We start from the raw sequence: 144,179 nt of genomic DNA, 5'->3' as shown, positions 1-144,179 counted from the left end.
ACGGAGATCAAAACCAGGACTAGGCATTCCAAATTCATATTGTCAAGTGCCTGCAAAAACATTCTTCTGTCAGCTTTGAAATGTGGAGACTTCATCTTTTCATCTTATCAAGGAAAAATATGCTCAAATTCCCGAATAGGTACTCGGTTAGTAAAAAGGGGGAGGGGGATGTGTTCTCATTCCGCAAACACTCTGCAGATTTATCTGGTCAAAGATCCCCGTGGTCTAGGCCAGTGAGTGGAAGGGGTGCCCTCTGCCCGGCTGCAGCTTCTCAGGGATCAGCTTTCACAGATCCAAGCGGGAGAACAAAGGGCAGGCTTCATCCGCCTGCACCCCACAGGCCCCTGTGCAGGGGGGCTCCATTCCAATGCCCATCACATGGCCTCTGTGGCATAAAAGCCTTTTAATAATTCTGATTTTGAATATCAAATTGGAATGAAAAGTGCATTTAGGAAGGATGGGCTCTCTCCGCGCTGAAGAGCGTGCTCTATGCAAACAGGTTGGGCAGGCATTGGCTCTTGCAAGGTTGTGGTTCTCAAGTTGGCTGCACATTGCATCACCTGCTCCAAAATGTACTGATGCCTGCCTCCCCCCCCACCAGGAGAGTATGATTAATTGACCTGGGCATCAGGATTTTTTTAAAGCGCTGCAAGTGATTCTAATGTGCAAACTTGAGAACAGCTGCAGAGTGATTTAATACAGCATTCAAGGCCTCTCATAATCAAGCCCCAGCCAAGCCTTTTGACCTTTCCTTTCTTCATCCCCATCTCAGCCTGTACATGAGGCACAGAGACCTTTTCACTGTGCCCTGAATGTACTTGGCTCATTCATACTTCCATGCTTTCGTGCACACGTATTGTCTCACTCTGGGGACCAAAGAGAGCCCAGCTCAAATGTCCTCATCTGTGCAACTTTCCCTGTCACCCTACCTTCATCACCTTGCCCTTCAATCACAGTGATAGGGGGAAAAAAGGCAAGAAGGAAATTAAATTTCCTTATAACCTGCAGACCATTGACAAATACTTGAGGCAAATACAGAGTATACCATTTCCCCAGGAACCCCCTACTATCCTAATGTTAATGCCTGACTAGAGGGAAAACAACCTTAGCTTGACAATAGGTAGGACTCTGGTATCTCAGGAGTCCTCTTTAGCATACGAAAGTCCTTCTAGAGGCCTCTCTTTTGCCTTTACCTCCCCCAACTCCATAGTATATAACCAGCCACTCTTCACAACTCCAGAGCAACTCTTCCTGTCCACAGGTCCTGTCCCTGTGTTTCAGTAAAATCACCCTTTTGCGCCAGACATCTCAAGAATTCTTTCTCAGCTTCAGATCCCCACCGCCACCCCAAAACCCCATTAACAGGACACTTCGTGCCCAGTTTTATTAGAGCGTTTCTCACATTACATTAAAGACATCTGCCTATAGGTGCTCTCCCTCCCCAACAAAATATGGACTATAGTTTCAGCAATAAGCACAGGGCTTGGTAGGGTATAGGTTTCTGTAAATGCTTATTAAATGAGTAAATGAATGAATGAGGGAATGAATGCATGTCGATCTTGCACATAGGTGGGGTACCACACTGAACCCCATTCTCAAACCAGGGTCCCCTGAGAGACCCCCTGAGTCAGTAATCTGGGGGTGGCAGATCTACATCTTTGTGTATCAAAGTGAGGTTCATCAACCAGTAGCGGCTACATTATCTGAGAACTTGTTACAAATGTAGAATTTGCATTTTAACAAGATCCCAGGGCAATTCGTATGCATAGCACAGTTTGAACTGTATTTTTAAACAAGCTCCCAGGTGACTCCCATGTAACCAGTCTGCTGAGCAGCATTTGAGACCCAGAGCTCTAGACTTCCATTTACCGAATGTGGTAGATCTTGTGTGATTACCTAATGGTTCCTACTCTTGATCTCTTTTCCCTACCTAATAAAGCCCTGATTTTGTTCATGTATTAGTCCTTCCCCGACGAAGCTTGTCCCTCAAGGGAGCTTGACCGCACTCCTCACCCCCCGCGCCAGAACTGGGCCTGATTTGCCAGAGGAGCATACCATCTCCACTCTCCCTCTGTCCCCCACTGCCACCAGGAATTGGTTCAGGAATGGACATGTGACCAAACTCAGATCAACGAAATATGAAGGTAAGTATGTTGGGGAGCAATCTAGAAAGTTTTCTCTTTGCCAAGAGAAAGCCACAGGGCCAAAAAAAAACCAAAAAAAAACAAAAAAAACCCCTCTCCTGTTCAAGACATTGTTCTGCTTCCATGTCCTGCCTTGGAACCATTGCTGCCATCCCCTACCTGCCCAAAGAAGAAAACCAACACTGAGGGATCAGAACAGAGACGGGAAGGACCTGGGTCTTGTGACATTCTTGCGCTCTTCTGTCTCTGGATTTCTTGTTACATGTGAGAAATAAGTCCACTGCCCCAATCAAAGGAGGGACATGGAGACTCAGAGCACAGTGAAGCGAGGCTTTAATCAATGTTCTTGCAGGAGCGGGTGTCTGATGGACAGGCACGCTTCTGGTGGTTACAGCAGGCAATTTATCTCCTAGCGTGAAGTCCCTCCTGATTCCTCGTTGGCTGAGTACTAAGCAGTTACAGCCTTACTGGGAAGTCATCTATGCCCATGTAAGGCCAAAAAGTAATCTGATTAGAACAAATGTACATTCTTTGAGGTGACGCAGAGACCTAAGTTCTTTGCCACGTGCTCATTGCAAAGCCTGTGAAAAATAAGCCTGAGAAATGGAGAAGGGGGGCAAAAAGAACCAGGAAGTGAAGTGTCTAAGGGTTTGGGACTCCATTATGTTGGGGGGGGGGTGGTTCATGCATATTTCCAATGGGTTGTAAACCTATTGTTCACTAGACAGCACAGCTTTTATTTGGTATTTCTGAAAATGAATCATCTCTCTTACTTCTCACATTATGGAAGTTAAGTTCGTTTGTTTACTGTTTAAGCCCTCTCTGTTCTTTGGAATATTGGAATACAGCAGAGTTTTTAAATGTATATTTCCCATTTCATCACCTAGAACATTAAAAGCACTCACTGATTGGGGCGCCTGGGTGGCGCAGTCGGTTAAGCGTCCGACTTCAGCCAGGTCACGATCTCGCGGTCCGTGAGTTCGAGCCCCGCGTCGGGCTCTGGGCTGATGGCTCGGAGCCTGGAGCCTGTTTCCGATTCTGTGTCTCCCTCTCTCTCTGCCCCTCCCCCGTTCATGCTCTGTCTCTCTCTGTCCCAAAAATAAATAAAAACGTTGAAAAAAAAAAAATTTAAAAAAAAAAGCACTCACTGATATACCGAACATCTTATTGTATTCATTCAATCAATATTTGAGTGCGTACTGTGAGGCACCATGCGAAGTACATTACGAGTGTTATTCTAACCCTCAAGCAATCTGTAAGTTCAGTATTATTATTCCCATTTTACAGATGCGAAAACTGAAACTTGGAGCAATCCAATGATTGGTTAAATCAAATAGCTAATAAATGGTAAAATCAGAATTTTAACCTGGGTCTGAATCCAAAGCACAGGTTCTATCCACTCTACCATGTTTTCTAGTTTGAATGGCTTTTTTTATGTGAAGTTTCAGTACATCAACAGTTCTCAACTTTTTAGACTCAGAAGCCCTTTACATTCTTAAAAATGATTGAGGCCCATGAAGTGTTTTTATTTATTTAAATTATATCTATCAATATTTAACACATTAAAAATTAAAACAGAAATTTAAGGTGTCTAATTAATTTAAAACTAGCATTGATCAGCCCACGCTGACATAAATAATATATTCTCATGAAAAATAACTATATTTTCCCAAACAAAATAGTAAGAAGTGTGACATTGCTTTACATTTTTGCAAATCCCTTTAACATCTGGCCTAACGGGAGACAGTTGGATTCTATCTGCTTCTACATCCAATCTGTTGTGATGTGTTGTTTTGGTTGACGTACACAAAGAAAATCTGACTTGACACAGATATATCATTGGAAAAGAGAGAGGCATTTTATGAGCCTTTTCGTAATACTGTGCATATTCTTTGATACTATACCAAAAGTGCATAAGTAGTAGTTTATTAAAAGTTAGTACAATGTGGAACCTGAAACCAAATGAATAAAATTTTCATCTCAGTTGCATTGAAATCCGTTGATCTGTCTTACACTTTGAAGTGATCTTTACCCATGCGTAATTTTGTAACATCAGGCATTGGTCACTTGGAACATGTTGATTCACTGAGTTATGCAGACCTTCCTGATGTTGGGACATTAGTATCCAGTATTAAAAATTGCATTTGTTAATATCACCACTGATATCATCAGTAAAGTCTTTAAGTATTGATAAAGCCGTGAAGCTCACGGTGGCTGAAAAGTTCTCATTTTTACTTGAAGTCTTCATTTCTACCGTTGGCAACAAATACTGGAAATCAGGTATTTTCTTTGAAGTGACAGGCTCACTTGCCAACTTTCGGGAAAATGTCTACCAAATATCGAAGTCTGAATAACTGCCATTTGTCTCTCAGCCATTCTTTCAGGTAGAAGTGGTGTTCCGTGAAAAGCAGCTAGTTGAGTCTGTAGCTCAAACAGTTGCACAAGTGTTTTTCCTTGAGACAAACATGATACTTTGGAATACAGATTTTTTTAAATGTGTATTTCCCATTGCATCACATAGAAAGTTAAAAACACAGGTACCTAAAGGCCGAGATTTAATAAAATGAGTATATTTTGTGGTTCGTCAAGGACATTCTTTAAGGTTTTTTTTTTAACATTTATTTAGTTTTGGGAGACAGAGACAGAGCGTGAGCAGGGGAGGGGCAAGAGAGAGAGGGAGACACAGAATCAGAAGCAGGCTCCAAGCAATCAACACAGAGCCTGATGTGGGGCTCACACCCACAAACCTTGAGATCAAGACCTGAGCCAAAGTCCGATGCTCAACTGACTGAGCCACCCAGGTACCCCCACGAAGGACATTCTTTTTAAATTTCATTCATTCATGCATTCATTCATTCTTTCATTCCTTTTAGAGAGAGAGAGTAAGAGAGCAGGGGAGAGGGGCAGAGGGAAAGAGGGAGAAAATCTTTTTAAATTAAAAAATTTAACGTTTATTTATTTTTGAGAGAGAGACAGACAGAGTGTGAGCCAAGAAGGGGCAGAAAGAGAGGGAGACACAGAATCCGACACAGGCTCCAGGCTCCAAGCTGAGATAGCACAGAGCCTGACGCAGGGCTTGAACCCAGGAACCAGGAGATCCTGACCTGAGCAGAAGTCCAGCATTTAACCAACTGAGCCACCCAGTCGTCCCCTGAGGACATTCTTAAATGAAACTAGCGGGGCTGTTTCGGGGTTGCAAGTGTGTGGCAGTGAAGAATGCAGCACCTACTGGAACACTTGGGTGCCATTGCCTTGATTAGTGCTAAGGCACTGGTGATGCTTTTACATTACATTATCATTGCTTTTACATCATCAATGCAAATGTCAGTACAGTGAAAAAAGGTAAATAGCATCTTAATATGATCATGAAAATAGCTTTGACTAGCAGACCTCACTGGGAGAACTGCTACTGTAGGTGATTATGTGGCCACCGAAAGCTCTTCGGAGAAACTATGGATACGAAATGATTGTTGCAAGGCCCTGGAAGAAACTGAGTTCTGCGTCACACCATGGTCTGGCTCCTCCCACTGGGTCAAAGTCACTTTTGCCCGACTGACTGCCATGACAGGCGGTCTTTACAGAGGAGCCGTAGGAGAGAGAGTCCAGGTGCTGAGGTATTCATGAGGCCGGAGGGCATAGGAAGTTGGCTCACCCAGTCCATGTGCTGCCTGTTACAGACACACAACACTGCAAATCCACAACTAACCGGTTTCCTTATTTAGCCTGTTAGGTAGTTTAACTTGTACTTGGCTTAAAAATGCACTCTTTAACGTGATCTGATTTCTGCTTATAATTCTTAAAATACCCATATTAATGAAGTTATCTAAGCCTTTTTATTGGGATAAAATTTCTCTGATGCTGAGTAATTGTTAAATAATGAAGGTTTTGTGTCCTTCTCAGGGGCATCGAGACCCGTTCTCTCACGCAGCCTCTTTCTAAAGCTTGCCAGAACAGGCATCTTGGCAACACAGAGCACAACTCTGGGGGCATCTCACTGAGCCAGTCCCTGTTTGCAGGAAAGAAAACTCATGTCCTTGAGCCAGAACCAATGCTCTAAGGGCTGGGATTTTTCTTTGTCCTGCTAGAGAGGGAAGAATGACAATGGTTTGCTTGAATCCCCGTGGTGGGAAAAGCCATCCAGAAATTCCAGCCTGCCAGACATCTCCCTGCCAGATACTGTCCCTTGACTCGTGAATACACTGAGGAATTTGCCCGGGCACCATCTGAAGGGTTAAAAAAGGATCCTGTTCCTGATTAGAACTGATGCTTGGGGCTAACTCAAATCAGGGAAAAGGCCAGCCATGCTGCTGGCCTGCTATAGTTACCGAACAAATTTCTTAAAGCACAGAAGCAAGACAGACAACCCAAAAGATTGACCTGAATTTGTTCTGCAAATGGTAGTTTCTGCCTTGCTGCTGCGCTGCTGTGAAAAAAAAAAAAAAAAAAAAAAAAAAAAAAAGTCACGATCTGAATATGGCAGGGAAGGAAGTTCCCAGATCATCAGAGGAATGGCTGAGTTTTAGCAAGTTTTTCCCATTATTTGACCTAAAATGTTCTTTCTGCCATGGCCACACAAGCTTTTTTTTTTTTTTTTTTTTTTTTTTGCCTTAAACACACGCAAAAAAACTGCATCATACATTCCTACCTTCACTTCTGTGCTGGGAGCACAAAAGTTGTAATAATCTCCCTGGCCCCAGGTCTCTAAGGCTTCCCATTGAATTTACCTAACCTCATGCATCAGGACCAGCCCAAGCCTTGCAACGGAGGGCAGAGGAAGCGGAGGCTATAAACACACTCGGGGCAATGATTTCCCAGATCTGGATCAAATTAGTCTGATCTGTGTGACATTCCTGGCCTCTGTTTGCTTTCAAGTTTGCATACAAACAGTATTCCAAGTGATCTGCCTTGGACCTCCCCCTCCCCCACTGCCCCTTTTACTATACCTTGAGCTTTTGCTTGGTAATTTAGCTCTTATTATGATGTCGGCAGAATACCTCCTCCACTCCTCCCCCAAGCACAGTTGTGGTACATTATTTCTGTGCTGCACTAGTAAGAAAAACTGGATTAATAATTCGGGGAAATGTATAGTCTAGTTCTGTCACTAAATAGTCACAGATGTTGGAAAAGTTACACACCTGTTCTGGGCTTCGCCTATAAACAAGGGATTGGAAGAGGGCTCAGTTTGCAGTGGTTCATAAACCTGGAGACCAGAAATACATTTTTTGCAAGTTCCCTCCCCTAGTTCCGCCGCTGCTGTTAGTCACTTGAGACAGCGGTGTCTCCCTGTGCTGAGACAAGCTTTGGGGACTGCTGGGCTTGGTAGATTCTAGATTCTTTTCAACCCTAAAATTTGTGTTCTGTCTCTCCAAATGCCATGCTAGTGCCCCACCAGCCTGCACTCAACTTGCCAAAGCTTCTGTGCCTTCTAGGTGGCCCACGTGGTTTCCGACCACTCCCTGTCTCTCCAGGCTGTAGCGTCTGGACCTTCCACAGCCTAAAACAGATGGGCAATTTGGTGATTTTTAAGACATCTCCTTTATTTACAAGAGTGAAATGGGGGCTCAGAGAAGTCAGGTGGTGGCAAGCACTCGCGGGTTGGGTCAAAGGACAGCAAACAGGCCAGACACCCACGTCCCTCAGATGCCATGTCCCAGTAGCCACACAAAGAGGCTTCTGGAAAGAAAAGATTCCTACCAGTTTCTGAGGGAACAGATGGCCTCGGAGTGCTGCCCAGAGTTGCCCCACACATAGGATCCAGGACTGACTTAGCTTCCTACTCCGGTAGGAAGCATGACAAGTTCCCACCTACACTGCTGGCCTGAACGTTGGAGAACCTGGAGCAGTCAGGAGCACCAACGTTTACTCTCTGGAGGGGTTTTTTTGGTGCTGCTGTGACCAAGACAAAAATACAGTCTCCTGGGGCGCCTGGGTGGCTCAGTCGGTTAAGCGTCCGACTTCGGCTCAGGTCACGATCTCACGGTCCGTGAGTTCGAGCGCCGCGTCAGGCTCTGTGCTGATGGCTCAGAGCCTGGAGCCTGTTTCAGATTCTGTGTCTCCCTCTCTCTCTGCCCCTCCCCCGTTCATGCTCTGTCTCTCTCTGTCTCAAAAATAAATAAACGTTAAAAAAAAAAATTAAAAAAAAAAAATACAGTCTCCTGAATCCCCTGTTCCTACGATAAGGTACACACCACAGATTAAAGAAAAGAGCTGAGAAAAATAAACACGACAGAGCCAGTTGACTGCATCTGTAGAAAAAGAGGGAAAAATCTAGGTGGCTTTAGGGAAAGCAGAGACAAGCAAACAGGAAAAGAATTCAAGAACATACAGACGAAGTGTTAATCATACAAGTGAAAACACAACATAAAAGAAAGTCCATTCATATAGAAGATAAACATGGAGACGGGGATTCTGTGTGGTAAGTAACTTAAAATGTTTACTCCAGGAGGCTATTGGGGTCTCCCAGTTAAAACAGAAGCATTAGAAACATGATTTGCCAGTAAGATAAATGTTGAAACAAAACATTAAAAATTGAGGCAAAATTCCGACCACAATTTTGCTTACATATTTCCTTAAGTCACCATAAGAAAATCAAGATACTTCCGGTTAATGTACTTTTTAATTTAAACCTTCCCAAGAGAAGTTAAAATAAAATAATAACATTGATCAAAGAGTTGACATCAAGAGCCACAGAAAAATATCTCAGCGGGTCAGAAAGTCAACAGTGGTATAACTGCTTAAATATTTGGGAGAGCATGATGACTTGAAATCTTCGGTTAGTCAGTGACTATCTAAACTTGGAGAAATTGTCCTAAGTTTCCATGCCTCAGTGTGATCGTACATAAAATGGGACAATACTGTTTTTGTGGTCCTGTTGTGAGAAAATGAACAATATAAAATGCCACCATAATTCTAATTAAAATGTAACCTTGAGTGCAGTGATGTGAAACTTGCTCATCTTCAAGAACCAATACAATTTGCAACAACGTGGATGGAACTGGAGGGTATTATGCTAAGAGAAATAAGTCAGGGAAAGACAAATATGATATGACTTCACTCATATGTGGAATTTAAGAGACAAAACAGATGAACATACGGGAAGGGAAGCAAAAATAATATAAAAACAGAGAGGGGGACAACACATAAGAGACTCTTAAGTACAGAGAACAAACTGAGGGTTGCTGGAGGGGTTGTAGGTGGGGGATGGGCTAAATGGGTAAGGGGCATTAAAGAAGACACTTGTTGGGATGAGCAGTGGGTGTCATAGGGGATGAATCAGCTGAATCTACTCCTGAAATCATTATTGCACTATATGCTAACTTAGATGTAAATTAAAAATAAATAAAGAAGTATTTTTTAAAGGAGAAAAAAAAAGAACCAGTACAGTATTTTTTTAGGAAAAAAGAAAGAAAGAAAGAAAGAAAGAAAGAAAGCAAGAAAGAAAGAAACTCTTCCAAAAGTTAGCCAAACAACAAGGGAAAAGCAATTCTGTTGAGAGGGAAAAAATGGCTGGCCAGGCTTTCAGCTCTATCTCCTCTTTCTAATAAAGAAACAGAGTAACCATGTTTTGTATCTTCTACTAAGAATTCATTTGGAATGTTTTCCCTATAGATGATAAATAACTTTCAGAATCCAGTGAGTTTAAAGAAACCACATTTCCTGGATGGGGTCTGTTGCTTATAGAGATCGTTCCTATTACCTATTGCTGCAGGAGCGTTTGGCCTATTTAAAGGTCGCAGGTGTGTAAGAACAGATGGTATTGAGAGCAGGGACATATTCAGGCTGCAAAAAAGACTGCCAACAGTCAGCTTGAGGGCAATGCTTTAAGAGCAATGGTGTTTCTTCCTTTCTCTTACTCACGTGTGCGTGGGAGCAGGTACTCTATCAGAGCCATGTCCTGGAAATTTAATTTGTTTTGTTTATTTGTTTGTTTGTTTTCCTCTTCTGTTCTTTAGGAGAGAAGTGCCAGATACTTCAAAATACAGGCTAGCTCTGAAAACCACCTTGGAATCAATGCAGTGAGCCTCCCTAAGAATGGTAGGTAGGAAGTGAGTTGTTCCTACTATTTTGAGTTTAAAAAAGAAAGGAAGGATAGAGAGAAAGAAATGGGAGGGGGAAAAGGCAGAGGAGCGGTTTCCTCCTGGGTGGGGTGGGGACAGGGTTCACTTTCTGGAACAGGATGGTGGTTTAGGTCAAGGGGAGGCAGAATGATGTCGGCACTGGTCCTGGGCCATCACCCCCCAGCCTCTAGGCCTCTGCAGAGTGTCTGTGTACAAGAACTGAGTGTGCAGGTCAGAAAGAAGGTCCACGGCTTGCTGTTCGGCCTGATAACATGGGCAGGCCGCTGGCAGACTGGCTGTGGTACCAGAGGAACATCCGCACCCAAAAAAACAGTGTGAACTCACCAGCTCTGTCCAGCCTCCATAGCAGCAGCACCAGCAAAACACCCTGCTCCAGCCCTGCCCCCTAGACCTGTCCTTTAGGCTTTGCTTCACCAAGGAGATTCAACCACCACTGGTTCCTAAGTCACCCTGCGACTGATCCCAGAGGATTAGATCATTTAGGCTGGGACATCCCCCACTGCCCACCTATGAGTCAACGGAGACTAGCAAAGAGCTTAGCCTTCTGTCCTGGGCCAGTAAGCTGGGGGCCCTCTGCCTGGCCTTGTAGGGGCTGAGCAGCCTCTGTCCAGCAAGAGGACACCAGAACACAGGTGGCATTGCCCGAAAAGCCAGGAAGCTACTGCCCTCAGTGCTGGGCTCTCTGTCCAGCTTCTGAGAGTCGGCCACAACCCCCCAGGGCCAGCTCTGTCTACAGTCCTTCTGTTCACCTGGGACCACCAGGAAGTTCCACGCGATCCACACTTCCTGCTCAAGACAACCTAAAGCAAATAAAACAGAGAAGGGGGAGGGTAGAATAAGAGTTTCCCTGTTACTCTGGAACTGGCATTTAGAGTCCCAGCTGAAAAGAAGAGGTGCTAAATGCCTCACATTTAAGAGAGTTATTAGAAACCAGAAGCCAGATATGCTTCCTTCCCTGCCCTGCACTGCACCAGGTTTTCTAAAAGGCAGCATATTAGGTTCCACAGTCAACCACAGCCACCCCATCACCTCATTGCCCCTTTTACATGGGGGGGGGGGGGAGGCAGGAGGGGTCATCTAGGTGGACAACCTGGGGCAAGGTTCACAGTGAGAAGTGATTCCTTCCCTGTGCCCCACTGTCTACTCCTGCCCCGAGGCAAAGAAGTGTGGGGAAGAGGGGAGGGCTGCATCTCAGTCACCAGGTAGACATCTGCTTGGCCTCTGGACTTCCAGATTCTCCCCCTTGCCTACCTGAGCGGGAGGTGGTGGCAGTGGGTCTATACCGGGAGAAATAGCTGGGCTTGAGCGGTCTTGCCAGGATTCACCCAGAGGGTTGCCCACTGGCAAAGGCACCCGGCGCCAAGAGGCTGGTAGTATGTCACCAGAGCAGAACTGCGAGGCAGCAGCAGAGGCCTCACCAAGCTAGCTCGACCTCATCAGGGTACAGTGTGTCCCTTCTTCCCTGCCCCTTCCCACCCCAACAGCCTGGAGGATCTTAAACCTGAGCAAGAGAAGGAGGCTGACATAGAATTCTGAATTCAGTATGAGAATGAGGCTTTTAATTGCACTGAAAGTGACAAGAGAGTAATGGAATCTGCCCGAGATGTGCTGAGGGAGAAGCTTTTCATTTTTCATTTGTTAGTTTGTTTGGCCAGGAACAAATCAGATTCGAAGGTAGTGATTAGAAAAATTAAAACCATTTCATGTTTTACCCCACGAAGTTGGGGCTGCTCAGTGAACAGCTATGTAATCATAAGCAGCGAGGGGCCTGTGGAAGCTTGGACTAGGTAAACTTCCAGATCCTCTCCCACCCTGAAATGCCAGATTTCACTGTTGCAGGGTATCCATTTGAAAGAGGGCCACACCCATCGCTGGGATTCAGTTGTGCGTGGGCATGTCTGGAAGACGGTGGGATTAGTCAATCCTGGGCTCCTGTCTGAGTCCTCAGGGGAAGGTGGGAGGACGTACTGAAGGTAAAACTTGAAAGAGCCACTTCCATTAAAATTGGGTAAGACATTGGAGTTAAAGCATTGCTCTAAAGTCACATTTATCTTAGTGCAAGCTCTGTGCTCAAGATTAAAAGTTTATTGCTTGGCAACTGTTGCATCTAAAGCTGTGCTGTCCAATGTAGAAGCCACTAGTCATATGTGATTATTTAAATAAAATTAAAAATTCAATTCTTAGATCACACTAGACACGTTTCAAGTGTGAAGTAAACACACGTAGCCAGAGGCTACTGTGTTGAATAGTGAACATATAGAACATTTCCATCATAGCAGAAAATTCTATTAGGCTGCTCTGCTTCAAAGACAAAGCTGTTTGTTCCAATTATGGAAGAGAAAATGGCCAAGCTGAACTTCTGAGCTATCTTCTGGTATGTTACAAATTCCAAACTTCAAGGGCAAGTCAAAAGTTAAAGTGACGTTAACAGAGAGGACAAGAAGCAGCCCCGTTACTGCAGAGGACATGATGAGCCCTGAACCCATAAGTGTCCCCGAAGCCTGAGTTCCACTTGAAGAATTTGAGGGAGGCCTTAGGGCCAGGGGACAGTCCAGTCACTTGGCAGAGGCACTGATGCCCAGGGAAGTGACAGTGGTACTCAGGGAAGGTGAGAGCGCATGGTGGCAGGGATTCCACTATGACAATTACCTTCCTTCTGGGAACTCTCAAAACCTGAGTGAGATTTGAAAGACAAGAGCCTGGGATGTATGCATTACAGTATTTTGTTTTTCTCACCAGGAGATGAGAAGTAGTAGCAGAGGTCTGGTTGTTATCTAATGCTGTGTAGCTAAATACTCCAAAACTTACTGGCTTAAGACAACAATAATCATTTTTTATCTCCCACAGTTTCCCACAATGAGCCAGGAATTTGGGATCAAAGTGGTAGGGTGATTCTAGCTTAGAGTCTCTCATGAGGTTGCAGTCAAAATACCAGCTTGGCCGTAGTCATCCGAAGGCTGGACTGGGGCGGGAGGTCCACTTCCCAGGGAGCTCACTTACACACTTGGCTAAATGGTGCTGGCTATTTATAGAAAGGCTTAGGGATCTCAGTGTGGACTTCTTCACATGAGCTTCCTGAGTGTTCCCACAACATGGCAGTTGGGTTCCCTCAGAATGAGAGATGAAAGTCTTTGAAGTCACGGACTATTACTTCTGCTGTATTCTGTAGTCACACAGACCAGCCCTAATTTGGTGTGGGAGGGAGTTCTACTCAAGGGTGTGGATACCAGGAAATAATAGGAGACAAAGTTCATTGGGGGCCATCTTGGAGGCTGGCTACCATGTGGTCACATAGAGCCACGTACTACAATTATCAGAATGTATGATCAGAAATCTGTCAGTTGCAAGTGACCAAAATCTACCTGAAATTGTCTCAAGAAAAATAAAAGACAATGTGTCTTCTACCACATATAACTGAAAAGTCTTGATATAGCTGTATAGAAGTGCTTAAATGATGTTCCCAGGGTTTTGTCTCATTCTCAGACCAGCTTTCCTCTTGTGGTAGCAAGATGGCTTGCATCCCCAGTTTAAAAGAAAGAGATTGCCTCTTTCCTGTTAACACTGACAAAAATCCAGTGGGCTTCTACTGGCTAGAATATATTTTTTAGTTTTTTAATGTTTATTTTTGAGAGACAGACACAGCAGGGGAGGAGCAGAGAGAGAGGGAGACAAGAATCCAAAACAGGCTCCAGGTTCCGAGCTGTCAGCCCAGAGCCCAATGTGGGGCTCAAACTCACGAACTGTGAGATCATGACCTGAACCAAAGTCAGACGCTTACCAGACTGAGCCACCCAGGGGCCCCAAGAATATTTATGCCTGAATCAATCACTGTGATCTCTTTTGAATATGGTACTGATTGGCCAGCCTTAAGTCACATGCTTATCCCTAGAGTAAGTGGCTATTATTAAAAAAAAAAAAAGGATTAATGATGCTGGCCTGGCAAAATTAACTGCAGTTCAGTACAGAAGCACATCCATACATGTCTGGTTTCATAATGGAAAATTATATCATGGGGTGCCTTGGTGGCTCAGTTGATTAAGCCTCTGACTCTTGGTTTCAGCTCAGGTCATGATCTCACCGTTGGTGGGAGGGAGCCCCACCTCAGGCTCTGTGCTGTCAGTGCAGAGCTTGCTTGGGATTCTCTCTCTGCCCCCCTCCCCCACCCCGCTCACATGTGCTCTCTCTCAAAATAAGTACATAAACATTAAAAAAGAAAAAGAAAATTATGTCACATTACTCTCATCCCCTTATGAAGACTGACGATGCCAAACTTCCAATCAAGAAACATATCACTGTTTTCCATTATCCTTCTCACCGAACCAGACGTGGACATCCCTCTACAAAATCTATTTTGCACAGCCAAGGCTAGAGATTTCTCCTGGTTTAGTAAACCTCTGATGTGTCTCAATCTGGATGGGGCTTCAAGGAGCCATGGTCTTTGGTTTATATTGATCACAGTACATCATTTTCAGTGTCCTCTAGTGTGTCCCTTCACCAGCAAGTGGACAGAGAGGAACTTCCCAGCAAGACCTTAAAGATGTGTGATTAAAACTACTTTATTAAAGAGAAATATGACCTTGTGTAAGTAGAGCATGGCAAATACAGTAACAGCTCACTTGTCTAGACTCTGGATGGCTGATTTACGATATATTCAACCTTTCAAAGTACAGACTGTGTTCCTGGGCGGGGAAAAGTTTCTACAGATCAGATAAAACACTGACACAGCTGTCCATTTAACTGCTTATTTGAGGGTGTATTGATTCTAACTGAGCATCTGACCATCTGGTTCTAGACATGGTTGGTTTTTCTACTTCCCCAGTCCATGGTAGATAAGAAACAATAACCTGGGGTGTGGCGGGGAATCACTGTGTAGCCAGCAAAGAAGATATCTGATGGTTTGAGTTGCTAAGACTGCAGTGGGGTCCTGGTTCTTGCTGCTATTTATTTAATATTGACGGTGGGTGAAAACTTTGTCAGGTACTTTAGCACTTTACGTGTTATGTCTCATTCAATCCTGACAACCCTATAAGGTTGGGGCTATTGTTTTCCCATTTCATAGATGAGAAAACTGAAGTTTAAGGGTGATGTCAAGTTATTAAGGGAAGGTTGTTTGTTTGGTAACACCTATTTAATAAAACAGATTAGTAGATAGCGTCATTTAGAAATGCTTTTTTTTTTTTTTTTTTTTAGAAATGCTTTTTTCAACAGTGGCTTACTAGAGATTTCTTAGGGCATAAAAGGATAAGTGGAAATATTACTTTCAAGACCTCCCTTACCCCATGACCAGGCAAAATAAAGTGGCTCTGGGGTGTCTTCGAGGCCTGAGATCCTGTATTTTTGGAGGCCTTGGCTTCTAAGGTCAAAGAACTTTATAAACGGTTCCGAGGGGTTTGTCTGTTAGATCTGCCAGCGTTCCTACTGGATGCCTTCAGAGTTCCGTCAGGACCCAGAAGGGGGAAATCCGGGACAGCGGTTGACAATGCAGTCTCTTTTCAGAATGATTGCCAATAGCGGCCCCCGGCATCTCCATGGTGCATCTGACTCCTACAGCCGCATTTCTCTGGTCCCCTTGGCATCCTGGCTGGAAGGACACAAGGTCCACTCGTGCTCTGGGAACCCACAGGCTTCAGCTGCCCTCATCCCCTGTCCCAAGATTACACAGGACACAAAGAATTCTTTCTTTGAAGAAGGTCGTCGTCTTTGGACTTGAGAATTACCGAGTCTCCTGCTTTCATTTGCTCCCCTGCCCTTGGTTCAGCTGGTTGAGAGAAGAAGCCTTTGGCTTCAATGTTTTCTTAACCTTGACAAAGCAAACAAGAGGGGAAAAATCCGCTGTGTGTTTTCTTCTCCCACAGGGCAAATTAAGAGGCCCTTCTGGATTCTTCTTAGTGGGGGTGGATTTGGTACTGGGAAGGGTAAACGTTTTTCAAGACTGTCAGGAGTCACTGAGATTATGTGGTTTTCGTGGATAGGGTGTGTGTGAGTGTGTGTGTGCGTTCCTTCCTGCAGATTTTCACAACCCAGTGAAGTCCCCAGAGGCCTAAAATGAAGCTGAACTCATCCATGCCTCTTTGAACGCCAGCATCTCCAAAGAGCTCGGGAATTTCACAGTTTCCTGGAACTCAGATCAGACCTATGATGTGAAACGTTTCAGTTTCTGACCCTTGGCAATTCTAATATGCCCATTGTTCTTTCTGGCCTGGAACTGACCCTTGCATGCATTCAGAAACACTCATTGCACAGGACAAGGAGGAGGCATCCAGGAAGAAAATCCGAATATTCTAGTTCTCCTTTGAAAACTAGAATTGATTACTGGATTCAAACCCTCTGCAGTAACTAAGCACAATATACTCTTTCAAAGATATTTCTGTTACTTTTAGATTTTACAGTGCATAAAGATAAAATATATACCCATAAGGCTGTTGGTGTTGGCTGGTGGGTAGATGAAATTATGAAGGAAAGGACACTGAATTTCCCTACTTTCCTTTTTTATAAGCTTTAAGTGCCTCTTAATGACTCTCCTGCCCCAGATGTTCCTGCTGTTAGGACATTCTCTCCCCATAGGAAAAAAACAAGGTGATGTAACAAAACTAATTTAAAGAGAAAGAATTAGGAATGTGTTGTAATGTCTCATGCCACCATGAAACAATACTTTTAGAAACAATACATCTAAAGAGAGGGGCACTTTGTAGGAACAAATTCCTTTTTAGGGGCAGGGGAGAATGTCCTAAATTCTCTTCCTCATGAAAATCACCGGGGTGGGAGTGTGTGCGTAAAACATGCCCTTCCCCAGGCTTACTCCTGACCTGGGGGCTCTAGAAGAGGAATCTAAAAAGTCTGGTCTTCTGGGCCATTTTTTGTGACTAGCTGAGGTTGGGAATCACTGCATTTTACATCCACACAAAGCTGAAGGGCTTGTGGAGTTGTAAAGAATTGTGCTTCTTAGGGAAAGACAGATCTGTGTTCAATTTTTGACTCTGTTACTCGACAAGTGGCTTCAGCTAATCACTTAGCCTCCTTGAGTCTCTCCTGCAAATCGGATTAATTCTTCTGCTTTTGCTGTGTTGTGCGCGTGGAAATCATGCACATAAAGGCCTGGCACAAGATTCTCAGACCCAAGGCTAAGCGCTCAGTTACTGACTGTTCTCATTAGTGTTGAGTAAGAATTTGCACGTCAAATGTCTAAATGTCTTTGTATCACTTCAAAGGGGTGTTCAGAATCTTTTTAAAATTTTTACTTGAAAGCTTTCAAACATACATAAAAGTATAGAAAATAGTCTAACTTTTCCTGTACCTGTTACCTTGCCTTTATAAGGATCAGCATATGGCCCTGACCGCTTGCAGTTCTGTTCAATTTTTTAAGTGGTAAGAAATGTAATGGTCCTTATGGTAACCAAGGCTTGGTGTTTTTTAAACTTGCTGAGAACAGATGCTACAATGTGGGGGAAGGGGATAACATACACTAGAAAACATCAGCAGCCTGATGACAGATAAATTTTAGTGACTCTCCTCAGACACCAGTCCAACCACATGAAATTCATGATCACGATTCAGACCTCTAGGTCCACAAGGTATATGCACAGAGGAGTGCGTGTCCTGCACCACATTTAACGCTGTCAATCGTATTGTAGAGTTAACTCCAACGAAGACATAGATGTTTCCAAAAAGTGCCAAGTATCATAACTGAGAAAACCATAAAGTGGATTCATGTCCAGCCCATCCCTCCAGCCAGACTGCACGTTTTATGCAGAAAACTGTGTCAGAGCAGCTGCTCATCAGGGCAAAGAACCAAAGCACTGAGGAGGCTGGAATCCTGGGCCTGGTGTGCTGGGTAAAAGGTCTGCTATTCGAGAGTGTGAAGGACGTTGATGACTGCTTTCTTCCCGGCAACCTGTGACAGTCCTCACGTTTTCAAGGGGATGTGTAGCCCTTGTCATTCGTTTCTAAGGCTCATGGTCCTTGAACTCCTCAGCCTGATGTATTAACACGCCCAGTGAGAACTCACAGCTCCTAATATTTATTTATTCACAAGTTAACTATTGGATGGGAAGCAGATCGGCCTAATAAACACGACTCTAAGCCCAAACAAACCAAATATAAATAGGAAGGGGGAAAAAAATAGAGTAGCTCAGAACTCAGCTCTGGTAACTGTTCAGAGTAGAAATCAGAATTCATCATGGCCTAGTTCTTATTCTGTGAACCCAGGGCAGAAGAGGACTCCTCGGGGGGGTCAGGCTGCAGGGAAGGATGCGTTGCAGCAGCTTCGAGGTGCCCACTAAAGCCATGGGAAGGGTGGGACGTGAGTTCCCTACACGTGCACTCAAAGTGTAGAAGCCATGTTTGGTCTGGTTATCTCATTCTTACACTGTTCACCTCAGGAATTCGCCAGGAGCCTCCAAGGAAATTTCACACATGCAGTCAGACACCTGGTCCTAAGAAGGCTGTAAACCCCTGATTCCACCTCATTTATCACCCATGCCTACCTAGCCTCTTAGAATTTCCATAGTGGGACTGTGGCTTATTGTGAACTTAACCCAGGGCGCTGTCAGTCACATAGTCACATTCCTGCCAGGTCACTTGCTTGCCTGCCCAGCTCCCTCCTGGACATTGATAATCTCCTGGCCCCCAACAATGCCCTGTGACTACAAAGTGATGAGACTTATCTCCCGAGCCAGATCTGGAACTCTGTCTTGTTACTTTTCAGTCACACCGGGCATGTGACGCACTTGGAACACCTCAGAGGACAGAGACGTCAAAAAGGTGTCATGGTTTACTTAAAGGACTAAAACCTGTTAATTATGGCTAAGAGCAGGCAAGGGGGAAAGGGAAAGGAAAGAAAGGAAAGGGGGAGGGAAGGAAGGAAGGAAGGAAGGAAGGAAGGAAGGAAGGAAGGAAGGAAGGAAGGAAGGAAGGGTGGGCAGTTGGCCACAAGTTACAAATTATCAAGAAATCCAGCTCCTATTTTGTATTAGTTTAAACAGAAGTAATGTCCTCATCGGCTAGGACAGTTTACTTTCCTTGGGATAAGCTTTTTGCTCATTCTGAGGTGAGGAGGAATAACAAGTTGGCTGAAAAAAGTTTTCCTTTAAATTGTGGGAAAGTCTTGGAGAGCGAATCCCTTAGCAAAGCTATGTCTTGTTCTGACAATCTTTGAAGCTCTTCAACGTCTTAACTTCATACTGAGTTCACCTTTGCATTTTTTTGTTGCTGTAATGACAATATGACTTCCTTTCATATGTTCCATTTGAAAATTGTTTTTTTTTAATGTCTATTTTTGAACGAGAGCGCGTGTGAGCGAGCATAAGTGGGGGAGGAGCAGAGAGAGGGAGACGCAATCAGAAGCAGGCTCCAGACTCTGACCTGACAGCACAGAGCCTGATGCGGGGCTTGAACCCACAAACTGGAGATCATGACCTGACCTAAAGTCGGACACTTAACAGAGCCACCCAGGTACCCCTCAGGTTGTTTTGGTCATTATAAACCATCTCATCATTCATTATAAATATTCTTACCCCCAAGTGAAGAAAAACACTGGACAAAACAGGGGATACAAATTTAACCCATAACTTCCACCCCTCCCGCAACTTTGTCGGTGGCTACTGGACCAGCCCCACTCAGTGCATCTTCCATGCCCCACTCAGCACAGTGGCCATCACCTTATCAAAGAAGTTGTTGGGGGTAAATCGGGTAATGGCAGCTTCCACCTGAAGTATCTGGACAAGCGCCCACAGCCACTGGCTGCCCAGGGCTTCTTGGAAAATAAACGCCTCTTAGGGGTAACCTTTTTTTCTCTTCTGTGTGAATGAAACTCACCAGTCCTGGAAACTGCTTGCCCACATTTGGTAGGTCATTCCTCCCTTGAAGGGATTTGAATAAGGAACCAGAGAAAAGGGCTCCTTATCTCCCAAAGTCTACCTGATTGTCTCTCTTGTGGGCCACCTGGCCTCCCTCAGCCTTGTGCCTTCGTGCAGCTGGTGGTGATGTCAGGTGAATCACACAGTCCTGCGTTTACACGTGGGTCTCCAGGAAGGCAGGTAGGACGTTAGCTGCGCAAAGCCAAGTTGCAAAGCTCATTGTGCGTACTTGCCCTGATGCCTGAAAAGCAGTCTTTCTAAACACTGACTGGTGGGGGATTCACACACCTCCCTAGAACACAGGCAAGTGACATCACCTCCTCTTTGTCAATGAAGAAATGGGCAAAGGTAGTAGCTCCAAGGCTGAACTGCAAGCACGTGAGCCGCAGAGCCACATAGGACCGGTGGGGCTAGGCACCTGTTCCTCTGCTCCCACTCGGGGCGGCTCCACTCCTCTGAACTGCACGTATTCTTGGGTATCTCAGAATGTGGGCAGAGGGAGGAGTGCCTGGGTGGCTCAGTTGTTTAAGTGTCCAGCTTTGGCTCATGTCATGGTCTCACAGCTCATGGGTTCGAGCCCCCCATCCCTAGTTGGGCTCTGTGCTGACAGCTGGGTGCTTGGAGCCTGCTTTGATTCTGTGACTCCCCCGCCGCCAGCCGCCTCTGCCCCTCCCCCGCTTGTGTGTTTTCTCTCTCTCTCTCGCAAAAATAAACATAGAAAAAAAAAAACTTGGACACATGGAAAAACACCAAACAGTGTACATTTAAAAAATGCTACACTGGGGGCACTTGGGTGGCTCAGTTGATTAAACGTCCAACTTCAGCTCAGGACATGATCTTGCGGACCATGAACTCGAGCCCCATGTCGGGCTCTGTGTTGACAGCTCAGAGCCTGGGGCCTGCTTCAGATTCTGTGTCTCCCTCTCTCTCTCTCTGCCCCTCTCCCACTCGTGCTCTGTCTCTCTCTCTCTCAAAAATAAATAAATATTAAAAAAAATTTTTTTAAATGCTACACTGGTTGAGTACTCACCTTAGCTTCCTAAAGCTTCTAGCTCTGTACCAGAATTATTGAGGGCCAGCCTTTTGGTGCAGTATGTAAATGGAAAGTTCATGAGGTCTGGCAATGTTGATGTTTCCTTGGCTGCAGTACCCCAGACCTATGCCTGGCTCATGGTAAGGACTCAATAAATACTAGCTGAATGTTGGATGAATTTCAGCTGCATTCTGTTAGCCTTTAGTGCTAACAACTGGGTCTTACCTGGTTGGTGCCTTTGTGAGCCCTGCATTCCTTACCTACCCACCTCAGTGATGAGGACCATTTAAATAGGCTTTTAGTTGAGGTTCTCTGAAAAAGTCACAGAAGATCACATCTAGAATGGCCTCTATGCTATGGATTGTCTTAATCTATACAAGTATATAGAAATAAAATGGTTTGTTCAAGTTCCCTCTATGTTTAATTTTTTTTAATGTTTATTTATTTTTGAGACAGAAAGAGAGTGAGAGTGAGTGAGCCGAGGAGGGGCAGAGAGAGAGGGAGACACAGAATCCGAAGCAGGCTCCAGGCTTCAAGCTATCAGCACAGAGCCCAACACGGGGCTCGAACCCACAAATCATGAGATCATGACCTGAGCTGAAGTTGGACGCTTAACTACTTAACTGACTGAGCCACCCAGGTGCCCCCAAGCTCCCTTCATTTTAATACCTGCCATAAACTGAAATGTGTCCCGTCCAAATTCATATATTGAAGCCCCTAACCCCCAACGTGATGGTATTTGGAGTGGGGCCTCTGGGTAGGGCCCTCACATTCTCTCTCCTCTCTCTCAAATCTCTCTCCCTCTGATGTGGTGATCAGATGGCCATCTGCAAACCAGGAAGAGGGTCCTCACCAGAGTCTGGGCATTTTGGCACCCTAATCTCAGACTTGCAGCCTCCAGAACAGTGAGAAAACACATTTCTGTTGTTTAAGCCACCCAAGCTATAGTAGTTTGTTATGACAGTCCAAGCTAAGACAATACCCCATCCTGGCTTCCTTCTTTCCTTCCTTCCTTCCTTCCTTCCTTCCTTCCTTCCTTCCTTCCTTCCTTCCTTCCTTCCTTCCTTCCATCCTCCCTCCCTTCCTTCCTTCTTTAAGTTTATTTATTTTGAAAAAGAAAGAGCACACAAGTGAGGGAGGGGCGGAGAGAGAGGGAGAAAAAATCCTAAGCAGGCTCGATGCTATCAGCACAGAGCCTGACACGGGGCTCCGTCACACGAACCATGAGATCATGATCTGAGCCGAAATCAAGAGTCAGACGCTTAACCAACTGAGGCACCCAGGCGCCCCTCCAACATCACGCTGGTCACCCTGTCCACAGGTCCTGGACAGGACAGTTACAGAGGATTTACAGAGAAAGCCATGTGCTCACTATTTTGCCCTCAGCTCTGTAAAACTGAATGGATACAGAGGTTCTTGTTAGGTATTCCTTTGAAGGGCAGACAGTGTAAAACTCTAAGCCAGCCTTGGCAAAATGAGCCTTTCTAAGGGTCAGCTCTCTTGATTAGAGGGCATTTTGTTTCAGGAACAATCTCAGTGGATCCTGTGAATGGGAATCATAACATCACTCCTCATTCCACCTGCAAGGAAGTATGTGTTTTCTCTCCACCTTTCGCTGCTAGGCAACTGAAGTTATTTGTGGGGAAACTCTTATTTCCTGGGCAGAAAATCTAAAGTAGGAAGATGGATGTTTGATAACCTATCAGGAAATACATTGGAGAGTCTTAAATGGGATGGAATTCTAGCATTACCTTTTTTAAAAATCTTGTACATTTTTTAAACACAAACATGTGGTTCATTTTTCTTTGAAGGGTATTTTACAGAGGTCTGGAAAATATATGCTATGGAAAAGAGGAGCATCTTGAGGCCTTCAGATCAATCTTGGTCATTACGTCTTAGAAATTATATGGCTCAGGGGCGCCTGGGTGGCTGGATCGGTTAAGTGTCCGACTTCGGCTCAGGTCATGATCTCACGGTCCGTGGGTTCGAGCCCCGCATCGGGCTCTGGGCTGACAGCTCAGAGCCTGGAGCCTGTTTCGGATTCTGTGTCTCCCTCTCTCTGTGACCCTCCCCCGTTCATGCTCTGTCTCTCTCTGTCTCAAAAATAAATAAACGTTAAAAAAAAATTTTTTTAAAAAGAAATTATATGGCTCAAACTTTGAACGCCTCTAGTACCCTCCAATTTGGCATTATACTTTCTTCCTGGCTTTAATGCCGAGTCTAGGGGAGGTCAGGGCTTTGCAGAGCCCATAGAGGGTCCCGTGTGACTACCAGGCCTTTTTGCTAGGTGTTACAGTACTTGGAGATTTGCACTTGTAGAGCCTGGGCCTGTAAAGAAACCACTTGGCTGACTTAGAAAAATTCTCCTCTGGTGCTGCTGGTTCTGCCTCACATGGGATGACCCAGTCCCACCACATTCTTCCACAGAGTCAGAAGTTCAGTAGGTCCCCACGCCTGCTGAGATCAGAGCAGGGAATTCTATGAAAGGCTACCAAGAATGAATTCCCTGGAGGTGGTGTGTCTGACGAGGAGGGAACAGAGTGTGGACACATGAGGCTGTCTTCGGACAGACAGCCCTGGGATGGCCACTTCTGGAATATCTACAGATCTGAAGGCCATGCCCAGGGGTGAATGGAGAATTCCTCGATGGGGGTGCTGACAGACAGCCATCTCGCTGGATGTGGGGCCAGCTAGAAGACTTGTCTTTGAAATTGCACTTTCAGGGGTGCCTGGGTGGCTCAGTCGGTTAAGCGTCCGACTTCAGCTCAGGTCAGGATCTCGCGGTCCGCGAGTTCGAGCCCTGCGTCGGGCTCTGGGCTGATGGCTCAGAGCCTGGAGCCTGCTTCCGATTCTGTGTCTCCCTCTCTCTCTGCCCCTCTCCCGTTCATGCTCTGTCTCTCTCTGTCTCAAAAATAAATAAACGTTAAAAAAAAAAAAAAGAAATTGCACTTTCATAGCACTTTAAGCTTGAAAAAAACATTAATTGTTCACTTAAGGAATCGGAGATGGTGACTGGTATGGGGAGTAAGGGGCTCTAAACTTCCAGAGCCACCTGACCGGCATGGTGCTGATGTACCCAAGACGAGATTTAGTTTTATATAAGAAACTGAGTAGCAGACTTCTCTAAGAATCCTGAGAAATGCACATTCTTTGGCAATTAACATGAACCTACTTCATGCATTAAATTAATCAAGACTGAGAAATATTTTCCAGTGGGAAAATTCACATGCATCCCCTGTATCTCCCAGAATATATAACGTCTGGAAAGCTCAAATGACATTTTCATGCCTTCCTGGCACCCCTCCAGTGAGTGGGCTGCAAGAAATGTTTACACCAGCAGTCATTACTAAAGTTTTCCTCACGGCTGAATCTAATTAATTAGGCCTAGCCAAACCTGCCAGCCACACCCAGGACCCAGCAGAATAACCTTAGAGGATTTAGAAACACCCCTTTGACAAACATTCATTTATTACTCCCTGTGTTCAGTGAATCACCCTACAGCAGATATCACCTGGGAGAACTTCCTCCAGACAGAGGGCTTGATGAACCAGCAGTCAAAGCCCTCTGCTTTGTTATTCATTAGGGAATGTCTTTCTATTCTCTAATAGTCACAGCAAGAGTCCTTGACACTCTTCAAATACTTTACAAATGTTAATTTTTATCCCACTTCAACCCACAGTTTGCCCAGAACCAAGGACAATGTGATTAATTGCCTTCAGGCCCATATCAAAGGACTAGGTAGTTTCAACCAGGCCCACTGGTTTCCTTAAAATTGGTGTGAGCCTTATTTTTTTTTTTCTCCAAAGCCCGTGAAATACTCCAGAATGGGTAGAAACTCCTCTGAGCACCCTCCACCCCCTGCCTTTCTCAGAGGGCTCTGGAAAGCCGTTCCAGAGCAAACTCACGTCCCTCGGCAATAAGGGTACCTTTGGACCCAGTTTCTTTCAACACACACGTATGGAGTGCTGAGTCCATGCCAGGTAATGTTTAAAGTACTGGGTGAACAACAGAGACGATCACGTCTCCGGCTCTCCCAAGGTTCATCTGGTGGAGGGTGGCAGAGTAGGGGGGAATAAATAAACACATAAACAGAGGAGAAATTTCGGATAGCAATAAGTGCTAGGAAGACAACACAAAGGCTTATGGAGAGTGATGGGCGATGTGTGTGCGGGGTGGCCCGGGAAGATTTGCTGAGCAAATAACAGTTTGGTTGAGACCCGAATGCTAATATTATGCTAATGGTGTCATGTTCGGTCAGATCTACTTCTCTATTTTTAAAGCAATTCCACAAAGACATATACTCAAAGAGAGCAAAGAGAGTAATTAGGAGAGCCCTGTCGTCTCATACTTTTTGTTTTCTGAGTGGGAGAAAATATGTGGGGAATGCTGGTGAATTGCTTGTCTCTAAGGACGTCAACATTGCAGTATCTAACCAAATGCACTGTCCTTTGACCCAACGACCACACTAGGAATTTCATCTATAGAAATAATGGCACATATGCAAGAAAAAAATACATGGATATGTGACACGGCACAGCTTGTATTAGCAAAAGACTGCAAACCACCCAAAAGTTCATCACTAAAGGATTGGCAAAGTAAATTCTGATACAGCCATAGGAACGAATGCTTTGTAGTCATTAAAAAGATTGAGGTTGAGCTCCGAGATGAACTAAGGGAAGAAAAGCAACGTGCATGAACCACGTGTTCAATATATATAAAATATATAAAAGTATATATTTTAAAATATATACTCACTCCTACATATTATCTTTGGAAGGGGATATGAGAAACGGAGAGCGGTTTTTGCCTCAGCAGGGGTTAGAGGAGAATTAGGGAGACCCTCTATGTTCTTTTGCAACATTTGCATCTTTTACGTATTGCACGTCCTAGCAAATTAATAAACATGTTTTGACAATCAAAGCTTCACAGTATAAATAAGCATGTAGTTAATATTCATACATTATTTTTGTGTGTACTTCTGCATCACAGTTTCAGCCAGACTGAGTTTTGTTTATTTTTAAAAATGTTTAGGGGCACCTGGGTGGCTCAGTCGGTTGAGTATCCGACTTCAGCTCAGGTCACGATCTCACGGTCCGCGAGTTCGAGCCCCGCGTCGGGCTCTGGGCTGATGGCTCAGAGCCTGGAGCCTGCTTCCAATTCTGTGCCTCCTTCTCTCTCTGCCCCTCCCCCGTTCATGCTCTGTCTCTCTCTGTCTCAAAAATAAATAAACGTTAAAAAAAAATTTTTTTTTTTAAATAAAAATAAAAGTGTTTATTTAGTTTGAGAGAGAGAGAGAGTAGGGAAGGTGAAGATAGAGAGGAAGGGAGGGAGAGACAAAGAGAGAGAGAATCCCAAGCAGGCTCCACGCTGTCAGTGCAGAGCCCCCCCAGGTGGGGCTCGATCTCCCGAACCATAAGATCATGACCTGAGCCAAAGTCAAGAGTTGGACGCTTAACTGACTGAGCCACCCAGGTGTCCCAGAACAAATTTTAAATGCTAAAAGTACAAAAGCTCCTAAATTCAGTTGCATCCTTGCCTTGTTGGCTGGCTCAACGACAGGGCATTTCACAGCCAGGGCTCGGGTAGAATCTCTGTGAGAGTGAGTTGAAGAATTGTTTCAGGAAAGGCATTTTCCTTTACGATGAACATCCTTTTTGGGAGACAGTGCACTCATTCTGAATCCATTCAAATATCTGAACAACTAACCTGACCGGTGTTGAGAGAGAGAGCCAAAGAAAAAGATGATTTGTTTTAAAAAACATTTCCCAATGCATGTATGAGATTTTAATTTTCCTCCTTCTAAGTTAGAACAGGACTTGTTTTCTAAGAATGAACTTGTTCCAGCAAGAATTTTTTTCTTAGCTCTCACAGCTATTTCGTGTTCTGGTCCATTTATGATTATGGACTGATAAGAGTCTTCAGCTACTAGTAAAATGTTAAGAAATACAGTGGAAATCAAATGTTTCTCAGATGTCTGCATTCTGAGCACAGTCTCTGTGGTTTCCTACAATGCTTTGCCAGGGAAATAACAGCAAGTAAGACATATAACCTCTTCTCTGCTGGGGATAAAATCCGCCCCATGTTAAATAAATCATCGATGCATATAAAAGTTTTCTTTAAAAAAAATGTGCCATCAATAATCTGCAATAGCCATGGAAATGACATGCAGGATCTATTTTAAAAATGCATTAAATATGTATCTAGTAGAATCATGAGGAATTAACTTGCTTGTAGGCAAAATTTCCACCAGCTGCAAGGTGGATGTGAGAACCCATGCAGGGCCAGAGCCCGGGGAATTGGTAGAGTAGCCTGCGGTTTGAATCTCAGTGGGGCTGCAGGAAGGAGAAAGGGCTCATTAGAAAAAGCCCTGGGAACACCCCGGAGAACCGCTGCACGTGAGGCTGAGTCAGAGAGCACGACCTGGACCTGACCGAGGAGGGGCAAAGAGGACAGAACCTGCTCGCATCGACACGTGGACGGCAGCTTTGAAAGTTCCACTGAAGCAGTGAATGTCATCAGTTCTTGGCAGAGTCTACCCACCCTCTGTGAAGTCAGGTCCAGATGAAAGGTGTTTCTGAGCACCGGCTCCCCGGCCGCCGGTCTGCACGGCAGCAGGAGCCCTGGGAGAGACAGACTCAGTATTGCAGGAGGCCTTTCCAGGCAGCAGCCCTGTTATCTGTGCTGGCAGAACCTGATTGCAGGGGAGGAAGTTATTAAAAAGTGGGTCACTGCAGAGGGCTGGCTAACTCCGGATCAGGGTCCCTCGTCCTTGGGATCAGGTTTCAGGGATTCAGGGAAGGCTTTTGAGGCTCTTGAGGACACACATTCTCTGGTATTCTTGGAGGAGGGAGGGAAAGGGTTGTGGTGTGGGCACTGGCAAGTGGAGATGGAGAGAGAAACGCCAGAGAGAGAGAGAGAGAGAGAGAGAGAGAGAGAGAGAAAGAGGAAGAGAGAATAATTCAGACAGGACTCTAGACATGAACACTGAAAGGGGTTCTGTCCCAGGGAGGGGCTGCTCTATTATAGGCAGTCAATATGTCTGTGGCGATCAGAGTGACGAGTGTCAATAATCTTGGATTTCAACTTGGATTTCTCACCTTCCATTTTTGAGATGCTTCTGTGGAGTCACTTAGCTTGGAATCTGATGATTTTCCTCGTGAAACATATTACGTCTCTAAGGTCAAGGGATTAGTATTGGTGATTGAAGCTATACATTTATTATTTCTTAATTTGTCTTAGAATCATAGAGTTGGAAGGGGCAGTAGAGATCCAATCCACTCATGTTACAGATGAGGAAACTGAGGCCTAGAAGGGTTAGGTAGCTTGGATAAGGCTATCAGAAAAGGCGGGGCTAGAATTTGTTTTCTTTCTCTAAGCAGAGTTCTTTGCTACCGAAAAAGTAATGTTCTTCTTACACATTCTACTCACACCTCTATTCACTCTCTTTCAAACCGTGTGGTCCATTTCCCTGTCCCAAAGAGAAGTGACTATGTTGAGTCAGCATAAAATTTCAGAAAGCTGAGCTGAGAGAGGAAGAGGGAGAAGAAGGGAAAGGGAGAGAGAAAGAGAGAGAGAGAGCAAGCAAACCTATACAAGGGCCTGCAAAGCTTAATGGTGACCAAAGGAATCTCAATTGACAAATAATGTCCAGACTTAATGACACTTCAGACACAAACTGACACCAGCTCACTTATATGAAATACAGAAGATAAGGTTAACCTTTGTCTTCAGGGGAAGCCCTGCCTGCTTAAGACCATCACCTGGCTGATGGCTTGACCTGGTCTGGGATTCTGCACTTAATCATTGTGGCACTCATGCAGCACCAAGTGAGAAGGAATTTGGCATTTTCCAGTTGGGTGAGTCTAGAAAAACCACATAATTTGGCATGAGGTCGTTTGTGTTTTACCAGAATTTTTCCGTCCTGCAGTCTATATTGATCAAATCAACTAAATTATAGCCACTCTGTGAAAAGACCATTTAAAAACCTGCTGCGTCACCTTACATGTCCTCATGCGACACGTCTCCCGGAGATGGTGAAATATCCCATTCTGCTGAGTCACAGCAATGTCCTCCTTCCTGTTCTTGGGCTGGGTCTGTGATGCACAGTGACACTTTGGGAACATATTGTGCCTTATATTTTTAGATGTCTGTCTTAGCTAATCTTAAATTAATCTTATTCCTTAAGAACGGGACCCAAATCTTGTGGTGCACGTCTGCATCCGCTCACTCACCAAACATTATTATTGATTGTCTATGACACCTGGTTTCTAAAAAAGGTACTGAAAATACAAAGATACACTCAAAGCACTCGAGTCTCGTCTACCTTTAAATAAATCATAACAATGTAGTGTGGTAAAGGCACGACAGACTTTGTCTGGATGGCGATCAGAAAGTCTCTCCAAAGGCCACAGGCCCTGTTCTGTTTCTTCTTCCCTTAGTCCAGTCTCTGGACTTCTTGACCTTCATCCTTGAAGGCAGCCTTCACATTGATGCCTTCCCCCATCTGATAATTGGCTACTGTTGGAGCCAGGAAAGTTCCCACACACCTTCTTCTTCATCGCATCTCCTGTTCTTATCCCAATGACCCGCTTTCACAAGTCGACGTGCAGAAGCTTTAAGTCATCTCAAGAGTGGGATAACACAATGGTCAATTGAAATGAAGGACAAAAATATTGGAACACCTGTTTACATTCATTTTGTCTAAATTTTTTTTAAATTTTTTAATGTTTATTTATCTTGACACAGAGAGAGCAGGGGAGGGACACAGAGAGAGGGAGGCACAGGATCCAAAGCAGGCTCCAGGCTCTGAGCTGTCAGCACAGAGCCCGACATGGGGCTCAAACTCATGAACTGTGAGATCATGACCTGAACCGAGGTGGGACACCCAACTGACTGAGCCACCCAGGCTTTTAAAAATTTTCTTAAAATTTTTAAGAAAAATCTTAAGTTTCTCTAACTTTTCACTTTTATAACCCTGGCACCCCATGTAGGCCAGTCTGTTGGCTGGGCACGTATCATGTACAGTAGGCAAGGTACCCTCAGGAGAGAGTGAGGGGTTCCCTGAGCAGAGGGAGGCATCTGCTTTCAGAGTATTGCAACCATCGCAGGTTATCTGGGCTTGGCTGAGTGGGTTTAAAGATGATATCTTTATCGGTTAAGCGGCCGACTTGGGCTCAGGTCATGATCTCGCGGTCCGTGAGTTCGAGCCCCGTGTCGGGCTCTGTGCTGACAGCTCAGAGCCTGGAGCCTGTTTCAGATTCTGTGTCTCCCTCTCTCTGACCCTCCCCCGTTCATGCTCTGTCTCAAAAATAAATAAACATTAAAAAAAAAAATTAAAAAAAAAAAGATGATATCACCCTAAATCTAGGGTTGGCAAACTATGGCCTTAGCCAAATCCAGTCTGATGCCTCATTTTGTAAATACAATTTTATGTATACAGCCACGCTCATTGGCTTACAAATTGTCTCTTGCTGCTTTCAGATAACAAGGGAAGAGATGAGTAGTTGCAATAGACACTGCATGGCCTGCAAAACCTAAAATATCTGCTAGCGAGTGCTTTACAGAAAATATTTGCCAAAACCTGTCTGAAATAGTCCAACTTTGTTAAACTGTATAAGATGGGAGAGGTAGGGCTGTGGTCACAAAAATCGTTCTATCACAACTAGATTCACTAGCTATCTCATGACCACGTTCTTACAAGGTGAAATTAAAGATCAGTTATGCACTTTTATTTTACAAAAACACTAATGTTTCAAAGTTGCTGACCCTGTTTTCTGGTGACAAGTAGCTGATTCTAGTGACGTAGAAGATATTTTTGAAAAACAAACACAAAACCAACCCCTCCCCACATTTCAACTGTCTTTTCAAGTGAAATTGCCTTTGACTTTTAAAGGAGAGAGAAATGCTCACATATTTTACAAGAAACCTGCAGTAGACAGAGCATTTTGAAAAAGAATATTTTGATGTGTTTCCATTTTACATGCTTCTGCTTCTTTAAAAAGCTGTAAATATATCATAAAAATGTTCACATATGCTTTTTCGGAAACACAAGAAGCAGAATTTTCTTATTTAGATGCCATCAAAATGAAGTTTCAATGGAATTTGAAGCTGTATGTTAAAAAAATATAAAAATACAACATTTTTATATTAGTTTACAAGAATAACTAACGGACATCTGGAAATAGGAATATTTATTAGCTGAGTTCCAACAGGAGTCTTTGTCTAAGGGAGTTAAGAATGCAAAAATGAGTATGAGTTAGTAAGCTTTGTCAGTAGTGGACTTCAATTTGGATGTAAGTATCTTTGTGATATACTTTTTTCAAACATGATTAGTAGTACTTTTTTAGGGAGAAAAAACATTTGTGTACATTTAATAAATAGAAAACACATTTCTTGTTTTTACAATTTTTTGTCTTTTATTTTACATTATTTCCCTCATCTTTTTCTTGTTTTATTTCTATCTTCATGTGTGTTTAAAAAAAATATATATATATACATATATATGTATATATACATATATACATATATATATGTATATATGTATATATATGTATATATACTTTATTAAAGTGGAGAAGAAGATATATATACTTTAGGAGTAAATAAATACACATACATTGGGATATGCCCCACCCCAAGATTTTATTTTATTTATTTATTTATTTTTAATTTTTTTTTTAACGTTTATTTATTTTTGAGACAGAGAGAGACAGAGCATGAACGGGGGAGGGGCAGAGAGAGAGGGAGACACAGAATCGGAAGCAGGCTCCAGGCTCCGAGCCATCAGCCCAGAGCCCGACGCGGGGCTCGAACTCACGGACCGCGAGATCGTGACCTGAACTGAAGTCGGACGCTTAACCGACTGAGCCACCCAGGCGGCCCAACCCCAAGATTTTAATGATAGGAATGTATCATCGCAATGTTTGGAGACCACTGATTTTGGCTCTCAATTTGGAATTTAGCTGACAGGTTTAAATAGGGCTCTACCACTTACTGGCTACATTCTCTTCATCAAAATAATTTGTTACAGGCCTTATTTTCTCAACTGTAAATTGAGATAAGGCCCATCGGGCACTTAACAAAGAGCCTCGCATATAGCAAATGTTCAACAATTATCAGTAAGTGTTCAATAAACATGAATAAATACTATTACTGTACCTCAGTATCTCCACGTTCTCCAGCCTTCTTTAATATCCCAGGAAAATAACTCAACTCCTCCCATCTCACTTACTTATGGGAAGGCCAGTACGTGCCCCCGACTTTCCACAGAGGGGGCTTCAATTCTTTGGTAGTGACAACCAGTGGTGGTTGCCCAGTGTCTCTCTCCTGGCTCGGTTGTCGATCACTTGCAGGCTTCTGCCCTATTCCTTTTCTACGGGACTCAGAGAGCAGACGTGAGTTTCTTTTGAGTATTCCTTAAGACTCAAGGCTGTTGTAAGACTTTACTTAAGACTTGTGGAGAACACAAGGTAAATATAGTTCAGGACAGGAAACAACTTAAAATGTAAGTATCACACTACACCCTGCCTAAGTTCATGGACTGCTGCCCACTGCTGGGAATGTCTTACTGATTCTGTCCAGGCTTAGGTCTGGCCTATCTCTCTGTTGTTGGCACTATTCTTTCCTTTTCAAGAACTTTCTGGGGCACCTGGGTGGCTCAGTCAGTTGAGCGTCCAACTTTGGCTCAGGTCATGATCTCATGCTTCACGAGTTCGAGTTCTGTGTCAGGCTCTGTGCTGACAGCTCAGAGCCTGGAGCCTGCTTTGGATTCTGTGTCTCCCTCTCTCTGCCCCTCCCCTGTTCACATTCTGTCTCTCTCTATCTCTTAAGGATAAATAAACATAAAAAAAAAAAAATTAAAAAAAAAAGAACTTTTTGCTTTCTTAGCTCTTCCTTGAATTTGGGGTCCAAACCCAGTTTCTCAGGCTGTTATGCCAAGGCCTAAGTATAGCTGCACTCTGGGCATTAAACTCCTCCAGGAGTACCAGTCACACTGATGAGTGAATGCTCCCTAGAGTTGTACAATAAGGCAGCCCTGATCCTTTCCATCAAGAGTGGAAGTAGATAAAAAACAAAAAAACCCAAAAAAACCCAAAAAAAACATCAACAACAAAAAAAACCCTTTATTTTCCAAATCAAGAAGCATTAACATATCTTTCTAAATAAAAAGTCATTCACCATATAGGTCTCTATCTTTTGCTAAACAATTTATAGAAGCTTGTGAGTTTACTGCTTTTCTTTCCTAACTCCAAATGATCAGACTGAGTTCTAAGGCAGGGATCAAGGTCAAAATTTGTATATTTCCCTTCTCCTATGAGTCTCTATAGTGGAGCTGTGCAATAGAAAATGTGTTACCCCACTTTCTTTTCAGATCAGGTCCTAGAAGAGAAACAATATTATCATCACCATCACCACCATCCTGATCTACATGACCACCTTGACCATGAACATCACTATCCCCATTAGTACCATCACCATCACCATGTTCCTTCTCCATCACCACTGTATCACCATTGCTACCATCACCAACATCTCTTGCTTCCATACGGCCCAACTGCAGGCTCTGACATTGGCCTCTTCAGACTTGGGGCTGATCCTGAGTCTTATCAAACATATGGTTGTAGTTCTGTAGTCTGTAATGTTATTCCTACCCTTTCCAACCTGTTGTCTTCCTGTGTCTCCAGAAAAACTCTCTGCTCTATTTCCTGGCCCTAGGGTGGGGGTGCTACCACAGTCCTGACACCTCTAACTTAAAAAAGAGGAATTATAAGTGACCCCTCACCTTTAGGGGCTTCTTTAGGCCCTTGGTCATCCTAGGACAGAAAACCCCTAAGTCAGAAAAGTTTTCCATCCGCTTGGTGCCCCAGTCAGAGACTGACTATCTGCTACTCTTGGAGCCAGTTGGTTTCTTGTCTACTCTGCCCTCTGATGGGAAGTTTCTGTTAAACCAGAATAGCAAGGATGGGATGGCCTTTCAATTGGTGGGCGTATCAGTGCAATGGTGGAAGCCTTTTCATAGTGGCCTCATGATTTACCAATGCCCTTAGAGAAAATATAAGCCTTGCAGCATGCCTTCACAGATAATATCAACACAAAGGTATAGGCTTCCTAAAGGCTTTCAGTTTTCTTTTTGAGTTCAGTATAATCTAGTATAGCACAGGGAAGGAAAGGGCATCAGATTTTAAAAGGTAATAATAACGCTTTCCCTGTAGCTAGGAGCACAATTACAGTAGGAACTAGAAGCTAGTATTTGATACGGTACCTGGACATCCCAAGTAACAAATCAAATGAGCGAACTTTGGTTCAATTATTTAGATTGAATGAAAGTGCCATGTAGCATAGGTGGTGGCAGGCTAGAAGTAAGGTTTTACCGGAATACAGCCATGCTTGTTCACTTATGCGTGGTCGGTCTATGGCTGCTTACGATGGCAGAGTTGAGTAGCTATGAGGTTCTGTATGACCCACCAAGTCTACAATATTTACTGTCAGACTCTCTATACAAAAAGTTCATCAACGCTTGCTCTAAATAATGAATACTTTTCTTTTCCAGGAGCTGGCAGGAAAGTGAGTTGGACTGGTCTTTCTCTGCGTCATAGAAGCAAAACCTGATTAAAAGTAGGGAATAGTTGAGGCAGGGCTCCTACATACCCTTCTGGATCTGAGAGCATTTAGTTCTAATTAGTAACAGACAAAGTAGCCTTCCAACCTTCAGTCTAGTGTACGATATTACAGATTGGAGCCAAGACCCCAAATAATGAGAAAGTTTATTTGCTTTGCTTCCTTTGGGCAAATACCTCCTCAGAGATGTTGTGGGAAGGTGAAGTGACTGCTCCAAGGCAGAACTGGGCATACCCAGAATTGGGTTTTCCCAGGTTTCTATCAGAATACCGCCTGGTGATGCCTTAATTCCATGAGATGTTTTTTTGCATTAGTGGAGGGAAGTTAGTTGAGTATGCTTGCTGGCAATGTTTTACATTTATCAGCTCCAAGTAGGCTACTCTCACCGTCACAAGCTCAAGACCTGCAGTGTCCCAGCAAATCTGAAGGATGAGTCCATTTCTGATGCTGCCCCTTGTCAATTCCCCTCCCAAATTCTGAGAATGCCAGACTTTCACAGCAGTTCCAAAAACCTAGGGGGGGGGGGGGGTGTGTGGCTTTGATGCTGAGAGAAGGTGGACAGTTAATTTATTATTTTCATTATATTCTGCTTACCTGTATTTTGTCTTTACATTTAAAAATATGTAAAAATGGTTTACATTAAAAATTTTTTTTTTACTAGAAAGTAGGAGTTTTTGAGTCTAAAACTGAGGAAAATGGATGCTTTATCTTTGCAGGGGTTTATCCCTACTCCCAAATACAGATCTTCAATTTGGTCTCATTTGAGTTCTTGAACTTAAAAAGAAGTGAGCATTATTATTGCACTAAGTGTTCTACATGAAATCTCCTTTAATCTTTGTATAGACCATGAGGTTATTTATTATGAAGAAACGGAGTCTTAGAGATGCTAACCTGCTCAAGTCACCTCACATAGAGATAATGATTCGAGGATTCCAATCTAAGTAATCAGTTTTTGTTCTTGCCCCTCATGCTGCACAGGTCTTCTTAATGTCAGTCCATTAAGAAGGCCAAAGTTTCACATTAAAAATAGCTCCACTTAGAATCTGGAAGTTTCAAAGACCAACCAGTGGTAAATCCAGCTTTAAGTCAGTTTACAGGCTTTCTGAAACAATGTCTTTTCCTGCCATAACCATTGGGTCTTTAAGGAAATGGATACCTAGGGTCTTTGTGAAATAGATTGCACAACTTTCCTAAAGAGTGCCCTATAATGCAGTCCCTCAACTTAACCTGAAAAACAGTATGTGTGACAGATACTTGTTGATTTTTCTCCCCAACAGCCATTTTCCTTTTTCCTAATAACATCTCAAACTTGCTCAGGTATGGGTGATAACTTGCTTAATGGATCGTTCTCCTGCCCTAGGGAGTGAATGTTGATTAGTCCAAACCATTCATAGTGATTCTGTCTTCTTTGCCAGGCATCGGGCTAGGCATGGACGCATGATACAACCCGGGACAGTAAGACAAAAATGGCAACCCACTGGGGTGCTTATGTAAGGTTTTTCTAACTTTTGAAATTAAAAAGAAAAAAAAAGGAACTACTTGAAGCTCATCCCTTCCTACTTTTGAATGTTGCAAATAAGATGCAGTCTTATCTGAGGCTAGAGTAGTCAGGAGTCATCTTGTAACCATGAGGGGAGAACCAAGGGAATTATACAGAATCCTCGGAAATGCTGCACTTTTTGAATTAATTAGTGTTGGAATAACCTGTTCTGGATTTGTTAGGATAAAGAATTCATTACATTCATTATGATTTAAGGCACCCTTATGCATTTTTACCAAAACAGTCTGATTACCCTGACCCTTCTGCAAGACTCTTTGGAAGAAGCTACTACAGAGAAAAGTAAAGCTAAGCAGATGTCCCTTCCTTCAAAGCAAAGCTCAATGCTGTCTTCTGGTAAGATGCTCCTGAATATAGGGGAATAAGACAATTAGGAGTGGAGTTACGCTTAATAAGATTTGAGACTTTAATGAGGTCTCTACAAAGACTGGCGTTTCTGATATTCCTTAACAGAAAGGGGCTGAAAAAAACCTCTGTACTTTGCTAAGGTAAAGGAAGCTACTTTATATTGTGGAGCACAGTGCCCTTTCAAGGAGGAATTCCCAGGGTTCTAGAAGCCAGTCAACAAACGTTTTCTAAATAGCTGTGCACTCTTTCCTATGTAAGAACAAAAGATCACCCAAAGGAGGTCTGGATCTGCAAAGTATACCCACTCTTAGACAATCTTGGTATAAAAACTTTCCATCCCAACATCTTTTCCACCAATTCACTAAAGTAGTTTGCTTTCTCCCTGTCTTTCACGAAGACTGGGCTATCAAACTATAGTGCTTGTCTTTATTCAGTATTTAAATACTCTCCAAGGGTGCCTGAGCGGCTCAGTCGGTTAAGTGTCTGACTTTGGTTCAGGTCATGATCTCACAGTTTGTGAATTCGAGCCCCACGTCAGGCTCCATGCTGACAGCTCAGAACCTGGAGCCTGCTTTGGATTCTGTGTCTCCCTCCTCTCTGCTCCTCCCTGGCTAGTGCTCTTTCAAAAAAAAACATTAAAAAAAAGATAAATACCCCTTAAATGAAACCTTATTTTAAGTGAGGTTGGTCTTTAGCATGCATATAAGCATGTATATATTCCACTCTCGGAAAGCCACTGGTAGTTTGTCTTGGAATTTCACATAACATTTTAAAATTTCCAACAAGCATTAAAATACTTCTTATTTTAGTCCCCTTTTCAATTGCTAATGTATATTAGAAGAACTTCTTGATAATCCTTTAATATAATTTATATTACATTTATTACTTGTATTAGCTTCTTATTGCTGTTACAAATTACTGCCAGCTTCGTGGCTTAAAACAACACAAATTTATTACAAGTTCTGGAGGTCAGAAGTCCTAAAATCAAGATGTCAGCACAGCTGCAATACTTCTGGAGGCTCCAGGGGAGACTGTTTTCTTACCTTACCTTGCTTCTAGAGACCACCAGCATTTCTTGGCTTATGGTCTCATCCTCCATCTTCTAAGATGAGCAGCATAGCATCTTCCAATCTCATCTTCTGCTTCCCTCTTATGAGAACCTTTGTGATTATCTTGGGCCCCCTTTCTCAAAACCCTTGATTAAATCATGTCCACAAAGCCTCTTTTGCTATATGACAGAATATATTCACAGGTTCCTAGGGGTCATTATTTAGCCTACCATACTATCACTTCTGTTAGTACTCCAGTGGCTAAAATCTGATTGTATATCATGAGCTAGGCACAGGGCTAACTGCTTTACATTTTTTAAATCTCAATCCACAAGCCACACATTAAGATTGTATAACTTTCTCAGGCTTGTGACTAAGCCATTGCTTTCTGATAAATGAGAGTAATTCATCAGAAAATTGACTAACAATGACTTACAAAATCTGCATTTATTTCTACTCCTATCTAGCACTGACTTGTATATGCCTACAAGTTAACTATAAGTAAAACTACAAACTCGTATTTTTAGAAAAATGTAAGTCATGTAGGTGGAAATTTGCGTTTAGAAATAAGCTATATTTATGAGTTGCTGGAACTAAAGCTGTAGTTTCTGGGTTCAGTTAGCTTAGATCACTGAGACCAATGCTAGTTAGATTTATGGTTGCTCTACCTAAGTAGGGCATTTCACTGCACTCAGCTTAGAAATTACAACTCAAACTTTTGACCAAGATCCTAGGAAATGCAGACCTTTAACCACGGCCTTTATCAGAAAAGTGTGGGTGAGGGGCGCCTGGGTGGCTCAGTGGGTTAAGCGGCCAACTTCGGCTCAGGTCATGATCTCGCGGTCTGTGGGTTCGAGCCCCGCATCGGGCTCTGTGCTGACAGCTCAGAGCCTGGAGCCTGTTTCGGATTCTGTGTCTCCCTCTCTCTGACCCTCCCCCGTTCATGCTCTGTCTCTCTCTGTCTCAAAAATAAATAAACGTTAAAAAAAAAAATTAAAAAAAAAAAAAAGTGTGGGTGAGTCCCCAAAATCCATCCCTGCTGCTCAAAAACCAGTTTATAAAACGATGAGCATTGAAGAGTCCCTCATTATCATGTAGTTGAGTAGCATCTGTTTAGGGTCCGCTTGCCACTCAAAGATGTTAGATGCAGTCCTTAATGTACCATGAAACACTACGTAGTGCAGCTGATGTATCTAAACGGAAGGCCCACCAAATGACAATCTGGCACCTAAAACTTGCTAGGTATTACAAGGGTTAGAGGCTTTTGCACACTAGTTTGAGCCCCTTAGCTGTCTGACTTAAGGCTTTTAAGATTGGACATAATTAAGGAGACACACAATTATAAAACTTGAATACAGAAATAGTTTAGCCCAGTGGCTTCCAGCCTGTTGGCTATAAACTCTGGCAGCATCTGGGAGTTATTGTAAGGAGCCCATTAATCCATTTGAGCACCAAATGTCTGTAGACTAAGTATATTCTACTTATCAAACACAGATATGGTTGTGATGAGTAATATGAATTTCCTTGAAAAGATCACTGAACTCATAGAAGTCTATAATCCTTTTCCTCTTATTAATCATTAGGTGCTTAAGGGCAATTAAGTCCACGAAATTCCGACATGCTCAGAGTAGTAGGGCACCGTTGCTTCAGCTTAGAGAATTTAGCAAAGTGTCCACAAAACACTTCTAACACACAAACACTTCCATTCATGTAAGATTAAAGCTTTAAAAGAGCTCATCTGACAGGCTCCTAGAAGGTATGCTGAGGAATGAGTTGAACAATAACATATCAAGTAAGACCAACTAATAATGCTGATGAAAACTTTCAACAGCAAATTTTTCTTTCTACCATATCTTATGAGAAAGGTTAGGAAAAGAAGGTAAAAAGCACTGTTTCATGTCTTTAACTTGCTTGCAAGAGTATCTAAATCAATAAACTGGATAGGGCAGATTTTGAAAACCAACACTATCCTCTTTAAAGATTATGTATCTGGCTTTTAATTTGTAAATAAACACTATCAGTTTGTATAGAACTTTACAAAAAATGTGTGCGTTGTAGGATTTCTTATTTGTAGTCTTTCAAAATCACAAACTTCTTTTTCAAAGGTGAGAAAACTAACCATATGAAAGGTTAAGTGACTTTTTTCCCAAGATTATAGTATAGTTATAATGGAAGAGCTTAGGTTATTAAAAAGAATACACACAACAGCAGCAACATAAGTAATGTGGATTAGATTTTAGAAGGGTCATACAGAATTTTCTCAACACATTTTGATTATTTGATCCCAATTAAGGAAAACCAGAAACATTTTGTGGTCATCTTACCTTCCTTAAATGGAGGAACAACCCCACTGATTTAAATGGACTGTATAGCACTGTTTGAGTGTTGAATATATTCATTAAACAAAACTTTTTAAATGTGTATTTTTGAGAGAGAGAGCTAGATACAGAGCATGAGTGGGGGCGGGGCACAGAGAGAGAATGAGACACAGAATCGGAAGCAGGCTCCAGGCTCTGAGCTGTCAGCACAGAACCCTACACGGGACTCAAACTCGTGAACCGTGAAAGCATGACCTGAGCCAAAGTCGGAGGCTTAACCAACTGAGCCACCCAGGCGTCCCAAGTATTGAATATATCCTTTTTCAGTCATTTTCAGACCTCGTATAATAAAAATTCCTCTTTAAAGATTAGTATTCCAGCTCTAATGATTTTCTTTATATCCAAACACTTACTAAAATAGGTTGGTAGCAAAAGGCAGAGTTGGGTTTTAGAATTTATAATTACAAAGGATCCAATATTGGGGTGCCTGGGTGGTTCAGTCGTTAAGTGTCCAACTTCGGCTCAGGTCATGATCTCGCGGTTCGCAAGTTCGAGCCCCATGTCGGGCTCTGTGCTGACAGCTCAGAGTCTGGAGCCTGCTTCAGACTCTGTGTCTCCTTCTCTCTCTCTGCCCCTCCCCTGCTCACGTTCTGTCTCTCTCAAAAACAAACATTAAAAAAATTAAAAAAACAAAAAACAAAGGATCCAATCTTTATAAACTTTGCATATAATAAAAAAACCCTTCCTGTCTATAGGATTGTGTGACATTGGAATATTTCAAGGAGCTTGCAGCTTCTCCTTGGAAATCTTAACCACAGTATAAATTAAGTTGGCTTGAGGGGGCCCTGAGTGGCTCAGTCGGTTGACCATCTGACTCTTGGTTTTTGTCTCAGGTCATGATCTCATGGTTTTTGAGTTTGAGCCCTGCTTCAGGCTCTGGGTGGACAGCCTCTGATAGTGCAAAGCCCGCTTGGGAGTCTCCCTGACTCTCCCCTGTGCCTGAGACATGTGTGCATGCTTTCTCAAAATAAATAAACTTAAAAAGATTTTTTTAATTAAGTTGGCTAAAAGCTAAGGTGCTTGACAGCTGACAAGATTTCTGTATTCCTCTTCATATTATTTCCTTCAGCACCTGTTGATGGGAACAACCTGCCCATATTTTTCACTACAGCTGTTTGCTGATATATAGCTGTTTCCCTTTTCCTCAAATATTTACCTGCAAAATAAAATATTCACTCTTCTCCTGTCACTTACAGTTGACTCCTAGCTAACAGAGTTTCTGCTGATTCCTAGAGCACCAAAGTTTAAGTAGCAGGTTCTGGTTGGGTCTGTTCATTTAGTGAATCACACATTCATTCAACCAATCAACCAGCATTTACAGATCATCCACTATGTGCTGAATTCGGTCACCTTAAATGGAACCAAAACAACAACAAAAAGTTTTAAAGAATTACCAGAACTTTTATTTTTGCTTAGTTTTATTAAAAAAATAAATATGTCATAAAGCTTTATTTTCCTTTAAGGAGAAAAAAAGGAACAAGTTTCATAAAATCAAATAAGCAATGGTAAGGTGTCTTAACTTGAAAAAGATTGGGAATCACTGGTTTACAAGTTATAATTGAATGAAAGAACAACTGTAACAGCCAGTTGGCTGTTTCATGCCAATGGCAGCAAACAACAAGATCAACTAGGGCAAAATAAATAATTGTGTGGAAGCCCTGATAAGTGCTTAAACAGACTGATTCACTGAGACATCAGTATAGATATATCTTGTTTTAAACAACACAGGAGTTCCTGAAAAGTTTTGTGTAAATGAAATAACCACAAACATACTAGGAGAGCTTGGTATCTGAAAGAATCCCATGGTGAATTCTTTTGTGAACAACCACTTCCACTTCTACCAATCCAGGTATTTGCTTTGCTAAAGGCAATTATACCTAGCTGCTAACTCTCTGAAGTGAGGCATTAGCATACACACCTAACATTGCTCCAGCTGGGCCAGTGGCACAATTTCCCAGTTTGTGTTTCTATTAAGTAGTGTAAAGTACAGAGTCAGCCAGGGAACCCAGCTGCATCTGGCAGAGCAGGCACAGGGGTGGGATAACCACCTTTAACATCACTTCCAGGCCAATAAATACTTTTGAGAGTCTACTTTGTGCAAAGCACAGTCATAAACCTTATCAATTCAGTTATAGATGTAACTTCCTTTCTCTAAAACCTCCAGTCAGGGCCTAGGTCTGGAACTCTAAAATAAAGTAATACTAGTAATCCTCAAGACTGGCTTTAACCAAACTAGCTGCCCAACTCCTTCAGATTGGGGTAGATGATAATGGAAGAGACTGAGCTGTCTAAGGCTGAAGTTTAACAACACAATAATCATGTTTTATATAACCAGTTAGTGAAAAATTTTGCTGGTGACAAAAATTTTTCAAATGGTTTCTTTTTTTCACTTGATGGCAAACTCTGGAGAACAATTAAAGTCGTCGCTCTCTGGCCGGGTGATACGTTTCAGTTCTGCTGATAGAAAATAAAAATTTCTTTCCACCCACCAGAATTTCGTGAACTTATCCTACACCACAAGTGATGCTTTGGACAGGGAAGAAGTATGGTAGTAGCAGCTCCAGTCAGTTTTATCATTATAAATAAATAGAATCCTCACCTTGCTCACAGCCTCCATTTCATTTGGCCAAACTTCTACCAGGCTTAAGTCACATTTAATTAGTTAGGCTGTTCAGTTTCTTTCTTTCTTTTTTTTTTTTAAATGCTCCTAATACCATTGCTGCCTATATGTACAAGTGTGAATAAAAAGAGAATGCAATCTTTAGTCTTTTCCACACTGAGTACACTAACAACAATTAGTAAATAATTAAAGAATAAGTGGTCATTTTAAAACTTGTGTTTTTCTTTAAAAAATTTTCACTTTCTAGCACTTAAAAAAAGGGGTCTTAAAAGTGCCCTATTAATGTCCAATGCTGTTCCCACTCTGTCCTACCCATCCAAAACCTGCTACAAACGCTGGATTGAGTTCATATCAAATAACTTAGCCGTACCAAGATTTTTCAAATGGAAACAGTGTTACTGACTTCTTCATATTGGATAACAAAATAAGGGTAACTCTGATCATCATTAAAAATGACAAAAATCTGAGGCTCAAAGAAATTATCCACACAAGAGTCATACAGGTCGCTGGTGACACTGCCAGGATTGACAGGAGGGGGCCGTCTCATGCCATGACTGCCCATCGTGTATCTGCCAGTTAGCACTTTGGCCAGAAACATGAAATGGACTCCTTTGGACGACTTCTTAGAAAAGTTATGAGAGTAGCTTGCCTTCTTTGCAAAGTAACTGCCTTGTCCAAACATTGTAGCATGCTTTCCACAGACTCGAGGGTCAAAGTTGTGCTTGCAAATTCCATCTACCACATCCTGGGATGTTCCATGAAATAAATGTCTCTCATTTATTATTCTGTCACGGCCAAACATTTTCCTGTTCATATATTCCTTTTTCCTAATGCAAACAGTGGGCAGGGAATTCAGAAAAAGGAAGGTACATATCAATTTAATAGGCAAGACATAGTCATAAACTTCTCTTTATGGTTTCAATGGGGAGGAAGTGTTAAAGTAGTTTTCAAGGGCACAATGTCATCAACGATCATATTAAAAGTGTACACTTATCTTTTCCACTGCAGACAAGAAAAGCCCTTTCATTTTTTTCCCCAACACCTGTTCACTTACTTTGTCTTCCATTTCAAATCTAGCTCAAAGACTTACCTTCTCAGGATGGCTTGTCTAATTCCACTAACCTGAGGGTCTCTTAATTCTGAGATTCCTCAAATCTGCATGTATTCCTTTTGTACCACATTTGTTATTTGAGAGGCAGCACAGTCAAGTGATTAAGAGCAAAGCATCTGGTGTTAGACTGCCAGGGTTCAAACTCTAGCACATATCTTATCAGCTGTATAACATGTGGGAAGTTACTGAACTTTTATATGACTCAGTTTCCTCTCTGTAAAATGTACACTGCAACAATCCTACTTATAGGTCTGTTTGAAGAGTATATGTGAGTTAATATATGAAAAAATACGAGCGTATTAGGTTTTGTGAAAGTCTTTACTATTATATTCTGCATTTGTCATTAGCTACATTAAGAAAAGTTCTCTTGAACTTTTCATACTGCTGACTCACCTTTTATATTTCTCCCAAAGAAACTGGTTTTGGACTCTCAATATTTGCAAAATTCTATATTTAAACTCAGGCACAGTCTTGTGAAAAAGATTATAAATGATTCGATAACTTTTGTCCTCTGCAGAAACAGGCACTTGGATGAAGTCCTGAGATGGATGCATATAAACCCAAGTTTCAGGGTAAAAGTTTGCTGAGGTGACCCCATCTGGGCAGATAATCTGTGACGAGGAGGTTGCTTCAAGAGGTGGAGGAGCCTGTGTGGGAACACCACCAAGTGTCCTAGAAGGGAGCGGAAGAAATGTCAATGTAAAACATTGAGAGATAAGCACATCTCACATTATAGTGCTCTATAGCAATATCTAATATTATAATTTGTATAGCTTAAATGCTTATTCAAAAAACAACATAGAAAATGCTATGTATTAAAGAAAAAAAACTTAGAGTAACACTGCCTGTATACAGATAACCTATCCTCCTGGTGGAGAAAACTCTGGAATGTACTGCTACAAGGCAAGCAAGCAAGAGCCAATTTATAAATATCTTTACTTTCTGAATCTTGGACTCCTCTTTTGCTTACAGTTAAAGAAACTGTTTCAAGGGAACGACAATTTATATGCATTGTTCAAACTTTGCTGTACTAAGCAAAAAATTTGCCATTACTAAAGGCTATGTAGGTGGGGGGAGCAGAATAATGGGGAGACAAAGTAAGGCAGGCAGGGGAAGATGACTTAAGATATTAAAAATAAAAAAGCTTATACTTTTTGTGTAGAAACAAACAAAAATCAATGGAGTAGGCACTGAAAGCTGACATTTGGCTTTTGCTTCATTTTTCAATATCACATAACAAGAAAACCATCAACTCTATTCAAATTTTATAGCTTTAGGTGTGCTTAAGATTGAGCTAATTAACTTTAAGCTCTAGACACCAGAATGCATATTCTTGAACCTTTAACAATTCAAGTCTTTACATTTTGAAAGATGTGTTTACATAAGTAGCAGCTTGATGGTTACTTATTCCTGCCCAATTAAATGCTTAAATTTAAGTTATATTTTTTTGGCCATTTTCAAAACAGAGGAAAAGGGGAGAATCAGAGGGATAGGAAATCCTGGCCCTGAGACCCAGATTCAGGGTCAGGGTATTATAACACTCATCAGCACAGAGTGGTCACAAGGAAGCAGTGAGTGTGCCAAATGGATTAAGAAACTAAAATTTTCAAAAGAGCTTTGTGACACAGAGGTTACGACTCTGAATGAACATGCAAATAGTCTCCAAGAGCATATATTACCATCACCCTCCTCATAATCACAGCAACCTTACAGTAATAAGCACATCCTACGGACAGGCTTTTTACACACAGTATCACTACCCTGCAAGATGGCTTGGTTATCCATACTTTTCAAATAAAGATCCTGCTAGCATAATAGCAAAGAACAGAGACAGGATTTGAATCCAGGCCTATCTATCATAGTTTATAGATGCAGCATTCTCTACTTCTATAAACTTCACAATTCATATACATACATATATAGATATATAGATATAGATATAGATATATAGATACATAGATATAGATATAATTTCTCCCCTAAGGCTTGAAAGTGATGGATGTATACCATGGTTGCAACTCAGGTTTGCCTGACTCCCACTCCCACCACCACCACCACACCACACAGTTTTTTGACTTTTAAGAGATGGCTTGTTAAAAAGCTAAAAGCTACAGAAGCACAACTGCCTCCTCTAACACCCGTCCCCTTCAAGTCACTGTACCTACAACTTATTATGCCTGAAAGTCCCTGTGAGACACAGAGAAGTTCTGGATAGAGCCAGGGCTTACAGAATCCCTAGGTGCTTTTAAGTTCGGGGGTCAACTTAAAGGGCACTGGTTGTTCCAATCTTCATGGCAGAGGCACAACAGTTCTTGTCCTCTGGAGCATTTTCATAAATCCCTGACAGATTCCTCCAGAGCCTTCATTCACTGGCACATTCTTCTGAAGAGAGGCCCCACTGCTTTAATCAGATTCTGAAAGGTCTGTAACTCCTTAAAAAGCCATCACTACTCCGGAGAAATGGCAGGAAACATAGAGTATAAGCTCCTTATTTTTAGCTGTTCCCTCTATTCCTGCTCTACAAAGAGAGTAAGTTCCAGCCTACCAGGTTTTCCAGTATTATTAGGGATTGAAGTTACCAAAAGAGGTTTCTGAGTTGAGGAAGGAAAGGAAGATTCTCCCAAACCACTCTGCCCAAAATAGGTTTTAGGCTGCTGTCACAGCTGTACTGAAAACCTGGCACTGACCATAGAAGACTCACATACTTAAAGATGAGCCTGTGTAAATAAATCCTAGCCATCCTAAAACATTAAATTAGATTTTATCATCCATTCCTACCTACAGATGCTTACTTTTAACAAGGCAACATCCCAATTAGGTTGAAACATAAAAATGCAGATAGACAGTTGTCTGATGGGACTTCTATACTCCAGTTGCTATGGGTTAGAAATACATATTCCAAGCACAGTTACAAACGTGGCTTTATTTTCTAGGAATGCCAAGTTCATATTTAGCTCACGAGTATTCCAATGACATACTGCATGCTTCACAGTGCTGTACCAGGCAAAGTTGAAGGGTATAGAATTTATACTTCAGGACCTCTGAAGAATGGATTTTCAGAATCCAAGGTCATCTTTTACACTCTCTTTCACTCCCCTTGCCACTTCAAAAGATGTTTCCTAACCCACTTTTAATGATGATGTAAAAATTAATTTATTTTATCCTTTTTGAGGAGTAGTCAAAGAAACTCTATCAGGCTTTCCCATGACCATGAGGTGACTGCACCGGATAGATGTCTTTTCAGCTGAAATGAACTCCTAAACCTCTAAATCTGAGATTTGTTTGCTTATATTGCCTCGCTCAAGTATTCCAATAATATTAAAAGAATAAGCTCCTTCTTATCAGCCTCATTAAAAAGCAGCAAGCACAAGAAAAAAAATAAGTTCTTTGTAACTATGAGGTGATGGATGTTAACTAAACCTGATTGTGGTAATCATTTTTGCAATATATATGTATGTTAAGTCATTATGCTATATACCTTAAACTTAAATGGACAGAGGTGTATGCCAGTTACAGCTCAATAAAACTGAAGGGAATAAAAAGCACCACCAGGGAAATTCTCATTTATAAAGAGCCAAATTGGCAGGAAATTCATAGATTAAGTCTTCTCTCCCCACCTCTCTTATTCTGGCATTCCCAATTCTTAGGCATCTCTGATTCACTGAGAACTGTAGCCTTTTTGACACCTATGTTGTTTGGTTTTTTTTTTAAATTTTTTTTTAACGTTTATTTATTTTTGAGACAGAGAGAAACAGAGCATGAACGGGGGAGGGGCAGAGAGAGAGGGAGACACAGAATCGTAAGCAGGCTCCAGGCTCTGAGCCATCAGCCCAGAGCCTGATGCGGGGCTCGAACTCACGGGCCGCGAGATCGTGACCTGAGCTGAAGTCGGACGCTTAACCGACTGAGCCACCCAGGCGCCCCTTGACACCTATGTTTTAATTTAACTGTCTGTATTTTACTTAAAAACAAAACTTTCTTCCTGGCTAATAAGATTAAAATTGTGGTCTCTCTGACATCTATTTTTGCAGTCTGCCTTTTTAAAAATTTTTTTATTTTAGAGAGAGAGAGAGAGAGAGTGGGGGAGCATGGCAGAGGGAGAGAGAGAGAATCACAAGCAGTTTTCACACACAGCACAGAGCCTGGCATGGGGCTGATTCCAAGGATCCTGGGATCGTGACCTGAGCCAAAAATCTAGAGTCGGAAGCTCAACTTACTGAACCACCCATGCATCCCTGCAGTCTGCTTTTTGAAACTAATCGGCCTCTATTTTCTTCCCACTAGGCCAGTCTAAGTGCCCCACAGCTCCAGACTCTAGGGCAGATAGGAACTGAAGGGCTGCATTTACCCATTCCACTCTGATGAACTTGCTGCTGCTTTGCTCTTTTCTCACTCAAGTGTCTACATAATCTCTTTGATTTGCTAAGCTCTTACTTTATACCTGATTATCACTGTTCCAGACAAGAAGACTAAAATAGGAAATTTTAAAAAGGAAAAAGAAGAAAAAATAGAGTGAATTTCTTTGTTCTCTTATTAAGCCTATGTTATAAATAGTAAGGTGCCAAATTTGTGACGTTTATAGTTCATACTTTTACAAAGTAAGCCTAAGTTTAAAAAGAAAGGGGGAGGGGTTATTCTACAATTACTTGTTTTAGGATTGAAACAAATCATGTTCAAATCATGTTCTGTAAAACCCCCCCAACAATGCAGTACTCGGGTGAGCATTCTTACTCTCACTCAGAAGCTACATCTTGCTTGATTGGCTCAGCATGCCAAGCTGCTGGTCCCACTAATGAGTTCTACCGTCTCACTAGGAGGACAATATGTTCCTAACTACCGGACGCTGACACTATCTCCAGCTGTGCTAGTGAAATCACAGAAATGGCATTTTTATTAGATTCTAAAAAAAAAAAAAAAGAAAAGAAAAGAAAAAGAAACCTACAAGGTAAAATAATTCACACTTGGACTAGAAAGAAAGCACACATTTACCCCAAGCCAATATGCATTTCTAAAATCAGCATTACTAAAAATTGCTTTTGGATACTGAGCATTTCAGGGATTTTTATTCATTTTTTTTTTTTTTTTTTTGCATTTTGTTTTTAATGTTCCCTTTGCAATCTCATAATTAGAATCATTAAGATTCTGTCATAATCTGGGAAAAACAGTTTGAGACTGAAATTAAAAAAAAACAAACTAGTAAGAATATAAAAACAGCATCTCTAAGATTGGTAGAAGAGAAAAACCAGTATTACGCTAGGCTTCCCCAGTCCATAAAACCAAGTAAACCTAGTATCATTTTAAAAATCGGGTTCTAAATATGGTATATATGACGAGAGTACATAACGATTTCCCTAGAGTTACTAACTTTCAAAGATGGCTATGCTATTGGTAACATGCTCCACCTTTTTGGCATCTATGGAGATGTGCCAGTGGGCTATTTAGAGGTGGGGAAAAAGAAATGGCACTTGGGAAAATGGAAGAAGAGCTCACCTATAATTCAGAAGGATGAGTTCAGTCTCAACCTAGAAATAGGACAGGTAATTTTAGTGAGTGTTACAGGAAGGTGGGCCTTACCTAGCACATGAGAATGCAAATTATTTGAAAAGGATTCTTCCCAAGAAAATTCACTCAAGGAAGAATGGGAGAAAGCAACCTTGGAGGACTCTCCCTACTTGTCCTGGCAGTTTACCTGGACTAGGAAGTAATCCCATTACATGGAAAGACATCATCAGGAAACTCAGTCTTCACAAATGCCAATTGCCTCATTCCAGATATAATTACTTTTAATTGTGTAAAAATGTTACTTCTATTTGCTTTTCAGTTCAAAAAACCAATTGGATAATCACTCTTTTAGTGAGGTTAATTGTAGCTTATCTGAATGCTACTCTTTTTTTTTTTTTTAATTTTTTTTTCAACGTTTATTTATTTTTGGGACAGAGAGAGACAGAGCATGAACGGGGGAGGGGCAGAGAGAGAGGGAGACACAGAATCGGAAACAGGCTCCAGGCTCTGAGCCATCAGTCCAGAGCCCGATGCGGGGCTCGAACTCACGGACCGTGAGATCGTGACCTGGCTGAAGTCGGACGCTTAACCGACTGCGCCACCCAGGCGCCCCTGAATGCTACTCTTTAAAGACTTAAACCCATTGAATAACTCAAAATTTCACATTCTTGAAGTAATAACCACGTTAGTCTCTTAAAATCTTTTACTCTTTGGCATTCAGTTGTACATTTACATAAAATAAGAGTAAAGATTAGGCATTCCACTGGACACTTACTGTAAATATGGAAGCAGTATAAAACAGGAGCGGAAGAGGGGTCTCCTTTTTATTTCTCTCCTGAAGAATGAGTTGTGGAGGATGTAGTGGTTGTTCCACATCATAAATCTGACCTCTTTCAGACCCCTAGAGTTGGCTTCTTCAATCAATCGAATAACAGACTGGAGCAGAAAACAGAAGGTAAAGAAAAAAAAAGTTAGAAAAAAGCAATCACTATGAAATATGAAAAATGTTACTATAAAGGCAAAAATAGCTAACCTTGCTGTTAACATCAGTAAAGTTTCAATAAAGTACAGGCGGTCAAATTAATTCCCTTTACACACAGGATTTTTGGGGAGGGAATAGGGGGCAAAGATGCAGAATAGAAAGACGCTCCCTCTTCAGAAGATCACGGTCCAACATAGGAAACATTGAGGCCCAGGGAACTACTCTATTCTAGTTTGAGGCCTTAACAATGTCCTAGAGATTTTTTTGTTTATATTTCTTACGGGAATTTTCAGAAGAGGATTAAAGATGATAGTGTATACAGTTCAAATAAACTAGTTAAGTTCTAAACCCAAGAAATCTTTCAGAGGAAAAACACAGGGACAGCCCAAGTATTCTGAGAATACATTTTAAAGAGCTTCTTATTCTCCATGGAAGGTATTAGATACTAGTGACTACTTAAGAGAGTCTCAGAAATTTTAATTCCATTGTGTATTATTAAGCAATTAACATATTAGGTAGTTTTCTTTTGTTATTGCCTTAAAAAATAAAACCTAAGGGTAAAGAAATCAGTTCTCCCTTTTTGTAATGCTGGAAACGAATTTAATCAAATTAAATAAGTCAGATCTTTGGAATGTGAAATTAATCTCTAAAGCCCATTTCATCATTTTTAAAACTGACTCAGAATTCTCATTCAGAGGCAAAGTAAAGCCACCATCATTTTGAAAACCTTCCTTTGTGATTGATGAGCTATTCTTACCATCTCAGACTAAGGATGCATATGCCAGAATTTTAAATGACTGATTTGCCTGGCCACAGCTAAATAAACATTGTCAAGTATTTCTTACAGGGGCTTAAGAGTGCTGGTTTCCCGTCAGACTTCCGAAATGCTAAGTGTAACACATGATCCAATGACCACGAGCCCAGGAGCTACAAATAGCCAGACTTACACCAGTGCTCATTTCATTAAAATTGTTCCAAAGAGGCACTGAGTTTGAGTACTTACCAATATAACTACTTGGTCTCTATAGTATAAGATATTGGGGAAAACATTTTACCTCTTTGATAATAGTGGTTTGTATTTACGTATTCCAGAAGATTAATGGAAAGAAATGCATCTTCAGAAAGGCAAGACAGAATAATGTTACTTGTATCAATAACACTCAATTTTACATCAATAAGCTCTTTGATTTGTTGTTCTGTCTAGTCACTGTTGTAAAGGAAGAAAGAAAGGACACTGAAAGGCAAAAAAATTTTTAATGTACTTTTTGGAAAAAGAACCTATAAATACCTCAGGATACTCTCTCCATCCAAAGTGGTCCCTACAGAAGAACTTCCAGACTGTGTGATAAACAGAGTTTACATTGCTAGAGGGTGGTGTGGACAGCCTTCGTAGTTGGTCAAATTCAGTTGTTTCATACACATTCATGGCATTCAAATCTGCCCAAAATTCTTGTCCTCTAAAAAGAACCCCCCAAAAAGAACTGTTAATACATTGGCAAAAAAGAAATGTCTAAACATCTCATCAAACATTAAAAATATGTAGTAGAGCATGTTGTAGAATTTTCAAAACTTGTCTTATTTGGAGTAAAAGGACATTATTGGTTTCCTCATTTTCTACATGCTTTCTCTTAACAAGACCAAAAGTTCCAGGCCATGGAGTTATGGTAGGACTGATGCTATCCCACAGTCACTGACCTAAACCAATCAACATAATCCCACCCTCCCTACAGTAGGATGAACTAAACCCTGGTCTCAGACAATCAGGGGGTCAGTTTTAAGATGAAGCTGACATAAAAAGCCAGAAGTGAAACAAAAGAAACTTCTGTTGAAGACTGCCCTTTTTTCAGAGGCATCACTTTACCTAAGCCAATACAGGAATATATAATATTGCCTGATGAAAGACAGGAAAGGGGTACCTGGGTGGCTCAGTTGATTAAGCATCCAACTCTTGATTTTGGCTCAAGTCATGATCTCACAGTTTGGGCTGACAGCACAGAGCCTGCTTTAGATTCTCTCTCTCTCATTCTCTCATTCTCTCTCTCTCTCTCTCTCCCTCTCTGCCCCTACCCCACTTGCTCTCTCTTTCTCAAAATAAACAAATAAAACTTAAAAAAAAAGACAGGAAAAAAAGGAAAAAATAACAAGACCCCAGATGAGACCAGCATTGCTATTCTACCCAATATCAATACTATCTTTTATCCTGAAGGGAAAAAGAAAAAGTTGGTATAACATGAAGAGAAAAACAGTTTGGATTAAGTTTAGTTACAAGAATATTTTTGTCATTTTGTTATCTGGTCTGCTGCTGCTGAATCAGCACTTGATAAATATCTCAGTACTGTCAGGAGAAAATCTCACTGTATGAATCAAGATCATTTAAGAATTATAATGGATGGTCCCATTAAAACATTTGTCCTTTTTTAAAAATTTTTTTTTGACTTTTTAATTTATTTTTGAGACAGAGAGAGACAGCATGAACAGGGGAGGGGCAGAGAGAGAGGGAGACACAGAATCGGAAGCAGGCTCTAGGCTCTGAGCCATCAGCCCAGAGCCCGACGCGGGGCTCGAACTCGCGGACCGCGAGATCCTGACCTGAGCTGAAGTCGGACGCTTAACCGACTGAGCCACCCAGGCGCCCCAAACATTTGTCCTTTTTTAATGAAACTTCCTCTAGTGTTTGAAGCATTTGAACAATTATTTTAAGGAAGCAGAAAAATATTCATTGTATTGTTCTCTCTTTTTGTATGTTTCAAATTGTTCCTAAGAAAACATGAAAAATAAAATATATCCTAAAGTAACATCATAGGTATCAGCAGAGTGACCAAGTTTCTAAACACATTCCTTCATTTTTCTACCCTTTCCACAACAGATTTCTAAATGGATGCCTCTAACTCACAGGATACTCCAGATCCAGTAGCACTCACAATGACTGGTTCATGTGAAATCCAGGTGTCTGAACAAATATTCCCATTAATTAACTAATTTCCTTGCCATAAATTAGGATTTTGAAAACTATTAATTTTGACCTATGGGTTTTGTTGATTAGTACAACACTTTCCAAATTCTGCTCTTGGAACACTTGCTTCAAGGACTGTGAATGGGTAATCCCCGTAAAAAGCATTCTGTGGTCAAATGTTGGGAAAAAAACTTGGTTACACAAGGCTAAACAATTTACTTACTACAACCATTCCTCAGTCCCTTTTGTATGCTAAGGTAAATACTCAAGTACCATGATGAGGGCTATAAAGTATCCTTCCAAACCTATGACAGTGCTCTAGCTTTTTTTTCATTAATACCTAATAACATATCTCGATAACACCCCTGGCAAACGTCAGGGCAAGAAAATCTATTTCCCACCCTTCATCCTAGTGTTCATAATTTTTGAAACAGGTTCTATTTGAAAACAAAACAAAACAAAAACTAAGTCATCTATCCAACTAATGGTGCCACGAAGCACATAACTTGTACAAAGCAGTATGTTTCTTTAGAAAGAGGAAAAGACAGAAAGAAAGAAACAGGTGAAAGAAAGAAAGAAAGACCTAAATAGTGGGATATGATCTTAAAAGGAACATTTATATTTAAAAGTTTTATTTATTTTGAGAGAGAGGAGAGGAACATATTCTTTTAATTAAGTGTAAAATGGGAATAAAACAATAAAATGTAGTTTAAAATTACATTTGGACATTTCTTTGTTTAAAATTATTTATGTTAAATAAGGATATTTAAGTCAAAAGGAAAAGTTGTTTCTGGAAAATTCTTAAAAAAAAAGAAACATTGAAAACTGCAACTCCTATACCTAAATTAAACTTCACATCGAATTGCTTTAAACAATTTTCACTTAATTTTAGGAGAGTCTGATTTCATTGAGCAGAGAAATAATAACCTGTTTCTCCCTCTTAACATAGTTTCCAGTATATAAACAGATTTTCTCCACTTTAAGTTTATCTCCCAGTAACTGTTTCCAATTATGAGTTAAATCCTCAGTATTTTAAGGAATTCTTACAACAGGCCACCTGGATAGCTCAGCTGGTTAAGCATCTGACTCTTGATTTCCGCTCAGGTCATGATCTCACGGCTGTGAGACAGAGCTCCACGTCTGGCTCTGCACTGAGCGCAGAGCCTACTTAGGATTCTCTCTCCCTCTTTGTCTGCCCCTTCCAGGCTTACACTCTCTCTCTCAAAATAAATAAATTAAAAAAAAAAAAAAAGGAATTCTTAGAACAGCAGTTATTATGTTAATATGCATTATAAACAGCCAATGCTTTTTGCTGTTCAAGTACCAGATTTTATTCTGGACATCACTCTAGCAATTTCTGTTTAAGCTTGTATTATTAAGACTTCATAGATAATGATTTGCATGAGAAAGACATCTAAAACTGCAGCTTTTGCCACATCCTCTGTGCATTTCAGTCCATTGGGCATTATGAAATTTCTATGACAAATCCTAATTTACTACAATCAACTGTTCTTTGGATTGATGTATCAAAGTACTGTTTTAGCTCTATTTGATTTTCAATATGCTTTTCTAGACTTTGCAGAGACAAAACAACAAATTTGAAAAACATTAAATTATCTTTTTATAAGATTAATTTTAACACCTGCTCTCCCTTAAACAGGGGATGCTTCAAAAATCCAAAGCCAAGAGTTTCTTTTCTCCTCCATCTGCATCAGTAGAAAATGCATGCAGTACAGATGCCAAATTTTCAACATACACCACTTTTCCTTATCAAACCATTGTTTCCTATTATGAGAAAGCAGTTATGAGTCATGTATGTGTGATAATAGTGATGGTGGGCTGTATTAGGCAATACACAAAGAATTAAACAGATGTAGTTCCTGGCTTCTAGGGGCTTCAAGAGAGAAATAACTAACAAAAACATAAAGCCAAAGAGTCGGTACATCTGCCTATCCAAACTTATCAGTGGCAAATACATCCTGGGAATGAGAGGACAAAGAGTAGGCATGCAGCATGATGGGAGAGGAGGTAACTGGTGTCCAGGAATGGCAGCATTCATTATGGGACATAAGGTGGTTACTGGTGCTCAGGAATGGAAAAAGGTCAGGAAAAATTAAGAGGCTCTACTGCACCAATCCAAGATAGCTTTCTCGAAGAGAAAGAATTTTAGGAACAGTTAAATAATAGGAAATAATGCCAGTAAGAAAAAGGTTGTGTGGAAGAGCAAGAAAAGAGTTCTTCAAGCACTGTGCTTTCTGCAAGAGTGCAGACAGGGAAGGACAGGAGCAGTGCAAATAGGTGGAAATGGAAATCTTTCAAACAGGGGTACATAACAGATGAGGGAATGTGAACCAGGATATAATAGGCAATGTGAGAGATGTCAGGCCATGAACTGAGGAAGCCCAGAGTCTCAGAGCCTCAAGTAAGAGTGCAAATTTGGAGTATTGAGCAGATGGTGATAAAGGGTCAAAGCAGTAAATACAGGATGTGAGAAGACTGAGCAAGAGAGACAATGCTAGAGATTCAGAGGTAGAGAGAGGCTTTGTAAAAGCAGAGTGCAAAAATCCTGGCAGCTGAAAACCCTATCTGGCCTAAGGGCATCCCCACTGAGGGACAGCCAGAAAAGATTGAGTATGGGAGATAGCCACCGTGCAGGATTTAAATTTGGCTAAATACATATGTGGGTAAATCAATCAGTACTGACTTACCCAAGATATAACCCTATCTGATGAAATCGGGAACAAAAATCTTGTAAAAAGATTGATGATTTTTCTACAAAGGGAAGAATGAACTTGAACTACTGAAGTATTCACAATTCTGTTTCCACGTGCTTCACCAATAAACACAACACCACACATACCATTGTAAGAATCCAGATACAAAACTAATTTAAAATTTTGACAAGAACACCCATTCTCATAATTTAGATGCTTTATAAAATCGTTTTCCTCCTACTCAACAAATATCTCAACATACCAATTAGATAACAAATATTGGAGAATGTTGTCTTATGTATAGAGCACCAACACCCACACTAAGTCAGAAAGAATGCCCCACAGTGTATAGTCTTCTATGTATACTGCAAATACAAAAAAAAAAAAAAAAAAAAAAGTAAACAGGGCCTATGATGTAAATGATAATAAACAGAGCTATAATGAAAACAAAACTATTTTTTAAAACGTTCCTGAACAAAATAGAAATTAGTAAGAACATGACGTTTGTTAGATAAATAGTTCTTGGGATTATGCATTTGGAAGCTCAGTAAAGAATATAACTGTTACAGATAATTTCTCTGTATTTACAAATTGTTTGAAACCAAGAAAAGAAATGCGACAAAAACAAAAGCATCTTCAGTAGACATATTAACCACTGGGCTCTGTGCTGGGGATAAGATGAAGAAAGGTTAGTGTCAGTTAAGAAGAGAGAAGCAAACCCAGTGGTACAGTGTGAAGTGTGGCACAATGGTGCTCTGAGTACCAGAGGCAGAGGGCCTACCTCTGCTGGAAAAAGGGTCAGGAAAGGGGATCATGGGGGTATTCTAGAATAGATGAAATGGGAGCCAAGTCTGGCTGGTCATCAAGCAAGACAATGGGAGGCAAGACATCACATGCAGAGTGACTGACATGTGTAGAAGCCAACCAAACAAGGCACAAGAGACCCAAGGGCGTGCAGTACATACAGTTCATGTGGGAGGTCAGGGTTTATGTGCGTGTGAGAGGGATGATAAGAGATAAGACTGGACTGGATAGTTTGGCTGGGCTAGATAATGAAGAGCTTTGTATACTGGGTTAAGAGGTCAGGACTTGATTCTGTGGGCAATAGGACTCACTGGTGGATTTTTAACAAAGTTCAGACTTGCCTTTTAAAAAGCCACTGCAACAGTGGTGGTATGAAGGACTGATTTGTTTATCTTTGGTAGGGGAGGGTGGGGAAGGGTGAGGGGGAAGGGTGGAGACAGGCACTTACTTGCTAAATACTTATTAGCATGTTTATTATTAATATTTATTATTCTATGCTTAATCATCTGTAACTACTAGAACTGCACATGAGACAAACGATGACTGAGAACTAAGGAGGCAACAATAGGGGTGATTTGAGAGGTATTTAAGAGTTAGACTCTAACTACATAAAATAAGATTACATGTGAGGCTGAAGGGAACGTAGAGTCTAGGATGTGTCCCAAGTTTCTGATCTAGACGACTGGATAAGGTGCCATTACATGAGACAGGAATTGCAAGAGGTAGAACACATTTAAGTGGGAAGATGATGCAAATAAAATATAGAACTCAGATTTTAGTAAAGGTCAATTAAAAATGAGTTTTCTGGGCCTACTCAGTACAGTTTTAATCACATGGGTTAGATTTCCAAAATTTGGCTTCTATCCTCTAAGCATTAACTGGTTTCTACAAGGATAAACCTATGATCCCAAACTAACACTTGCCCTAATCAGTTAACTAGACACACTTAATAGGTCCTCTAATAATTTTATTACTATGATGTAGTCTTCTGCTACAGACTTGAGACAGGCATGATAGATGCGACATGTTTGTTGCTGCTGAAGAAATTTCACAGACACACAAAATATACCTGGCTTTTGATACCTGGCTTTGATGTTTCCAGGACTCATTTAGCAATGCTGGAATATTTAGAAGCTTGCATATCCCTTCAAATGTTACAAGGTGATGAGAATCAAAGCCATGGCATATATAATACCAACATATTATGTGATAGTGGTGTAGTTATTAAACTTCAGAGGACTATGCATTCTAACTTTATGCTTCGGAAACATAGTAAACCATCATTTATTCTGTTACTAATTAAGATTTTTGCTAACACTGACTCAAATAAATAATACAGAGTTACTGAGGCAATAAAAATTACCTATAAATTCTTACATACATACCAACATCTTTCAATATTTACCAGAGGTTAGAATTCTATACTTAACTTCTACACTATAACATGGCTCTTGGTAACAACTGGATTTTCCCCCTTTATATCCAGGAGTAGCTACAGGCACAGACATATCTACAAATCAAAATTGGAAGTTTATATTATGATGCATACGACCCTCAGTAGTTATGGGCAGGCTAAGAATCAAATGTTGACAATTCAATCTATCCACTTCCAAGGAGACCCTCACCTCATCAAGACAGGATTGCTGAGGCTTAGCTCACTCCGTAGAACAATTAACATCAAACTTGGGTCATGGATTTATCTTATGGTTCTAAGTACTTCAAATGATTTTTGGGTTAAAATATCCTCACTTTAAGATGATTCACAATGAGTTTCTGGGAATCAATTTTTAAAAAGGTGATCATTGTAAAGCAAAATCCTGACTGTATGTGCTGCTCCCTTGTTACCTCCTGAGATATCTTGGAAGCAGGTGAATGAGATGGCACAAAATTAGTGAATGGATGCTGTCTAGAATCACTCTGATCTGTGTGCTTAAACCCCATGTCTGATTTACAAATTGTTAGACATCTACCTATGGTCTTAAAGTCATTCTAGAATGAACACACTGAAATAAAAATGAGAGGATAAATAAGAGGAGAAAAAAGGAAGGCAGGTAGATTTCCTACATGAAAGAATACTATTTTTAAGCTTTCGGAATTCTGTATTCTCCAAAAGTAGGTGGGTAACTAAACAAACACATAACACAGTTTATTCTCAAAAACCTTCGTACTAAGACACATTTGAGTACACCTAAGTGTTTCCTAAACCTTTAAAAAGTACCATACACCCCTGTGCCCTATGCAACCACTAAAAGCAAATTACAATATTCACTTGAGGAAAAGACCTTACTAAATTAAATTAAGTTTTTTGCTTGTTTTTATTACAAAACTACTAGATCAAAGGAAAGAACACAAAAGAACTTTCTAATAAGACGTGGATAAGCCTAAAATCTTTCATAAATAAAATTACACTTATGAGATCAGAAGATCTCACTGCTATCTATTTACAGAGGCATGGGATTAAATTTTGCACTCTGAAGACATCAGAAATGTCATACAGCCTTAACTTTTATCCAAGTTCAGTCACATGTCCTGAGGCTCCTAGAAGGTAACTTAAGTGAGACATACTTGTCAACCATGGGCTGAAGAGGAAATGAAACTTAATTTCTATAAGAACAGCTGGGATAGACAGCATATAACAGACTTTTTTTTTTTTTAATGTGTATCATATCTTACACTGCCTTAAATTATGAAGTTACGGCTTTTAATGAAGAGGAGTAAATATCCCATTTGTTAAGTGAAATATTTTTAAAACTGTGAAGTTTCTATCTTACATCAAAGTAGACAATAAAAATTGTTTGCCATGTACTCAAGGCACAATACTGATTAATTTTGTGGATATAGAATTTGACAGCATTGAAAGAGGGCTGAAATATATTTGTTTATATAACTTTTCTACTTAATTACAAAATCAACTGTATGTAAGTGCTAAAATTGCTTTAAAAATTACTTTCAAATAACCTCAAACAATTCAGAACTCATTTACATGTAGATGAAATAATTATAAAAATTACAAAATATATCCTCTAATAACCACCAGTAAGATACAATCTATTAGCTTAATTTATTTATAGATTGACTTTTAAAATTACAAATTCCTTTAAAAAAGGTTTTTATTCAGAATTTTCTCAATTTAGCCTTGTCTTTTTGCCTGGTTGGTGCAGATTAACTGATAAATGAGCAAATTAAAAATATACACTTTGATGGCTTATTATGAGAGGTCTCAAGACTAGAGATTTGAATGTATGCAAACTAACCATATAGAGAATTCATCACTTCCTGAGTTTTTTAAAGCAAATTTCTCAAAGGGGGGAAAACAAAAGACTCCCTACAGAAAACATATTAAGAGATACTTTTTTAATTATCTAAGTTTCATAAACTATGATCACAAAACCTTTCAAAAGGATCTTTAATCAGTAACTCTTTCGAGGGGAGAGGGATTCTACAAAACCAAGCTTCTCTGATAGATTCAATTTTATCAATAGACAGCCTAAATTATTTTCTGATGTGTGGCAGCATTTGGACAATCGAAACATCAGAAAGTAAGCAAACAAAGTTCCTTCTGTTTCACATATTCTACCCCCATTCAAGGAGGTCTTTCTTTTATTACCTCAGAAAGCAAATCTAGTATTTCTGCTGCATTTATTTTTATTCTCTCAATGCCTGGAAGTGAAAGAGCGAAGCCAGGTGACAGTCAGAAACCAAAAACCAACCGCAACAGGAAATATTTAGAGTATTTTGTACCATTTGCCCTCTCCACGCCCTGATCAGCTGCAGGAGCTGTGAAGATCACAGGGTGCAGGCAAGATTCTGAAAGCACACACACTACTACAAGCAAAATCACCCTTGGGCCCCTACCGCTGCCGTTCTTGCCCTGACTATTCAGTGCTGGTAAAAATTTCAAGCAAAGAAGGTCACCTAAACTCTATGGCTATATGTCAAATGAGAAGAGGCAGTTTAAAAATCTCTTAATCCAAAAAGGAAAGAAGGTAACGTAACAAAGAGAAATTCCTGTAAGTATGGCCCAAACATATTTTCCAGTCATAAGAGAAGTGCTATGTTCAAGTAAGACTATTCACAAACCCTTCCTTTTGCCCAGAAGCAATAGTGCCCAAATAAAGGACATCCATTTGCATAAAGAATACAAATTTCCTGAACTCTTTCTCAAATAACTTAGTCATGGGAGATTCTAATACACTCCTGACACATTTTGTGGCACACATACTGGCAAATCACTGGTTTCTGTAGAATGTGAAAGGGAACAGTCATTAGCATTCTCACTGTCATAAGAGCTTACCCTTTCATCGTGATGACCATGCAAAGGTTCTTTACTGGCCAAGTGGGTGTTGCCAGTAAGTAAACAGCACATAGGAGAGAGAAAGATCAAGGAGACAGACACATTTCGTTGTGTGGACACAGCAAATAGGAACGCTTAGTTAACTCCCTTCTACGCTTGTCTTAGCAACAGGTTAGGTCAGCAATAGGTTAGGTCAGCAAGGAAAATTTTAAGTTTCACAATTAAAAGTATTAATATCATCAACTTCTAAAATTTAACTTAGTGATCACAGAATTGGTTATAGTTAGCACAAGACTGCTATATTGTAATTCTGCACAAATCAAATATAAACCTTATTTATAAACTACCAAGTTGAATGGAATTTATTTTACATAAAATCCTTTTTTTTCCCCCTGCCAGACTTCAGGATGTATTTCAGAACTTACCCATTGCCATTTTAAATTCTCCTATTAACAAGGAATTTATATTAGAATTTCAAGGCTTTTAGTTCATGTATCAGGGACTGGGCTGGATGAGGTTTAACACTTGCAGGGATATTTTTTTAATGTTTAATTTTGAGAGACAGACAGAGAAAGAGAGAGACAGAGCACGAGCAGGGGAGTAGCAGAGAGAGAGAGAGGGACACACAGAACCCAAAGCAGGCTCCAGGCTCTGAGCTGCCATCACAGAGCCCAATGCGAGGCTCGAACTCATGAACTGTGAGATCATGACCTGAGCCTAAGTCAGCAGCAGTCAGTGGCTTAACAGACTGAGCCACCCAGGTGACCCCTTTTTTTTCTTGATATTTTTTTTTAACTTACAGGGATTTTAAATAGAGGCAAGTCTGTGCATAATAATTCCTACACTCTAGAAAGCAATACCATAGATAACCTATAAATATAATACATCTGATTTTGTTTAAAAAGTTCCTCATACCTAAAAGTTACTTGTTTGCTCCTAGAAATGGTGAACTTTAGAACTTAAGTATTTTATTCCTTTATACAGTTTGTGTTTATGGTGTCACAAAGTTCAGTTCAACCCAAGATCTTAAGCTATTACCTAAAAATTTCAAACCCAGAATGAAACAGAACATGGCTCAACCCTCAGCACTCTTGTGTCTTCCAAAGATACAAAATCACTCATGTTCACTTCACTTTAGTTTAAAACTCCCAGATATATTTTAAAAGAGAAATCCAGCTGCTTTTATGAAGGGAATTTCTTGCAAAACTTAACAGTATCCAATTACCAGAACCAGCCTTATAAAGTTGTGCCAGAATAATCAAAAATCATCTTATAGCTCCAAGTATGTTTTTTCCTTTGTAAAAATATACACACGTACTTAAGTTTTCCTTCCACAAAAAAGGCAAGTGCAACTCTCAAACAGGACACCAGTAATTATTAAGGGTTGCCGATCTAGATCAAGAGGACATCAGGTACTAACTTAAGTGTGATCAAAATTATTACAATCAGATAAAGTATGCGGAATCTGGTGGTCTCAAATCAAAGGATAAGAAATAAAAGAGGTCATAGGAAAACAGTCATAATGTCAAATGGCTGGATTTTAGTAGCATCTCTTGCGTAGCCAAGTTTTGTACGGGCTCCATACTGTTTCACCCTTTAGAAAGAGCCCCCAAGCCTAATATAAAACTAAGGGTCACTTAGAACAGAGATGCACAGACAAAATTTATGAATTTACTTGCTTCATAGTAGAATGCAAATCCAGAATCCAGAAATTCTAGTGTAAAAGTAAGAAAGAGATACAGGAACATAGCAGACTTCATCAAATTGCAGCTTTTTCATGTCCACATATGCAGAATGAAGTCTTAAATGTTGAATGGACCATTATTGTTTCCCACTTATTTATAATAAAAAATAAAAGCTTTAGAATCAATGTAAGAAAATGCATACTGTATCATGCCAGATAACGTTATAAGCTATTTTCTTCAACTGTCTGATTTAAAAGTTATACATCTTTGGCTTTAGCAAGGTTCATTTTCATTACCATAAATACTTCAGGAACAGACTGACCCCAACCTGCAGCCAGGTGACAGCTGCTTCAAAAAGTCTAATCTGCTTATTGACAAAAAAACAGAAAGGAAATAAATGGATGATTGCTATTGATTCCCATGATAGCGCTACACAGACCCAGTAACTCCTCTGGATTAGTATAGACAGAAGCCAATTAGTTTTATTTCATATGTAAATAGAGCATAAAGAGGTACAAAAAATAATTCATTGGATTGCTTTATCCTAAAGCAGAAGGCACACATTTTGAAAGTCACTTCAAACACAGTTCTTGCTTATGGAGCTCTCTCTTTCTCTTAGGCAGGAATTTTTAAAATAAATTCAAACTCATCCAGCTGTGTATATTCAAGAAATACCAAAAAGTCACAAGGCATAGTAAGTTTCAGCTGTTCTCCTCTCTCCAGTGTTATCAATAACACATAATGAGTTAGTTCCTATATCATCACAGCTGTGCAGGCCAGAGCTAACTTGGCTAAATTAACTATTCTAGTATAGTTCAGTCAGGAGCTTGCTCTACTTTAGATAACGCACTCTTCAAGTCAAATAAAAAATAGGAGCATATGCTCTCGATTATCATTAATATGCAGTCCTCTCTGTCTTCTTTCACAGAGTTCCTGTGAAATCATCTAATGGTATTGTCCCTTGGCCAGATTAAAGAAAAACATAAAAAACTCCTAAGAGCAATCACAATCACTCAAAACTAAGGCTATAACAACACTCTATGCTTAAACCATAACCAGTAAAACTCCCTCTCATATCAATAAGCCTTAATTCCAAAAGAGGAGAAAACAACATTGGCCTCTGAGAAAAATTAACCATGGAGTCAGGGTTTGCAATTTTCTTCTTCACCCTCCCCCTTTCAGGAAATTCAGAATTCGAAATAATCACTGGTCATATTTTCATGTACAGGTTACCTCCAAAATATATTCTGCAGAGTGCCTTTTCTTTATGGGTGATAATAACTGGAAGACTATTCTGTATTCTGGCACACTTTAAAATGAATGTAAAATGAAAAACAATGGTGATCTCAGTTGCTAAAGGGAGATTTGCACATCCTCCACAATTTCAATTATCCACAACAGTATTCCACACAGTTTGTAAAGCTCTTTCAAAATTGCTTAGTCCTGCCATTTAGTATCATTTTCTACTAAGGATGAGTGCCTAAGCTGTCAGAGACTATGTTTTCTTAATCTAAAACACAACATTCAATGTTGTTTTCTTAACTGTGTATTTGGAATCTGGAAATTCTCCAAAGCCCATCCCGTGTACAAAAGAAGCCTTGGCATCTAAATATGGGGAGTTCATACATACAACTACTTTCAGTTGATGTCAGCAATAAACATCTAGAGATATATAAAAGCAGAGTGAAAAAGCGAAGTGGGATTGTATCATAATTTGGGATAAAGACAAAACTCGAAAAGAATAATTAAAATAATTTCACTATAATAAACCAAGTAAGCATTTACTATTGAAATTCTCTTTTTAAAACATTTTTAGCATCTAGACATCTTGACTAAAGAGTTGGAAGAGACCTGTGAACTAATCTGGCTCAACTTCCTTTCCAATTTCATTCTTGAGAATAAAATAAATACTGTACATCTAATTTGGATTAAATTAGATGTTAAATCCAATCCATTTGGAAAACAAAGAATTTCATCTGCAGTTTTGAGACTACGAACTTTTATCTCTGCTAGAGACCCAGAACTATGAACTCTTCCCAAGTTCCATACATACAATGAAGTATCTCACGGATATAGCATATAATAATGATCTACCAAGTCGTATAAACTGCTGAAAATAAGTGGGAAAAACAACTGCCATTCATTGTTTCTGCATCCGAAGACTGCTAGGCCAGACTTGGACATATACACAGCTGAACACACACTTCCTGGTTATGTGCAATCTGTACAGATAGACCAGCTTTACAGGCCTGACCACAGAGATTAATAGCTTTAGCCAAATAATGTGGTAACCATGTGAACCTGGGCTGCTCCAGCTTGTTTGTGAATCTCTCAGCAAGGCTCAACATGCCGTTATCTGCATCTTGTTGCCAGGAAACACAACATCGCTTCGGAATACAAGGAAAACCAGGTTGCAATGACCACAGGTCAACTTCCCAAAAGCCTAATTTTTGACACTTAGCTATCTACAATCTTATATTTCTTACTGTTGTCTATGGAGAACTTCACTTTACTAGTAATTAACTGTTAATACTTTTTTGCTATTTTTATCAGAGCAGGACCACTTACTACCATTAACAATGTAGCAGCAGAATTAGTAATTACAATAATTCACTGACACTTTTGCTCTTAAGTGTCAAATAAATATTAGTTTACTTCATTAAAAAAGACTTGGAAATCAAGCACTCACTGCAACTACTTTGTAAATTATCCAACACTGTATGCCTATAGGCCTATAGCTTTATCTAATTTTTCAGCCAAGTAATTTTACCAGAGAATAAAATACCTGATCTAAGAGAGTTCTTGGATTTTCTGAGATCAAAATACCTGTCTTGCTTTGCTCATGGTAACAGAATGTAATGCGTTGGACAATAGTCCTGCTAGTTTCTTCCTGACCAATTCAAACAGATAGAAACTTAATGTACCAAGATGCTGAAGTACTCAGCAGACTGGAAATTTGCTTCATAAGAGTGAAGTGGGAGGCCACTGTTCTGCAGTTTTGCAATCTGGAGATGGAAGGATTACAGTGGCTTTGAGAGTATGTAAAATTAATTACCCTTGACATACCAATTAGAATTGCTAGCTCGTGGGCAACAGAGATTTTGGACAATACCTTATTAAAAAAAGATTTTTAAGATAAAATGGAAAACATTTTTCTCTCTTCCAATGCTGGCTTAAAAAAAAAAAAAAAAAAAGAAAGTTAAATGTACTTAGCTTTATTGCAGGATCTAAGAATTTTGCTACCCAAGCAAGATAGAATCTTGAAAACCTAGTATTAATAAATGTATTGTCTTGATAACATCTTGATTTTCCCGATCAGGAAAGCTACATTCTTAGTATTATCTTACTTTTATCCCAAGGGGCTTCTATATAACAATGCCTTAAACTTGGGCCTTATATTGTTTCTCATTTTATCCCATGCATCCCTTTTGAAACAAATGATGCAAAGTTCTAGTCTCATGATAATTAAGTTGCTAAAAAGACACACAGATCTGTGTACTATACAACTTACATAATGCAATATCAAAAGAAAACCACTTACCTAATACTAAAAGGGAACAAATTAAAAAACAAAACAAAACAAAAAACCTGGTTTCTACAATACCAACAATGCCCTGGCACTATGTTAGAACACAGAAGGTTAACATCAAGACTAACAAAATTAGACAACTTGGAAACGTTTATTGACACCATTTGATTGCTGGCTCTCCAGACACTTGGGTTAGTGTAACCCAACTTATCTGTGAACAAAGATGACTCTTAAGAAAGTTTTCTCTCAGACTTGTGGGTTAGGATTCTCAGCATATTCTTCCTTTCTATGGGTCATGCCTCTCAGTACTGTATCAGGCCATTCATTATCTGTGAAGCTGTCAGGTTGCCCTCATTGTCTCCCAAGTCAGGTAGCATGGACAGATGTGTTCTTCTCCCCTCATAGAATTTTAATCCTTTCTCTTGGTCATAGACAAATAGCTAGTAACATCACATACTTTAACTCCTAGACTACAGGAGAAACAAATTTGAAATGTAAAGATTAATGCTTACTACACAGCCATTTTTACACTAGCAACTTCACACATGGCAACTACCATTTCTTTCAATTTATATTCAATTAAGTAAGAATTCAGATGTGGAAATTTCAGGTCCCTATCAGTGAATTTGCACTAAAAGAACTGAATTATTTACATACATGTCTTGCATACAAAACTTGAGGATAACTGTTTTTTATGTAAATGATAAATCAACATATCTATTAACATAAAATTTCCCTGTAAATCAACATATCTATTTACATAAAATTTCCCTTCAACTCACTGCTCAGGTCTAAGAAAACAGCCTGAATTGTAGAACAATTTTCTCTACCAGGTAAACAGAGTAATAAACTTAAAGGTAGAAAGACTTAAGGAAACTTAAAAAAGAAAAAAAAATTAATGTTTGGGCATGATTCAGAAGTTTGGGAAGAAGCTCACAGAAAAACCATACCATTCAAAATGGAAAGAGGGACACAGATATCTCCAAATGATACTATTTTCCTTTAAAAAACTAGCAGCTACTCAACATGTAAAACTTTAAAATTAAATAAATTTGGTATTCATTATTTGTGCTACAGTAAGATTAACCTTGGATTTTCTTTCAAAAGCAAGCTCTTTTGTGTGATTAAAACAGTATCTGATTCACAACATTCAATGTATATGCAACTTCTCTGGCACACACATACTGTACAGAGTGACATATGGATTGTTCAAATCATAAAACTTCATAATCTGGTTAGGTGAATACTCTGCATTAAACCAACATGAAAAACCAGGTTAGCATATAGCCGAAAGAGTAACAGTAAAGAAAAGAATAAAACCTGTTAGGTTACTACTGAAAGAAACTACCCTACTAATAAGCATTTAGCCTCTTGACCTTCTCTATAGGATTTAACAATAGTTTTAAAGTAGTTATAAATACATACCCATACTTCATTCTCATTCTATCATTCTCTGGGTTACAGTAAAATCTTTCCAAGTGCTCCTGGGAATCAGTGGATACACTCTGCCACTTTTGAGTAGTTGTCCTCTTGATCTGCCAATGATATGGCAAGACCGTGTGGTGCTTCAAACAATCCCTGCCATAAATACAAGTGCCTTGCAAAAAGTCCATGCAAATTTCAATTCCATTCTCTTGGTGAGTGTGGTACTGTAGCTGGTTCACCAGCTCAAACACAAGGTCAAGGGAAGCCTCTTCACTTTTGTCCTGAAAAAGCTCGGTACTCAACTTATCGCTGGTGTCCAAAATGTACTGGATTGTAAAATTGTTGTCTTGGAAAACCCCTGGAATGTAATCCATGACTTTGTCTATGCAGTCAGGACTAGTAGGAACATCACTTGAAACGGGGTGCAAAAGGTCAGTCTGGAAGTGCCCTGCTGTAGAATCTGCCACCGCCCCACTGATAGCTTCCGGTGGAAAGCTGTGATCCTGGATTGGAACCACTTGTTCTGGAGTATCAGTGGAAGGATGAGCTTCTGGTATTTGGCCCCCAACATTTGTGCCATCAGGAATCAGGACAGACATACTGTTTTCCGCTGGCGCACATGATGGATTGATTTCCAGGGGTTTTTTCACAATAGGTTCATGTAAGCTGCTCTCATCTGCACTCTGGTTTCTAGATCTAAAAACGCCATCAAGTGAGCCAGATTCTAGCAAAGTATTTAAAATTGGCCTCAAAGACCTCAGGGTTCCGGTTCCCAATCTCTTCTGTTCCTTTTTCTTAAAACAAGTCTTCAATGGAGTGATCTTCTCAGAGAGTCTCATTTGGCATGAAAAGTCATCAGGAGGAGAGGGAGGCTGCACTACACAGTCTGGCTCAGGTTCGGTGGTTTCCATTTCCATGGTGTGGATGAGCTCCAATTGCTCCTCAGAGTTTAAAAATCCTACCAGGAAAGGAAAGAAGATGATCATTTGCAAGCTGACAACAACTGGATCCCATTCATTCATCAAAATGTTTTGTTTTAGTCTGTGACTAAGTCCCTGAAGTCACTCCTCTTATACCATATTTCATCTTTATGGGTCAATTTTAAATTTTAATGAGAAATTAAGGTTCCAAAGCAGCCAAGGCTATTCAAAAGCCCATAGCAGGTAAAGGTAAAGAGATAGTATCTTCCAATAGACTCTTGACATTTATTTGTGGACAATATATGATTGGTAATTCTGCTGGAGTATCAGTTTTTACTGTAAGTCTAGGGTGGGGTTGGGGGGTAAGGTGTAGAAATAAGTGTGGCTAACTGATGACAGCAGGGAAACCACAACTTCTCTGGTTTGTGGTTCTCTTCACAGTTGTTTATCACCTATCTCACGAGGTGACAAAACGGTTTCTTTGTAAAAAAAAAAAAAAAAAAAAGAAAAAAGGAAAAAAAAAGTTCACCAAATTAAAGATTAACTTCAAAGTTAAATAGTGAGTGAATTTAAAGCATGAGGATCTACCCAGGAAACAGGGGCTCTCAATGGAAATATTATGTGGGAGAAAGGCAGGAGCATGTTGAAGCACTTCTAAGTTCGAATATATTCCTGAAGAATGTTAAAGGTCTACTTTTACAATCCCCAAAACATTACCACTATTGGAGAAGGAATACCAGTTGCTTGTTTAGCAACAGAAGCTACATCAGCAGCAACCACTATAGGCTGTTTTAGAAACCAAACACAACTTCTTAATTGCAAAAGGGCTTCCTTGTCCTTGTCTTCAGAAATGACACATATATGACTTTATCTATTAAAGCAAATGAAGCCATATTATAGAAAAATAATGCAAGAATATAAAACACACACACCAAATGTCAGCTTCCTAATGAGCTACTCAAACCAAAAAGGTGCTCTCTTCAAAGAATCAGACCCCTTGAAAAAAACTAGAACTTAAAGTCACAAGCAAAGAAAACTCTGTAAAATGACAAATATCATCGTCTCCTCCTCAGCACTGTAGGAGGTGGAAAAGAGCTGGTTATAAGCAATTAATCTTCTCTCTCTCTCTCGGCCAACAGACTAAAAGAAAAAGAGATCATTGATGCAAGGGTCCGTGGCTTCATCAAATAGTCATCCCAGGTGACCAGTACTATGCCTAGCACAATGCACACAGGTGCTCCATAATATTTTTTAACTGAATAACTGAAGAAAAACGCACCTGTTAAAAATCTAGTTCTGTTAGCCTTTATAGGTCAACAATAACAAAATTATAAAACTGAGTCCCCAGAAAAATGAATATTAAAGATCTAACTGGAAACATTCATAAATCTATGTATGAAAAGTTCATAATGATCAAACTCAAAGAAAGCACAGTACAGCTAACCCTTGAACAAGGTGGGTGGGAGGAAGAGGCGGTTCATGGAACCCACCCCTGGAAAAATCCATCCATAATTTTTTGAGTCCCGAACTTAACTACTAGCAGCCTACCGTTAACCAATAATAAACAGCCGATTAACACAAATTTTGTGTTACATGTGGTATTGTACTGTATTCTCACAACAAAGTAAGCTACAGGAAAGGTGGAGAAAATCACAAAGAAGAGAAAACACATTTACAGTAGCACACAAAATCCACATATAGGTGGACCCGGAAAGTTCCAACCTGTTTTTTAGCGTTCAACCGTATGGAGCCAGGTGTTAGAGCACGCGGTAAGTACAAAAGGAAAAGACAGAAAAAGAGTTCGGTGTGAGCTGGCATTGTTAGGGAAGGAGGGACTTGACATAAGACATAAATCAACTGGAAAGCCGCCAAGCCAGGCGTTATTATTCATCACTCGGTGCTCTTGCCTCAAGGCACAATTGGCACAGATTGTGGTATTCCCTCTCCACCCCACTAAACCCGCCTGTGCCTTCCCCTCGCGTGCGTGCGCGCGCGCACACAGACACGCGCGCGCGCGCACACACACACACACACACACACACACACACACACACACACACACGCCACTCCTACCACATCCACCCAAGGCAAAACAGACACTGAACCAATTTTATTTATAGAGGTGTACACACACACACGGTAACTTTTCCTGTTATTGCCCTCCGTCAAACTGGGAAATAAAACTGAGGAAGAGGCGGAGAACTGAAGTGGCTGGAGTGGGGAAGTCACTAGAACCCAGTTCCTCAATTAGTTTGCATAACAGAAAAATAAAGATTGGAAGGACACTTCCTCCGGTCCCCCCGCTGCAGGCGACCTACCGCTCCACCCCTCACCTCGTGATCTCACTCCCGGCCCCCGGCGCAGTGCACCGAAACAGCCCGCTGCAAACTCAGGACTCTTCCCCCGCGCAGCCCCTGCGCGACACCCGGACGCCGAGCCCGGGTCCGAGAGACGCCTCCTGCCGGCCGCGGCGGTTTCCGCAGCGCCGCCCCCGGGGCCGCGCCAACTCCGCGCAGCGCGACCGAGGCGCCGCCCGGCTCGGCCAATTCCCGGCGTTCCGGAGCATCGCACCCTCGCCTTCCCCGCGGCAGGCTCCGGAGCGCCCCCAAAACCTCCCCGCAGCCTCGTCCCAACCAGCGACCCCCGCCCAGGCTTCCCCCCATCCCAGAAGCCCCTCAGGGCGCCGTCCACACTTAATTGCTTGCTCGCCTCCTCAACCGACCTTCCTGCGAGGATCGTCCTGCGAGTCTCAGAGGCTCGCAGAAATGAGCCGAGAAGCGCGGGTGGGGGGAAGGCGGTCGGCGCTACTCGAGGTGGCGGGGAGGAAGGCGAGGACTCCTGTGCCTTCAAAGTTGATCTGAAAACTGCCTGCAAACTTCTGGGCTGCCGCCGGAACGCGGGTCTGCCGAAAGGCTCCCCACAGCTGCCGTGCCCTGCCCCTCAATCTGCGAAGTGCTTCTCCTCACTTCGCCTCAGAGCGCTCGGGGTCCGCCCGGCGGGGGAGGCCGCATAGACGTGCCCCCGCGCCCACCCAGACCAAGTGGGACTGGGGAGACGCCGGCGACCCTGACTAAACCCTTCAATGTCTTCCTCAGATTTATACACCTGCCCGAGGCCGTAAGTGATTAAGAAGTGTACACCAATCCCATCCCGGTACTGACGGGATCCGAGTGAATTTGGTAGAAAAAGGCACAGTCTAAACATCAATCACCCCTAGATCCGTGAGAGGCTGCGAAGCCGGAGACCCCCGTCCTCGCCCACCATCCCAGCTAAGGTTTCTCGTCGGCTCCTCAGAGCCCACCCGGAGCCCTTTACCTGATCGCGCTGCCTGAGAGAACGGACCGCAGGAGCCGAGTCGCCTCACCGCCGGCTCGCCGGCAGCGTCCGCGCGGGAGGACCGGCGCGCAGGGCAGGCTTAGGCGTCTAAGGGTCGCAGGCCGGAGACGCGACAAGCAGCGCACTGGCCATTCCGCCACCGGGAGTGCAGAAAGCCGCAACCGCACTCCCGATCCAGCTCGCTCGCCTGTCACCCCGAGCTCTGCTTTAAAGTGGCTTCCGGTCGCCTCCTCTCTGCTGCCCCGTCGCGGAGGCGGAGCCTGGGCAGCGGGGGAGAGGGGTGGGGTGAGAGGGCCGGGCGCTCAGTGGGTGCCGGGAAGGAGGCCCGCCCCGCGTGCGCGTGCGCGCTCTCTGGCAGGGAGGCGCGCGAGGGGTGCCTGCGGCGGCCGCGTGCTCCCGCGAGGGGGCGTGTCCTTCCGCGGCCAGCTGGGTCCCTGAGGGTCCAGATCCACACGCGGGCTGGAGAGCGCGCACGGCTGTGAAGAGGGTAAGTGTGCGCCCCGTGAGGCAGGCTCTACCTGACTGCAGACACGTGAAAGGTCACGGTGTTCCGAGGAAACCCGAGCACCCGAGAGGATGTGAAACGGAACGAGCGGTTTCTGTACAGTAGGCTTTATTTGCCTCCTCGTAAGACGCCTCCTGCCCTTGACGCCGCTGGACCCCAAGAGGAGACAAACGGCTGCTGCTGCCACTGTGGCCAGACGGGGTCGCCCTCCGCATACTTGACGGCCCGGCCCAGCAGCACACCCCGGCCAGTAGCCTACCCGACGCGGTCGGTCGTGGGCACTCCTCCGTTTCACGGGAAACGTAGGCAGCGTAACAGAAGGGAAACCTACCTTTGGGGTTTTGACAGTAAGAGCGAGTGTATGTGCTTGAAAGCCCTTAAACACCGTAGTGAATAATTGATTCATTCAGCAAATGTTTGCTCAGTGTCTATTGTGTGTGTAACTAGGATTAGGCTACATACAGCCTTGATCACCTCAGACGCCATGCCTGTCTTCGTGGAACTTGCAGAGTACCATACACTCATCTTTAGTATATACATTGCATGTGACTTTGCTATAGTTTCTGGACCGTAAAATGGCTTGGATGGTAAGCCTCTTCCTATATCGAACAGCCTTTCAGTGGTAGAGGAAGAAACACTACGTTCAATTCATGTAATCTCTACATATTGGAGGAGAAAGGCCCTTTTCTTTTCCTGAAAGTTAATTACGGCTATATCCCCGACAGCTGGCAGAGAGAAGGGACCACAGCTTGCAAAGCTGTGCTCTCTGCCTGAGATCTAAACTGACTGAATTCCATAATTCGGAGACTTTCTGGGTTGAAAAAGAAGTCAACTATGACCTTACAAAACATGAAAGCCTATGAAAACAGGAGCTAAGCAGCAGTAGTAATAGAAGTAACTGTTTCAGGCTTTCTTAAACTATTCTATACCAGACTGGGTGACACACCAGCAAAGAATGGATTAAGGGTAGTACCTCCCCAGCAGGTCAAGTCATGGCCATTCAACTAAGGTAGGATTGATATGGACAGAATTCAGAGGCTAATAGGTGAAATAGAATGCAAGTCTTTGCATCATGCTTACTAATGTGTGATTGGCCAAAGCAAGTCATATGACCAAACTCAGACTCTGTGTAGGAGGGGCCCATAAGAGGCCAGGAATATGAGAAGGTGTGGTTCATTGGGGTGGGGGGGGGGGTCACTTAGATTAAGGACAGACCACCTTAATCCAGGGATTAATAGTTAAACATTACTTCCAGAGTGTAGCCCTTTGGAATACCAATTTGAAGTCTTTCTTCCTCAGGCCCTGAACTCAAATCTTTCACCTTCCATTCCCTACCCTCTTCCCCTGAGGCAGTTGAAAATTCTAGCTAGTTCTCAGCCTCTACTACTTTCAGAACATCATTCGCCCCAGAGAGAAAAATGGCACCAGGTTCTTGACTCACCACTCTTGGATCTAGGTTCCTCAGACTGTTAAAGGTTTACTACTCCAGAAGAGGTATTTTCCACAAGGTCCACCCCAAACGTGATCCCTGGAAGATAATGGGATAAAGAAGGTCCTCCTACAGAACAAAATCAGGAACTGACAGATTAAATGACCAAGGGCATAGATATCTTGCTAGTTACCTAACAAGATACGTGATGTTCTGTGTACCAGTGCTCACTGTTTGTTTCCCATTTTCCCCACCATCCTGTACCTTGTCTATCCACCATCACTTATTAGGAGTACGAGGCAAATAACTTTTCTTTAAAAGTTGGTTCCCAGAGCATGAAGAGCCACACAATGGGAGTATTCCATATCATTGGAACTTCTGGATCCTGGACTGTGAGCTCATTACAATAACTGGATGAAACTTTGAGATTGTTTCTCTTAGGGAGGGGATAAGTATATTCCTTATATGAGAAGAGGGTTAGCAGATACTAATAATTGCCCCTTCCTTATCAGAAAGAGCCTGATACTTTTTAGAGGAAGGGGGAGGGCTAGCAATGTGGCTAGCCAAAAAACTCATTTTCCTAGATTTCATACTCTTATGAGTGGCCATGGCATATAATTCTAGACACATGGTGAAGATTTCTAGAAAACCACTTCTTCCTTAACATATATAGACACCCCTTCCATTTCTTCTTTTCTTCTTTCTCCTATAACACAATGTAAGGATGGAGATGGAGCCTCATGACAAAAATGAAAGTGAACATGATGTGGGAAATATAAAGAAGAGATCCCCAAGATAAGGATTCTGGAGCAGAAAGGTAGGAATCTGAGTCATTCATGATATCTTGAAGCTGCAGCAGCAGTCCTAGACTGGCTACCCCTGAACTCATTGTAACCCCAATTTGCTTAGACTGTTTTCTGTTATGTGCAGCTAAACATGTTCTTACCTAATACATAAACTATGATAAGTTACCTTCTAACTAGTCTTCTTGCTTGGAAGCTCTATCAGTTAGATAGCAACAGGACCTTATGTCAGAAATATAAGCTGTCACAAAGTAATACATCAACTCCTATAACATTCCCTGCCAGTTTCACAGGTATACCAAATTGTATAATTAAGAAATAGGTTTATTAAAGAAAAAATAGAAAGTAGAGAGGAGACAAGAATACCCATAGTTGAACCTTCTAAAGTCCTATTTTAACATTTTGCCGTGGTCTGTTTTATTCAAAGGTTTTTTTTTTCTATCATTATTATTGTATTTTTGTATTTTTAACACTATAAATAGCTTTCCATGTTAACACAATCTTTTGAACAAATAGCCATTTAATAGTCTGTAACTATAACAAGTTTTACTTTACTGGGTCCTTGTCATAGAACTTGTCAATTCACTTTTTTAAAAAAAATCATTTATTCACTGAGTATCTACCACATTCAAGTCACTGGATTAAATATCGTAAGTAAACATACATGAATAAGTGGCTCCTCTCAAATATTCTTCAAAACTACAAAAGAAACCTATACATGCAACATATAGGGTATAGGTAGGTGTACACTTTTTATTTACATATGGCCCTATATATGGCCCTGAGACATTTAATTCTTTTTAAATATATTTATAGGATTGAAACGTTCTAATTCCTTTCTGTGTATTCCTTGTGTCGCTAATTTCTGTTACCCGTGTCCACTGGATTTGCCTTGGCATGGCTGATCAATTCAGTAGAGCACTTCCAATGAACAACTTATTCATGTAAAAGCCAAGACTACTTACTGGAAATTTCAGGTGACCCAAGACCTCCCATTTTTTCCCTCCCATTTTTTCCCTCCCATTTTTTCCCTCCCATTTTTATTAACATAAGACATGCTATAAAGTATAAGTAACAGTATCTGTTGCTTTCTGTTTTCACAATTATTAGTAATAGTTAATTCCCCAACATCCTTATGGTAGAAAGATAATCATTTCTGGTTACCACACCGAGAAGGAAACAGTGACTAATGTGACTCAGCACAGTGAAAGACTTGAGATTTGAAAACAGAGGTCTTAGCTCTTAGCAATGCTATACTGAGATTACATGGAGAACACAACCAACTTGCATAAATGGCAGACTGACAATTCCTTATCTGTGAGTGCTAAGTCCAGACTATAATGTTTTCTGACTATGTATATAAAGACAACTTATTATTTAACTTAAATGAAATTCATATGTGAATGTATCTAATATAGTCAAAGTGAAAGAAAAGTCAAACTTCTTATCTAGACAAAAGAATTACTATTGTTTTTAAACATACAATCTATTATTGAAAATTGTGTTTTGATGTTGTTATTAATGGGTCAGCTCCTGGAACTTACCTAACTTCCCTTTGAGGGGGTGCTGCACGCTTTGCATTCTAGAACAAGAAAAGTTTTGGGCTGAAATTTATTTACGTCAAGTGGGTTTAAAAAAAATTTTTTTTAACGTTTATTTATTTTTGAGACAGAGAATGAATGAGGGAGAGTCAGAGTGAGGGAGACACAGAATCTGAAACAGGCTCCAGGCTCTGAGCTGTCAGCACAGAGCCCGACGCGGGGCTCGAACTCACGGGCCGTGAGATCATGACCTGAGCCGAAGTCGGACACTTAACCGACTGAGCCACCCAGGCGTCCCTCAGGTGGGTTTTAAATATGGTGTTGATGCAGAAAGATTGGAAAATGCTGCTAGAGGATATGTCAGAGAAACTAAAGGTGTAGGGAATTTAATCAGCATGAAATAAGGGTGAATTAATTCAAAGCTCAGAGGTAGGTTGGTTTAGAGCCAGACATGAACAGGCTTTGATAAATGTGAACTTAAGATTCATATTTTCATAAAGTGATAAAATATTAACCTTAAGGACCATTTCCAAATTTTAAAAATATTTCTCCTTTGTAATCTCTTTCTTGAGACTCACTTTTCTCCACCTCTGCTGAGGCAGTAAGGTACCTCTGTCTGGGAAAGGTGAAGATACAAGGCCTAGAGAAAATTAAGCATAAAATAGGAATAGCCTGAGTTCTATAATGTTTATGCCAGATCACAAACTATTCTGTTTATCTAAGATTTGCATTTGTCAACTGCCTAATCATCTGCTCGACTGTTCTTCTCACAGGATGCATGACGATCAAGTGTGCTGTTCAATCCCCTTCAAGTTTTGGACCTGTTGTGTAATTCCTACAGCACATAATCAAAGTGCTATTTGATCTAACTGGTTTGGGGTCTATATACAATGATCCCCTTGGAGGAGTCCCCAGATGTTTTCCAGATCATTCATTCCGTTGATTCAGTACAATTTATTGGGTGTGTGTGTGCCAGGTACTAGTTATGCAATGATGACTAAGATAGTCCCTATTCTCTGTCAGCTTCTTATAAGTCTGTGAACTGACCACACAGATGACCTGCAGAAGTCTGCTGCAGATTCTCCTGCCCTATTCCAGACCTCCTGAACCCAAATCTCAGAGGCAAGGGATTCTGCGCTTTGAAGATGTTCCCTAGGTACTGTTGCTTTAGGAGTTCATAATCTTTTAAAACACTTGAGATAGTGGGAGATCGGGAAGGGACAGAGACTTGGGGGGAGGGGGAAGGTATGGCCAAATAGGAAAACAAACAGATACACTACGGTGTGGTAAGTGCTAAAATAGAGATATACAGGCAAAGCGCTGAGAATATATGAGGAGGAGTTAAGCCTAACTGCATAATGTCAGAGGAGAGAATTGCCAACAGGAGATTTCTTAAAGTACCTAGAATTATTATTCTTTAGCATGTTAAGAAACTCACTTGTCTACTTGGAGTACAACTAAAAAAACGCAATTACTTTTTGAAAATGAATTCCCAATTAAAGATGATCTTGAAAATCATGGTCAGAGATCCATCTGAGTTAACAGCATTTCTACTTGTAGGAGTTTATCTTAAGGATATAATTAGGGTGGGGCATCTGGGAGGCTCAGTTGGTTAAGTGTGCAACTCTTGATTTCTGCTTAGGTCATGATCTCACAGTTCATGAGATTGAGCCCTATGTCAGGCTCCATGCTGACAGTGCAAAGCCTGCTTGGGATTCTCTCTCTCTCTCTCTCTCTCTGCTCCTCCCGCATGTGCACTCTCTGCTCCTCCCCCACGTACGTGCTCAGAAAATAAATAAACTTTAGGGGGAAGAAAAAGGCTATAATTAGGGTATAAGCACAGGCTTGGTTACAAAGCTGTTCCCTGCAAATAAATCGTGCCCAAGTGCTCATTTACATCAAGTCCCAGAATCAGTTCTCTGTGGGACAACTTTCCTGTCCCCACTCATACTATTGTGAGGCCATGATAGTTTCCTTTTCTGCTCTTCAGACTCTACAAAGCCAATACGCAAGATTTTGTTTAGTGACAAAAATGGAATTTAGGAATTTAATTCATCAGGAGCCCTGGCTAGCCACATTGGGCAGTATCGTGTACACAGTATCAGTTTTCGCGTTGATGTCTAAACTTCAAAAATGGTGATTTGGCACACTGGCACACTAGCCATTCATTGAGGAAAGATGGTTTTCATGCCTACCTGCCTTTTGTTTGGACTCTTCCACTAGGCAGATGTCTCCTGGACCATAGGTTTTCAGTTTGGCCTATACATGAGAATTACTTGAGCCACTTTAAAAATAAACATCACTAGTCTCTACACAAGACCAGTCAAATCAGAATCTCTCAGGTGGGGCTCGTGCTTGTGAACAGGAACTATATTTATTTATTTTTTTCCTAATTCCCAGGAAAACACTTGACATAATCAGATAGTTATGACCCCAACTCATTCATTCGTTTGTTTATTCATTGCCGAACACTTGAGCATGTGTTCTAGGCACTTTTAAGTGCTAGGGACAGAGCAGAGAATAAAATGGTCAACTCTTATCAACATTCTAATGGGAAGAAATAGACAAGTAGTATCAGGTGATGATGAAAGCTCTAAAAATAAGACATGGTAAGGGTATACAACCACATAATTTATCAAATAAAAACACTTTGAGAATAATTATTTATAATTATGCCAAGATAATGCAGATGAAACCAGGACTGCCCTGGATAAACTGAGATACATAGTCATTCTGGCTAAGGTATTAAAAAGCTATATAAGGGAATGAGGTGCTTTTTAAAAATGATGTGCTGTGCAGGGAAGGCATTTCATAAATGAAAACATTTAAGCAGAAGCCTGAGGGAGATACAGGAGCTGGCCATGAAAATATTAGAGTAAGAGCATTCCAGGTAAACAGAACAGCATATGCAGAGGCTCTGAGGTAGAGGTAAGCTTGGCATGCCAGAGGAAAATTACAGAAGCCAGTTTGATTGGAATGAACAAAATAGAGTTCTGTTGAAGAAGTCAAAGGAGTGGCCAGATTTCATACCTTTTAGGCCTATGGTAAGGACTTTGGATTCTACATTGACACAGAAAGCTATATAATTTACTACATAATTTACATTTTAAAAGGATAACTCTGGTTGCTGTCTGTAGAAGAACCTTGTAAGATGGCAGGAGTGAAAGCAGGAAGATCAGTTAATAGTCTAGAGAAGAGATTATTGTGGTTCAACAAGTGTGGTAACCATGATAGTGATAAGATGTGATTAGATTCTGGATATGTGTTGAGGGTAGAGCTGAGAGGGTTTGCTATTAATTAGGTATGGGTTATGGGGGAAACTGAAGACACAGGAATGACCCCTCACTTTGTAGCTTGAGCAGTTAGAAGAATGTAGTTTTCAATCATTGAGATGGTGCAGACTGTGGGAAGCAGACTTTTGAGAGCAAGGGGAAACAGTGTAGTTTTGGACATGTTAATATTGAGACATAATAGGGGTGCTTGGGTGACTCAGTTGGTTAAGCGTCCGACTCTTGGTTTCAGCTCAGGTCATGATCTCACAGTTTGTGAGGTTGAGCCCTCCATTGGGCTCCATGCTGACAGAGCAGAACCTGCTTGGGATTCTCTCTCTCCCTCTCTCTCTACCCCTCCCCTCCTCTCTCTTTAAGTGAATAAATAAACAAACAAACATTAAAACAAAGATTGAGATACAATAGATATCGAAGTAGAGATGGTTACGAGGCAGTTGGATAATGAAGACTAGCGCTTAGGGGAGAAGCTAGCATTGCTTGCTACCATGTCTAAGAATATCCGCATTTCTAAACCTACAGAGCAAACACACCGATTCCTTCATTTGACAAGGTTAATTAGGAGGGCTTAAAAATATATCTTTTTAAGTAAGTACTGGGCTGTATTTTGCATTTGCAGAGGAAGGAGATTGATTTTCACAAAGCCTGGAAGTGAGGTGTTGTCCAGTGGTGATGTGTCCACTCGTTTCTCCAACAAAGGTAAATTCTAATTCCTATAAACCTAAGCTAACTTATAGTTCCTATTACCCAACTTTGTCAGTGAAGATCCCACACAGGGAAGCTGACTGAATAAGAAATTACTTTGAGGCTAAAGAAGTGAAACAGTTGACATTTACTTATATGTTCTATGGGTTTAGAGGGAAAAAATAGCCAACTCCAAGTCAAGCATATTAGAATATGAAAATTAAAAAGTCAGTGAAGGCTCATACAAGTTTCTAGTAATGTAAGCATAAATCTCATTCTGAAGCAAAATCTTATATTATCAATTAGAGTTCCCATTATTTATTGACTACTTGCCTACAGATTCTAAAGAAGCAATTGTCTTTCTTTTTCAAATGTAAAACAGATGGAAATTTGCTGTATCAGGAAAATCTATATTAAGCAAAAGAAAATATTTCCAATATTATTTCCTATATTATTTTGATTTCATCTCCTGCCTGAAACTCTTATTTTTCACTTTCTGAGGAGTTAGCTAAATTAGAAGTCAAGAATCTGAATGACTTGTTCTCAATAATAAGCATGTTTACACTGAAGCCAAAGTAACCTCTTGGTTTTAAAGTTTTGCCAAGTCACCAAAACACAATGTTTCTTTGGTTAAAAATAAAGCTCTTTTGTTGTGAAATCAATGAGACCATAAGAAAAAAGAAAACTGACTTTTTTTTTTTTTTTTTTAATCAGGCTTCAAAGTTAAAAACCAGGAAAGTTTAGCTGCATCACCAAAACTCTAGGTGCAGTCCTGTTGTTGGGCTATTTGCATAGATAAATGGCCCAGAAAAGGATTTGTTGATTGATGATCATTTTTATTCATTTATGGAATACCTGCTGTAAGTAGTTACTGGGCATGCAATGGTTAGCAAAACAGACAAAATCCCTGCCTTCATTTAGCATATGGAAGAAGACAAATTTTACTCAAATAGTTACTCAGATCAACATATAATTACAAATTTCAGTAAATGCTTTGAAGAAGAACAGGATGCCATGACAGAGACCAACTTAGGCTAGGGGAGCCAGGAAGGGCATCTCTGGTGAAGAAAGATTTGGCTGAGTTCTTTCTTAATTTTTTTTTTTTTTAACATTTATTCATTTTTTGAGAGACAGAGAGAGAGCACAAGCAGGGGAGGGGCAGAGAGGGGGGGAGACACAGAATCCGAAGCAGGCTCCAGGCTCTGTCTGAGCTGTCAGCACAGAGCTTGATGCCAGGCTGGAACTCATGAAATGCAAGATCATGACCTGAGCCAAAGTTGGGTGCTTAACCAACTGAGCCACCCAGGCGCCCCACATTTGGCTGAGTTCTGATGATTCAGCATTAACTAGATCAGAGGGAGATGGGCAGGGGCAGTTAACAATGATCAGGGGATGGGAACAGCAAGTCCAAAGCCAGAATTGTGAAGGTGTGGCATGCAGAAGAGAGCTCCTGGGTCTGGAAAGTAGAAAGTGAGAAGGAGAGTGGTTGGAGATAATCTAGAGATGTAGACTTTCAGGCCTAATTAAGGATTCTAAAGAAAAATAGGGGCGCCTGACTGGCTCAATTGGTACAGCATACAACTCTTGATCTCAGGGTTGTGAGTTCAAGACCCACACTGGGTATAGAGATTACTTAAAATCTTCAGGGGCATCTGGATGGCTTAGTTAAGCATCCAACTTTGGCTCAGGTCATGATCTCACAGTTCATGAGTTTGAGCCCCATGTTGGACTCTGTGCTGACAGCTCAGAGCCTGGAGCCTGCTTTGGATTCTTTGTCTGCCTCTTCTCTGCCCATCCCCCACTTATGCTCTGTCTCTCTCTCAAAAAAAAAAAAAAAGATTAAAAAAATTTTTTAAATAAAGTATTTATAAAAAGAAGACAAAAATAGGCAGTCATTGAAATGTTTTAATTAGGAAAATGACATGACCATATTTTTATTTTTAAAAGTCAACTCTGGGGGTGTGCCTGGGTGGCTCAGCCAGTTAAGCATCTGACTTCAGCTCAGGTCATGATCTTGCAATCTGTGAGTTCAAGGCCCTCATCAAGCTCTGTGCTGACAGCTCAGAGCCTGGAGCCTGCTTCAGATTCTGTGTCTGTCTCTGTGATTCTCTCTTTCTGCCCCCCCCCCCCCCCCACTCATTCTTGCTCTCTCTCTCTTTCTCACTCAGTCTCAAAAATAAATAAACATTTTAAGAAAAAAGTTTAAAAGTCAACTCTGGGGTAAAGTGAACTTTCACTTCCAGTAATAGATTTGGTAATTCAGGCTAATATTCTTACTGAGGAAATCCACGTAAGTTGGACAAAATATTTTAAAAATCATTCTAGGAGCTAACATGAAGAATGAACGTAACAAGATCTGAGAGAAAGAAACCCAGAGAGGTGAGAATATTTAGAGCCACTTTTCCCAAAGAGGTGGCAGAGAAGCTGAACCAAACTTTTGACAGATTAACAGGGGAAGGGGTATAAAAGTTGAAGTCTGAGGAAGGTCAAGGGGCGTGACAACACGCAATAAGTTGGGAACCAAAGGACTACATTGGCAGTAATGGTAAACTAGAAATAGACTATCCCTTCTAGCTTCAAATCCTCTCAGGTCCCTCAATTGGATTAAGGTGATCTAGGATTGCTTGTGACCTTAATCTTTTGCCAGAAGCAAATATAAACCCTCCTTGGCCAAAGATATTATTTTAGACCTCAAACTATTTTTACAGTTATCTAAATGCAATATCTGACATTCACTTAAAAATAATCAGAGAAGCATTCACAAAATGATGGGATATGTCAAAGGACACAGAAGAATCCATGAGTTGATAAAAATACTCAAACAAAGGGCAAAGAGAGGAGGGAAAACTCTTCTTTACAGAGGAATGCCAGTTAATAATGTAGATGGATTGATAGCATTAAAAAATAATTTTGTAACCACCAGAATAGTAAGTGATAAGGAAATGCTTATTAATGGATGTTAACACCACTGGGTAAACAATTAGAAAATAGGATATCCACATAGTCTCCAAGTATCTTCTTATGTATTATTAATAACAAAAGGAAAGAGGTATTTTGACAGTAGAGAAGTCTGATACACACCACCTTAACGAAATGATCACACTTAAAACGACCATTAACTGACATTATATGCCTTCTGATATGGTGAACAGAGGAGGACAAACCATCATCAATGTATTATTCTTATAAAGTATATATACATAAATATGCTTTTTAATTTGGCAAGCGTATACTGAAGTCTAATTGCAGAAAATTAGACTTGTTTTAGGAGCTGTGGAGAATAAGACCTAAGATAGTATAGTAATGTCTTCTTTAAATTCAAGTTTATAAGCTAGTTGGTAAGATAAGCCATCCAATGTAATTATATTACAAGAATCATTTTATTTGCCAAGATTTCAAAGATTTTTTTCAAATGCCTACCTGGTCATCCAAGACTCTAGCACTCTCCTGTATAAACTATTGTCAATTGTCAATAGAAACAGTTATAACTCTGAAAGTAGTGCTTTCATTAGGACAATTTGATTTGGAAATCTTTAATTTTGCCCACTGAGCTATATATAGGTCAATTTACTTCAACAAAATGTCAGAGTCTGTTATGCCTTGGGAACTTTATGGGCACTAGGCATACATCTTCATAGTACTTTGCTAAAAGGCAAATCGTCCCCTGGGAGATGTATCTTTTTAAACTGCTGGTAGTCATTTCAATTTTAGTTTAAGGACTTTCCATCTTGAGAGTAGATTTTGACTGGGATAGAGAACATGAGGGCATTTGAGCACCCAAGGCATAAAAAGAGAGGTTTTCTTTGAAACAATCAAGTGAAGAAAATGGATGATGATTTTCTGTTATTGTTAAGAAAGTATGGGAGAGTTGAGGGATTTAGTTGTGGAGTTATTTCATGTTTTTTTTTTTTTTTTGCAGAGAAGAAGATTGGTTGGTTACATGTTGGTTGGTTAAGGAGAGAGGTTAAAGAGTAAAAGGGAGAGAAGAACATTACAGAAATTTAACCATACCTTGCCATAGCTACCTAGAACCTGTCTGGGGAGTAGGAGTAGGGCAGGTGGAAGAAACCAGTTCTAGAACATCAATATTTACTCTAAGCAAGAGAAAACAATCATACAAATCCAAATAATGGAACATTTTAAAGAACTCCTTAAAAATAATAATGTCATAAGAGGAAAAGAAAAAAAAAAGCAGCACAACTATTCTAGATTAAAGGAAACCAAAGGTTATGCTTGATCTTTATGTATATACTGGATATTCAGAAAATGCTATAAAGGATATCATTCAATTAGGGAAATCTGAATATGTGCTGAATATTAGATAAATATATTATGGTATCAATATTTAATTTTTTGAGAGTGATGAGAGGTACTGTGATTATGTAGAAAAGTATCTCTGTTCTTAAGATAAAGATACACGTTGAACTATTCAGAGGGTGAAGCACCATGATATCTGTAGAGTTCTTTCAAATGGTTCAGGAAAAAAATATACATATATGCAGTACTCACTTTGCATAGTAGTGTAGCACTCAAGTGACCATGTGAAGTGAAATTATGCTAAGTAATTTTAATTATCAGTGGAAAAAATTACCAGTGTTCCATGAACTTTAAACATTTTTGTCAAAACATTATGATGGCCAGTTATAAATGTAAGAAAGTAAGAAAACAGTAAAACTAATTTTTAATTGGCACACTAGCATTTAAAACAATAGAAACATTGAGGATTGAAGTATTGCATTTCTTTGTGAAAAACAAGTATAATTTGAACAGTTCTTCTGATCATATAGCTATTTGGATCAAGCATCTTCTCTGTGCCTTTGCAAATGGTCATACTTCAGAGTTTGGATCAGCTTGCACCAGTTTATCATTTGCGCTTATAATGCTGTGAAATATCTTCAGAAGTTCTTTTGATGTGAAGTTTTTGCCAATGTCACTTCCTCCAAGACATTTTCAACCTTTTCATTGTAACCACTTTCCTCCTTAATCTTAGTAACTTTGCATCCACTGAGTTCCTCTGGCTGTATATCTAGAGTGTTACTAATGGTGACAGTGTCAATATTCCCAGTTGTCTCTTTTGTACCTCCATTTGTGCTTGATTCAGATTTCACTTTCAGTGTTATCACTCTTAACTTCTTTCCTGCACTTTCATCTTTTTGGCCAATTTCCTCTTTCAAATATCATTTTTGTAAAGGGTCATGTGAGTTTATCATGGGGAGAAAAGGAAGCAACACAATTGCATGCTTTGCTGTCTGTGTTTGAACTGAATAACAGATGTGCAGGGAGGGACCAATCATTGACAAATTTTGAAAGAAGTGTCTTGATTGGGTACTACGACTGATTGTAATGGGAATCTGATAATTATAGAGTGATTTGAAGATTGAAGCTCTGGCAGTGAAGTTGTCCTTTATGCAAATATAGTTAGTATACTATGGTAACAGAAATATGAATCATGCCATGTGTAACTGCCTGTATGTGTGTTTGTATACCTAGATATGCGTGTGGATCTCAATAAATGATATAGAGGTGCCCATTGTTCTATTCTTGTAGCTTTTCTGTAAGTTTTAAACTTACCATAATAAAAGTTGGAGGAAGGAAGGAAGTAGGTCATGAGGAGACAAGACAATGCAATAGAAAACCTAGAGAAACAATAGACAATAAAAACAGACCAACAGGATATCCAGAGAATAGAAAAGGCTGTGGAATCAAATTGCCTGGGTTTGAAACCCACTTTATCCATCAGCTCTGTGATCTTGGGCAAGTTATATAATCTCTCTGAATCTGTTTCCTCTTAAAAATAATGGAGATAAAAATATTACCTATTATATGGGACAATATAATGATTGAATAATCTGCATATGTGAAATACTTAGGACAATAGTGGTATATAGTAACTATAGTGTAAGCTGTTACAGGCTTGTTAAGATAGGGGAGGCTAGTGTGTTTAGACATTAATAAGAATCCAGAAGAGGGAGGTTGAAGTTGCAAGAAGGGACAATTAATGGATATAGTTCCAAAAAAGGTGGGAGGAGATGGGGTCCAAAGCAACAGAGGAGTTGGTGTTGGACTAAAGAATATCTCTATTTTAACAGGAGGGGAAGAGAATAGGATGGCTAAAGGTATAGGTTGGGTAATAAATTTGCTAGGGAGAAGGTATTATAAGGCAATGACTTCTGATTTCTCCAGGAAATAAAAGGGGAGTTATTTTTGGAGAGTGAACACTAAGATAGGGGATTAGAGGTTAAAAAGAGTAGGAGAACACTTGAAATGGCCCTTCTAGAGAGCAAGAGAGCAGTTGACCAAAGAAGTATAACAGAATTGTTAGCAGTGTTGAGGACCAAGAGCTAGTCACCTGAAAATTATAGTCATATCAGCTTGCCCTTTTGTGTTTCTCAGTTGTGGTGCACAGTTGCCTGGGTGCAGGCATGGAAGATATAGGCCACTGAGTTCATCCAAGCTTGAAGTTTTTTCAGATTGATGTTATGAAACAATAAAGAGACAAAGGAACTTAGGGTATTGGCAAGAGGAATACTGAAAGTATGGACCATGAAATCTAACCTGGGAGTAAGAGAAGCAGGAGAAGGCTAGTGATGAGAGAAAGTAAAGGAGACCATGAATCAGAGAAGGCTCCCCTTGAGGTCAAGTAATGGTCCTAATGAGAATTGTTTAACAAGCAAACTAGCCATTTTCTAAATTAGGTTAATCCATCAACCACCTGGAGTCTGTGTAAGCACTGGACTTGAAAAGTTGAGAGACAAGTTTTCTTTGGAGAACTGTTGGAGTACCCTGGTTTTTTCTTTTTCTTCCCTTCTATCCTAGGTGAAGGGAGTGGTGCTCCTCTTATACCAGGTGAGAGAGATATTTTAAGGAAACCATTGAAGAGCTTCAAATGTGCCTCCTTGAGTTTGAAGAGTGTAAGGGCTGATAAGAGAAGCTCTTACCAAATTAGGTATGTGTGGTGGCAGGATGGGATTGAGGGGAGGGCAGTATGTAAAGCTGTATTGGGAGCAGGCTACACACATCCAACAGCAGCTGGGCAAGGGGAAAGTGAGTATTTCTCCTGGGTCAGATGCAGGGCTATGGGAGGAGCCAGTCTGGAGCTATCTCAGGTTGCATGACTAGCTTGAGGGAGTGGCCACAAGATGGCCAGGGGCTGAGGAAGAAATTGTAGGTCAGTGGGAGGTGAGAGACATTGCCTCCATCATGGCAGCTTACTGGAGTGATCCAAGTGGGAAATATCTCTTCAAAACTCACAAAAAATAGCCAAAGGAAAGAGTCAACAATGGGATTCTGCCATCCCAAAGGCTGCAATGATGGATTGTGTCTGTGCCAATCAAGTGAAACCACAACCTCTCCTCTCTCCTCTTGATCCAATCCGGGAGGATACAGAGGCAGTTGAACTGGAATAGGATGGAGAGGAAAGAGAAGCTCTCTCCCTCCACAGGCTTTTCATCGAGCAGCAGGAACAAGATGAGGGAGGAGAGGAGCTTTAGCTTTGAAGATGGTTCAAATTCTATTGAACATTTTAATGATTGCACTGAGACTTTTCTTGTGACTGAGAGTTCCAAGAAGAATTTTTATAACCTGAAAGCCAGAAAAGTTAGTGGTCTGCTCTAGTAACAAGGAAAACAAAACAAAAACTAGCTTAGAGAGGGAGTTGAAAGGGCAATTGGGAGCAAAAAGGAACTCACCTTATAATTCTGCCCTCTAGAGTTGCAGCTCATTCACTGTAATACTGATTACCCCAGATTAGTGAGATAATGCTGGCAAGGTCCAGAGTGTGGCTGTGGGTGGGGCAGGCTGTGAAGGAGTGGAATAGAAGGTCATTGAGGGTGAAGAGGCCAAGAAATGAGAGGTCTGGTGTTGGATGAGTCATCTTTATGAATGCCAAATGTTGGGGTAGAAAGACTACAAGCTTTGTGCAAGTGGTTCCTAAACTTAGGAGTGTATTAGAATCACCTTGAGGGCCATTGAAAGAGACAGTCTTGTTGAAGTAAGATACGGCCAGGGTTTCTATCTATTTTTACTAAGTTCCCAGGTGATGTGGAATAGACAACAAAGTTTGAGAACCACCACCCAATATTTAGTGGAGAGAAGTAACTGGTTAGTATATAACAGTATCTACCAGAAGAAAGGAAGAGAGGGTAGTTTAGCCAAATAGCAGGGGCCCCTAGGATGCAATTTTTTGTTGCCCTTTTATGGGTAAGAAAGTGGTGGTCTGGAAACAGTAATGGAGACAATAGCCTCCTAATTCATTATCCATAGTTACCACTTTCCTCCCTCCCTCTTTCCTTCCCTTCAGCTCTCTTGTGAAAATTTGTGAGTGTTAGGTGTTGACTTGTGTCTCCTCAAAAAAAAAGATATGTTGCAGTCCTAATCTCTAGTACCTTAGGATGTAAACTTATTTGGAAATAGCACCACAAAAATTTAGAAATAGATGTAGTTAAGATAAAGTAATACTAGAGTAGGGTACGCCCCTAATCCAACATAAGTGGTGTCCTTAAAAAAAAAAAAAAAAAGATGGCCATGTGAAGACACAGAATGCCATGTAATGATGAAAGCAGATATTGGTGTTACACAGCTGTAAACTACAGAATATCAAAGGTTTCTGGCCAACTACCAGGAGCTAGAAAGAGGAAAAGAAGGATCCTCTTACAAGTTTCAAAAGAAGCAAGGCCATGGTGACACCTTGATTTTGGGGTCCTGACCTCCAGAACTGGGAGACCATACATTTCTGTTGTTTTAAGCCACCCATTTATGACACTATCATGGCAGCCGTAGGAAACTAATGCAATGAGATATTCCTTTTTTGATGTGCTATAAATCATCTCTTACATTCTGCCCATGATGTGTCCCTGCCCCTTTCTACTGAACTTACAGTTTCAGGACACAGAGAAACCATATATAAGTCAATGGATGTCACTAGAACAAGAAAAAGTTCACTGCTTCTCCACCTACTTAAGCTGAAATACAATATACTTTGTGTTCTTGTTGGAGTTTTGAGCCCCCACACTGGCTTCTACAATTATTATTGACAAATGAATCAGTTCATACAAGACGGTAACTTATTAGAGTAGGTGTATGTGAAAGTTATTTTGAAAAAAAGGAAAAGAAGCCTATAAAATATACTCATGCGCTGCTCTCACATGAAAGCATTCCCATGAGGAATCTTAAACAGTCTTCGTTAAAGGGCTGAAAAACTTCTTGGCAGTTGTATGTAATGGCTTCCATTTCCAAAAGCCCTCCCATCCTCTGATTCTCATAGTTCTTCTCTTTTTCCCAATATTGAAAGAAAATCTTGGGCCATTCCATGGCCCAAGAGCTCACACTAACTGACTCCAGGAAAGACAAAGTTCCATTCACAGCATATCTCATTAAGCTATCTAAAGCCTGCCACAGTCCCTAAGAGGGTGGTTCAACCAAGAGGTTGATTCAAGATATACCTTGCAGCCTAGAAATGCTCCCTCTAGAAATTTAGTTTACAGAAAAACCCCAAAGGGCCAAGTAAAGGACTAAGGTGGCTTGCAGATTCTAGAGAGAGGATAGAATAGTTACTAGGTGAGCTGAGTAGTCCAAGATGAACGTTCAAAAGAGGGATTATGTGATAAATCTTTTACATCAGACCTTAAACATGAGCAGGGTTCATTAAAAAGGCATCTGGGCCAGAGATTCTTGCCCAGCTTTGCACATACATGGTTTCAAACTCTCTCCAGTCATAATCCTGCCTTCTACTAGACATTTTCACTTGGATGCTCTGCAGCTACGTGAAACTCACCATACCTAAAACCTTAGTGCATCTCAGCCCCGTTTGCCTCCCCCATATCTGTCTCCTCTTGAATTTCCTTTTCTTTAAATGTTTATTTATTTTTGAGAGAGAGAGAGCACAAGCAGGGGAGGGGCAGAAAGGGTGGGGGGACAGAAGATCCGGAGTGGGCTCTGCACTGATAGCAACGAGCCTGATGCGGGGCTCATGCTCACGAACCTTGAGATCACGACATGAGCCAAAGTTGGACGTTCAACCAACTGAGCCACCTAGGCACCCCAGATTCCCTTTTTATATGCTCTCCGAAACTGCCAAAGAGTTATGTGCTTGTACTTTCTCAAATGCAACTGTTCCATCTCACCTGCTCTCCAGTCTATCTTCAGTATCCTTCACATTCCTGAAACTGCCTGCTTAAGACCTCCATGACCCTTGTGGCATCCAGTCTAATAGTCACTTTACTCTCCTCATGCTCCCAGCTCAGTAGTATCAAGCTGCATACTTCTCACCTGACCATTCTCCTTTCATGACCTCTGGTATATTACACATTGTGGCTTCTTTTCCACTTCCTTTCCCTCTTCCTCTCTGTCTCCTTACATTTTCCTCTTCAATCTCTAAAATATGGAGTTTCTCTAACATATCTTTAAATACCATCAGTCTCTGTTGATCAACCATATATCAAATAGGCTCCAGACTTGTAAATAGTAATTACTAATTTGACATCTCTCTCAATGACTCTCGGCATTCCAGACATACTATAGCCCCAACCAAACTCTTAATTCCCTTTCAACTCCTCCCAGCTCAACCTGTTCTTCCCCAGTCTTCCCAATTCAATAAATGATATTCTATTTCATGCAATTGCCCAAGCCAGAAACTTCTTTGTTTCCCTCATCTCCTACAGCTGATCCATCCATAAACCTAATGATTCATACCTTCACAATAAATGTCAAATGTACTTCTCTTTATCTCCGTTAGACTACTTTGGTCTAAGCCAACACCTGGTCCCCAAACTGATTTCTCTGATACACTTCTTACCACCTTTACCTCAACGCCAGTCTCTTCATGCAGAACAGTCAGAGAGTAAACTCTTAAGAGCTTCCAAATATAGCCTACAAGGCCATGCATGCTTTGGCTTTTGCTAGCCTCTCCAAGCTCATCTCATTCTGTGCTCTCCTGCACCCACAGAACTTAAACCTGCTGTTCTTTCTGTTCCCCAGACCAGCCTAGCTCTTTCCTGCCTGAGGACTTTACATAAACTGTTCCCTTTCCTGAACACTCTGCCTACTTCTTTAATGTGTATTCCCTTCACCTAATTACACTCGATATTAGGTACAGGGATTGACATAGAGTAGGCTTTCAGTAAGTATTTCCTGAAATAGGGCAACAAATGGATCTGACCTGAAAATTCCTCCAACAACCCATTGGTTAGTGAGTGGGACAAGGTGAAACCACTTACTCTGTGCCAGAAAATGCCTGTTAGAAAAACAGAATGAAGTTCAGGGATGCCTGGGTGACTCAGTCGGTTAAGCATCCAAGTTCAGCTCAGGTCATGATATCATGGTTTGTGAGTTCGAGCCCCACGTCAGGCTCTGTGCTGACAGCTCAGAGCCTGGAACCTGCTTTAGATTCTTTGTCTCCCTTTCTCTCTGCCCTCTTCTGCTTGCACTCTGTCTCGCTCTCTCTCCCTCTCTCAAAAATAAACAAACATTAAAAAAAGAAAAAAAGAAAAACAGAATGAAGTTCAGAGAGACATCCAAGTTGGTCCTCCTTTTCCTTAGGGATTCTACCATCCCCTCATTGGGCAGTTAAGAAAGTAACCAAAATATTGAAAGACTATTTAGCCAGCATGGGACAATTTAAATGCTTTCAGAAAAAGTTAGGGTATAAATCACAAATAAAAAATACCCACTTACACAGCAGCAGTAAAGAAAGAGGACTACTTACCAAATGGTTAGTATAGACTCCTGATTCCCATCATTTTCATCATAAGGATTTGATTCATTATACTCTTCCTATAAGGACCTCATATTTTTAAAAACATCTGTCTAGTAAACAAACTACATTCATCATGTAATAATTTACTTTTCCACTTCTAGTTAGACATATATAACCCCTATTTAGAGCATTTAACCAGCATGCTATGAAAATTGGAAGCCAAAGTAGGGCCAGGTAGCTTTGTTTTAGTATTATTAAAATTTTTACTGGGGTTTTTGAAATATTTAAAATATCTTGCAAACTCCCACCTGGTATTCTATTCAAAGCTTTAGCCTATGTAAAGAAAATAATACACATGGTTCATTTATCTTTTCTTCAAAAAAATCTCCCTGTGGCTCTTTGCTGATTATTAACTGTAAAGTGAATTGGATTCTTTGGGGGAGAGAAACTCATCATCGTGGTATTTTGATAATAAGGTAATGGAAGTTTAGGTAGTCTACTGGAGCCAAAATACAATAGACGCCAGAACACTGCTCTACATCAGGGCAGATGCCACTGTGGAGTCTCACATGCCTTTCTCCAATGGTTGCCATGCAGCAGTAGAGAAGGAAATGGAAAGGGAGTAAAGGAGTAAAACTTTCCTCTAGAGTAAACTATTGGGTATCTTTTTATTCTGTTCTTAGGATAGGAAGTAATAGTATGTACTCATCAAAACTAATTTAACCACTAAACCTCTTTTTCCTCTGTACTTGTTAGGTTATTTTAATCATTTTTAGACACTATTAGTTCTTAAGTAATTTCCACTAAGGGAAGGAGAAACATGTAAATGTTTTATATCCATAAAATGAACACTCATTCAAGTGCTGTAAGTATCTGAAATAAACTAATGATACTTGTCAACTTGTCACTTTGAGAACATTTCTTAAAAATTGACCATATCAACAAAATTGGTATTTTTAGGGAACTATTCAAGATAAGCAAGCAAATCATGTTACATAAGTTCTAAAGAAGAAGAGGAATGCTAATCATATAGTTATACTGAACAATTTAACACCGGAACTCAAGATGTTTCAATTCATAATTTTACTAACAGGTGCTGAATCTCCTATATTTTTATAGCTTTAGTGTGGGAAGTAAGCTATAGTTCAGTTGGTGGAAATTTTATCTGACTAGACAAATGCTTGATAGATCAAGCTTTTTTGATTATTAATGCACCACACAAGGAATACAGATTTTTACTTTTTCTGTCAAGATATTCCACAAACATCCCCATCTTAAGACTGTAAAGGACACTAAAAATGAACATCTTCCTCTACATTTTAGCCACAGACAAAAGAACTGTGGTGACTCTTCTGAGGTTATATATAGCCTCTGCAGAGCTGAAATCCAAAGCTGTAGGTTCTTTTTTATTAGAAGTATGTATAAATTTTATCTCCTATTATCATTAAAATGATATGTTTTAACCATATAAGTCAGTGGCATTTACTGCCTTCACAATGTTGTGCAATCATCATCAAAACCTTTCTATCACTCCAAACAGTATCACTGTATATTTTATGCAGCATGCTCAATAAGTGTTTATTCATGAAACAGTTCATCCACTAAATACATATATATATATATATATATATATATATATATATATACACACACACATGTATATATATGTATGTATGTATATATATACATACATACATACGTACATATATATATATATACACATGATATATACATGTATATATACATGACCTTCGGCTCAGGTCATGATCTTGCGGTCCGTGAGTTTGAGCCCCACGTCAGGCTCTGTGCTGACAGCTCAGAGCCTGGAGCCTGTTTCAGATTCTGTGTCTACCTCTCTCTGACCCTCCCCCGTTCATGCTCTCTCTCTGTCTCAAAAATAAATAAACATTAAAAAAAAAAAAAAAGAAAAAGAAAAAGAGTGAGAGAGCAAGCAGGGGAGAGGGGCAGAGGGAGAGAGAGAATTGTAAGCAGCCTCCAAGCTCATCACAGAGCCCAACACAGGGCTCAGTCCCATGACCCCAGGATAATAACAGCCGAAAGCAAGAGCTGGATGTTCAAACAACTGAGCCACCCAGGCACCCCTACCTGTAACTTTTTACAAGATAAATTTTATTGGTGTATAATTCCCATAAAATGCACCTAAGTAATGGTTTAATGAATTTTAACAAGCAAATACAACCATGCTTACACCCACAGTCAAGAAACCACAAATTTTCATCACGATAAGATGTTCCCTTGTACTTGTTTTCAGTCCAGACTCCCTCACCCCCAACTCCTTAGGCAACCACTAATGTGCTTTCTGTAACTATAGATTTTGCCTTATTAGAATTTCATAGGGGCACCTGGGTGGCTTAATTGGTTAAGTGACCAACTTCGGCTCGGGTCATGATCTCATGGTTTGTGAGTTGGAGCTCCACGTCGGGCTCTGCAGAGCCTGGAGCCTGCTTCAGATTCTGTGTCTCTCTCTCTCTCTGCCCCTCCACTGCTCACGCTCTGTGTCTCTCTGTCTCTCAATAATAAATAAACGTTAAAAAAAAAAAAAAAGAATTTCATAAAGATAGAATCGTATATATGCACTCTTTTATGTCTACTTTCTTTTGCTCTGATACTGTTTGAGACGACTGATAGTGTTGCATGTGTTAGTTCCTTTTAATAGCTGAGTAATATTCTTTTGTGTGGATATAACTTATCAGTTCATCTGTTGCTAGATACTTGGGTTTGCAGCTTTGAATACTATGAATAAAGCTGCTGCAAACATTCATGTACAGATGTATACTGATACATGTTTTCATTTGTCTTGGGTAAATAACTGTGAATGGGATTCACGGGTTGTATGGTAAGTGAATGTTTAACTTTTTAAGAAACCGCCCAATTATTTTTCAAAGCATTTATAGCATTTTATGTTCCCACTAGCAATGTATGGCAGCTCTAATTGCTTCATGCCCTTGCCAACTGTTGGTATTTCAGTCTTTCTAATTTTAGCCTTTCTAATGGGTGTATAGTGGTGACCCACTGTGGTTTTACTTTGCACTTCCCTGAAGGCTAATCATATGGAGCATCTTTTCATGTGTTTACTGTCCATTTATGAATCTTCATTTGTCAAGTATCTGTTCAAATCATTTGCTCCTTATTTCATTGGATTCTTTTACCTTCATACTATTGAGTTTTAGGAGTTCTTTACATATTTTGGATGCCTGTCTTTTGTGAAATGTGCATTTTGCAAATATTTTCTTCCAGTTTGGGGCTTATCTATTTCTTTAATATTGTCTCAGAGCAGAGGTTTTTTTTTTATTTCAGTGAAGTTCAGTTTTTTCATTTTTTATGATTTTCTCTTATTAAGAAATTTTTGCCTATCCCAGGTTTAAAGTTTTTCTCCCATGTTTTCTCACGCAGTCAACTGTAGACTTTTGTAGATGTCCTTACTCAGCTTTAGTAAGTTCCCTGCTCCTGATTTGCTAACAGATTTTATTATAAGTGAAACATTTATCAAATGCTTTCTCTACCTATTGAGATGATCATATTGTATTGTCCTTTATTCTGTTAATATGGTGAATTACATTTTTCAGTTTTTGAACTTCAAATCAACCTCCTTTTCCAGGGATAAACCTCACTAGATCATGATATAGTATAATTTTTAACACTGCTGGATTCAATTTGCTAATATTTTGCTAAGGATGTTTGCATGTGCATTCATGAGTGATATTAGTCAGTGTTTTTCTTATATCTTTAACAAGTTTTGATATTAGTAATGCTGGCTTTGTAAAATCAGTTAAGACATATTCCTTCCTGCCTTCTATTTTTTGAAGGGTTTTATATTGTTTATATTTTTCCTGAAATGTTTGATGAAATTCACTAGTAGATCTATCTGTGTCTAGACTTGGGCTCAGATTAGGACTTAAATTTTTATTTTTATTTACTTGTTTATTTAAGTTTTTTTTTTTTTAATGTTTGTTTTTGAGAGAGAGAGAGTGCATGAGAAGGGGAGGGGCAAGAAAGAGAGGGAGACACAGAATCAAAAGCAGGCTCCAGGCTCTGAGCCCTCAGCACAGAGATTATCTCTGAAAGATATCAATTCACAAATTGAAAAAGGCCCACAAACTATAAAGGAAATAAAAATTTCAAACCTTAATGACATAATTATATTGTTGAAAACCGGAGACAAAAAGATTGAAAACCAGAGACAAAAAGAACATTGAATAAAAATTTTAGTGTTTATTTATTTTTTGAGAGAGAGAGAGCACAAGTTGGAGAGGCGTAGAGAGAGAGGGAGACAGAGAATCACGACCTGAGTCAAAGTCAGATGCTCAACCAACTGAGCCACCCAGGTGCCCCAAGACTTCAATTTTTAAAATAGATATTAGGAATTCAACTTCTTTAACAGATATGAAGTTAAACAGGTTTTCTATTTCTTCTTGAATCAACATTGATTGTGTCTTAAGGAATTTGTTCATTTAAGTTGTCAAATTTATTGATAAAGTTCATATTACTTTATTATGCTTTTACTATTTATAGAATCTGTAGTGATGTTCCTTCTTTGATTTCTAATATCCGTGTCTTCTTGTCTATTGATTTCATTGATCTTTTCAAAGAACCAGATTTTGGTTTCATTGATTTTCCCTTTTGTTTGTGTTCTATTTTATTATTTCTCTTAATATTATTTATTTTCCTTCTGCTTACTTCGGTTTAAATTCTCTTCTTACAGCTTAAGTTGAAAGCTTTGATTCTTGATTTTAGACCTTTCTTCTTTTGTAATATAAAAGTTTAAGGTATAGATCTCCTTCCAAGCACTGCTTTTGCTGCACCCACAAATTTCTCTGTGTTCTGGTTTCATTTTCATACTGTTCAAGATGTTTTCTAATCCTCCTGTGTTTATTGATGTATAGGCTTAGAAGTGTGTAATTTCCAAATATTTAGGGATTTTCCAGATATATTTCTTTTATTGATTTCTAATTCCTTTGTAGTCAGAGAATATACTGAATGATTTTAATTAAGTCTTGTTAAATGGCCTAGAATATAGTTTATCTTGATAATTGTTCTGTGTGCACTTGAAAAGAATGTGTATTTTGCTATTGTTGGATGGAATAGTCTGTAAATTCCAATTGGATCAAGTTGGTTGTTGTTCAAGTATTCTATGCCCTTATTGATTTTCTGTTTGTTCAACCGATTGAGATAGAAGTATTGAAATATCTGACTGTAATTGTGGATTTGCCTATTTTTCCTTGAAGTTCTATTAGTTCTTACTTTATGTATTTTGAAGCTGTTGTGTGTGATCAAGGACACTCCATTCTGGCTGGTCAGAACCCAAATGTCCTTTAGGCCTGTCTGAGCACTGGACATTGGCTAACAGCTCACCAGTCATTATATAAGCTCTTACAATATGCCATATACTATATTTATCAATTGATATAGGCTAGGTTAGGCTGTGATAACAAGCAACCTCCAAAGGCCAGTGGTTTGAAACTTGTCACAAAGATTTTTTTCTTGCTCATGTTACATGCCCACTGCATGTTGACTGTGACTATTCTGTGTCCTGTTTGTGACTTTAGAGGGATAGAACAGCTTCTGTCTGGAGGACTGCTGGTCATTATGGCAGAGAGGAAAACATGGCAAACTGTGTACTGGCTCTTAAATTTTCTGCCAAAGTGTCATATGTCACCTCTATTCATACTTCATTTACTAGATCAAGCCTCATGGCCAAGGCTGACATCAGTAGGATTGGAAGGGCTAATCCTCCCCTAGGTGGGAGCACCAAATATTTGTGAATAAAATAGTCTACCACACTGTGTTAAGCATTCAAACACTTTCTCTTTTAATCTTCATTAACAACCTTCTAGAAATAAGTACTATTATTGTTTCCATTTTACTGAAGAGGAAACTGAGGATCAGAGAGTAATGTGGCAAAAGCCAAGTAATAATCAAATGGCAGGGCCTGGATCCAGCTTTGCTGACCCCATTGTAATTGTGCTATCCTGCCAAAAGAAAAGGAAAAGGAAGGAGTGATCGAGTTTGGGAAGGAATATAGCAAGGAGAAAGGAAATGAAGGGAGACCCTAAAAATATTTGTAAATGACTACTTCCTATGGAAATCTGATCTGGCGATCAGAAAGAGGTTGGATATGGAAAGGAGAGAAATTCCTCTTAACTCAGTTCTTCCCAGTCCACACCTCATCTGTCCATCCCATATTGCATGACCTTATCTCATGTCATCCCAAGAAAGCCCAGCTCCTGTCTCTCTACATTCCAAAGGCCCCAACCCTGTTACCTATATTGAGGTTCCCTCAAGTCCCAGTCTGTATTGATTATTCTGTTTATATGGTCCAAGAAAAAAGAGTTTACTACATTTAGCAGTGACCACAGATATTTCCATCATTTAATCCTGGCATGTCATAAAAATCCAACACTTGACAATTTATTATTATTTCCTCTGGAAACCTGTATGCCAGTGATTTATAAAAACCAAATTGCCATTTGAACCAAAATCTATATTCAAAGCTTTCTGAAACAATGCTATGAAATTAGAGGTGAGTATAGCTTATTAACACAATGTTAGAATTCTATCAAAAAGAAAAAATAAACTGGAAAATATTAGCATATATTTAGAAGGCTTAAAATCTGTGTTTTATAAAATGCTCATACAAAAAATATTAGATTCTTGCAAGTAAATGAGCTGGGGAAAGAAATAGATGTTTCATTCAAGAGGATATAACTAGTAAACAAGTACATGAAAACTAGTTCAATCTCACTAATGTAAAAGATAACTACAAATTAAAACAATGAGAACCATTTTACATTGTTTAAAGGGGCATACAACTTTCTAAATGCCATTACTTGGTCACTTTTCATTCTTTCAGTGAAATTGTTATAATCTGATAGTACTGGTATTACTTTTTGTCGAGAATCACGTGGTGGCAACATATAGCAAGCTCATGGGGTGAAAAGTCAGAATGCTTAAGCCTATATATTTCTGAAAGAACTCTGAGCTTGTCGAGGCATTCTGGTGGGGGGGTGGGGGGGGGACTGCAGCCACTTGATAAACCTCTGATGGAGAATTGTCTGTCTCTGATGGGAAAGGTGGGAGACCACGGGTAGGGCGCTCAGAGCCTGTTGGTTCCTGGGTGAAATAAAAAACCCCTCACATCTAGGCTTTTGACCTTTACTTAATCCTACCTCTGAAGAAATAATCCCTAAGGAAAAAAGCTAAATAAACAAGGATTAGCCACAGTGTTAATTGTTATGGAAAAGATTACAAAATAAGTGCCCAATAGCAGGGGAATAATTAAAACTATGGTGTAGGTATTAAAATTCAGATTACAAGGACTACACAGCAACATAGAACATGCTTCTGAGATAGTTTTAATTGAAAATGGGAAAATGCACTCATTGCAATTATTCACCAGAGCTAGAAGGGAACAGGGTCAATGCACAGTTAGCTGTGCTGAGGTGACAACATTTTGAGCACAAATTCTCCCTCACTTATTTAGATTTATTGTATAATACAGATAGAATATTTATGTAAAAGGAATTCTATTTTTAGAGAAAAGGAGAAATAGGACACTATGACCCTTTTCTACTCAGCTTCTCGTTGGAGGCTTCAGAATTTCATTAAAATGCAAAATTCACAATCATCTTTATTTTTGGTATATCCTGATAAATATATTATAAGCTTACTCTGAATCTGAATTGGTCATCCTCATGGGAAGATTTACATGTAGATAAATAGCTCTTATGTTAATCCATTTAGCTCCAAAGACTGTAAGGGGAATGTGTACTAATCATATGGTCCGCTTGTTAAGTTTTTTAAATCACAGGGAAATATGCGAGGTGTTTGTCATGTCAGAAAGCACAGGAGAAACTTACATTTCTGTTTTCAGCTACAGCTACATTTCAGGTGAGGAATCTCTCCATTTACAACAGTGGGCTTAACTGTTAACCTAAACAAGTACAATAAATACACAATTTTATCTCGGTTTCCAGATTTTTGGATACTCTGTTTTTATTGCACTTTTCAGATTAACAATTGGACCCACTGCATTACATTTAGAGATGCTTCACCTGAGGAGGGGTTTGGAGTTTGAAGAAAAACATTTAGCGTATTATTTGGAAAGGAACTAAAATACTGTTTACAAACAAATGTATCTGACTTTTTTTTAAATTTTTTTTAATGTTTATTTATTTTTGACAGAGAGAGAGAGGGAACATGAGCAGGGGAGGGGCAGAGAGAGAGGAAGACACAGAATCGAAAGCAGGCTCCAGGCTCTGAGCTGACAGCACGAGCCCGATGCGGGGCTCGAACTCACAAACCGTGAGATCATGACCTGAGCCGAAGTCAGACGCTCAACCGACTGAGCCACCCAGGTGCCCCTGCATCTGACTTTTTGAACATCCTGTGGTGTCTTACTGTTAGCTTTAAATTTCATCAATGGCAAAAAATAGAAAAGCCAGAGAGTCTCCCAAACTAGGGGGATGGGAGAGTAAAGCAAAGGGTAGGAGAGGGAGGAGGAGGAAAAGGAGCTGGAAGTTTTTGTGCTGTCTTGACTGAAGAAAGTTAGGTTGAAATAGAAACCTTGAAATGAGTTGTGGGCTCACTGATCGATTAGGAGAAGGTAGTGAACAGGGGAGGGGAAAGAAAAATATTCCTTCCAGCACTTCTGGGAACAGCCTCAATATTCACACAGTGAGGCTGAGAACAAATTGTGAGGTAGATGAAGCTCTAGAAACACTCCTCTCTTCTTAGTAGCTCTCCTAGCCTTCAGAGATAACAGCAGAAACTGTGTGTGTGTGTGTGTGTGTGTGTGTGTGTGTGTGTGTGTGTGTGTGTGTGGTGGGGGTGGCAGCAGAGGCAGTGGTATGAGGAAGGAGAGAAAAATCTCAGAGAAGATAATGAGGCTGTGGAGTGTGGGAGCCCAGAGCAGAAAATATTCTGGTGCTTGAGAGAACAGGAAGGCGTATATATAAATGTGTGTGTATCTCTTTTTAGATCCTTTCATTCAGGAGGCATCTCCCTGGAGACGGAGGAAATGGTAGGAGTCCCCTGGGGTGCTGTCAGCTCCACTTGCTGAACTTCTGGAGAAAGAGTGAAATACTAGGTAAAGGAAATGCCTCCAGCCTGCTCCTAGGGAGAGGCAGGACTGGGAGGAGTGGGGAGGTGAGAGGGACCCTTGACCTGAATAAGTTGGAGACGTTTCCAAGTGTGGCTCCCTTCCCACTCTCAACCTCACAGCACTAGTGCCCCTGACAGGAAGGAAAACTGCCTTGTCCTGTGGCCCCTTTCAGTTCTAGTACAGCTAGAAGGATGTTCCCCACATTTGTGCTCTTACCTTCTTTACTTCTAGGCAAACCCCAAAGCCCCCAGCCTCAAAGAAGGGCCATTCCTGGGGCAGTGCTGACAAGTCCAGGTTAGAGGGACTTGGGAAGTCTCAGATCAGAGGCTGGCACTCTTATCAACCACCCTACCCAACCCTTGTGTCCATGCTCCTGCTTGAAGGCCTGCCTATCAGAGGTTTATTTCTGACCAGGGCCACTAGGACAGAGGAAGTTTGTGGGGTTGGACCACCACACCATACATCTGCACCAGCCTTCTTTGCTACTCTTTTCACTGCAAATGTAAAATAATCCATTGGCAGTATCACTTCTGTGGTCCCACTTATATCATTGTTTCTGGGACTGTGTTGAAAACAAAATCCTGACAAACAAATGTTTAGAACACAGACTCTTTGAAGAATGGTGTCTTATACCCATTTACTACAACAAGCATTTCTTATGTATCTTACACCAGTCTGGGAAATGCTCTGTCTGTGCTTTCATAAATTGGGCCGTTGCTGCTGGTGCTCCAGGATGGTTTTAGGTTGTACACTAACAGGGCAGCAAATGCCATTGACTTATCATGAAAGTATTACCACCATTCTAATTATCCTTCTGATTATACCAAAGACAAGGTCCTGGTTTGGAACTAGATCTTTAACACTGTTCTAACACTTGCTTATTGCTATTATTACTGTTTAATAAGTATAGGTCAAGAGCTTTGGGCTGGTTTAGGTTATACAGAGGCTGAATTCCAAACTGGTGGCTCTGTGACTGAATCCAGCCTGCAGATACGATTTTTACTATGCCATATTTATATTTATATATATTTTGGGCCAACATTTAGAAACTCCAGAAATTTTGCCTAAAACCCCAGATTCCAAGCTTCTGTTAAATAATCAAAATATGCTCAAATTCCTTCATGGCAGAATCTGGCTCTATTCTTTAAACAGGACACATGCTCTGGGGCCCTGGGCGGCTCAGTTGATTAAGCGTCTGACTTTGGCTCAGGTCATGATCTTGCACTGGTGAGTTTGAGACCCGTGTCAGGCTTTGTGCTGACAGCTCAGAGCCCAGATCCTGCTTTGGATTCTGTGACTCCCTGTCTCTCTGCTCCTCCCCTGCTCGCACTCTGTCTCTCTCGCTCTCAACAATAAACGGACATTAAAAAAATTTTTTTAAACAGGACATGTGCTCTCCACTTTGCCACAGTCTCTACCACTCCTTATCATGTTATACAGGACCCATATATTATTCACTTCCATTGCCTTCCCAGCCCCTCTACGCATTTGCATCTTAGGTCTATTTTAGGAATTCTGTGGCTAAAAAGGTAGACCACAATCAAGCTTGACTTTCAGGCTAAGGAATTTGGTCTTCATTCTATAGGAAATAGAGAGCCATTAATTTTTTAGTAGGGTAGCCAAGGCTTAAAGCAACTCTTTCAAAAATGATTCTGACTTTTATTTGAAACTAAGGATGAGGAGGGGAGAATGGAGGCAGGGGGCTGGTGAAGGGGTAACCTTAAATTTCATTGTCTCAGGAAATGGAAGCTGGGCCTAGGCTGTGAAATGAGTGGGTCTGGCCTACATGGCCTCCAGACATGCAGTTAAGAACAGGATCGGGAGCCTTGGGCAGTGCAAGGACAAGTAGAAAGCCAAACCTGGACTGAAAATGCATGGTCATCAGTGAGGTGAAGCTAACTGGCCCAGAGCCTAGAGGGACTTTTTGAAGCAGAGACACAAGGCCCTTAAATAAGGGCGTACAAGCAGGAAGGGAACCATCAGAGCTGGTTCTGGCCAGGCAGGCAAAGGTAATACCAAGGTGGTGGTTGTGGGAATGGAAATAGCTGGAGAGATGTAAAAGCCATTTAGAAGGAAGATCCAGTGACACTGGTAGCTACTAGGAAAGGGGGTCTTAAGGAGGAATAAAAAAAATGATTCTAAGACTCCTAACTTGGGAGCCAAAGAAGATAGTGGTGAGGAGGAAGAAGACATTTTTGAGTATATGAAATATGAGGTGCATCAGGATGCCCAGTAGGCACTGGAAGGACTGACGTTTAGAGAGGTGTAGGCTGAAAGTAATACTAGGATATCATCTTGCACAAAGATGAGAGATGAAGATAGAGAAAAGGAAGAGGGAGGGAGAGAAGGAGAGTAAAGAGTAAATCTTAGGGCGAATTTAAATTTAGGATGTCCATGAAAGTATCACAAATGGTCTGATATGGAAGAAGAGAAACATTTAGCTCCATGCTGGTTAAGGGGCAAGGGGCAAGGCCATAGTGTTGTCACAACCTTCAAAGACCACAGCAAATGAGGACCAAGAAACAGAAGCAGAGCCAAAGTAGTATTTTCTAGAAAGAGGATCTCCACATTCATTCATTCAACAAGTATTTATTGAGAACCTAGCTTTTATCCAGGCCCTGAACAAACGGAGGTGGGCCAGAGACCCTATGCTGATCGAACTTACATCCTGCTGGAGAAGACAGACATTACACAAAGACTGATCGTGGTCAATGTTACCAAGAGAAACAAAGCAGGGTAAGTGGACAGATAGTGACAAGGTGGTCCAAATAGGCCTCTTTGAGGAGGTGGCATTAACATAACCCTAAAGTGAGGGAGTGGGCCATAAAAATATCTGAAGAACAACATTCTAGGCAGAGGGGAATGCAAGGGCCAAGACAGTCTGGCACATGCTTGGTAGGTATTAGAACAAAAAGGAGGCCAGAGTAGCTACAGAACAAGGGAAGAGGGGAGCCAGGGGCGAGGTCATGAAGAACCACATAGGCCAAGCTAAGGATTTTGGATGTTAGCCTGTGGGGGCATGCTCTTTGGAGGGTTGAAACAAGACAGTTACATGGTGTTACTTCACTCTGAACAGGATCACTCTAGAGGTCTGGCTATGGCTTAAAGGGTGGGGCCACGAAAGGTACAAGGGCACAAGCAGACAGTGAGGAGATTCTTATGTGGTAGCAGTGAGAGATGGTGGTTTGGAGCAGGAGGAATGTAGGGAGCAGCAGCAAGATGGATGTTGGAGGGATGGAGCCATTCAAGAGGGAGACCTCCCAGACGGTGTAAGAAGCAGGGAAGAACAGAACTGACAGCACAGGGGCAGGAGCAAGGAAACTGTAATATGGAAGAATATAATCATCCACACTCAGGGGCGGTTTAGAAGCTTTGAGGCAGAAGAAGGCAGGCTACCCTGGCCTTCAGCTCAACCACTTTTGTTTTTTTTTTGTTTTTTTCTTACAGATCCCTGTGGAATAGCTGTTGATTTTAGAGGAGGGTGAATTTGTCAATGTTGAAAGAAGACCCACTTGGGAAGAAAACTTGATTTTGTGTTTCCAGTGTATGACAGGAAAATGTTGACCTCTCCAGACCGCAAGGATATATGTAAAACAGAGAGCTTTTTACCTCATACTATCTAGAGTCTTAAGAATAACACCTCGAGGGGAGCTTGGGTGGTTCAGTTAAGCTCTTGGTTTTGGCTTAGGTCATGATCTCATGTTTGTGAGATCCAGCCCCACATCGGGCTCTGCGTTAGTGCAGAGTCTGCTTGGGATTCTCTCTCTTTCTCTCTCACTGTCCCTCCCCCCGCCGCCCCCACTAAATAAATAAATAAACAAACAGTAAAAAACAAAAGTAGCAGAAGAATACCTTAAGACGCCTCCTGCTTAGCCTGACTCCATGGTTTCCTGGACTCTGTGTACCAACATGTGGTGGCCCCTGTGGCCTGTCCTGAGGGCCACCACTCATTATCTCCACACTAGGTAGCCTGGTCCATCTGGCTCTCCAGTCTACACACTGGAACTACGTTAGCATTCTTGAAGTCCTCATCTGTGGTCTTTTCTCAGAAACCTTCAGGGGCCCTTATTGCTGAGCAAATTGAAGTAAGTGCTTCCTCTGAATGGCCCAAACCTGCGTCTGTGTCCTCTTGGTCTTCTACTCATCCCAGGGCCGGGACAAAATGGCACTGCTTGCCATTCTCCAAACATGCACCACCTTTTCCTGCCTTTACTACTGCTCCTCCCTAAATATTTATCCCATCCTTCTCTACCTCTAGAAAACTTACCATTCAAGACCCATCTCTAATGTACTTTCTCCATCAACTCTTTGTGATGTGAAACGTGGCCTTAAAAAGGAAATGTGGCCTATTTTCCTTAAAATAGTTTCACAACTCACTATTCTTGTGGCATTTGCCAGGTTCTTTGTGTGTTGGTGTTACCTGTGTGCTTGTCTTACTCTCCATTCCCTCTGCACCATATACTGGGGCTTTAGGGAAAAACGTCCCTTTTCCTTTTGTACCGTCTGAGGTCAGTAGCACAAGGTCTTGAACCTAAGAGGCAGTCAACAAATCCTGAATTGGATTACTCTTCACGGGAGACAAACAAGAATTTTGAAAGAAGTCTGAATGTGGGAAAAGTGACTTGGAAGCAAATATGTACAAATGTTGGAATGTGCTGCAAAGAAAAGCAGAGAGGCAGCCAATGAGATGGGCACAGGCACAGCGGGCAGCCAATCTCCTGGGCCTAGCCGTGAAGGAGGCACAGGCCTACAGCCAGGACTACAAGGTCACCCTCCCACATGTGGCCCTGCTGTCTGGACCAATCACCCCAAAGTTCCCCTAGACTGCAGAAATTATAGGCACTGCCCTCACCTGGGCAGTTGTTCTCCTGCTATCAGCTCTCCCAGGTAGCTTAGGAGAGCCCCCTTACCAGTCATTTTACATAACAGCTGCGTGAGCAGAACAGCTGACCCCCTCTACTCTCTTAATCTGTGATAAAGGCCTTGATTCACCAAATAAAGGCCTTGATAAAGGCCTTGATTCACCAGAGCAGTTCAGACTTCCTCCTCCTCATTTATTATGGTTCTCTTTAACTAGTTATCACCATGAAATAACCCTAAAACTGTGACCCGCACCGAACTGTCAAAACAACTTGGCACAATAGACTCCTAATCCTCCGACAGCCATTTCACTGTTAGAGCATGAGAGAACCACTACCATTATTTAATTCAGCTGTCCCCCAACTGAGCTGCAGTGCAGAATCAGCTGCATAAGTTTCCTGGGTTGTTCTCCCACAGCCTTGGGAATGCTGATGTGCTCTCCCTCTCATCCTATAACCAAGGACTCTGATGTCAGAGCACTTGGCCACCTGGTCCAAGGTCGTGCTGCTGGTGTCAATAACACTTCTCTAACACACAAGGAACCTTATTTCATGTGATCTTCCAGTAACTTGAGGCTGGTGTTATTATAGGATCATCCCCACTTTATAGAGAAAAAAAAAGAAGCTGGAGAGCAAGCAACTTATCTAAAGTCTCCTTGTAATGAACAGACCAAACTTGCACCCAGATTTCTGGAGCCCCAGTCCTGCCATCTTTTCACTGTACAATAAAGGCCCTGAGCCCAGGCAAGGGGTTGATGGGACTGGGTAGAAAGGATGTTCCCAATCAGGTTCCACACAGCTCTAGCTCCCCATTTCTTGATGTCAGTTCAAACAAGTGGGTAGTGTGCAAAGGCATACATAAACTTATTGTAAGATTTATAAGGTTTATAACGATCAATGTAACCTTTCAAACAGATTTAACTATGAAAATGTTAATACACAAAATTAGAAAGAATCAGAAAAATTAGAAAGAATAGCATAATAAACTGCCATTTACCCAATATTGTGATTCAACACAGTTTTACCACATTTCACGTAGCCCTTTGAATCCCTTTTTTCTTTGAAGTTCTTATAGTTAAATATTTTTAAGTTTATTTATTTATTTTGAGAGAGGGAGGGAGGAGGGTGTGTGGGGAAATGAATGAATACAAACAGGGGAGGGGCAGAGAGAGAGGGAGAGAGAGAATCCCAAGCAGGCTCCACACTGAGCCCTTCTCAGGACTTGATCTCGCAACCATGAGATCATGACCCGAACTGAAATCAAGAATCAAACACTTAACTGATTGAGCCACCCAGATGTCCCTAAATATTTTTAAAGCAAATCCCAGACATGTAATTTCTTCCCTTCATGCCTCAGAATGCATCTCACAAAAACACCCAGACTTCGTGTTGGAAGGAGTGTGAATCTGCAGGCAGAGCCACCTAGGACCTCCCTGTACCAGGAGCAGATTCCAGCAAGCAGCACGTATCTGTCCAAGTGCACTGGCTGGTCTGTGTTGCACTCTGGTACCAGGTGTGTGTTCTCAATCATCCTGGCTGACAAACACATTTTGGACTCCCTCCAAACCCGCTGATCCAGTCCTGGTTTGCCAGTTGCTGCTGAGTGCCACCTTACCTGCATAAGGATGGTCAGAAAAGGAAGTAGGGAAGCAGCCTTAAGACAACAGTTACTCAGTTCTTGGTTCACAGGACCACAGCCAGTCCCCTCCCGACAGTAAGGTACAGGACACAGAGTCCCGCTGCCATAAATCTGAGCCAATCACAGAGTGAGAAGGAGTCAGTCAGAGTGCCTAGTGCACATCGGGCAGGAAAGAGGAGTCATTTTTAGCAATTTCTTGTTAAATATTTGCCTCATCGATGCTGGAGTGCCCACCAGCCACACTAAAATGAGAAGCGCTCTAATAATGCCTCTGCGGCAAGAGGGAGGGTGTGACAAGAGGGCCCTTTTATAGTTCACTTGGTGGAGGCTGCCCTCCTGCTACTAGCCACCAGCTACTTCCATCAGTCCTGCACCTATAAAAGCAAAAGCTAGAGACCTGAAATGTGGAGTGAAGCAGGTAAATCTAAAGCTTTAGTCCGAGTCTTTCTCCCTGCCTCAACGTGCAGGCTTCCCTTAGCCTGCCCAACCAGCACCCTTACTTCCCTCCCAGCCCTAACAAGGCATGCTCAGGAAGCTCCAGAACGTCAGCCCACTGAGATTCTTCACCATTCATTCTGCTGACGCACCATCCAACACAGGCTGGACACAGGAACCACAACTTTGGGTTAAGTTACCCACACTTCTATTTCTGGGAGACTGCTGCATCTGTGTGTCCTAAAATGCTTTTGGGAAACAGGAATAGCCAAGCTCGACACATTTTTACAAACACCTACTAGTTTCCACTTTTAATTCGAGTAACAGATACTTGAGTACTTAGTAGTTACAGGAGGATCTTAGTCCTGGATTCTGCCGCCACCATGCTATCTGACACCCATTGACTCACCTAATTAAATTCTTTTCTCACAGGATCACATTCCTGTTTTCATGTGGGTGAACAGGGACTGAGACAATCAGTGCTGTAGTTATTTTTTAACTCGGGGATATTGATGTCATCTGATACCAAGATGCATACCCCAAATTGAAGTGAAACTGTATGTGGCACCATTTTTAGGTAAATGTGTTTGGCTTTATGATGCTTGGAACCAGTCACTGAAAAACATTTCAGTTGATCTAATGGATTGTTTTGTATAAAGGATTATTTGACTTGAGTTTCCTCTGTAATGAGAGGTACCACCTGTTAAATTTTATCTGAATCAGAGTGGAGGCTAGGGTGAGGCTAGATGAGGTACCTAGGGCACAAAATGTAAGGAGGCATTTACTTTCAGGGTCATGCAACTGCCAGCCCTACATTTGCACAACCCTAAGATTGAATACCTCTTTCAATTTTGCACCTTAGGCTCTTCACTTACCTTACCCTAGCCTTAGCCATGCTGTAGACTCGGGCCAGCTGGAGGCAAAAATAGTCACCTTGTTAAGTTACAGAGTCTCCCAGTCCAAATCTGGGAGATTCCAACTCAGTACACCTAGGGTGAGGTTCACGAATCATTTTAAAGAAGCTCCTTCTTGTAAATCTTCGTATACAGCCACACTGGGATCCACAGATGTAGTACTTAGAGTACCACAACTGGAAGGTGACACTACCTTAAATATAGCGTGATCAGCTTTAAGTATAAATATTCTATTCAATTTTGAGTTTTCTCCATGACAAAGCATTTGAAGATCTGATTCTCTATCAGTTAAGATTGTGTTGCGCTACAATCAACGTAAAGCCTCACTAGCAATGGCTTAAACAAGTAGGGGTTTATTTTTCCCATAACTGGAGTCTGGAGGTAGGTTACTGCTGGTATTGGTCAGCAATAACTAACATGTGGATGTGCGAACATCAGAGTCGGCATCTCTGTGATTCTCTTGGGCTTTAGTTGGGTCTGTTTGCCTCATGCCCCCCAAATGACAGCTGTAGTTCCAGGGATCACCTACCTTCAAGATGCAAGGGAGGTAGAAGCAGAGGCACACTGCCAGTCTCGTCTGTTCCCTTGTGTCAAGAAAGTAAAAGCATTCTCAGAAACCACCTCTTCCTAGACCTCTGTTAGGTCTCATTGGCTGGAACTGGGTCACATGGCCACCTGTGGCTGAAAGGGAGGCTGGGAAATCAGGACACAAACTCATCAAAATAGGCTTAGACCAGTGCTTCTCAAACTTTAGTAGGCACTGGAATCACCTGGAAGGCTTGTTAAAACAGATTGCTGGGAGCTCCACCTCCACGAAGATTCTGATTCAGTGGGCCTGGGTTAGGATTTATATTACTTCAAATTCCCAACTGACGCTGATGCTGCTGATTTTAGGAAAACACTTTAGAACAGTCTTCCCACCAATGGCTTCCAGCCCTAGTGGTGGATTAAAAATATTAATTAAATATAAATTTAAAAAGCACTTTTTTATTTTCTTAAATTTATTTAACTTACATCCAAGTTAGTTAACATATAGTGTAATAATGACTTCAGGAGAATCCAGTGGTTCATCCCCTACATATAACACCCAGTGCTCATCCCAAGTGCCCCCCTTAATGCCCCTTGCCCAGTTAGCCCATCCCGCAGCCCACACCCCTCCAGCAACCCTCAACTTGTTCTCTGTATTTAAGAGTCTCTTGTGGTTTGTCCCCCTCCCTGTTTCTGTATCATTTTTGCTTCCCTTATGTTCATCTGCAGTCTCTTCATCAAATGGTGTTGGCAAAACTGGACAGCGACATGCAGAAGGAAAAAATAAACTCAAAATGGATGAAAGACTTAAACGTAAGACAGGAAGCCATCAAAATCCTAGGGGAGAAAGCAGGCAAAAACCTCTTTGACCTTGGCCGCAGCAACCTCTTACTCAACACGTCTCCATAATCAAGGAAAACAAAAGGAAAAATGAACTATTGGGACCTCATCAAGATAAAAAGTATCTGCACGGTGAAGGAAACAATCAGCAAAACTAAAAGGCAACCAATGGAATGGGAGGAGATATTTGCAAATGACATATCAGATAAACGGTTTGTATCTAAAATCTATAAAGAACTTACCAACTCAACACCCAAAAAGCAACCTAATGAAGAAATGGGAAGAAGACATGAATAGACACTTTTCCAAAAAAGACATCAAGATGGCTAACAGACACATGAAAATAATGCTCAATATCACTCATCATCAGGGAAGTACAAATCCAAACCACAATGAGATACCACCTCGCACCTGTCAGAGTGGCTAACATTAACAACCCAGGCAACCACAGATGTTGGCAAGGACGCAGAGAAAAAGGAACCCTTTTGCACTGCTGGTGGGAATGCAAACTGGTGCAACCAGTTAAAAAATAGAACTACCCTCTGACCCAGCAATTGCAGTACTAAAGGCTATAGGAGTGATATTCTGAAGGGGCACATGCACCCCAATGTTTATAGGAGCACTATTGACAACAGCCAAATTATGGAAAGAGCCCAAATGTCCATCAACAGATGAATGGATAAAGAAGGCATGGTATATAGATATATAATGGAGTATTACTTGGCAATCAAGAAGAATGAAATCTTGCCATTTGCAACAATCTGGATGGAACTAGAGTGTATTATGCTAAGCAAATTAGAGAAAGACAAATATATGTGGAATTTAAGATGAGAAGAGCAATTTTTAGAGACACTTCTCCCTGAGTCCCACCCCTGGATATTCTGATATAATTTGTTAGTGGAGTCCAGGCATTCCTATTGTCAAAGCTGTACAAGTGATTCTAATGTAGTCATATCTGGGAACCACTGTTTTAGGCCAATCATGATCCTTTATCTGGGACTGTTATGGAAGTTCTATAAGCAAGGAGGAAAGAAGGAGGGTAATAGGGTAGGTTCAGACAGTGGCTCTGCAATTTTGAATTATTTGGGAATCTTCTAAAAATTCCCAAGTTCAGGACCTACTCCAGACAATTGAATCACATATGTGGGGGTGGGACACAGGTATCAGTAGATGCCAAAACTCCTCAGGTGATTTTAAATGTAGACAGTTTGGAGAACCCCACTGTTAAGATTGCCATGAAATTGATCGCACCTGAAAACTGGAAGAGACAGTTATTTAGACTAGAAAAGAGAAACCTGGAGACCTATTTAATTATAGTTTCCAAGTGTGTGAAAAAATTTCCAAAGAATGCTATTGTCCATCTGAATTGGAAAACTAGCAAGGAGGAAATGGGATTAACTTGGCCAGAGCTTGATGCAAAGAGTTTTATGCAAAGAAGAATTTCCTAGCTGCAAATTGTTACAATGAAATGTAGTGCAGTGAGAACAGGGTTGTGCAATCCTGTCATTTAAGAGCTATAAAAATAGTATAGATTCTCATCTATTTACAATGTTTTAATGTCATTCTTTCCAAAGGTGAAGAGGTGGATGAAATGACCTGGCTAGATTTCTCCTTTGAAAATTTTCTATTTTATTCCTCTTCTCATTTCACATCTCAACTTAAAAGACAGACCTCGCATTAACAATTTAAGGAAAACATAACCTTTGCCCACTTATCTGCTTGAATGGATAAAATATCTGACAGCTAGTAATAGTTTGAGATTATAGCTCACACAGTTTGGATCTCTAAAAGGCTATTTTGAGCTTTTAGATGACAAGCATACTGCCAAATAGAGAGGGCCCTCCGAATTCGAACTGAATAGGTTCTTGTGTTTGAAATGTAAATGTTGTGCTCAAGGATGATTCACCGTCATGTCTGAGCCCTGCCACACACACACAACCAGGATACCTATTTTCATGCCACACAGAAATAATGCGTGTGTTTAAGTATAGATACAATTAAAACATGTTCTTCTCTGTACATGAAAATGTCACTGGCTATTGTCAGAAGGACTTGCCCTCTGAATTGTCTTTTGCAGGGCTGACAATAGATTTACGCTGATCATACTTAACCTTAATACCAGGAACATACACCAGTCCAACTGCTGGGATTTTAATTCAGAGAAAGGCCATCAATGGAGAAAATCCACACTCAATGGATCTTAGGTGGAAGATCCCCCAAACTTAGGGAGGGTTGTTCCCAAACATTGCTGCACATTAGAATCGCCATGGGAGGTTTTAAATACCTGATGCCCAGGTTCCATTCCGTATCAATTAAATCAGAATGATTGGGTGTGGAAGCCAGGCATCAGTAGTTTTTAAGATCCCTGGGTGATTCCCAGATGCTGCAACATTTGATAGCCACTGCCATAATCACCTTCATTATGGGATCTAAAATCTCTCATAGAAAGAATTACTCTTAGGTCTCACGTCAAAAGTAGAGACAGGAATTAGGTAAATTTGTCCTCTTTCCTGGGTGTGACAGAGATTAATTGTCCCAAGTATTCACCCCTCCTAATTCCTCCAGCAAGAGAGACCTCCAATATTGCGCTGACTACATAGCCGCTCAGAATAAAGACTACTTTTCCCAGCCTCTCTTGCAGCAGGGCACAGCCTCATGTCCTAATTCTTGCCAGTGGAATTAAGAGGAAATGGTGCATGCATATTCCTGGACAACCTTTAAAAGGAAAATGTGTATTTTTTCCCCCTTCCACCTCCTTGCCTGCTGGAATGCAGATGTAATAGATGAAGCTCCAACAGCCAATTGGACAATGAGATGATTTGGGAAAAATGAAGCCACACAAAGCAAGGAACAAGGTAGAAGGAGCCTGAGTCCCAACACCACAGAGCTAGATATCAACCCTAGAGTGACCAACTATCTCTGGGCTCCTTATTGGGTAAGAAGAATACATTTCTCTCGTTTATGGCACCATTTCTGTTAATTGCAGCTGAACTTAATTCTAACAGACTCAGTGGTTCTCCAGGTTTGGAATATGTCAGACACACCTACAAAGCTAATGAAGCATATTAAAGTAGATGATTCTGATACCTAAATTTGAGAACAAGTATACAAATATCCTGAGAGCTAGAAACAATATGTGGTGAGGGTAAAACTTGGAAAGTAGTGGTTGATTAGACTCACTTTGGAAAAGTAAGTCTACTGAATAAAATATTTAGCGGTACAGTGTAGCAGTTAAAGACTTCAGTTCAGGATACACATAGACCTAGACTTAAATCCTGGACTTACTACTTACCAGCCACTAGGAACTTAACTTCTCTAAGCCAGTCTCATTTATAAAATTGGCCAGTAACAGTACTTGTTGATGGAAGTGTCATGAGAGTTAAATGAGATAATCTAAGACAATGCTTAGTATAGTAACCACCACAGTAAAAGCTCAGTAAGTTTTGGCTTGGGAAAAAAAAAAATTGATGGTAGAGTTTATGATCTGGCTTTGAATTCCATTTTAGTTACTTACTATTTAGTTCTACTCTGTCCAATGTGGAGGCCACTGACCACATATGTTACCACTTCACACTTACTAGGATGGCTATAATTTTTAAAAGATAAGAATTATTGGCTAGAATGTGGAGAAATTGGAACCTGTAGACATCGCTCTAAACATTGCATGGTTTATCACATGATACAGCAATTCTCCTAGTTTATAGCAAGAGAAATGAAAACATATATCCACACAAAACTTGTACACAAGTTTCATAGCATTATTATTCATAGTAGTCGAGAAGTGGGAAAAACTCAAATGTTCATCCACTGATGAACAGGTAGCCAAATATTCTATACAATGGGACATGATTTGGCAATGAAAAGGAAAGAAGTAGTGATACATGCTACAACATGGATAAATCTTAAAAACAATATTCTAAGTGAAAGAAGCCAGTCACCAAAAAACAACCTACTGTATAATTCCATGTATATGAAAATGCCCAGAATAGACAAATCCACAGAGATAGAAAGTAGATTAGTGGCTGTCTAGGGCTGGGGGTGGGAGGAATGGGAATGACTGCTAATAGGTACAGGGTTTCCTTTTGGGGTGATAAAGCATTCTAAAATTAGATAGTGGCTGTGATTGCACAACTCTGGATATACAACTCTAAAAGGTTGAATATTGTGGAATGTGAATTAAAAACAAAACGTGGGGGCGCCTGGGTGGCTTGGTCGGTTAAGCGTCCGACTTCAGCTCAGGTCACGATCTTGCGGTCCGTGAGTTCGAGCCCCGCGTCGGGCTCTGGGCCGACAGCTCAGAGCCTGGAGCCTGTTTCCGATTCTGTGTCTCCCTCTCTGTGTGACCCTCCCCCGTTCATGCTCTGTCTCTCTCTGTCTCAAAAATGAATAAACGTTAAAAAAAATTTTTTTTTAAACAAAACAAAACGTGATGCATTCCCCCCACCAAAAAAAAAAAAACAAAAAAAAACAACATTTAAGAAAACTAGCTTTGCAAGAATATATAAAAGGCAACATCATATAATGTGAAGAACATTGGCTGAGACTCAACACCTAGATTCTAGTCCTGCAGTCACTACTTACTACTAAGAGCAAGGCCTAGGGAAAATCTCTTTATTTCTGTCTTCGGCCTCTTTATTTGTTAAAGGACAAGGGTTCCATTTCTAATATTTGGTGGCAATGGTATTTTCCTGTTGACCCAATAGAGCAGCTGTTGTATCAGATTCTCAAGGGGCTTCATGATCCAACACATGTAAGAGCAGCTGTTTCTGACTCCAGCTCTGTATTTTCCTTATGGGAGAACATCTGATGAAAGACCTGCAGGATATCCCCAGACTACCAGGCCAGTGAAACCCCCCTTTCTCAACAGGAACTGTGTAGTATATTCCCCAAGTAATCGTGCAAAAAGAGAGGGGATCATGTTCCAACTCAGTTTTGGTTCAGGCTATATCCTTCCCTTGCAGACCAAGAGGAGTGTGAGGGAGAGAAATAAAGCACTCTTTAAGTTGTCTGTACTCAAAATTATTTTCCTTATACCATATCAAGAATAAAACAAAGAAAATAAGAAATGTTGCCAAGTACAGACTCATCACACAAAAAAATAATACAAATATGGAAGGGGATGGAACATTTGTTTCAATGCTCTAGTCTTACTGATGTGGAAATCAACAACTGGAGGTTTAAATGACTTGTTCACAGTTGAATTACCTGTAGAACTGGGAGTAGAACACCCACCTGTGGATTCTAATTCTGATGCCTTTTTCTTTGACCTCGTATAATGCATCTCAGTTGAATTTCAGAATGAGAGAGGGAAAATTAAGCCTTATGTACACTTTAGTTTCATTTAATTTAACAATCAAAATGATAAATTACAAGTGAATGCTGGGGCACCTGAGTAGCCCAGTCAATTGAGCAACTGATTCTTGATTTTAGCTCAGGTCATGATCCCAGGGTCATAGGATCAAGCCCTGCGACAGGCTCCAGGCTGAGTGTGGAGCCTGCTTGAGATTTTCTCTCTCCCTCTGCCCCTCTCCCCTGCTTGTGCACTCTCTCTCTCTCTAAAATAAAAAAATATTACAAGTGAATGCTAAAGGAATTAAATATCAGCCTTTATATGAAAGAATTATTTTAATGAAATATAAGGTCAATGTTTCCAAACTCTTGTTGAAAGGTTGATATGCCTCCTACCCCAGAACTTGGCCCTCTTCCCTTCTCTAGGCTCACTTTCTAGAAGTGATGGCTTCTAGCCATGGTGATCCCATGCTTTCTCCTCTCTTTTCTTCATAACTTACATCCAATCCATCTGGAAATCCTGTTGAGCTGGTCTTCAAAATATATCAAGAATCCAAACTCTTCTCCATTATCATTGTTGCCATACTGGGCCAAGTCATCTTTCTCCCCTGGATTACTGCCATGGCCTCCCAACCATTCCCTTACTTCTGCTCTTGCTCTTTTAAACCTGATACCAATATACCAAGCAAAACAATGCTTTGAAATGTAAGTCATACCATGTCAAAATTTAATGCAAAACTCCAATGGCTTTCCTTAAAAGCCAAGGTCATTGGAGTGGCCTCCAATGCCCAAAAGTCTATCTCCGTTCATTCTACTCCTGGCATGGTGATCTCCTTTCTATTCCCTGAGCAAGGCAGGTATGCTTACCTGAGAGCCTTTACTCTAACTGGTTCTTCTGCTGGGAATACTTTGCCACAGGGATAAATACTGATATGTATGCAAGTTTGTGAAACTTCACTAAGAAATCACAAATGCAAAATTAGATGCAGGTTCTTGAAGGGGCCCCTGCAAGTTAGGGATCTTGAAATTTAAGCTATGCTAGCTTCATAATAAATCTACTTTTCTTTTCTCAGATGTCTGCTTGCTTGACTTCCTTGCTCCCTTCAGAATTTTTTTCTAATCTTATCTTTTCAATAAGGCCTGCCATCACTTCTTTGTGTAATACTGAAACTTGTTACTCCACTCTTCTGCTTTTTTTTTTTTTACCCCCATAGCACTTATTATCTCTTAACATACTATATAATTAACTTATTTGTTATACTTACTCTTCCTCCCCCACCACCCTGCTACAAATTTAAGCTCTAGGATCCCAAGTCCCTAGAACAGTCATGACACAGAGTTGATGTTCAATAAATATATGAAGAAGGAATGAATTTCTATTTTTTCAATGCCATTTTCAAAGCAATTGGAGACTCAACCAAAAAACCATTAAAACCAATAAATGAATTCAGTAAGGTTGCAGAATACAAAATTAATATACAGAAAACTGTTTCATTTCTATACACTAACAATGAAAAAGAAATTAAGAAAACAATCCCATTTAAAACTGCATCAAAAAGAATAAAATACCCAAGAATAAATTATACCAAGCAGGTGAAAGCCCTGTATGCTGAAAACTATAAGACATTGTGAAATTGAAGAGAACACAAACAAATGGAACGATATTACCACTTTCATGAAGTAGGAGAATTAATATTGTTAAAATGTCCATTCTACCTAAGGCAATTTATAGATTTGGTGCAATCCCCATTAAAATACCCACAACATTTTTCACAAAATCAGAACAAATTATCCTAAAATTTGTGTGGAATCACAAAAGCAATTAACAAATTGCTAAATAACAAAAGCAATCTGGAGAACGAACAAAACTGAAGATATCACAATCCCAGATTTCAAGATATACTACAAAGCTATGGTAATCAAAATAGTATGATACTGACACAAAACTGGACACAAAGATCAATGGAACAGAATAGAAAGCTCAGAATAAACACACAAATAAATGGTCAATTAATCTATGGGGAAAAGACAGTTTCATTAATAAATGGTGTTGGGAAAACTAGCAGCTACATGCAAAAAAAAAAAAGAAAGAAAGAAACTAAACCACTTTTTTTATACCACACACAAGAATAAACTCAAAATGTACTAACGATCTAAATGTGAGACATGAAACGATAAAACTCCTAAAAGAAAACATAGGCAATAACTGTTAGACATTGACCTTAGTCACATTTTTCTGGATATGTCTCCGTAGGCAAGGAAAACAAAACCAAAAACCAGACTATTGGGAATACATCAAACCTTTGCATGGCAAAGGAAACCATCAACAAATCACAAAGACAACCTATTGAATGCAAAAGATATTTACAAATGAAATATCTGATAAGGGGTTGTTATCTAAAATATATAGAGAACATATTCAACTCAACACCAAGGAAACAAATAATCTGATTTAAAAATGGGCAGAGGACTTGAATAGATATTTTTCCAAAGAAAACATATAGCTGGCCAAAAGACCCATGAAAAGAGGCTCAACATCACAAATCATCATAGATATGCAAATTAAAACCACAATGAGCTATCACTTCACACTAGTCAGAATGGTTAGCATCAAAAAGACAGGAAATAGGGGTGCCTGGGTGTCTCAGCTGGTTAAGCATCTTGGTTTTGGCTTAGGTCATGATCTCATGGTTCATGGGTTCAAGCCCCGCGTCAGGCTCCACATTGAGAGTGTGAGGCCTGCTTGGAATTCTCTCTCTCTCTTTCTTTCTGCCCCCCCATCCCCCCTTTCAGAATAAATAAACATTTTTAAAAAGATAAGAAATAACAAGTGTTGTTGAAGATATGGAGAAAAAGGAACCCTCATGCACTATTAATGGAAATATAAATTGGTTCATCTATTATGGAAAACAGTATGGAGTTTCCTCAAAAGATTAAAAATGGAGGGGCGCCTGGGTGGCTCTGTCTGTTGAGCATCTGGCTTCGGCTCAGGTCATGATTTCACCGTTGATGAGTTTGAGCCCCGTGACAGACTGTGTGCTGACATCTCAGAGCCTAGAGCTGCTTCGGATTCTGTGTCTCTCTGTCTCTGCCCCTCCTCCACTCAGAGCATGACAGACTCTCTCTGTCTCAAAAATAAAATAAACATTAAAAAAATGTTTTTTTTAAATTAAAAATGGAAATACATACAATCCAGTAATTCCACTGGATTATTCATCCAAGAATATCTTGCTGGATATTTACCCAAGAAAACACTGATTCAAAAAGATTTATTCATGGGGCACCTGGGTGGCTCAGTCAGTTAAGCATCTGACTCTTGATTTCAGCTCAGGTCATGATCTCATGGTTTGTGAGATCGTGTATCAAGCCCTGCATCAGGCTCTGCTCTGACAGCATGGAGCCTACATGGGATTCTCTCTCTCCCTCTCTCTCTGGCCCTCCCCTGCTTTCTCCCTCAAAATAAATAAACTTTAAACAAAACAAAAAAATATATATTCATGCCTATATTGCCACATTAAGATATGGAAACAACCCAGTGTCCTTTGATGAATGAATAGATAATGAAGATATGGTATGTATGTAATGGAATATTATTCAGCCATGAATAAGAATGAAAATTTGCCATTTGTGACAACATAGATGGACCCAAAGTGTATTATGCTAAGTGAAATAAGCCAGACAAGGGAAAACAAATATCTTATGATTTCACTTATACATGGAATCTAAAAAAAAATCAACAAAAACAGAAACAGACTCTTAAATACAGAGAACAAACTGGGAGGGGGGGAAATGGGTGAAATAGGGGAAGGGGATTAAGAGGTACAAACTTTCAGTTACAAAATAAGTAAGTCACAGTGATGAGAAGCACAGCTTAGGCAATATAGTCAATAATATTGTAATAACGTTGTAAGGTGACAGATGGTAACTACATTTATTGGGATGAGCATTATGTAATGTACAGAATTGTTGAATCACTCTGTTGTACACTTGAAACTAATATAACATTGTATATCCACTAAACTTCAATTTAAAAAAATAATTAAAAAAAATAAAAGCAATTGGAACTCCTAGACCTGGCATATGCTAGATGCTTAGTCATCATGTTAAAAGTTAAACTAATTTTAAGAAGCGATCGTTACTACTATTCATCCAGTATTAAGCATGTGCCAAGCTCTTTTTCACATTCTCTTGACAATCTCACTAGGTAGGTACTATTATTCTTCCCACTGTAGAGATGAGAGAACCAAGTTTAAATACATTGCCTGTGGTTACATAGCTCAGAAATAACCAAAATGGAATTAAACCCAGGTATGTCTGATTCCAAAGACTGTGATCCTTCCATTCTGCTGGTAGCAAGTGACATTAATTGACCCAGTTTCTTTCTGGCACGGCTGATGGAAAGAGTAGGAAAAAAAACTGCATGAATTTTAGATTAATGCACAGCTTCAATAAGTACTTGCCGTGGGACCCTGAGTTTCCATTTTGTCATCTGTAAAATGAGCCTCACAGAGCCTATTTTGAAGGATAAGAGAGGTAAAAAAAAAAAAGAAGAAAAAAGAAAGATAGTGTTTAAGAAACAGGCTTTAATAAGCATTTAATAAATATTCCCTTCAAAGGATTTGAAAGGGTTTATAATTAAACACACATTCATAAATAGAATCTGGAGGAGCTTGCAAGCCAGTTGCTATGGGGAAGTCAGTGGCAGGGCTTTTGTGGAGCCAAGCACACAGAGGCTGAGCTCAAGAGAACAATGTAAGAGTGGGGCAGAGAAGACCTGCAAACAGCAAGGGAATGAAAGAGACACTTTCCTGAAGTTACATTTTGTCCTTGCCTCCTACAAGTTGGCTTGCTCATGTCTTTCAGTAAGACCCTGGAGTGGGTCTTTTTTCAACACTTCACTGAACAAGTGTCACAGGATACTTGAAGTTTCCTGGAATTGAGTCATCTTATACAATTTCAAATATTTGAAGTACTAAATGAAAAAGAAAACTCCAACTTCTTGTGATATTTCTGCCAAGCTTCTTTGGGAACAATAGATGAGGAAAGCCAATCTGGCAGTGCATAGTGTAGGAGAGGTTGAGCCAAAGGCTGGGAGGGTCCATAAGTGACAGGCTAGTACCCATGAGACTCCAGTGAACTTGGCTGAGGGCCTCTTCTGCTGATCCTGGCATGGGGCAAGCAGCATTGATTCATGTTATCTTATTTTCACAATAAATGCTACCTGGGGACATTTTGGATATTCTTTAAATAATTTAATCTTATTGATAAGATAAATTGGCATCTGTAAAATATTATAAAAGAAAAATTTTAATACCCATAAACCTATGACCTTAATATGGCAACAACTAAAAAGTATCTTGTAAATTCTGTGTTCATGTATCTAATATATGTGGCATTCTTGATTATCTAGCTCTTAATGCAGAACTCTGATAGTGAGGAATGTGGGACACTAAGATACATAGGATGCCTATCAGGATTAAGTTCAGCTGTGAGTAATAGAGCCATGGAAAATAGCAGCTTAAACAAGGTAGAATTTTATCTTCCTTTCACTTAAAAGAAACCTATAGGTGAGTACAGAAGTAGCATGGTGTTCCATGATCATCAGGGACTAGAACTCCTGCCAGCTTTCTTTGTTTGCCATCCTTGGGCTGTGGCCCCCGGTAACTGCTGGAGCTCCCCCTCCTGAAGCAGTTGGAAGATGAACTGGAAGTTGAAGGCTGAACCTCTTCCTTTTAAGGAAGAATTCCTGTAATTTCCACAGTTGCATCTTTTTTCCTGCTTACATTTGATGGGCCAGAACTTAGTTGCATGGCCATATCCAGCTGCAAAGGAGGCTGGGAAATGTAGTCTATCAAGGTTTTGTTACTGGGAAAGAAGGACCAATATTTACAATCTGCCTCAACTTGCTTTTGAGCTCTAAGAAACTCTGATGAACAACTGATTACCTCTGCTGTTCTGAATACTAGGTAAGAATGTTTATTTATCATATTTAATTTTCATAAAGTCAATAAAATGCCAGAGTGAGAGTCAATAGGTATACAAAATTGTGAAACAAAATGGGATGCAATAAAAGCTCAAGATATGGATTCAAAATCTGATTCATTTTTCAACTGAGTCATCTCAGCTGACCTATGATGGCAGGTGAGTAAAATCCCAGAAAACTATTTAAAATTTTTATACTTTGAGGTAGTAATATCTGTGTGCAAATGGTTTAGTGGTAAGTTTTTTTCCTTTAATGTTTATTTATTTATTTATTTTGAGAGACAGAGAGAGAGAATGAGTGCAGAGGGGCAGAGAGGGAGAGAGGGAATCCCAAGCCGGCTTCACACTCTCAGCTCCAAGCCCAACGCAGGGCTGGATCTCACAAACCATGAAATCATGACCTGAGCCAAAATTGAGAGTCGGATGTTTAGCCAACTGAGCCACCCAGGCGTCCCTAATGGTAGGTTTTTAAAAAAAATAATTGTCATATATGTATATGATTTTTCAAAGATATTTATATGCTTAAGAAAATGTGATTAAATTCTTAAGTCTGATCTATTAGAAAATTGTTTAAACTGTCAAAGATTTTGTCTGTGAGATTTATAAGTCTGCATTATTAAGTGAGAGAATCAGATGCAGTAAACTCATTAATTATGGTTTGAAATGTCTAAAGAAAATCTGATTAATTGTGTACGAGGTATTTACTGTTTAAAAAATTCCCATTCATTAAATTTATGAATGAATTGAACATCAATCAAAGAATGAGTGAAAGGTGTTCCATTTGATTTATAAAAACATATGATCTGACATACAGTAGCGTAAAAATACAACATAAAAATAATATCTTTGTGGGGCACCTGGGTGGCTCAGTCCGTTAAGCATCTGACTTTGGCTCAGGTCATGATCTCATGGTTTACAGGTTCAAGCCCCGCATTGGGTTCTGTGCTGACAGCTCAGAGCCTGGAACCTGCTTTGGATTCTGTGCCTCCCTCTCTCTCTCTGCCCCTCCCCCGCTCACACTCTGACTCACTCTCTCTCTCTCAAAAATAAACATTAAAAAAATTTAAAAAAAAATCTTTGTATTATGTTTCATGGCCTAAAAGACATGAGCTTTACAAATGAAAACCTTTAACATAATAGATATTAATTAAAAAACAAGTAATTGGGAGTGCTCCTTTCAACACAGAAGCTCTCTCGGTCATTAAAAACTCACCAACAGGGGTGGCTCCTGGATGGCTCAGTCCATTAGGTGTCTGACTCTTGATTTTGGCTCAGGTCATGATCTCACAGTTTGTGAGTTTGAGTCCTGAGTTGGGCTCTGCGCTGAGAGAGCAGAGCCTGTTTGGGATTCTCTCTCTGCCACTTCCCTGCTCATGTGCATATTCTCTCTTTCAAACTAAATTAATAAATTTAAAAATAATAATAATAATAATAATAAATAAAAAATAAATAAAAAGCCACCAACAGGCATTATTTCCCTGATTTCACAGATGAAGAAATTAAGCCCCAGGGTAGTTATTTTCCTTGTGTCCCACAGTGAGTCACAGAGCTGGGATTCCCACTGAACTTTCCCCACCATTCCTCAGGTAAGCCTAAATTCTGTTGCTAGAAGGGAGCTCTGGGCCCTTCTGGCTCAGCAGCAGCTAGGAAGCTTAGGTTCAGGTAAACCGTATTTCTCCCTGGTTACCATTGAGACACCCTGGCTAAGCACCTCTGCAGTGAGAGCTTCAGGGGCCCCTTGCATGAGTGATAAAAACAAAAGCTATAATTGTGTTTTCAATTAATTTGTTTTAACTGAAAATTTAATATATACACATAATAAAAAGGTCCAGTAAAAAATTCTAAGTACAAAACAGCATGTTAAAAGTCGTTTTTTATTTTTAATTTTTTAAAACACTTATTTATTTTTGAGAGACAGAGAAAGACAAAGCACAAGCAGGGGAAGGACAGAGAGAGGGAGACATAGAATCTGAAGCAGGCTCCAGGCTCTGAGCTGTCAGCACAGAACCCAATGCGGGACTCAAACTCACAAACTGCGAGATGATGACCTGAGCCAAAGTCAGATGCTTGACCAACTGAGCCACCCAGGCACTCTGTAAGTTGTTCTACTTTTCCTTACTTCAGAACCCATTAGATCCCTAGAGATAAGCACTGTTAGTCATTTCTTGTGCATCTTTCCAGAAATCTTTCATGTATATGCTAGTACATTCGTAGTGAGGTGTACATACATCTCCTCCTTAAACTTTTAACTGAATGCTTTCACCATACTGCTCGAATTTTTTTTAGCCAGGTATATGTTACTTTCTCAAAACCAAATAGGTAATTTTGCTCAGTTTATTCAGTTGGGTAGGAAAGCAGTGTTCAAACTCTTTCTTAGATCACAAGACTTGTGCACTATTTTTGGAGATTCTCTCAGCACACCTGGAATCACATCACTGCTAACTGAAGTGCTTGTTGACAAGACCATTCCCAGAATGACAAGTGCTGTGACTGAGGCACTTGTGCTTGAATGTGCCTTTGAGACAGTTTATCTGTGATTTTTCATCCTTCTCTCCCTGGTTCCCAGTTCTCAGCACACAGTTGAATTACTGCTGAAGGCTGGGATGTCTCAGCATCACCATCAATTAGCCTCATCCACAATGGGCTCCTCGATGTTTCCCCAATATGTCAACCTCATTGCCATCATTTCAAAGTCTTTGCCTTTTCAGGTAACTCTGCCTGAAATGCTCCTCTTCTAGATATCTCCTTGTTCCACAACCTTAATACACTCAGGTCTCAGATATCTCTTCCTCCGAGAGATTGGTCTGACCAACCTACTCAAAATGGTGCTTGCTTATCATTAAATGCCCCTTACCCTGCTTTCCTTTCCTTCTTTGCTTTTATCAGCCCCCACAATATTATACAATTATTAATTTCTTTAATTATGATCTAGCTCCCCTGACAAGAATGTAATCTCTAAGAGTTTGGGGCCCTTATTTTTTAGTTGACAGTTGTATTCCCAGAACCTAGAATAGTACCTGACACAAACTAAAATACTTAAAAAGTAATTGTCAAATGGATGGGCAGATAAATGAAACAGATTTGATTGCCTGGGAATAGACCCTCTTATTTAATACGGGAGGCTTCACAAATAAATGGGATGAATGGATTAGTCGATAAAGGTTATAAAGAAAGCTGCCTAGCCTTTCTCTTTTAGTGAATAAATATACTACCATCATATAACTAACTAATGTGTCCAGATGGATTTAAAATATGGATAATTTAGAGCAAATCCTTAAAAAAAAGAACCCTAAAAATATGGCTGATTTTTTTCCCCCCTGATTTCTCATTGGGAAAGAACTTTCCACACAGTGAAAAAATAACAAATAAAAAGATCAATACATTTGAATTCACAAACACTCTTAATTTCTTTAGAAAAGTTACAGCATTAAGTATTTTTGTTTTGTCACTTCTCAGAGAAATGCAAATTAATACCACAATAAATCACCACTACACATCGACTATAATGACTAAAAAAACAAATTAACAAAAGCAGAACTGGCAAAACCCAGGAGCAGCAAAGATGTGGAGCAATTGGGGCTCCTGAGTGGCTTGGTCAGTTAAGCATCCAACTCTTGATTTCAGCTCATGTCATAATCTCACGGTTCGTGGGTTCGAACCTGATCTGACAGCTCAGAGCCTGCTTCAGATCCTCGGTCTCCCTCTCTCTCTGCCCCTTCCCCACTCTCTCTCTCTCTCTTTCTCTCTCTCAGAAATAAACATTTTAAAAAATAATTAAAAAATAAAAATAAGTTTTTAAAAAGCTGTGAAACAACTGAAATTTTCTTATGGTCTTGGCAGGGATACACAATGGTAGAGCCATTTTAGAAAATAATTTGGCAGTTTCTTATGAAGTTAAATATATACTTGTGATAGAATCCAGAGATTCTACTTTGAGGTATTTGCCGAAGAGAGATTGAAATTTATGTTCAAAAACTTGTATGTAAATGTTTAGTGGCTTTATTCATTATTGAGAAAACTGGAAATAACCCAAATGTGCTTCAAGTAGTATATAGATAAACAAAATGCGGGATTCCATATACAATAGAATACTACTCAGTAATAAAAAAAAGGAACAAAGTTCCGACAAACACAATAACATGGTTGAATTTCTCAAATGCTTTATGCTAGTTGGAAGAAGCAAGACTCAAAAGGCTATATTCTGTATCATGTCATTTATATGACCTTGTGGAAAAGCAAAACTATAGGCACAGAAAAAAGATGGGTGGTTGCCAGATGATGGAGAAGGGAGAAGAGTTAACTACATAAAGACAAGGGGAGGGCCGCCTGGGTGGCTCAGTCGGTTAAGCGTCCGACTTCAGCTCAGGTCACAATCTCACGGTGCATGAGTTCGAGCCCCGCGTCTGGCTCTGGGCTGATGGCTCAGAGCCTGGAGCCTGCTTCCGATTCTGTGTCTCCCTCTCTCTCTGCCCCTCCCCCGTTCATGCTCTGTCTCTCTCTGTCTCAAAAATAAATAAACGTTAAAAAAAAAAAAATTAAAGAAAAAAAAAAAGACAAGGGGGAACTTTTTAGAAGCGGTGGAAATATTCTATATTTGATTTCAATGCTGGTTACCTGACTGTATGTGTTTATGGAAATTCATAGAACTTCATGCTAAAAAGGGCAGATTTTACTATACATAAAATACACCACAATAAACTTGACTTTAAAAAAAGAATAAAATTAAAAGATACGCAAGCTGAAAAATATTTTTTAAAGCATGATAAAGTATTTATATTGTTAATACATTAATAGTACATGACATTGACGAGAGAAACGCTAATTGCTACGTAGCAAAGGAAATAATGTTTGTTCTAACTAATAATCAAAATTAAAGGTCATTGAGATAGCATTTCTCACGCTTATTCTCCCTCCATTGCCTGTTTTGAAAGGTTAATACAGAATGTTGGTAACAGTGTGAAGGGCTATAGATGCTCAATCAATTTTGGGAAGAGTGTAAATTGGTTCAAGTCTTCCTGGGAAGCAGTCTGGCAAATCTATATCAAGAGATCAAGAAGTGTTCCTACTTTTTGTTCCAGTAATTTTACCTCTGGGAATTTAGCCTCGGGAAATAAAACAAGCTGTGAGAGTCATTTGATGTGTAAAGATGGTTGGTACAAATTATTTACAGTGGTAAAAGTTGGGAACAACCCACGTGGCTACATTAGGATAATAGTAAAAAAAAATTTGTTTTATTCATATGAAGAAATAGTATAAGGCAGCCATTGAGAATGATGTTTCCGAAGATGTTTTAATAATAGAAAAGGTTATGAAATGACATTAAGAATACAGAATAGTGTAAAAAGTATGATCTCAACTGTATAAAAGTAGCCATATATAAAAAAAGTTCAAGAGGACATTTAGCTAACATGTTGATCATAATTATCTGTCGTGGCTTGTTTTATTATTGGCTTCTGTGTTTTCTTGAAAATACTCCAAGGAATGTTATTGTGAAAGAAGTATTTTAAGGCTAAGAGGCCTCAGCAGATGTCCCTGATTTGGGGTTCCGGACCACTGGTGTTACTGTTCCACAGAAACATACCATCGTGAAAAACTATATTTATGGGGGTTTTCTCCAAAAACCAGAGCCATAACATTTTGAAATAAAATACAATACTGTAATGCTTGGAATATACTAAAGGTTTTCTCAGAAATTAAATTGTGGCTTAGTTTATACTTCTATAAAGTTCACAGTTAAAAAAATTTGTTTAATGTTTATTTATTTTTGAGAGAGAGAGAGAGAGAAAACGAGCGAGTGGGGGAGGGGCAGAGAGCAAGGGAGACACAGACTCCGAAGCAGGCTCCAGGTTCTGAGCTGTCAGCACAGAGCCTGACGCCGGGGCTCCAACTCGTAAACCACGAGATCGTGACCTGAGCCGAAGTCCAACGCTTAAACAACTGAGCCACCCAGGTGCCCCCAAAGTTCACTCCTTAAATCCAAGGTTCGAGATCTAAAATCTCACTGTCCAATATAGCAGCCACTAGTCACATGTGGCTATTCAGCACTGTAACTGTGGGCAGTCCTAACTGAGAGGTGCTGCAAGTGTAAAATAGACACCAGATTTTGAAGACTTTAAATGAAAAGAATATAAAATACGCTGTTAATAATTTTTATATTGGTTACATGTTGAAATGGTATGTCGTGTATATATAGGTTAAATGTGTTAAAATTAATTTTAGCTGTTTTTTGGGGGGGGTGCAGGGAGGTGTAATTGATCTTGTTACTATTACTTGTTTCTTTTTAATTTCTTACAGTAGCCACCAGGAAATTTTAGGTTATATATATGGCCCATATTATATTTCTATTGGGTAGGCTGCTTTAAAATTTGTTCTTAGGGCACCCAGGTGGCTCAGTCAGTTTAGCATCCAACTCTTGATTTCACCTCAGGTCATGAGGAGTGGTGGAATCGAGCCCCATGTCAGGCTCTGCACTGAGCATGGAACCTGCTTGAGATTCTCTCTCTCTCTCTCTCTCTCTCTCTCTCTCTCTCTCTCTCCCCCCCCCCGCCTTCTCTCCTGCTCATGCTCTTTCTTTCTCTAAAATAAAATAAAATAAAATAAATTTGTTCTCAAGCTAGCATTTAAGCCTCATGTTTTCACATGAATAAACAAACATGAATGAACCCTGCCTCATTCTCATTATAAAATAAATGCTATTTTCTGCTGCACTTTTCTGCCACTGTTTCCTCAGCCTGCAGTAACTTTCTCTACTTTAACTCATATTTAAGTCCTATTCATCCTTAGGCCCAACTAAAACACTGCCTATCAGTGAAGCTCTCTTCATTTATCAGGGACCCTATTCAGCTGCATGCAGTAGAAAGCACAGCCTGATACCTCAGGTAAGTGCCCCTCTCTCCCATTTATCTAGAGGAGGCCAGTCCCCCACTGGGGCAGCAGTGCCCTGACATCAGCAACCTCCAGGCTTTTCCTGCCTGTTTCACCATCCTTGGTGTGGGGATCCCCTATTCACAGTCACATCGTAGTCACAAGGTGGCCAATTCACCTCCAGCTGTAAACTGCATTCCAGATAGGGAGAAGAAAAAGAAAGTAATAAGAAGGAAAGGAGACATCTATGATGGGAATGCAGACTTTTCCAGAAATCCAGCAAACTTTCACTTGAATCTCATTGACCAGTATTGTGTCAAATAGCACGGTTTGTAAGAGACAGAGGGAAATGTAGTTCTTTTTGATTTTGCTGTTGGTGGTGGTGGTTTTGGTTCTGGTTTTCGTTTTTGTCGTACATCATGCTATGAGGATATATTAGTAAGGAAAAGGGAACTAGTAAAGCCTGCCCACATCTTTGATTTTACTGCTCAAATTTATTTCCCTGGATCACACCACATACACATTGAAAATTTATGCCATTTTTCTCCCCCCCCTTCCTAGCTTTCAGGGGGACTCTAGTCCTATAAACATAGTTTTTCTTTAGGCAAAGAACACAAAAGCTTACCACACTTTGGTATTTTCTTAATTACCATCATATCCCATATTGTTTCCGGGGTGTTTTCATTCATTAAGCACAATGCCTAGAGTCTAAGAGCATTTTACCACCTCCGCCCCACCCCCACCCCGGGGCCTGCATATTTGAAACCCGAAAAGATTGTATTGGTTTCTAAATGCACAAAAAAATGGTGATGTCCAAATTCATGAAATATTTAGGTGAATGCCTATAAAACATATAGCCATATCAAATACATTAATTTTTATGTTTAGTATTCATTAAAATGTTATTATGTTTGAAATATATTTGCAGATTATGGTCTTACCTTCCTGTGCATGCATGCCGATTATACAGAAATCATAGACAACCAGAAACTAAATTATTTTCTCCTAACTTGAATGGACATTACAATCGCCTCCCCATATCCTTTCCAGCTAGCTTATAGCTCCAAGCCTTTCATGGTACCTATAATTCTAGGTGAGTGTTGGAGTTAGGAATGGAGAGGTCTAAGCCATTCAGGACAATGAAATATGAGTATGTGTGTGCCAGGGAAGCTCAGTGTTCTCGTTAGTGCCAACCTCATTAGAAATAAATAGCCTATTTAGGGTTTCAGAATTGTGCAGACTTCATACTCTCACTCCCTAGTTTCTTTGAAGAACACTGAGGCTCATGGATTTAAGTAATGTATTCAAAGTTTGCTGCATTGGTTTGCTAGGGCTGCCATAGTAAAATACCACAGCCTGGGCAGTTTAAACAACAGAAACTTCTCTTTAGACAGTTCTGGAAGCTGGAAGTCCAAAATCAAAGTCCAATCAACAAGCTTGGTCTCTTCTGAGATCTGTCTTCTTGGCTTTCAGATGGCTTCCTTCTTTCGGGGAACTCACATGGCCTTTCCTCTGTGCTTATGCCCCTCTGATATGTCTCTCTGCATCGAGATGTCCTCTTATAAGGACACCGTTACAATTGGATTAAGGCCCACCCTAATGGCTTCATTTTAACTTACTCACCTGTTTAAAGGCCCTGTGTCCAAACACAGTCACATTTTCAGGTATTAGGCTTTAGTGTTTCAGCATATGAATTTGGGGGAGGGGGACACAGTTTGTCCATAATAGTTGCACTGTACTTTCTTATCACAATGCTAGAGATCAGACTAAGACACCACATTTCCTGACTCCCAACTGCGCTTTCTTACTACACTGAATTGAATTTCTGTGTAATATCAGTGTGGATTATGATGAAAATCTTTAGAAGAAATTAAGGTAGTATTTAGAAGGAGGTGGAGGCGATGGTTCATCAGTAGTAAAGCTGGAAGAAATTTGGAAGAAATTCCAAAAAGCCTGTCTGAACTATCAGTTCTGGAACCCAATTCTATAGGTAGGGCATTTGATCCAGAAAACTGGAACTTATCTACACTATCCAATAATAGATGGGTAAATTATGGTGTATCTATCCATTTGGAAGAATATGTAGCCTTAAAAATTATGTAATATATATATATATATATATATATATGCATTTCTTAACATGAAAATACAAGCATGACAAAATTTTAAACATTAAAAAATAGATTATATAACTATATAATCTGGTTTCAAAACATGCATATATGTATATATGCAATTGTTAGCATATATAATAGCTAAAATTTTAGCATACTTTATAGCATAAAACTATTAGTACTGAATACTTGGATTATGAAAAATACCTTTTTCCTCTTTGGTTATGGTTTTCCTAAAAATTTTTAAATAAATCTGGAAAGTTTGTATATTGGATACTGACAAAGGTCTCCATATCAAGTGATTGAATGTGGAGATTTTGTTTTCTTTGCCTGATCAAGCCAGCAGCAATAAGCAGCAAAGTAGGCGAACTTTGGGCACAAAAACTGCAAACCAGCTGTTGCCCTAATGGTTCCCCCTCCATTCAATGCAGAATTCTTACTTCAGGAGGTATCTTTCCTGCTTTTCCTTAGGGGCTTGGCATCCTGCCTGACCCCCACCTCTATGTCAAAGAAGTTATTAAACTTATTTTATTTTGTACTTCCTTCCACCTTTTCCGGCCACTGTGGGGAGCAAAGCCCATCCTTCCTTTGCCCATTTTGAAGGCAAAGGCTATGAGCAGCATAAGCCTGGAGAACCTGCCTTTGGAACTTGACCATGAGTGGTGAACAGCCAAGACATTTATCTGCACACGGAGCCCACGGAACTACTAAGCACATGCAGGCCAGCCCGGCTGGACTCCCTCCTCACACCTAGTGAAATGATTAGTCCCAGGAGCAAGCCCGTTTCCTTGCTTACTCCCAACCCTGAGCACATATACTTTTTTCTGGCGATAGTCTTTTAGTTGTCACGTGATCAGCAAGAAACATAGTACAGACCAAGTGTTCCATGCTTACCATCCATTCTGGGAGAAGGAGCATTAGAGAGGCTGGATATTGCCTAATTTCAGGCACCGGCTGCACATTTAGAGAAGGGCCCTGCACTTGGCTTATGTTCTGAAGCTTGCTGGAATTGTTTAGTGACCACTCTCTGCTAACTTTTGCCTCCTGGAATTTTCCTCTTGGATAGCTGAGGCTAGAAAACAAGTCATTACATCCCCTGTGTGATGGAAGAGTGATACCGGAATGGATCTATTTATCAATTTATCAATTTATCAATTCTCCTGATTTCCTCTTCCCTCTCAAAGCCTTAGTCTCTAAGTCACCAGCACTAAGCAGAAGGGAGAAGTGGCAGGGCACTGGGAGGAAAGGTGGCCCCCATAGGAATGATTGTAATTTGGAAACTGGACAGGGGAATTGCCAGCTATTATACATTAAAAAAAAATTTTTTTTTAACGTTTATTTATTTTTGAGACAGAGAGAGACAGAGCATGAATGGGGGAGGGTCAGAGAGAGGGAGACACAGAATTCGAAACAGGCTCCAGGCTCTGAGCTGCCAGCACAGAGCCCGACACGAGACTCGAACTCACAGACTGCGAGATCGTGACCTGAGCTGAAGTCGGCCGCTCAACCGACTGAGCCACCCAGGGGCCCCTATTATACATTTTTTACCTACGGTTTTAGAATAAGCAAAGTAAAAGTTAAAAAAAAAGTGACTATTTTTTTTCTCGAACTTTGGGAAACCAAGTGATAAAATAGCAGAGTAATGCCAACGAAACTTTCTCTGGAGCACTGATAAGCTTAATGCTAATTGCAGATTCCAGGAAGATTCTATTTGATTTTTAGTGCCTTCACTGTTGCCAATTTTGCTTATCAAGAAGTGAGATAAATGGAGGCAATGAAACAGATTAAGTAAATTCTTGTGTGGGAAAAGTCTGAGTTCTCATATGCTTTCAGTTAGTTTAGTCTCTTGATTATATTGACTGATACTAGCATCTTGTTTTCATAAGTGGACAGTGTTACAAAATATTTCTATCAGCAATTAGGAATTACAATGCAAATGCCAGATCAGTAGTATAGAAATTAAGTACAGAATTGCCCTAAGGCAACTTTACTTTTATTGGTTGACAGCATGGTGAGTAGTAAAAAAAAAGATTGCTTGAAATATAATTATGTGAATGGAAGCCATTGATATGTGATTCAAATAGATCCTTTGTAGGAAAATAAATCTATTGTCATCTATTTATTTAATTTTCAGTCTCCTATGGGGGCCGGGGTTGGGGGGGGGTCTAGGAACTTCACAGAATGAAGATTATACAATCAATATAAATTTATCCTTCTGTGTGGGATACTGTTCTGGTCACCCCCTATTAACCTCATTGTTGAAGGAGGGATTCCACACCCTAATGGATGAGATTGACAACAGTTATTAGTCATATTCATTCACAGCCTGTAGGAGGATATCACACACCATGCAGGGTCACAAGGGGACTGTACTTGGGAGCTGACTAAACCAGCAGGAGCTGTGGGAGGCAGGCTAAGAAGAGGGTGGGGTGCTTTCTGGTTCCCATGAGAGAATGTGATTGGCTTGTTTGAACAATTTCATAGGCTGACAGAAAGTAAGATACATTAGACTGAGGCCCAGGTGGAGTGTAGCTGGTCCAGCTGTTAGGGGAACCAGCCAAGTGGGGAGCCTTTCCTCCCTGGTGGGGGTCATACCTGTCCAAAGCAGAATTCATGGCTAAGCTTCTGGGGCCCCAGGAGGCTCCAATGTCCAGGCCACATGTGAAATTGAGGCCTTATACTATGGGTACAAAAGAAGAATAGGACATGGTTCCCGACTGCAAAGAGCTCGAATTTTCCAGGCAGAGGTAGAAGTGGGGGTGGAGGTGTGGGAGTGTTAAGCTATTCTAAAGGGTTCTGACCAAGCCCAAGCCCAGGAGGACCTCTGAGCATATAGAGGGAACTGGGTACAATAATTAGAACAGCCTTGTAAAAACATGGTGCTTAGCTAGAACTACAAAGGTAGATAGGATGCATGGTTAGGGGGAACCAAGTAGGGAACTTATCAGAAAAAGAACGATGTGGTGAACTGCTTTGTTATGTTTAAAGAACACCCAGTTCCTTTATTCAGCATATACTTTTGGAGGCCTACTCAGGGCACAGACTACCCAGGGTAGAGGGTAAAAAAGAAGCTAGCTCTAAGGACAGCGTGGGCCTTTGCCTGTTGGGCTGTCTTGTCTGAGTTGGGGGGCGAACTATCGGGCAGAGGCATCCCAGGAAGGCATTTGGCTGAGGCCACATTCACTGAGGGCTGCAAGTATGGATTTTGGACACAATCTCCAATGTGGTAAAATAACCACAGAAATACACCAAAGGGAGGAAAAAGCGATTTCGTCTGTAATTTTATGTGTTGTAAACATTTATGTTTTACTACATCAGAACCATTAGAAAAATGGAAGTGGTCCAGGTGTCCCTTGCCTCCAGGGAGGCCCTGCTAGCCAGATTGCTCCCTGTGGCCCCCATCCCCCCACAGTCTGTTAGCTCTTCAGGGCTCGCCTCTGGAGTCCCTCCCCTTCAGTCCATGCAGAGCATTCCCGTCTCAGCACCCCTGGAGTAATCTGGGCTCATTCTCTCCTGCGGAGCAGTTGGTACTTAATGCTCCAGCCAGCTGAGCTACTCAGCAAGTACAGGCAGGCTCGAACAGAGAAAGAAGCCTCTCAATTGCTGAAGGGAGCGCTCTGTTCTTTCCAGAACAGGGCAGTCATTTTCGGGTTGTCCAGTACGAGTGTGTACCTCCTAAGATATTTATCGGGGACTTACCTCACGTCTTGTGCTTGGCAACCACAGCACATAGATGCATACCAACACGTCCTCAGGTTTGTTCTAATTTTATACCCCAAATGCCCTCTGAGGGAAAAGATGCAGGGGTGTTCTTTGGCTCCGGGAAATTTATTATGACTTACCTTTCTCTTCCTTAAAGAATGACGAAAACACTATGTATCCTTTGTTTATGATACACCAAATAGGTTAGCTGGTAAGATATGAAGAGAAAGAAACCTCACCATCTTTTCAGGAATCAGCAATGACAACAGCATAAAACTTTAAAAAGAGAGAAGGAAAAAACCTTTCGTGGATATAATCACCCCAGTTGGCAGCAACAAAATCCAAAAGCTGTCATACCAACTGGCTAAAATTCTCATGGCCAGAAATGAATTCGTCTCAAAAGAAACGGATGTACAGATGAGCCCAAAGTTAATGGTTTGTTTTTTGTTGGGGGTGGGGGTAGATGTGTGCAAACATCACAAGAGCCCTTCTGAGAACTGTTTGCAGATTTTAAAGACCACTATGACCACTTTCGCAATGACTCCATGGGTGATGATGTTCTCAGATCTGGACATCAGGAAATCCTTAAGTATGTATTAAATCGGTTAGAAGGAAGCCATGCTGACTCTCAATGCAAGTATGAGTTCAGATGACACCTTAGTAGGAAAACAAAACATCCAAAGTCTGTTAAAGAGTCACTCAAGCATATAATGTCCTGGAACAGGGAATCATTGTACTGTACATTCTTGCAGGAGGTGTAACATTTCAGATATGTTCTTTCAGACTGGAGGTTATTTGGAAAATGAGTGTATGAGAGTCATAAGACTGAGACAAATCACCACTCACATCCTGAAGAAATTCTGACTTCATCTTTGGCCTGTGGTTTTCTTTGGACCCCTGAGTTGCTTTTGAACCATAATGCATACTTTAAAACAACCAAAGGGGCTCTCCCATGAAGCTTGGGAAGGTATAAATGTGAGGTTACAGGATATTAGACACTGAAGTAATGTGGGCATTGCTAAAACACTAGTTTCCACCCTGGACCGATTAGCGCTGTTGCTTTGCTCCCGATGGGCTCCGTGAGCTTTTGATCAGGAAGGTTCTTGCACCCTGGCACACTCTACAAGGCCTGGGAGGTACGATAGTTTCTCTGTTCACTTTCACCCATAAAAATGTACTGTCTGGAATCCAAGGTAGCTAAGTGATAAAGTAATTACATGAACAAACGCAAACATAACTTCATCTTGGTTTACACTCGAGCTGCCTCATCATTCTAACTTAGCCTCTGTACAGTTTTCCAGGTCCACCTCAGGGCCAGGACTAAGGTGAGGTAAGTGAGGCACTTCCTCTGGGCACAAACTTTAAAAGGATGATGCCAGAGGGGTGCCTGAGTGGCTCAGTCGGTGGAGCGTCCGACTTCGGCTCAGGTCATGATCTCGCGGTTCGTGAGTTCGAGCCCCATGTCGGGCTCTGTGCTGACAGCTCGGGGTCTGGAGCCTGCTTGGATTCTGTGTCTCCTTCTCTCTCCACCCCGCCCCTGCTTGTGCTCTGTCTCTCTCTGTCTTTCAAAAATGAATAAACATTAAAAAAAAAAAAAGGATGATGCCAGAAAAATTGAGCAATCAAGATAAATGATACTTTAATGCAATGTTTTAAAAACCAACTGACAAACCATAGCTCACAGGCCAGCTGCCTATTTTTGTAAATAAAGTTTTATCGGAACCAGGGCCAGGATCAGGGCAAAATGAGTGAGGCGGGATAATGCAAATGCAGCATCAGATCCTGTCTATATTTCAATTTTTATTGCTTATCATGGATTTTGTTCTTGCATTAATCCTGTTTTCTAAAAATTTTGCTATACATCTAAATTCCAACCTATCTCCCCTCCTGTCGGTCCTGGCAGTGATCAAGTTATGCTGGATTAAGAGCATCAGCTGGTGCCTATGTGCAAAACTGACCACACCTCACTGGTGTTTTCTTTCTTCTTTCTCTAGGGATGTGATCAATCTTGTACCTTGTTCTATTGTCCTGTCTTTCCCAGTTAGCAATTGGGTTAATACGGCCACCGAAGGTCATTTTCTTATTCATACATATGTAGTTATTTTTCAGTATCCTTTTCTTCCTCTCTTCAAATTATCAGGGTGAATTCTGACTTAAAATATTTTAAAAACAACTCACCTGGAAGTGAAAGAAAGCAAAGTAAAAAACCTGAGGGGGTACAGGGGGAACAACCCTTCGTCAACAGGGTGACCTTGGGCAAGTTCCTCGGCTTTGACAGAGCTTGCTGTCTCCATTGGCAAAGTAGGTGGGCTCCACTGACTGATCTTTAGCTTTTCTTCCAGCTGTACAAATTTTGGATCAGGGGTTATGCTATCTGAACTGCTAAAGGTCTTGAGAGTACCCGAAGGTTTAGGTAATCCATTTGCAAACTAAGTACTTGTTTGTCTTGTATGACTTGTATGTCGCATGCAAGTGCACATACACACGCAAATTCATTTTTTAAATTAGAGTATTACATTGTTGAAATATATGTTTGAAGTCTAAATATCTGACTTATTTAACGGCCATACATGGCTACTTTAGCGTGTCTGATGAAAAATTCAGAAGCATACCTGAAGAAGCTTACATCAGAAGATAACCCAGATTACTGACATAACGCTATCACGTGTATATGTATTTTTTTTAAATGTTTTATTGATTTATTTTGAGAGAGAGGGAGAGCACACGTGCACACATGAGCAGGGGAGGAGTGGAGAGAGAGAAAGAGAGAATCCTGAGCAGGCTCCGCACTGCCAGCACAGAACCTGATGTGGGGCTCGATCCCCCGACCCTGGGACCGTGACCTAAGCCAAAATCAAGAGTCGGTCACTCAACCGACTGAGCCATCCAGGGACCCCTTTATTAAAAATGTTTATTGAGGCGTGCCTGGGTGGCTCAGTCAGTTGAGAGTCTGACTCTTGATTTTGGCTCAGGTCATGATCCCAGGGCTGCGTCTGGCTCCACACCGAGCATAGAGCCTACTTAAGATTCTCTCTCTCTCTCTCTCTCTCTCTCTCTCTCTCTCTCCCTCTGCCCTCCTCCGCACGTGCGTGAGTGCTCGCTCTCTATCTCTCTCAAAAATGTTTATTGAATACATAGGAACAGCTCGACACAAATATTAAAAATTAAAAGACTTGCAGCTATGATGCAGACACATTAAATATCATCTATGTTCAATTCAGTTTTTTAAAAATGCTGACCTTCATCTGCAACGTTTAATTGTTATACGGAAAATTCCTTGCATCTTGACAGCATGTCTGCATGAGGATGTGCAAATTATACACACTCCCCATGGAAATGACCCTGTGACCACTGCATTTTATTTAGGTCAGTGTGGACAGCAGTGACGACCTCCTCCTCCTCTATGCAAATGCCGCTAAGAGAAGAAAACTGTGACCATGATGGGAGCTGGGGGTGGGGAAGTAGGAGAAGCTGAGAAGGGCAGCGAGCCAGGAAGGCCTGCCCTGGGAGCCCACAGTGGCTCAGCAGCCACAGAAAAGCCATTTTTGAATTGTCTGCATGCCTGGTGTGGCAGGCGGATCCACATAGCACTGCCTCCTTCCCCAACCCAAGGGTGGATGCTTTGTATTTACAGAAAGTGTGCCCTCACCAAGTTGATAGAAACAGAATTAGTTTTCTTGCATGAGGACTATTGAAGGTGATCTTATCTCCCTGCTTTCTGTTTTGCCCAGCTGCAGTTCTCTCTCTACACAGAGTGATGCTGACTGAGCTTTCAACACTCCGAACTGATCAGGTCGCTTCTTCAAGAGGCCCCTGGGCTTATTGAATAAAGGGCAAGCCCTCAGCTTGAAGTACAAGCCCTACTGTAAGCTGGTGCCTGCCTTCAGCTCTGGCTGCCGATCCCACCACATATTTGCAGCTCAACAGTCTTCTATGTATGTCTTTTTATTTCATTTTATTTTTTATTAAGGTATAACATGCATAAAGTGAACTAATCACAAGTGCACAACCTTATGATGTGTACACATTTATATAGCTGTGTGTAACCATACCTAGGGAAAGACACGAAACATTTTCCCCACTCCGTAAGTTTCCCTTGTGCCCCTTCCTAGTCTATATACACCTCACCCACCCACCCAGGTTTGGCCTATTCTTAAACTCAACATGAAAAAAAAAACTATACAGTATGTTTACCTCCTTTCAACATAAATGCCTGTGAAATTCATCCCTGTTGTATGTGTATTTAGTTCACTTTTCCTTGCTGAGTAGTATTCCACTATATGAATGTATCACTATCCATTCAATTGCTTCTTCTCAAATTCCTCTTATGGCATTTAGTATAGTAGAAGGTTTGAAGAAAAAGGCACATGGAGGCCTAGCCACTGCCTGGGATGCAGTTTCCTGAGGCCTCACGTAGAATCTGATCTTTAGGCCTGTAGCCTCAACAGCCTGCATTGTGAACTATGCAGAGTGACCCAGAGCAACCATGTCCTCGAGACTTGGTTAGAAAGTCAGCACCCGTTTATTTATTTACGGTAAGAAATTCAGTCGTCATATGTTCAGGTGGATACATTTCATATATTTTTTAAATGGTTCTGTAATATTTATGTAGCCTTTCTTCCAAGATGCAAGGAACCATGAATACATTTAAATAACGAGTTGCCACAACATCCTGGTAAATACACTGTCGGGATTTACAAATGAAGAACTGGGGACAAATGGAGGAACTAAAGCTACCAAAGGCAAACTTATAAGGAAAATACCATCAACTTTAACCTTGTCTCTGCTCTGTTTTCTTCGAGCCCAAGAGGCAGGACAGCCGAGTGGTCAAGGCCACAGACTCTGGGGCCAGAGGGTGCGGGTTTAAGTCCGTGCTCTGCTCCTACCTCTGTGACGCTAGGCGAGATACATTGCCTCTCTCTGTCTCGGCTATGCCACCTGGAAGAACGGGATGATAATAGGAATTCAATAAGCTGACTCAGGCAGAGTGATCTGAACAATGCTGGCGGGCAGCAAGCACTTAATACGTGTTAAAACTGCCAGCTGTTATTATTGTCTTGCGTCCTGTAGTCACTTTCCTCGTTCTCAGAAAATGAGGTCACATTTAGGCATTACTAACTACTAAGGCCTCAGTTTGAAGTCACGATGATGAAATGCTCATTTTTAAGTACCTGAGGGGCAGGTATTTCCAGAGAAGAATCAGTGTTTGGCTATATGCAACACATACTCTTTTGTGGCAACTATGAAGAGATAAAAAAAAAAAAAAAAGACCAAACATCAGTCAAAGCATCCCAAGGTTCTTAAATTATTATAAATAACTATCCCAAGGTGCTTAAAATGTTTTGAACAAATATATTGTGTTAGGGACAGTGCTTTGTATATCTGTTCTGTTTTTGCTTTTTATAATACAGTTTTAGAAACGCAGGGGATCTGAAGCCTTCTTAAAGTTGAGGCCTCTTCTGAGATGTTGCTAAGGCAAGTTCACGGTCCAGGATTGCTAATTAAAGTGAACTCTACTTATTGTGCCTAAAGTAGGTCCTAATGAGGTGAGAAACTGCAGTAAAATAATTAAAGATTGAAAATATCTTCTCTGAACAAAAACAAAATCAGGGAGGCTTTTGCATTCTCAGTTCTATCCTGTTTCTCTTGAACTGCAGTTGGATAAAAAGAAAACAGCTCTGAGAACAGGGAGATGGAAAAAGCAAAACAAAATCTCTCATGTAATTAGCTTATACAATCTAGGCAGGGCAAATGGAACACCTGGGGATGGTAAAGAATGAAGTCTTTGTAGGCACTGAAAGGTAAGGCACTCAGACTTTTTAGCTCAAGACCGGGCCAGAAGTAAAGGACAAGGGCCCAGGTGAGGACTTTGATTCCAAACCAGAATGACACGGATATGAAAAGTTAAGGATTCGTGTCAGAAGAACCAAATTATGTTATTATCTTATATATATAGCTTACAAAGATTACTCTTTAAATTTTTTAAAAGATTATTATAGGGAAATCATTCTCTGACCCTTCCATTTATTTATTTATTTATTTATTTATTTTTAGGGTACGAAGATTACTCTTAAAGCGTAACTTGAATTGATCGACAAATGTAATCAAGTTCTGCTCTTTCATAGAATAAGTATTTATTGGTAGAATAGTAGAGAAAGAGAAATATTGAGAGAGAGAGAAAAGAGAAAGATCCAGGAAGTCTGAATAGTGCCCTGGGTTGGATTCTCAAAAACATGAGCGACCCAGTGGGACTTCCTAGAAAAGGCAAATTCCGGGTTGCCAGTTCTTGGTACGATTCTCTCTTAAATACGACGAGGGGGTGGAGCATCGGGTTCCTGGAATCGGAGATCACACTGCGGGGGGGGGGGGGGGGGGGGGGGGGCTAACAGAAACCTTCCTGCAAACCCATTTTTGATGACCCAAACTGGGTTTAAAAATAAATTTGAATTCTAACTCTCAAAAAGATGTTACACTAATAAATAAATAAATAAATAAATAAATACAAACAATTTCTGGCTTCCCTTACAAACCCTGACATTCTGGCAACGCTGGGGCAGCGTTTCTGGTTTTACCAACAGTTGGCAGTACCTGAGCAGTGACCACTTCTCTACAGTTCACCACAGCCCACTTGGTTGGCCGCTACCCCGCCCTGGAGGCTTTTGAGGTTTCGCTCTTGTGAAGGGTGTTTGTGTCGGTTGGAGGTGTCTTGGGGGTGGGGGACAGTAAGACCTTTGGAAAACCCGTTTCAAGGCAAATATATCTGTGTCTGTCGGGAAGCAAACAGATGGGAATGTTGTGGGATCTCTTTGGGGATCCTGATGGACAGGTCTTTGCTCCACCTGAGAGACAGCACCAGTTTCCTCGCAAGTTGCCATCAGGGTATAAATATTTGGATGACCGCCTCCAGACTGAGCTTTTCCAGGGCAGGGGACCCCATCTCATTCACCATTGTGTCCTCGGTTTAGCACAGTATGTGGCAACAAAGTTGGTGCTTAGTAAATATTTACGGAACGGATCAAAAGCCAGATGACTGTAATGTTCTCTATCCTCTAAATTTAACAAGTTGAAAAGTTACAAAGTAAATTGAAAAAGGGTTGGCTTTTTTAGAAAGAGTCGCTCAATTCTCTGGATAGCGTCTGTCTCCACCATATATGAAAATCTCCCCTCATTCTATTGACTCTTAAGACCCTCGGGAAGTCCACCTCCTACTGACCAGAAAACCACATGGGAAAATTATTGAGCCATCTCTACAGTCACTTGTAGTGCTTAAAATGAAGTTCATTGAAAGTGAGCCAGGAGTAGGCCAACTGACCACCAGCTGCGCTACAGGGGGGAACATGGAAGATTTGTCACTGGCATATCTGAGTAATATAAAGTGTTTCAACCGGGCACACTGGCATCCACAGACTCAATGAATAAATCTTTGTGTGAACCAGCTGCTTTCACTTTGTTAAAAGGAAACTGTTTTTCAGTGTTCCAACGTACTGGGCCAGATCTTCCCCCAGGATAATGATGAGCAAATGTTGGCTGTTTATAAACCCTACTTATAAACCAGGAATTCCTAATTCAAAAGCTTACAGGGTCAGGCAGGTAATGGCCATGAGTGAAACTTGCTGACATGGTCAAGAGGGACAGGCACTCCTCCACTCCAAATAGCTGAAGCTAACGTCAGAATGTAGGTCCAGTCTTGTCGAGTCTTTCCACTTAGATTTTTCTTTCTTTCGAAGTTTATTTATTTTTGAGAGAGAGCGAACAAGCAGGGTAGGGTCAGAGAGAGGGGGACAGAGAATCTGAAGCAGACTCCATGCTGTCAGCACAAAGCTGGACGCAGGGCTCAAACCTACGAACCACGAGATCATGACCTCAGCAGAAGTTGGACACTTAATCGACTGAGCCACCCAGGCAACCCAAGTCTTTCCATTTTCAAAAGAAGTCAGGTATCTGCACTTCCATGGACACTTCCAGATTAAACAACAACAAAAAACCAGGCCAGACTGAGCAGACCAGATTGAGCCCTAAACCTTCAGTTTTCTGAAATCTACCGTTTAGACAGAAAAGGAATAAAGTTCCCCTTTGAAGTCACCTAAGGCATCTTGGTGATCTGTAGCAATAGATCTCCCCCTCAAAGGGCCCCGGGACCCTCTGAAAAAGAAACCTGCCTTTTAATTATTTTGTCTTGGGTTTATTCTTAATGAGGTGCTTTGGAATCTTTACTATATGTGTGTGTGTGTGTGTGTGTGTGTGTGTGTGTAATTAAAAAGAGTAATTCAATTCTCTGGATATCATCTCATATATATTATATATATAATATATATATTTCAGTATTTATCTCACAGTATTTTCCATGTGGCAATAAATTAGTAGTATTAACTTGAGACATCAACATAACTCCCCTAATGGCAGCTGAAACCATTGTACACATTAGCATGCATATGGATATGTGTGTATGTATTTATTTTACCATAGGTAATTGGTATTTGCTTTAAGAATGCTTTTTTGGGGGCGCCTGGGTGGCGCAGTCGGTTAAGCGTCCGACTTCAGCCAGGTCACGATCTCGCGGTCTGTGAGTTCGAGCCCCGCGTCAGGCTCTGGGCCGATGGCTCGGAGCCTGGAGCCTGTTTCCGATTCTGTGTCTCCCTCTCTCTCTGCCCCTCCCCCGTTCATGCTCTGTCTCTCTCTGTCCCAAAAATAAATAAAAAATGTTGAAAAAAAAAAAATTTAAAAAAAAAAAAAAAAAGAATGCTTTTTTGTTCCAAATTGGGTTTTAGTCGGGTTTTTTTTTTTTTTGTCTTCATCAAATAACCATGGGACAGAAATGCATCCCTTGCCCAGAGCTGTTTTGTTTTGAATGTGGGGAAGGAAATGGGAAAATGTTTCAGGCTTTGATCCCTGGACCAGATTACTTTCTGACTCACAATGAGGCCACAGAGAGGACATGTGAATAGAACAAGCACCAAGAACCTGCACTGGCCGATGCTGAGCAGTGGTTTAGGTCCCTCAAACTTGATTTATTTTGTTTCATAGAAATGATAATGCAAATAAAGACAGCAATATTACTTCCTTTTGGCCCGCGTGTCTTGCTTTGTGGGGGAAAAATTTTAGGACTAAACGTTGAGCCAATTCTGATTTTTACATTTTCATTTGTCAAGTGGAGATATTAGTAATTGCCTTGCAGGATTTTTGTGAACATTGATAAATTTAATATCTGTCAAACACCTAGAAGAGTACCCAGTACATAGCGGAAGTGAAGAGGTAGTAGGTAGTATTATTGATATGACTTTATACTTGCATTTATGCTTTGTAACCTTGCTGCTCCAAATGTGATCTGGCATCAGCAGTGCCAGCCATCCTCTGGGTGCTGGCTAGAAATGCAGGATCTCAGCCGTCACTAGCTTAGTCTGTTAAAAGTGCTATAACAAATGACCACAGACTGGGTGGCTTAAACAACAAATACTTCCTTCCCACAGCTCCGAAGTCTGGAAGCCGGAGATAGGGTGCCAGTCTGGCCAGGCTCTTGGTGAGGCCCTCTTTCTGGTTTATAAAGCTGTCTTCTTGCTGTGTCCTTACTTGGTGGAAAAAGCACGAGCTTGCTCTCTGACCTCTTCTTATAAGAGCACTAATCCCATTCGTGAGGCTGTAGACTCATGACCGAATCGCCTCTCAAAATCCTCACCTCCAGACACTATCACATTGGGGACTCCATTTCAACATATGAGTTTGGCAGGGTGGAGGGAGGGACATTCATATTTATTTGACCCAAATCTGCAATTTTAGCAGGTGATCTGTGTGCCCAAGCAAGCTGAAGGAAGCACAGCTTTATAAAATGTACTTTGTACTTTAAACGTTTCATATCCAAAAAAAATGTTTTTTTTAACATTTATTAATTTTTGAGAGACAGAGACAGAGTGTGAGGGGTGGGGCGGGCAGAGAGAAAGAGAGGGAGACACAGAATCTCAAGCGGGCTCTGGGCTGTGAGCTGTCAGCACAGAGCCCAACACAGGGCTCGAACTCACAGAC

At 40.7% G+C, this 144,179-nt stretch overlaps 1 protein-coding gene and 1 long non-coding RNA gene across 6 annotated transcripts; one reads left to right on the top strand and one right to left on the bottom strand.

Moving 5' to 3' along the window:
- Nucleotides 1-41,439: 41,439 nt before the first annotated feature.
- TIPARP (TCDD inducible poly(ADP-ribose) polymerase) lies at nucleotides 41,440-72,165 on the bottom strand. The gene is made up of 6 exons (XM_058730307.1): nucleotides 71,914-72,165; nucleotides 67,679-68,636; nucleotides 51,563-51,731; nucleotides 50,068-50,228; nucleotides 44,184-44,462; nucleotides 41,440-43,506 (listed from the first exon to the last, which is right to left on the bottom strand). Exons 2-6 carry the CDS (start codon nucleotides 68,593-68,595, stop codon nucleotides 43,059-43,061), a joined length of 1,974 nt encoding a protein of 657 aa, XP_058586290.1. The 5' UTR covers nucleotides 68,596-68,636; nucleotides 71,914-72,165; the 3' UTR covers nucleotides 41,440-43,058.
- An 83-nt stretch (nucleotides 72,166-72,248) lies between these two features.
- On the top strand, nucleotides 72,249-104,816 carry LOC131512070 (uncharacterized). 5 transcript variants are annotated; one of them, XR_009261908.1, is made up of 9 exons: nucleotides 72,252-72,421; nucleotides 74,592-74,685; nucleotides 75,586-75,648; nucleotides 76,344-77,368; nucleotides 80,119-80,198; nucleotides 100,873-100,981; nucleotides 102,149-102,223; nucleotides 103,612-103,732; nucleotides 104,444-104,816. It is a non-coding gene; the product is annotated as an uncharacterized LOC131512070 (long non-coding RNA). The 5 variants fall into 5 exon arrangements; XR_009261909.1 differs by having other exon boundaries at nucleotides 72,249-72,421; nucleotides 75,589-75,648; nucleotides 102,149-103,732; XR_009261906.1 differs by having other exon boundaries at nucleotides 72,249-72,421; nucleotides 102,149-103,732.
- The last annotated feature ends 39,363 nt before the right edge of the window (nucleotides 104,817-144,179 follow it).

Source organism: Neofelis nebulosa, chromosome 5, assembly GCF_028018385.1.
Source record: "Neofelis nebulosa isolate mNeoNeb1 chromosome 5, mNeoNeb1.pri, whole genome shotgun sequence".
Classification (NCBI taxonomy): domain Eukaryota; kingdom Metazoa; phylum Chordata; class Mammalia; order Carnivora; family Felidae; genus Neofelis; species Neofelis nebulosa.
The sequence above is the reverse complement of the archived record's forward strand: the minus strand, read 5'-3'. Positions and strand labels throughout refer to the sequence as shown.

Coding starts and splice junctions, on each gene's coding strand:
- TIPARP (XM_058730307.1), bottom strand. CDS start 68,595: ATGGAAATGGAAACCACCGAACCTGAGCCAGACTGTGTAGTGCAGCCT. Junction 51,732..67,678: donor AGAATGAGAATGAAGTATGG/GTATGTATTTAT, acceptor GGTTCTTTTTAG/AGGACAAGAATTTTGGGCAG. Junction 43,507..44,183: donor CTTTGGGAGAAATATAAAAG/GTGAGTCAGCAG, acceptor TGTTTGCATTAG/GAAAAAGGAATATATGAACA.